Source organism: Eulemur rufifrons, chromosome 2, assembly GCF_041146395.1.
Source record: "Eulemur rufifrons isolate Redbay chromosome 2, OSU_ERuf_1, whole genome shotgun sequence".
Taxonomy (NCBI): domain Eukaryota; kingdom Metazoa; phylum Chordata; class Mammalia; order Primates; family Lemuridae; genus Eulemur; species Eulemur rufifrons.
In genome coordinates, this window is record NC_090984.1 from 6,933,441 (window position 1) to 7,045,093 (window position 111,653).

General features: G+C 50.3%; 4 protein-coding genes and 1 pseudogene across 6 annotated transcripts; all 5 read right to left on the bottom strand.

Moving 5' to 3' along the window:
• Positions 1-2,522: 2,522 nt before the first annotated feature.
• PBX4 (PBX homeobox 4) lies at positions 2,523-50,968 on the bottom strand. Its single transcript, XM_069494422.1, has 8 exons — positions 50,873-50,968; positions 35,990-36,063; positions 9,506-9,753; positions 9,045-9,235; positions 8,698-8,833; positions 5,249-5,405; positions 4,710-4,816; positions 2,523-2,700 (listed from the first exon to the last, which is right to left on the bottom strand). The coding sequence occupies exons 1-8, from the start codon at positions 50,911-50,913 to the stop codon at positions 2,608-2,610; spliced, it is 1,047 nt and encodes a 348-aa protein (XP_069350523.1). The 5' UTR covers positions 50,914-50,968; the 3' UTR covers positions 2,523-2,607.
• Positions 13,549-13,925, bottom strand: LOC138399762 (microtubule-associated proteins 1A/1B light chain 3B pseudogene; annotated as a pseudogene).
• Positions 50,969-53,770: 2,802 nt separating the features above from the next.
• LPAR2 (lysophosphatidic acid receptor 2) lies at positions 53,771-57,109 on the bottom strand. The gene is made up of 3 exons (XM_069494433.1): positions 56,987-57,109; positions 55,438-56,179; positions 53,771-54,678 (listed from the first exon to the last, which is right to left on the bottom strand). Exons 2-3 carry the CDS (start codon positions 56,177-56,179, stop codon positions 54,365-54,367), a joined length of 1,056 nt encoding a protein of 351 aa, XP_069350534.1. The 5' UTR covers positions 56,987-57,109; the 3' UTR covers positions 53,771-54,364.
• Positions 57,110-58,031: 922 nt separating this feature from the next.
• GMIP (GEM interacting protein) lies at positions 58,032-68,287 on the bottom strand. 3 transcript variants are annotated; one of them, XM_069494444.1, is made up of 21 exons: positions 68,145-68,287; positions 67,176-67,260; positions 66,603-66,678; positions 66,438-66,495; positions 65,987-66,112; positions 65,835-65,899; positions 65,621-65,728; positions 65,062-65,142; positions 64,814-64,984; positions 64,582-64,719; positions 63,992-64,188; positions 63,240-63,346; positions 63,077-63,166; positions 62,677-62,754; positions 62,449-62,603; positions 62,063-62,251; positions 61,829-61,966; positions 61,541-61,737; positions 60,876-61,236; positions 59,019-59,085; positions 58,032-58,886 (listed from the first exon to the last, which is right to left on the bottom strand). In XM_069494444.1, the coding sequence occupies exons 1-21, from the start codon at positions 68,161-68,163 to the stop codon at positions 58,513-58,515; spliced, it is 2,880 nt and encodes a 959-aa protein (XP_069350545.1). In that variant the 5' UTR covers positions 68,164-68,287; the 3' UTR covers positions 58,032-58,512. The 3 variants fall into 3 exon arrangements, with proteins under 3 accessions (XP_069350545.1, XP_069350554.1, XP_069350562.1); XM_069494453.1 differs by lacking the exon at positions 62,677-62,754; XM_069494461.1 differs by lacking the exon at positions 62,677-62,754 and having other exon boundaries at positions 58,075-58,886; positions 63,077-63,157; positions 68,145-68,229.
• Positions 68,288-69,389: 1,102 nt separating this feature from the next.
• On the bottom strand, positions 69,390-85,549 carry ATP13A1 (ATPase 13A1). The gene is made up of 26 exons (XM_069477222.1): positions 84,878-85,549; positions 82,292-82,381; positions 81,996-82,186; positions 80,368-80,440; positions 80,028-80,183; positions 79,866-79,935; positions 79,676-79,782; positions 79,068-79,197; positions 78,891-78,946; positions 78,534-78,660; positions 78,316-78,453; positions 78,118-78,238; positions 77,562-77,719; positions 76,995-77,170; positions 76,809-76,919; positions 75,173-75,298; positions 74,554-74,662; positions 72,821-73,020; positions 72,647-72,743; positions 71,791-71,948; positions 71,607-71,721; positions 71,330-71,526; positions 70,417-70,559; positions 70,078-70,189; positions 69,851-69,994; positions 69,390-69,720 (listed from the first exon to the last, which is right to left on the bottom strand). Exons 1-26 carry the CDS (start codon positions 85,274-85,276, stop codon positions 69,610-69,612), a joined length of 3,615 nt encoding a protein of 1,204 aa, XP_069333323.1. The 5' UTR covers positions 85,277-85,549; the 3' UTR covers positions 69,390-69,609.
• Positions 85,550-111,653: the final 26,104 nt, after the last annotated feature.

The following is a 111,653-nucleotide window of genomic DNA, read 5'->3' on the forward strand; positions in this document are numbered from 1 at the left end:
GACACCTCAAGCCTGACAGTCCGGAGCTGAACACCCCCCACCTTCCCTGTCTGTTCCGCGGACTCCAGGCACCCCGACTCTTGCTCACAGCAAGTCCTGCGGCTTTACCTTCACCTCTGCCACCAGCTCAGGGACACTTGGCCACACACTGCCTGGATCATCCAGGACAGACTGAGTATGATAGATGCCCCCAAGTGCTGGCACCTTGCGAGCCTTTCCCCTGTCTGTGGGTATCTTGGGCCAGGCGGTGCCCCGGTGTGCGCCCTCGCTCACCTCCTGCAGGGCTTGCCTCCGAAGGTACCTTCCCTGATGGGTGTTTTTCTTCCTTTTTTTTTGAGAAAGTGTCTCTCTGTCACCCAGGCTGGAGTGCGGTGGTGCAATCACAGCTCACAGCAGCCTCAAACTCCTGGGCTCAAGCGATCCTGCTGCCTCAGCCTCCCGAGTAGCTGGGACTACAGGCGAGTGCTACCACCCCCGCCTAAATTTTCTTACTTTTTGTAGAGATCGGGTCTGGCTATGTTGATCAGGCTGGTTTCGAACTCCTGACCTCAAGGCAATCTTCCCGTCTCAGCCTCCCGAAGTGCGATGACAGGAACTTAGGCCAGGGAGAGAGAGTCCCTTCTATCTTTTGGCTGCAAATGATAGAAAACCCAGACAAGACACTGTGGGGAGGCAAAGCCATGGTAGGACCACAAGCTGACCCCGCTATGGCCACGAGCAGGCAGAGGGACGACGTCTCCCTTCTCTCGTCCCCAGGTGCCCCTCCCATCCAGTCATGCCCTGGCCCCACAACACCCCAGGCTGCAGAGGCCAGGGCCCTGGATGTCAGGGCTGCCCAGCACCCAACGGCTCGTGCCGGCAGGAACGGGGCTGAAGATCAGCAGGGCTCAGTGGCAACGTCGCAGCTGCTCTGAGGGGTCTCTGACGGCTCTCCCGGCCTGCCCTGACAGCATGCAAGGCAGCAAGGGAAGAAAGAAGGGTGGCCATGCCATCAACCCTGTGACAAGGCTGAGCTCCAGGGAGCAGCAAAGATGGGAATCCTCTGAATATCCCACACTTGGGGCTACACAAGAGACAGAGGTGGTGGCCGCTCCGGGATGGACGAGGAGCACCCTCCAAGATGTATCACGTGGGGAAAAGTGAGGGGGGCAACAGCACATGTTGGGTGACAAGTTGGGCCACACAGGCTGGGGTGTCCTATCCCAGAGCATTGCAGCAGAAGACACCTGGGAAAGGGGTCAGGATGGGGCAGGGAGGGACGAAGGTGCTTTCCTGGGCCCTTTGGTACTGCCTGCAGCTGAGATCCCGTTCTTGGCTCTTAGAAACCACAGAAATGGAGGCGTGTGGAGGACACAGTATGGTGACACGGCAGGCGGGAGCACCCTGACCACAGTGCACAGAGGCCTGGGGACTTGTTGGCCCCTGGCTGAGACTCTGGAGAGTCTGTGGTAGAGGCTGGGTTTGGGGACAGCCAGAGCTGGGGCCAGGCAGGAGCCCAGTGAGGATCAGAGTTAGGGCCGACCCCCACCCCGATGCGCGGTGGCCACCACTCTCGGCCCTCATGGAGCAGGCTGGGATGCTGCCATCTTCGTGTGGGCGGCCCCTGGCCTGGAGCCCTCCCAGAGCCAGGTGAGGAACTGGAGGGCACTGGCGCATCCAGCTGGCCGGGACCTGGGGTGAGCTGGTGTGGAGGTGCACGGAAGCCTTCCCGGGCCATGTCAAGGGACGGAACACTCCGGACAGGAGCTCAGTCACTGGTCATGGTGGCGGCTAACAGCGTGGAGTTGGGGTGACCACGACACTGATGGGGGGCAGGGGACACTTGCTCCAGGCTTGGCAGCACGTTCACATTTCCCAACAGTCCAGCTCCACCCCGTCAGCTTCATTTGGGGGCGAGGAAGCCACGACCTGGCAAGGGGGTGGGGGGAGGGTCCCTCTGAAGCTTCAGGCATAGGACAGAAGGGAGACCCAGGAGTTGGGGGACACTGAGCGCCAAGCCTTGGCCAGCGATGGCTCGTGGGACCTCACAGCACAGACTGCAGGAAAAGTGCTTGGGAAGCTTATTGTCTATAATGACTTTTCAGCTAAAAACAAAATAAAAAAAACAGCAAAACAGCAAAAACAACAGGAAATGCAAAACCCATTCCCAACAGAATTCTGAGCTCAGGACAGATTTAAATCGGAACAGAATGAGCTGACCCACAGTGCGGGATGCGGCGCACAGTGGTGCAGGTGGGCTGCAGCACATCACACACACTCGCAGCTGTGACTGGTGCCCACCGCATCAGCCACAACCTGAAACCAATCTCTTAGTGAACACACAGCAAGATTAAAATGAGTCAAAAATTTTAATGAGAAAATCTGACAAGTCCTAGAAGAGACAATTCAGTCTTACCATAAAATTGCTAAGATTAAGAAAACAAATGAGGTGGGAGAACAAGTGGCGTTTTAGGCCATCGTAAATCCCAGCAGACCAGCGCTGCAGGCAGGGCCCAGGACAGGGGGCTCAGGGCCACCGTCTCCCTCGTCCTGGGTGCTCTGAGGTCATCAGTGGCAGGTGCAGAACAAGAAGCCCGTGTGGCACTCCTTGCTGCTTGTCCCCCAAACTTAACGAAATGCGTCAGAGTTGACATTGCCAGGGTCCCCAGCAGGTGAGGTGGTCAACAGTGGGGGGGTGGCCCCCTGCCAGCCACCTCTGGCCTGAAAAGACAGAGACCGAACATCAGAGGCGGTGACTGCTGAGACCAGTGACCACCAGCCCTCAAGTCCCCGAGGCAGGCCTTCCAGGGGCCCTGGAAGGCTCAGATCACACCAACAGGTAACCCCGGAGGGGAGCCAGGAGGGGAGGAAGGGACAGAGTGGTCAGTCTGGGTCATGGCAGCCTCACCACCTGCCCTGAGACGTGGAGAAACTGGCCTCCACTGCCAGCCCCAGGGGCTTTGGCAAAGGACTGACGTGGCATCAAGCGCAGCTGGGGTTTCTGCACATTGAGGGATGGGAGACGAGGTCAGGCCTGGAGCTGATGACAGTCCCCAAAACGTCACAGTAAGACTCAGTGAGAGGGAAGAGGCTCTGAACCCTGGCCTGACTGGGCAGCCAGGAGGGCAGTGCCCATGGCTGACGGGCAGGGGGCACCCCTCATGAGGGGTTGGGGCTCCATCTGCGGTGCGGGGATGGTGTGGCGCCCACCAACTCTAGGACGTTTGTCCACAGGACCCGCCCCACTGTGCAGGGCGAGGCGCACGCAGGGCCTGTCGGTCTCAGAGCAGCTCAGGCAGGTGCACTTGCGGACAGGCACTCTGCCCTCGGATGGACACACCACACCTGGCATTTAGTCAGGAAAATGGATGGCAGGCCTATGTCCCAAAAGGAAGAGGTTAGTGGGCAAGGGGTGGGGTCAGGCTGGTGCCCAGGGCCGAGGGAGGGCTGCCGGCTCTGTGCAGGAGCATCTGTTCCAGCCCAGGCTGTGAGAGGCACAGGGAAAGGTAGCTGTGAGCCACAACAGGGTGGGGGGTGCTCTGAGAGACGAAGGCAGGATACGGTAGCCAAGCCGGGCACAGTGCCCGTGGGGGTGCCTGCAGGCTGTGGCATCTGCACCAGGACCCTGATGATACCTGCTTGCTACGTGGGGTGGGTAGGACAGCCTGGTAGGTCCAGGGCTGGTGCTAGCCGGGACCCTCAGCCCCTAACTCATCTTACACACACCCACGCCTGCTATGCACAAGGCACAGGACTGAGCCACAGTGGTGCAAAGGGCAACAGGAGGCCTGTCACCTGTGCCCTGGCTGGAGGTTGCCATGGTGACGGGAGGGCAGCAGGTGTAGGGTGCGCACTGCCTGTTGCCAGGGTAGACCTTGCCGACAGCACCAGGAAGTGTCTGTTCTAAGCCCCTCAGTGGTCGCTCAGGAGGGTGCTGCCTGGCTCTGCAGGGGACACCTCCACGAAGGAAATCTGTAGGCTCTGCAGGGCTGAGGTGGGCACAACACACCTGTGCCTACGTGGTGTTGTCAGGACAATCCTCACACCAGGTCCCCCCAGCCCCACCTGCAGCTGGGTCAGGCCCCTGTGAACATCTGGGGAGGCTGGGCCTGTGAGAGGTGGGCACGTCAGCTGTCCGAGACCCCTGGCTCGTTTTCTTCCTAGTCCCCAAACGAAGCCTTATTCTGGCCAAGCTGGGCACCCGCAGCTCCTCAGCACACAGCAGGAAGGCAGGTGCCAGTGCAGAACCCTCCCGCCTGCCCAGGACTGCGGCCCTGGCAAGTGGTGGGTGTGAGCCCAACAGGGCCCCACATCTGCAGGGGAAAGGGCCCCATCTTTCCTCCAGGCCTCCTGCTGGCTCCCTGCCCCTTCCTCTCCAGGGACAGATGCCACCTCCTCCCCACACTCCCCCAGGAGGAGGATCCTTCCCCTCCACAGCCAAAGCCCTCATTCTGGGGCCTTGTGTCTGCTGACTATTCCTGGCGGCTGCCGTGAGTGATCACCGTGCCACAGGCGGAGGTGGGGGTGAGGCACAGTCTTTGCGGAGTGGGCCCCGCAGAGCTGTGCCCCTGGAGGTGGTTCAGCCAACCTACAGTCATCACAACACGGACCATGTGGTTGCCGGGACCTCCAGGGAGCCCCCTGAGGTCAGGCCGGGAGGTGGCTAACAAGGTGGCCCGTTCTGAGGACCAGCCACCCACCCGGGCTGCGGAGGACTGCCTCAGACTTACCTGGGACTGCAGGCTGGCTCCTCCAGGGGAGGGCTGGAGAGAGGCCAGCGTCTGCAAGGTGAGAAAGGCACCCCCAGCGCTGGTCAGCGTGAAGGGCCCAGACAAACCTGGAAGAGGTGGGAGGGTTAGGATGAGTGTCACAGCAGAAGCCAGCAGTCAGCAGAGCGGTGGCACCCCTCAGGTGGGATCCACCCAGCCCCTCCACCAGCAAGAGGCTGGTGGGCGTCTGGCCTGGGCCCTTCCCAAGCGCTGTGTGTGTGGGGGGGGGAGGGGGAGGAAGGACCTCTCCCCACCACACTGCTTGTGTCCTTTCTTACTGGTACCAGCGTTTCTGTCCCTGCAGCACCGGCACTGCCTGCTGGTATCTGTTGGTCGGGACTGTGGCCGTGGTCAATGCGAACACAACAGAGGAAAGAGTGCTCACAGTGACCAGCCGGGGAGAGGCAGCGTGGTCCCGTGGCAGCCTCCCTGGATGGGCTCAGTGGTCCCGGCCACATGGGAACAGACGACAGTCCCCGGGCTGGGCCAGACTCACTCACCGCAGCTAGGTGTCGATGGACAGCTGGTGTGGTTCCCTGGGACCCCGACTTCGGTGGTATCTGCGGCTGTTTTACCCGTGTAAATGGTAGCCTCTTCTTGGAACTTCCTCATGTTCTTTTTATACCGGATTCTTTTGTTGCCGAACCAGTTAGAGACCTGTGGACACCCACACAGAAGTTGCTGGAGGAGCTGAGCCAGTGTGAGGCATGATGGGAACAGACTGTGGGGTCCCTCTGCGGTGCCTGCTGCTCCCACTGCCCGAGAGGAAAAGGCTTTGGACACACTCAGTCTGGGGGCTGGTTCAGAGGCTGGGACGGAGAAGGTGGCGCCAGATAACCGTGGACACAGGGAAATGTCCACACGGGTTGAGAACACCCTGGACCCAGCGTATCTTAAGGGAGAGACATAAACTCTGCTCCTTAAGAACAAGGTGCTGCTGGAACCTGGACTGAGGAAGGAGCTGGAAGGAAAGCAGGAATGTCTGTGACACGCTCAGAGACATAAGAGACAAGTGCCACTTGCTGCTCCCTGTGGCAGCAGGCTTCAGGTCACATTCTGGATTCCTCTGCAGGGAAAGGAAGAGCCAGGGAGACATGTGTCCCCTGGGACCCAGTAACCCTTAGACTGCTGGGAGTTCAGTCTAAGGAAAGAATGGAAAGTGATCCAGTGCAGAACTTACCAAATGACAAGGACGAACTCTGGTGGGGTAGTTGGAATGACCCAGGTGCTGAGCTAAGCACTTTTATTTTTCTTATTTTATTTATTATTATTATTTTAAGCACTTTGCATATATTGCTTTGCCTACTCTTCATACCGACCCGGGAAGGAGCTGTTATCACACCCATGCTGTAAGAAAGCAGAGGCTTGGGGGTGAAAGAGCTGGCCAGAGCCAAGATGGAATTTGAGCCCAGGTCTGACTCCAAACCAGCACTGGAGTCCCCGGGGTGGGGCCTGTCACCCTCAGCACCATTGCTGATGCTGGCGGCGGCATCGTTCTCTGTGGAAGCGTCTTGTGCATTGTAGGGAGTTGAGCAGTGTCCCTGGCTACCGCCCACCAGATGTCAGGGGCATCCTCCCACTAAGTTATGACAAAAAATGTCTTCTGGAACAGAATCACCCCTGGGTCAGCATCCCCAGGCCAGCGCCTTCCTACAGGCATGGGGACGCCTAGTGCTCACCCAGGGCTGCAGCTCAGTATCCCAAAGCAAGTGCAATATACACATCATATAACGAAAGCTATGAAAACACTGAGTGATGGGTAGGATGGTGGATGACCTTTGCTCCTTGAAAGTGTTCATCTTGGCCAGGTGCAGTGGCTCACACCTGTAATCCCAGTGCTCTGTGAGGCCGAGGTGGGTGGATGGCTTGAGCTCAGAAATTTGAGACCAGCCTGAGCAAGAGCGAGACCCCGTCTCTACTGAAAATACAAAAATTAGCTGGGTGTGGTGGTGAGTGCCTACAGTCCCAGCTACTCGGGAGGCTGAAGCAGGAGGATTGCTTGAGCCCAGGAGTTTGAGGTTGCAGTGAGCTACGATGACACCACTCCATTTAGGCAGCGTGACAGGGTAAGACTCTGTCTTTAAAAAAAAAAAAAAAGTTTTTCTTTAATGTTCCTACATGATCCTTGCAATGTTAACTGTAAAACGAAAGATGCCTCTGTGTGCTCCCTGCTCCTAAAATAGTGCCTCTTCCCTGACTGTTCCCAGGCATGAGGCGGCCATCTCTTGACCAACGTGAGGTAAGCAGTTGGCTTCCACTTATCTACAAGGAATGCTCCAGAACTTGTGGAACTAGGTCTGCAGAGAATGGCAGCAAATACTTTCCATGGTGTTTTAGAGGGACAAGGAGCAAGCTTTCTGTGTGGAGGGATCAAGGACATAGGACCCACTGCTGGGAGGAAAGAGGCCCAATGCCTGGAGGAGGGTGGGCCCCTGGCCAGGGCCTGCCTTCTCCATGGGGAGCAGCTGCACACAGCACCGCCCTGGCTGAGGCATCTTCTCCACCTGCTGCAGCTCAGGAGCCACCAGCCACTCCCTGCCCAGGCCTCTGGCTGAGGCAGCCGCTGTCTGGGGCCCCCCACTAGCCCCACCTCGGCTGGGCTCCCTGCCCCCTTTCTGCCTCGGGTCTCCTCAGCCTGGAGCTGGAGCTAATTCTGTCCTGAAGATGTCCATGGCCCTCTGCTGTGACACCCTTCCTTGATCACGCCCTTCCTGCTCCCCATCTCTTCTTTGGTGAACCTTACAGCCTGTATAACGTCTGTACCCAAATTTGAAAGACCCTCCCCTTCAACTAATCATCAGCCATTTCATGATGTCCCAAGACCTGGTGGTCCCACCAAAGTGGGAAGGGGCTTCTAGCACCGAATTCTCCTACTGGTGGGTGGGGGATCTCAGGGCCCAGGCTACACAGTGGGACAGTGCCTGGAACGTGGACAGTGCTTTCTAAACTCCTGTCTGAAACCAACCCTCTCTCCAGATGAAGTCTCAGTCGCAAGACCCATCTGCTCTCCAGAGGCCCCAGCCATGGAGTGAGCCTGGGTGTTCTTCAGACAACTGTTGGCGGTGCCCATGCAGCAGCTGCACCCGACAGTCCTCCCAGGGCCTTGCAGACCCAGAGGTACTGCCCCCTGCTCCAGCTCTGGCCTTGTTTCTGGTGACACCACAGTAGTTCCCGGTGAGCAAAGGGAGATGTGACTGGCACCTGTGTGATGTTTCGCTCCCTGTGTGACCCTGAGGGCTTCCATGTGCTCTCTGTCACAGAGATGCAGCTGGACTCAGCCTGGGTAGGGTGGGGACAGAGCGTGGTGCCTGAGGACTAGAAACTCAGTCCCTCCAACTGTGAAGTGCGGAGAAGGGGCTACCTCAGAGGGCTGTGGTGACTTTCGGTGAGCCATGCCGTGTGTTAGGGCCTGCCACTACTGCTGCCACAGAGGCGGGGCTGTGCCTGCCTGAGCAGGAGTGCTGTGCCCAGGCCCTGCTCTGCACACTCACACTGCCCCTGGGCATGGCCTGCACTTACTGTTCCCACTTTAAAACCCTCTGGAATGTTTCTTTGCCTCAGTACCTCCCCCCTTTGCCCTCAATTCCAGAGGACGCTAGGGGCAGACTAGCAGGGTACAGGGTCAGGGACTGCACACTCCACCCACGTTACCTCAGGGAGCTCACACTCCACATCCGTCCCTCAGGGAGTCCCCAGGTCTCTTGGGGGCTGCACCTGCGCTGCTGTCTCACAGTTAAGGGAGGACAGCGCCTGCCTGAGTCCCACATTCACAGTGCAGAGCCGGGACCTGGGCCTAAGCGGGCCGACACAGAACCTCACACTTGGCTCCTGTTCCACACTGTCCCTCCACATATTAAACTAATTTCCTTGGCTGTCCTCATGAAACTCAACCTTCCACCCCTTCCAGGTACAGGGTGGGGGGGCGGCGTGTGGCAGAAGAGGACATCACCTGGGAGACCGTGATGCCGCCCTTCCTGGCCAGCTCTTCTTTGGCCTCTTCACTGGGGTAAGGGTTGCTCAAATGGGAATAAAAATACTCATTCAGCACTTCTGTTGCCTGCTTGCTGAAATTCCGTCGCTTACGCCTGCAAAGATAGACAGCCTCAGTGTCCACGTTAATATGATGGGACTCTAGGAACAGCCCCCCATCCCCAGCTATGGTTTTCTAGCAATTCTGAAAAGAGCAATCGATACTTCAGGATCGTCTTCCCAGCTATCTTCAACCCCAGCCAGCACTGATTCCTGTCACGTTCCTCAGAGCCCACCCTCGGGGTCTTGGCAGTGGCAGTGCCTGACCTGGCATCGAGGAACCGAGAGCGCAGTGTCATCACGGCCTCACAGGTGCTCTGCTTCAGCTGCATCTGGATGGCACTGAACTTGCTGTGAATGACGCCAACCATGCACTCGATCTCCCTGGGGGAGACAGGCCTCAACCTGCTCTGCTCCTGAAGAAGGTTGGTGACATGTGTGGTGAACTCATGGCAGGCCTGCGGTGGGGACACAGACAGGCCAGCCTGTGACTGAGCAGCAGGGCAGCGGGGGGCGGCAGGCTCCACACTGAACCGGCCACCTGCCACGCCCTGGCTCACACACAGGCTGGTGACTGAGAAGTCAATGGAAAGGGCTTTCAGTAACACTGGCCACCTCTGCGTGTACTCCCTGTTCTGCGCCACAAAGGAAAGGTGGTTAGCGTTCCAAGTTTTGCTTTGACAAATGCGCATTCACATGATAGAAACTCTTCCATGCAGAAAGATCACCTGTTCATATTTCTCTAGCTCAGAGTAGTAAATCTGTCGGATCTGGGACAGCTTGGCCCTGTAGTCAGAGTGCTCAATGCTATTGTCATTTGGACAGCCACCTGGTGTTGCTGTGCCGGCCACCACCGCTGGTCCTCCTCTTTCTCTGTTCTCCGGCCTGGACACGCCCTCAGCCAGCAGCATGTTATCCAGCCTGGTGAGCTGAGCGTGCGGGGGATCTTCCTCCTGAATGCCATGGATGCTTACCGCTAGATAAGAGAGACAGGAACAAATCAGGATCCATTTTCTGGAGAGATAACAAACCACGATAAAACATTAGCACCCGTGTTCTGTCTGAACATTTTGCACAGCACCTTCTGGGGAAAGGAATACTTCATTTTGCTACTAGATCTGGTAACAGACACCGAGTAACCCACTATGACGCTGGTCCAAGTGCCACCCTCTGGAGTGTGTTCTAGAGAGGAAAGGAGAGGGGCAGGCTGCAGCTTGGCGCAGCCCATGTGGGCAGAACTTGGCCACACGTAGCAGGGCCTGGACAGGGTAGGGTTGTGGAGGCACCTGGTGCTGGTGAAGACTGAACCGCTTCTCTAGAAGTGCTGGGGAGGAGGGCACACCGCAGAAGGCAAGCAGCAGCATGGCTGGCCCAGGCACAGGACGGTGCTGGTGTGGGGCTGTTGTGTCCGTTGTGTATGTGCAGGTGGGGGTGAGGTTGTTGCTATAAAGTTGTCAAGGCAAATCCTGATCAAGAAGGTGCCAGAGGCCGGGCGCGCTGGCTCACGCCTGTAATCCCAGCACTCTGGGAGGCCGAGGCGGGAGGATCACTTGAGGTCAGGAGTTTGAGACCAGCCTGAGCCCCCATCTCTACTAAAAATAGAAAAATTAGCCAGGTGTGGTGGTGGTACCTGTAGTCCCAGCTACTCAGGAGGCTGAGGCAGGAGGATTGCTTGAGCCCAGGAGTTTGAGGTCACAGTGAGCTACAATGATGCCACTGCACTCTAGCTAGGGCAACAGAGCAAGACCGTGTTTCAAAAAAAAAAACAAACAAAAAAAGGCACCAGAAAAGAAAGATGAAAAAACTACTGAAAGACTACAAGCAGAAAAACAAGACAATTGGCCTTGCAATTTGGAAAAGCTGTCCCAGCTCCACTGAGAGGCTCAGGGGAAGCAGTCAAGGAGTAGCCACCATTAGGGTGGACACAGCTGCGGGGACCTCAGGTCAGCCACAGGGCAGTCAGAGAGAGAATCCATGGGATCCGTGCCCCGCCCCCCATGTAGGTGTGACAGAAGAATCCAGAATGACTCCCACACTCTGCCATGAGCGGCACAATGAATGGCACCACATTCTCCCCAAGTACAGCACAGAGCAGCAGCTTGTGCAGGCGGGGCTGGGTGAAAATGTGGCCTTAGCCTGGTCCCATGACCCAGCTAAGCACAGGTGTCCAGGTGGCCGGGAGGCGGCTGCTTCCTGGGAGTCGAGGGCTGAGCAAATTGTCTGGGCTGCAGGTCTGTATTTGGGGTCGTCAGCAGGTAGGGGTGTATGTGAGAAATCTCTATGCACACACCTGTATCTCTAGCTATCTAGGAGGCGGCCATTTGAAAATGGAAATGGAAAACCAACAACCAATGGAAAACCAACATTTAAGGGACAAGCAGAGGAAGAGGCAGAAAGAAAGCATTATCAGGTAGGTTGAGGAAAAACCAGAAAAAGTCACAGAAGGTGAAAAAATGGGCTTAGTCATTAGGAGAGTGTTGCTAACCTTTGCAAAAGCAGCTGCAGGGGTAAGTGGGGGAGAATGTGACTAGCAAGTTCCAGAGAAGCGTGGGAGCCAGGCAGGGCAGGGAGGAGATGCTGCAGCAAGAGCCAGAGCAGGTTCAGGCCCAAGGAGGACGGTTTCGTGGGTGTCTGTGTTCTGTTTGCTTCTTTAATGACAGAAGAACTGTCTGCAGCTACAAAGAAAGGAACAGGTGGAAGATGGGGCGGGGGTGTTTCCTGAGGGGAGGGAGACAGGGAACGGGGGAAGGAGGTGAAGATGTTGATCTAGTTTCTGACTTTTCAGAAAAACAAAGTATCTTCTTGGAAATAGCTGTCTTAATACGTCAGCTACTAACTGACTTAAGTGCTAAGATAACAATTCAGTTTAATCAGATCATATAGATGGTTACTTACAAGTGTCCCTTTCTTGTTACCTATATAATAGGTAACCTTTTTTTTTTTTTGGTCAAAAACTCACTAGTCAAAACTGAAGGAGCTCAAGAGATATGCTTACAGGGATTTCCCTTGGAGACACCCACTTCTACACTTAGTGCTCATTTATTAAGCACACATGCAACAAATTTCATAAACCAGAATTTTAAACAACAACAACAAAGAAGTAGCAAGCAGATCCAAGGACTGACCACAAAGCTGATACTTAACAGAGGATAGCATTCTTCCCTCTCCAAAATTACGCTTTACTCAATGAAAATTTGGAAAAGCAATATGAGAAAAATTGGAAGACTGCGACTAGAGTCCACATTCTGTTAAACATTCAAGGCCACATGGATGGGGGGATGAGGTGACAGAGATGCAGAGACTTATCCATAAGTACCCAGGCAGTGAAGGTCCATGGCACAAATTAGCCACACAAATTAGATACAAATTTGTCTAATTTGACAATAAGGACATAAATTAGAAATAGCCAAAATAGCTATCACCTGGGACTGGTTAAATACATTATGGTAGATCCAGAATATAATCTGTAAAATGATGTTATTATATATCCACCAACAATCATATTTTCAGAGACTTTTTAATGACATTAAAGCATCTGAGCTTCTTCTTGCTGCTGTAACAAATTCCCACAAACTTAGTGTTTTAAAACACCAGCAGTTCACTACATAACAGTTGTGTGGGTGGAGTGTGAAGAGGGTCTCCCTGGCTGCCGCCCCAAGGGCTGAGGGCCTCCAGAGACTCTGGACAGAATCTCGGCCCTTCCAGCTCCTAGAGGCCTCCGTGCACCTTCATCCTTTAGTCCTTCCTCCATCTCAAAGCCACAACCAGGTCATGTCCTTCTCACATCGCACCTTGTGTGACCCTCCTCTGGGCTCCCTTGTCCACTTGTATGGACGACGGCTATGAAGTCCCCGGGCCCAGGGGGGTACACCCTGAATCAGCTCCCCATCTTTTTTTTTTTTCCCCCCCCGAGGCAGAGTCTCACTCTGTTGCCCGGGCTAGAGTGCCATGGCATCAGCCTAGCTCACAGCAACCTCAAACTCCTGGGCTCAAGCGATCCTCCTGCCTTAGCCTCCCAAGTGGCTGGGACTACAGGCATGTACCACCATGCCCAGCTAATTTTCTTCTATATATATTTTTAGTGGTCCAGATAATTTCTTTCTATTTTTAGTAGAGACAAGGTCTTGCTCTTGCTCAGGCTGGTCTTGAACTCCTGCCCTCGAATGATCCTCCTGCCTCGGCCTCCCAGTGTGCTAGGATTACAGGTGTGAGCCACTGCGCCTGGCCCAGCTCCTCATCTTAAGGTCAGATGGGGCCGTTCTTCTATTGGCCACAAGAAGTTGAAGAGTTGGCTGAATGAAGAAGTGAAAGATTGTTTCTCAGCTCAGTCTGCTGTTGCCCAAAGCCTGTGTCCTGAGTGGGGAAGAGAGACACCGGGAGAGAGGCGGAGTCTGGCCAAACAGAAACAGACACTAGCACAGACAATGTACAGAAAGCAGACTGGAAACCAACACTCCAGATAGGAACAGAAGCTTTTCTCTAGCTGGTGGGATCAAGGGTGTCTGTTTTCTTTTTTTGTTGTTGTTGGCAACGTAGAATGCAAACAAGATAGCCTAGGTTAAATAATATAGTTTTCCAAAGCTGAATGTGCTCATCTGGAGCTCAGTTTTTCTGTTTGAAATACAAAAACAACTTCCTAAAACTCCTAGGTGGGAACGTGACTGTTTTGATGATCTGTGATTAGATGAACTGATCAATCTCAGTTGGTAACGTCTCTTTTTTTCCTTGCTAAGAGTTCAAAAAGTTCTAGAATAGATGCATTTTTCTAGTCTTACACTGGCAGTATCATTCCAAACATCTCCTGGGAGGAATATACCACATGCAGGACTCCGTCTTCATCCTTCTCACTTTCATACACCTCCAGGACTGGCGAGGAGACACACTCCATGATGTCTGTTCACCAACAGGAAGAAGGCTTGATTAGCATTAAGCTGTAAGCACCTTCTAATTATTTTGATGACGTCATTTGTGTTGACATGATCAAGTATAAGAAATTTGGTTTTATCCAGGACAGGAAGCTGCTTCTCACCCTTGTATTTGTGCTATTATCACCGGGATTTTGGTAGGATGCTGCTCTTGGATAAGTCAGACACCATTTACTCATTGTTCGAAGGTGTGGGGCTGCTTGAAGGTCTTCTCCCATAGCATGGTGAGGAGAGGGATAGTACGGGGGACTGGGCAGCGGTGGCACTGAAGGTCCCAGAGGCTCTGGAGGATGATGGTGGTGGTGGCGGTGGCCCTGGCTCTGGCCTTATTTTCTTATTTTGTTTTTCTGTGTTTTCTAAAATTTCATAACCATCTCTGAAAACCGTCACCATGAAGAAGGGCATCAGGACATATCCCTGCTGAGCTATGTTGGAGCAGATCCTGCTCTCAAGCTACCTTTCTAAACACACTCAGGTTCGGCTCTCTCCCTTCCCAGAAGCACTCCTCTCACTCCACGCACCTATTTAAAAGTGTGCTGCTAGCAATGGCGAGTTCCCTGCAGCCTGGTAGCCACTCTGGCCCTTGGCCTCAGAGCTTTAGAGAACACCCCCTTCCGGAGAGCCAGACCAGGCTGCAGACTCCTGCTGCCCTATACTTGGGGCCCCTTCTCAACACTCACTCTGTCCCACCGGGCCGCACTTACACTCCTTCTGAAAGAACTAAAAGAAAAGCATCCCTTTTCTCAGTTAGCTGCTAGCCTCCAGTTTGGAGACCCAATTCTCAAACAATCTTTATCTTTATGACACTGTAAACCAGACTGGGCAACAGCAAGACCATCTCTACAAAAAAATAAAACAAATATAGCCAGGTGTGGTGACATGTGCCTGTAGTTCCAGCTACTAGGGAAGCTGAAGCAGGAGGATTACCTACCTGAGCCTAGGAGTTTGAGGTCGCAGTGAGCTATAATATCGCCACTGCATCCTGGCTCTGGCCTCCAGTAACAGAGCGAGACCCTATCTCAAAAAAAAAAAAAAGACCCTCCAGCTGTCAATTTTAGTTCCCCCACACTGGCAGCAGCTATGAGCTTGGACAGCCAACTCAGAACGGTGCTCTCGGTGCTCGCCCTCGCAGTCTGGGCCCTATGGATATGGAAGGCAGTCACAGCAGGCGGACACTCTCAGACAGACAGGTCAAGGCAGCTCTCTGAATTAACCTGCATTTGCCTGTTCCCTGTAACGACCGCTCCCCCATCCTCCTGGCTCACAATGGACAATGGCCAAAGAAACTCAAACATATTTATGAAGAAGCTAGAAAAAATATGTATACACACACACACAAACACACATACACACACTCTGAGCTGTCCTTTGTAAAGTGTTCAGGTTCAATATCCAGTAATTACTTTCCTGTTAACAAAACCTGGAGCTGCATTGCTGCCCTTCTCGTCGGCTGGTAATGGGGCCCCAGGGTGGGTGGGCAGCGGGACGGGGCTCCCCAAGCTCTCTGTCAGCCTTCCTGGTGGTGTCCTGGCACGTGGGAGAAGAAGACAGGAAGGACACTCCCCCCTGCCATTTTACAATCCTACTGCTGCCTCGAGGCAGAGAGAATTGTTCCCACCTGACGATGAGAAGGCGTTCCACGATGCCACACCCTGGGAGTCGGCACAGATTCGCGTCCAGCCCTCTCGCCTTTCAGGACAGAACTCCTCGGGCTGCCGTGCTCCGGAGCACAGTGCAGACCTGGAGAGGGACAGTCCCCCGCTGACCTCTGTGGTGTCCTCACAGTCTTCTCCCTAGTCTCTCTGTTTTCAAATCCTGTTGATTCCACCTGGATGACTGATCTCCCATTTACCCTTCCCATTCCTGGGCCCCTACCACACCAACTCTCCCTTCCCCACCATGACCTGTGGAGCAAGGGCCTCCTCCCCTCCTCACAAACACCTGCAAGCCAACTAACTTCAAAGGCTGTGTTCATCATACCTTTCTTTTGTTCAAAAGACTTCAACAACTCCCTGGCACTCACAGAGGTCCCAAAATTAGAAACCCGGCCATTAAGACCTTTCCTAAACTCACCTTTGTGAACTGTCCCCCTCAGAGCCCTGCCCAGCCTCTGAAGAGTGTGGCAGACACTCTGCTGAGGCCCTGTATGTTGTTCAGCAGCTCCGTCCTCAGTGCTGAGGTCCAGGCCAGGCATCGGAGTGGGTGGAGGAAGACACACAGGACCCAGTCCCTCCCAGAGCCCCCCGCATGCCTGACACCTGGGATGCAGGAGGAAGCCACCTCCACACCTTCCATCACAGGTTCAATCGAATTAGGGAAAGGAACATGCAGCTTAATGCAAGTGTGTTTCATGTGCGTGCACACAGGTGTGTATGTACCTGCTTGCCGGTGTGTGCATGAGATTCGTGGCTGCTTCAGGACACATGGCATTCTTTCTTTCATTCATCTGAAAGTACATCACAAGCCGGGTACCATGCTAGGTGTTGATGATTTTAAAAAATATACACCAAAAAAGCTTTAAAAAGTATACCAAAAACCTTCAGGACTTACTATTCTCCAATTAAAACTCTCCGGTTACGAGAACACCGGGGCCTTTCTCATGTACCCCTCACAGGGTATGCATCACACAGCCTTTCTGGAGGGGAGTTTTAGAAAGATCTTTAACATTGACAAGTGCATAATCTTTGAGCTCCATATTCCTGTTCTGAGAATTTATCCAACAGGACAATGACACTGTAAACAAAGATGTATTTACAGGAGGCACATTACCACAGTATTCGTAATTCTGAAAAACCCGAAGCACCCAGATGTGCATGAACTTGGGCACAGACAACATACTCATCACATTCAGGCCCTGTGGTGTTAACAGCATGTCTCTTGAAGGTGCCATTACGAGAGGCAATCACATGGTACAAGCCTTATTTAAGGTTACACATTTTTGCAAATGTATAAATGTCTGAGAAAAAACAAAGCTTTAAAAAATAAGTTACCCAGGAAAGCCCTGTGCCTTGGTCACTACCACGAGTCACTGTGTGGGGGGCTGCCATCCTATGCTAGTGCATTTGGACTTCGCTTGCTGTCAGCCGCTTCCTCGTGCGCAGCCCGCAGCTCCCTCAGCACCGTGCTCCTGTCCTCCCAGTGCACCACAGCTGCGCAATTATGGTCATTAGACCTCCGTTACCATCAATTACAGCAAGCTCAGTTCCTGGTGGACTGTTCCAGAGCATCTCAGCCACGCCTCTCAGATCCCCCAGGGCTCTCAGCTGGCACACCGGGAGGCCTTGGGGACCAGAGGCTCAGCTTAGGGACAGCCTCTGCTGGAGGCACTCAGACATGGAGACAGAACTAAACAAAGGCACCCTCCACCCCCAGTCAAACTGCTGGATTTCCTTCTGTTCCTGATGTACTGAGGGTGATTAAGAAAACCCCAGTAAACCAAACAACGATATAAAATAAAATTGGGAATATTATGTTTTTTGTATGAAACTGCTATGGACTAAATGTTTGTGTTCCTCCAAATTCAAATGAACCCCTAGCCCCCAATGTGACTGCATTTGGAGATGGGCCTTTTAGAAGGTAATTAAGGTTAATGGAGGTCATAAGGGTGTGGCCCTGATCTGATAAGATTACTGTCCTTGTAGGAAGAGACACCAGAGAGCTCACTTTTTCTCACAAAGAGGCCTTGTGAGCTCACAGCAAGATGGTGGCTACCTATAAGCCAAGAGAAAAAGCCTCAGAATGAAATCTACCTTGCTGGCACCTTGATCTTGGACTTCACAGCCTCTGAAACTGTGAGAAAAAAACTTCTGTTGTTTAAGCCACCCAGTCTGTGGGATTTTATTAAGGCAGCCTGAGCAGACTGAGATAGGAACATAACCCTGAGCTGTTTTTATTTTTCCCTCCTTATGAAACAAAGACACGGGGGAAAGCAGAAGGCTCAGAGGTGGTCTCTTTGGCCCTGACTTCCCCAAACTGCTCCCCTGCTCCCTCAGCCATCGGGAGCGCTCTTGCTTGGCAGCAGGGCTGTGTTCCAGCTTCCTCTCATGCTGGGGGCGTGAGGCTGGGCTGAGGAAGTCTAATCCATGGGTTAAGGGCGAGAGACTTTAGATGCCCCAACTGGTCCCTTAGGTCAGCTGCTTTCCGATTGTGTGGCCGTGTCACCCACTGGCCGTTGCCCTTGGCTGTGAATGGAGCAGCTCTGAGCACTGACTGGTGGAGTTCCTGGAGGACTCCAGGAACTCCGCCCGCCAGGGTGTGGGACTCAGCAAAGGGTCACCTCATTCCCTCCCTGCTGTCTCAAACCGGCAAGAAGCTGAGCTCCTCACCTGTGGCAGCAGGGCCTCCTGCTCCATTGACTGTGAAGAGCGAGCTATCTCTCCCCAGCACCCACAGGTGTGCACTCTGGAACCGACGGAGGGACCGAAGCCAAGTGAGAGGTGGCCAAACCTCTTTCTGAGGAGCCCTGTGATGACAGAAAGCTGAGGCCTCGTGTGCCGACCTCAGGGCTAGGGGCCCCAGTGCACACTGAGCACCTACAGTCCCAGCTCATTCTGATCACACCAGCTCAGGCAGACACTGAAGTGACAGCACCACTGAGTGTCTCTGCAGTCACAGGTGAGAACTGACATTAAGGAAAAAACGTGGAGACTTCCTGCTTTCCAGAAAGCAAGATGCTTTTTTTGATAATTTACTGAGTACTAAGATCTGGGCCTAAGCTTTGGGGGTGACATATGGCTGCGGTTGGAACAGCTCTCCTGCCAGCATCTTGGAAGGAACTGGCCACCAGTCATAGTTCTGCAGGAGACACCCAGCATGGTAACTGGGACCTGTGCTGAGGGTAACGTTTCCTGTCCCGATTCTCGGAATGTGAGCTCAACTTCCACCAGCTCCAGCTTCTCTTGTAGGCAGAGAGCCAAAGGTCATAAGGTAATTCATTTACAAACAATCTGACAAGGTACTCGTCACTGGCACCACTGTCATTTGTTGTGAGGGTGTTTCTTCTCTAAACAATGCCTCCGATACTGGAAGACAGGGAAAGGGAAGACAGGTGGTCATGGCAAGTAACCTGTACCTAGACCCCAACTGCTTTAAAAAAACAAAAAAGCACCAGCAACTGGGAAGGTCTAACTAGCTTGGGGTTGCTCTTTCTGATGCTGCAGCTTCTACCTTTTGGGTCTCCCCAGGTTCCTCCCTAGGGGTGGACACCAATGGAGCATGTACTTGTGTGTGACCCAGTCACAAGTAGGAGTCGTTTCCTATCAGAGTTCATTTCATCCAATAGACCACAGGTGTCCCAAACTCATTCTAGGCTCACCTAGAGACCCATTCAACCATGCATGGCAGCCACACCCCTCAGGGGCTCCCGGAACTGGCTATGGCCACAGAGATTAGAGGCCAGTCCCCTGTGTCAGGGAACCTGGTTTGAATCTGGATTTGGTCAGGGCCAGTTGTTCCTGGACATGGGCAGTTTCTGAGCCTCAGTTCTGCCATCATTCAGATGGGATCTCACGCATGAGGACTCAACGAGATCATCAGGGCAGTGTGTGGCCCGCTGCCCCCACCCAGGCAGAAGCTCCTGCTGTGAAAAGCCACATCTACACCCCAGCTCAGGGGCCCCAGGGCTGTCCCCAGGACCTCCACCTGGCATCCCATCGAAGCTTCCTCTCACCTGCAGGGAAGCTCTGCAGATGCCCACTTTCTAGAAATCACCATCCCTCACCCACTTTCCCTGTCCTTGCTTCAGAGGCAAAGAATCCCTTATGCCAAGGGTCACCAGAGAGTAACTATTTCGGGATTTGGGGGCCACACAGTTCACCTCTGTCATAGCTACTCAACTGCTGCTATACTGCAAAAGCAGCCACAGAGACTATGTAACGCAATGAGCAGCTGTGCTCCAATAAAATCTTTACTTACAAACCCTGCAGTTTGCCTGCCCTGCTCCACACTCCAGACCAGGACTCCTGGAAAGGTGTCCTGTGCTCTGGGCTGGCCCATGCCTGTCACCTGCCTACAGCGAAGCCCCAGAGACACCAGCATGTACAAACTTATAGCAATGTGACAGAGTAATTATACGTCTATGGAACTGAGTGCAACTTTCGGGCTTATTACCTTATATGTCTGTTTTATTTTTTCCTTTCCTCTTCCTAATAGATCATCTTGCTTGTGTTTCACAAAGGTACCAGGCTGCAGTGGCCAAAACCCTGCCCGAGGCCGGAGCAGCCTGATGGCTGCGCCTGGGTCATGGCCAGAAGCTCTGGTGAGTCCCTGAACTGCCCATTCCCAGAGCCTAACTCTTCGGGTCCACTAAGAGCTGGTGTGGAACAGTTTGGAAGTGACCCTCTTGGAGAGTAAACCTATTTCCTGGCAAGCATCTATAGAACGCCTGCTTCCCCTTTGAGTCATTACCACCCTAGGATAGAGACGCCAGCCCAGGGGCACCACAACTGCCATGGGAACCCAGACCTTGGGGTGCAGCATTAGCTTTGGGAGCTGAGGGACTAGGGGTTACTAGCTGAGAAGGGTGTTCCTGCTAAGGTGCAAGGTGACAATGTGGGAATGGGTATGGGGTTTTGGAGTGGCCAGGGTGGGCTGGGGGTTGGGCCTGAGCAGCAGGAGACAAGACTGGCTATGAGCGGCCCAGGGAGGAAGCAGAGCTGCTCAATTTCAGAGAGAGCACCCATAGGTGTGAGGAAGAGAAGGGAGGCCAGGACAGTGGGAAGGCCAGCAGGCGGCCCCAGCAGGAGGCCAGGAGCCTGACACAGTGAAGGTGAGAGTTGGGCAGGACTCTCCTCAGAAAACCCAAGGCCCCATCTCTCTGGATCTGGCCCTGCGTGCTCCTGGCGTCCCCCATTGCTGCCCACCCCCTCACCACTCAGCTCCAACCTGGCTTTCCAGGGCTCCTAGAGCACTGAGCTCCTGCCTGCCTGAGACTGCAGTGAGCTTTCCGGTAAGGAAGCAGAGGTGTCCCATCAGTCAGGTCCTGGCTCAAATGTGCCCCAAGAGGCTGTCCTTCCTGCCTGCCCCACCTCCCTTCTCCATGCCTTGGGCACAGGACTCCCTCTCTTATGGCCATCTGGAGTCGCCCTGCTCACTCGGAACCATCACTGTCTTATTCACGGCCACTGTCCCAGCTCCTGAAACACACCTGGCCTCAGAGAATCATGCTCAGGAAATAGGAACTGGGGCTAAGAAACCTTTCCCTGAAGGACATCAGGCCATTTTACAGACTGGTGCTACCATATCCTCAAAGGAAGCAACCTTTTCTTCAACAAGGTGCCTCAGAGAATAGAACGAGAAAAGGCCACCCGCATGCTGCGTGAACCATGCTACCAACTCACAGGGGCAGGGGCTGCTGCGGGAGAAAAGCATGGCCCGGTCTCACTCATGAAGATGGAGCTGAAAGGGCTAAATCAATCGGCGAACTAAAGGCAGCAGGGTCTGTGTGTGTGTGAATAAATACATAAATCGGCCGGGCGCGGTGGCTCACGCCTGTAATCCTAGCACTCTGGGAGGCCAAGGTGGGCGGATCGTTTGAGCTCAGGAGTTCGAGACCAGCCTGAGCAAGAGCGAGACCCCATCTCTACTAAAAATAGAAAGAAATTATATGGACAGCTAAAAATATATATACAAAAAAAAAATTAGCCGGGCATGGTGGCGCATGCCTGTAGTCCCAGCTACTCAGGAGGCTGAGACAGGAGGATCCCTTGAGCTCAGGAGTTTGAGGTTGCTGTGAGCTAGGCTGACGCCACGGCACTCACTCTAGCCTGGGCAACAGAGTGAGACTCTGTCTCAAAAAAAAAAAAAAAAAAAAAAAAAAAACATAAATCATAACCAAGACGATTTATCTCTGCACACAAGTGCTTTCAAAACCTATCAGTGTAGGCCGGGCGATTACAGGCGTGAGCCACCTGTAATCCTAGCACTCTGGGAGGCTGAGGCGGGGCGGATCGCTTGAGGTCAGGAGTTCGAGACCAGCCTGAGCAAGAGTGAGACCCCCCCTCCCCCCGTCTCTACTAAAAATAGAAATAAATTAGCTGAACAACTAAAAATATATAGAAAAAATTAGCCAGGCATGGTGGCGCATGCCTGTAGTCCCAGCTACTCGGGAGGCTGAGGCAGAAGGATTGCTTAAGCCCAGGAGTTTGAGGTTGCTGTGAGCTAGGCTGATGCCACGGCACTCTAGCCCGGGAAACAGAGTGAGACTCTGTCTCCAAAAAAAAAAAAAACAAAAAAAAAAGAAAGTTAAAAAAAAAAAAAAAACAACCTATCAGTGTAAATCATCAATGTAAAGGAAAGTGAATGTTAATAAATGCAAATGAAAATCAATGTAAATCACCACAGTGACCTAAAGGAGAAAAACCACAACCCAAAAGATTAAAAAAAAAAAAATCAATGAAAACAGTACTCATTAACGATAAAAACTCTTAGCAAAATCAGGCCGGGCGCGGTGGCTCACGCCTGTAATCCTAGCACTCTGGGAGGCCGAGGTGGGCGGATCCTTTGAGCTCAGGAGTTCGAGACCAGCCTGAGCAAGAGCGAGACCCCATCTCTACTAAAAATAGAAAGAAATTATATGGACAGCTAAAAATATATATACAAAAAAAAAATTAGCCGGGCATGGTGGTGCATGCCTGTAGTCCCAGCTACTCGGGAGGCTGAGACAGGAGGATCCCTTGAGCTTAGGAGTTTGAGGTTGCTGTGAGCTAGGCCGACGCCACGGCACTCACTCTAGCCTGGGCAACAGAGTGAGACTCTGTCTCAAAAAAAAAAAAAAAAAAAACCTCTTAGCAAAATCAATGAATACAAAGAACTTTTCTTAATCTGATAACAGACATCTCATCAAATCCCACAGTGAACCTCAGACCTCCTGGAGATGCTTTATGGCTTTATTTTTTAGAGGCAGGCCCCTGCAATGTCACCCAGACTGGAGTGCAGTGGCTAAAATTAGGAGCCATCATAGTGCACTGCAGCCTTGAACTCCAGGGCTCCAGCAATTCTCCCACCCCAATAGCTAGGGCTGCAGGCAGGCGCCACTTGAAGATACTTTAGTGCTGCAGTCCCAGTCCCCAGACTGGTACCAGTCTACAGCCTGTCAGGAACTGGGCCACACAGCAGGAGGTGAGCAAGCAAGGCTTCATCTGTATCTACAGCCACTCCCCATCACTCACATCACTGCCTGAGCTCTGTCTTGCTGACCACCCCCCTACAGCCTGGCCTATGGAAAAACTGTCTTCCCTGAAACATGTCTCTGGTGCTAAAAGGCTGGGGACTGCTGCTCTAGAGGCACTGCTTCAAGTAAGACATAGGCAGGGAGGCCCCTCCTCAGCTCAGTCTTGCAGGGGCTAGTCAAAAGGACGTGACCATGACAGAGATGGACCAACAGGCAGCAGGTAAGGATGGAGAAGATGTGACCTACTCACAGGTTGAAGGGCATCCCTGCAGCTGGAGTCACAGATGTAATGGAAAACTTCCCCTCCTCTCCACTGTGCCCCCAAACTGACCTCGATGTGGGGTCTGACCAACTGGCTGCTGCTGGGCATCCACACAAACAAGGGCTGTTTTATATTATTGTTCCCTGGGGTTAAAGAACACTGAGTTCTTAACTCTCTGCAAGGAGACTTTGGAACGCAGCCTGTATGTGTTGAGAACTGCCTGCCTTTACCTTTGAGGCCACATCCCATAGGGTAGTTCATTTAAGCAATATTCTAGATACATCCTTAGAAGTCACTGAACTTTCTCAGTCCCACAGGACTTAAAAAAAAAAGAATACTCCTTAACAAACACTCATCAGTTTCTGCAATCATGAGTGCCATATACTAGGTACTCACCAAGCCAAGGGATTGGCATGCTAGGCAAATTTCCACCATCTCTAATTAATCCTTAATTCAGATAGACCACAACCAGTCACAACTGAAGGTGCTGGAACCTCAACCAAATGTGCAAATTGACTTCTTTTCGCTATGTGTACATGCTTGTTAATTAAAGCCCTGCAATTCTGTAATAAACTACTATATGGACTCCTGATGCAGAGTAGAATGATTTGTGATTTGATTAGGCTTATTTTCTTGTGCTGTTTTCCTTGTACATTGCCACGGGGCAAAAGGAAGACAGCAAAACACTGTAATATTAAACATAGCCAGGTAAAATATCTGGAAAAATGAGCCCGTTATCTCCTATGAGGAGAAGCAAACATTTAAGAGCCATGGCTAAGAAATATGGTACTTACGGATGGTTTCTGTCCACCATAAACATTTTTATTTCTCATCCAAAGAAATGCTCCAATTTCAACTGAACGAGAACTGATGGGAGCCGTGGGGAAAGGCCTACATGCTTCAGAAACTAGACGGCAGCCATTGCAAGGTGTGTCTTTATTTGGCTGAGTCTCACGCAGGGAGGTGACCAGCCCAGCAACACACATACTAATCATGTCCTACCAGTTCCTAGTCTGAGAATCCAAGATTTTTAAGTGGGCCAATGCCCTAACTACTCTAAAAGGAATTGCCCCAGGAACTAATGTTAATCAAGCACGTTCTAGGTGACAGAACAACTCAGCATTTTATGTCAAGAAAGATTAGTCACTTTCATGCCATTAAGAAGTTTACTGGTCGCTGGGCATGGTAGCTCACACCAGCACTTTGGGAGGCGGAGGTGAGAAGATCACTTGAGGCCAGGAGCTTCAGATCAGCCTGGACAACACAGCAAGACCCTGCCTCTACAAAAAAAATTTAATTAGCTAAACATCATGGCACATGTCTGTAGTCCCAGCTACTCGGGAGGCTAAAGTGAGAGGACTGCCTGAGCCCACGAGTTTGAGGCTGCAGTGAGCTATGATTGGGCCACTGCACTCCAGCCTGAGTGACAGCAAGACCCTGTTCTCTAAGAAAAAAAACAAAGACATTTACTGGTAGGTTCTGTGTGCCAAGCCTGCCACGACGGGGCAGGGATGCACCGCAGACTTGCGCTGTGCTTTCGTAGTGCTGGTGTTCCAGGGAGGGAGTCAGAAAACAAACCAGAAACAGAAGCACAAGATAATTTCAGCCAATGGTTAAGCCTTAAGATGAAACCTAAACTGGGTATTAGATGCTGTAAAAATAAGTGCTAATTCACAAGAATATGTGTGTGCACTAAGGCCTTAAGCTATAGGCACACTCTTTGAGCTATGATCCCTACCAGTCCTTGAGGTGATTTTATAATAGATTTATTGAGATATAATTTGCATGCCATAAAATCCACTCATTTACAATGAATAATTCAGTGTTTTTAGTTTATTCCCAAGGTTATGCAACCACTACCACTAACACTATTTCCATCCCCCCAAAAGGAAACCCCTCCCCATTAACAGTTACTCCCACTCCCTATCCCAGCCCTCAGCAATCACTAACCTCTCTGTCTCTGTGGATTTGCCTGTTCTAGACATTTCATATTAATGGAATCATACATTATGCGGCCGCCTGTGCCCAGCTACTTTCACTCAGCATCATGCTTTCAAGGGCATCCACGTTGTAGCATGAATCAGTGCTTCAATCCTTTTCATGTCTGAATAGTATCCCACGGTATGGATGGACCACATTTTGTTTTTCTAGTCATCATGGACACTAGGTTGTTTTCATAATCCTTGATTTGTATATATTGATTCACTTGTCTGTCCTATAGAACTTTCACAATGATGGAATGTTCTAGACCTGCACTAATACTGACGGCACCAGCCACGTGTGGCTACTGAACACTTGAAATGTGGCTAGAGAGGCTGAGGAATGCACTGGTTAATTGTATCTGGTTTTAATTAATTCAGATGTTAACAGCCCTATGGCGAGTGTCAGCTGATGAGACTCCGAAGCTTGATTCGGGAGTCACCTTGAGACTGGGGTCCAGGAAGGACGCTCAAAGCAACCTGGCAAACAGCTCCCCAGCTCTAGGGTCCACTCCCAGTACAGCCCTAGAGAAATGTTGTACATGGGACTCAGCCCCATAATACAGCTGATTAAGGCCGAGGCGGGGTGGATCGCTCAAGGTCAGGAGTTCGAGACCAGCCTGAGCAAGAGCGAGACCCCCGTCTCTACTAAAAATAGAAAGAAATTATATGGACAACTAAAATATATATAGAAAAAATTAGCCGGGTATGGTGGCGCATGCCTGTAGTCCCAGCTACTCGGGAGGCTGAGGCAGTAGGATTGCTTGAGCCCAGGAGTTTGAGGTTGCTGTGAATTAGGCTGACGCCATGGCACTCACTCTAGCCAGGGCAACAAAGCGACACTCTGTCTCAAAAAAAAAAAAAAAAAAATACAGCTGATTAGATAATGGATCTGAGAGTCAGGGTGCAGTGGCTCACACCTATAATTCCAGCACTTTGGGAGCTAAGGTGAGAGCATCGCTTGAGGCGAGGAGTTTGAGATCAGCCTGGGCAACATAGCAAGACTCCATCTGTACGGAAAAATATAATAATTAGTTGGGTGTGGTGGTGCATGCCTGTGGTTCTGGCTACTTGGGAGGCTGAAGCAGGAGGATCTCTTTAGCCCAGGAGCTCAAGGCTGCAGCGAGCTGATCGCCACTGCACTTCAGCCTGGGTGACAGAGAGAGAATTTGTCTCTAAAAGAAAGAAAGAAAGAAAAGTGATTTGAGTTCCAGAGAGGCTATAGGCTGGCCCTCAAGGTGATTGTTGGGACAGTCAGAACCCCCTGGGAGCACAGTGCAACCCCAACCAGGAGGCTGAACTTACAGACAACGATTCTGCCCTGACCAGCTGAAGAGGAAAGGAAACAACGTGTGATACTTCCGCCTGCCAACTACCAGCAAGGCCAATGTCCAGCAGTCGGGAGGACCAAACGGCGTTCCTTGATGTGATGAATAACTTACATTTACTCCCCTAGAAGGAGCCATCTGTGCTCACACAGCACAGCAGGCCTGGCTGACACGGGACTCCAGGACTTCTCATTCCTCAGAGAGACACAGACCAGCACAGGGGATGGTCACAGCACAGAGAAGACTAGGCAGGCCCCTCCTTGAGAACTGCCAAGACAGGAGGGCTGGGTAAGTCTGCCCGGGGCCTCTGGGGCTCAGCATGCCTGGGCTGAGCTGCCTGCCAGCCTGCCATCCAAGACTGGAAGGTTCTTACACAAGCTGACACGTTCACGTGGAGGCAAAGCCTGACCCACTCCAACGTGGGAGATTGTTCCTGGTCTGGTGCCAAATGCCACTGTTTGAATTCAGGCCACACCTCATTCCTCACTGAAAACATCAATGTGACATATCTCAAATTCAAACACTTCTGAATTGTGTAGCCCCAGAGTTACAGCAGAGGGCCAGGCCTGTGGCCAGTATTTGGTCCTCTCAGCTAAATTCAAAGCTCTCCAGCCAGCAAGGGTTTATTTTGTTCTCCTCAGAACAGCTCCTCTAGACACCAAGAAGGACAGCTGTTTCTGGGAAGGAGAGTTTGAAAGGAAGCATGCACACCAAGAGTACCCTTGGCCTTCAGAGACCACCCCAGGCAGGAACACCCAGGCACCGTGATGTGGCGTGGCTTGGCGTGGCAAAGCTGATGCTAGGCCATTCCTCGGACTGCCCAGAGAGCGCTTCCAGTACGCCCAGTGACACTAGCTTACCTGGAGGACTATTTTCCTTTCAGGCTGATGTGAATGACAAGCCCTGTGTTCTAAGTCTAAGTCAGGCCCCCAGATACTCAATCTTCCAAACCGGATTTGAAAGGGATTTCAGTTAATATGTATCAGTCACTAGAAGTAGTTTTTCATTCAATAAAAGTATAAGGTACACAGATAGAGTGCAGGTACCAGGACAGGCCCAAGAACACAATGCATCTTGGACCCTGCACTGGCCAGGAACAGTCATCAGTGCATGTGACATGGGTGTGCACACAGGACCGGTGAGTACAGGTCGTGAGGGACAGGAAGGGTTCCCTTCACATGCGAGGATGGTGGGGGAGTATGAGGGGCAGCACACTGCTTGGCTGTGGGGTGCCTGGGTGTGCCCCGGGCAGGCCCCTGTCCTCTCTCGGAGCTTCCTGCTGCTCATCTGTAAAACAGGAGCAACAGGGCCTGCCTGAAGCTGCCGGAGGGCTCAGGGCGATGACGCCTGGAAGCACCAAGCCGCCAACCCACAGTCCAGGTGCCATTAATGTCCACCAGTCTTTAAACGCTCTGCGGAAGTTTGGTCTGTACCCTAAAGGCCTGTTGCAGACTTAGCCAGAGGGCAATGTGAGAACTTGAGGTTAAATGGGGAAGCAGCCACATCCTGTTGTGTCCCAGTGTGAGACACACCAGGCCCCCAGCTCATGGGATTGCTCATCCAGCAGCAACAGTTTTTTTGGGCTAAGACTTGGCCACTTCTGTTCATGGGGTTGGGGGAAGATGGAACAGAATGGACATCTCGTTTACTTTCCTGCCATTAGCCAGCTTGTCCCTGAGACTGGAAGGCCGAGCTGTTCTTCACATCAAGGCCTGTGGCCCACGGGTGGGACCCACAGCACTCCTTGACTGTACTTCCTACTGATGGGAAGACACACTGAAGTTGACACTCAAGAAAAGGCGGCCACCGACTCTCTTGGGCAGTGCAGGATCCCAGCTCACGCTTTTCGAGGCTGGGCAGTTGCTGCCCCTTCCCTGCCCCGCACTCCAAAATGCACCCTGTGCCTGGACATTTGAGCCAGTCAGTGGAAAAGCATTCATTTCCGAAGAAATGCCCAGATTGGACATGTGTGGCCTGTGCTCTGAGGCCTGCGTCTGCCTTGGGATTCAGCTCAGTGCAAGTTAAAAATCCTGAGCGAAAGCCAGGCGCGGTGGCGCATGCCTGTAATCCCAGCAACCTGGAGGCCCAGGGGAAAGGACTGGATCGGATCACCTGAGGCCAGGAGTGCCTGGGCAACACAGTGAGAACCCATCTCTAAAAAAAAAATGTCCCAGTGAGGTCCTTGAAGCCTGGGAGGCTGGGGCAGGGTCATGTCAGGGATTGAAACGGACAACACCTGTCTACCTCGGCAGCAGTAGACATCGATCCTTTATTTTTCCTCCTGAAACTACCTACACAGAGGCAGATGGAGCTAAAAAAAGGCGTGCCCAGACGGAACACCCACATTCTTAAGAACTGGTTTCTCATTCAGTCCCAGCAGCTCACGGACAGGACAAAGGTCAAGAATGACAGCTTCCTGACAGTTGATTAAAATACTTCTTAAAATTGCTTTTTACTACTACTAAATTCCATATTTTACATTGCTAAACACCTGCTGTGGGCAGTGGGGAGCCCCCAAAGGGCTGCTTCCTAAGGGCAGGGTGGGAGGCGGGGAGGGGACAGCTCAGGCGCCTGTGCCTGGTGGCACACATGCCCCAGTGGACGGCACTGACAATGGCTTATTTTTATTAGGCAAAAATTGAAATGGATCAACATTACACAATTTCACGATACTAAGGAGCGTGTGACTATAGCCAGTGTCTCCAGGGGGTGGGCACACACTGGCTGTGTCCCCTGCAGGCAGCTTCTCTCGGCACACAGGACTCAGGGCTCATTCGGGTGCAGGACCACTGCCTGTCCAGGTCACTACCCAGAATGCTGAAGCACCAGCAGGGAGTGCTGCCAGGGGTTTGAAGGCAAATTTGTTTAAAACCAATTCACTGCTAGCAAGAAGTTTGTGTGTCTGGTCCCCCAAGACAGCCTAACCTTTGTGCTTCCATTTCTGTAACACCTGCTCCCTATAATTTAATAAGGAACAGACACGATAGGCCATCAGCTATTCACACACCCATGAGAGGCATCTGAGCGGGGACAGGGGCATCACGGCCCAGCACCCGGTATCCAGGGAGGAGGGCCAGCTGACACTAGGTGTTGGAGACCAATAGGGGTGTCAATGTAGGGGCTGTCAGGCAGTGGCCTGGTCAGGGGCAGGGGTAAAGAGGGGTCCATGTCTGGATTGGTATACATGGGGATAAAGGGGCGGGGGAATGATTAAATAAGCACAAGTTCCAAAGATGACAGGAGCAGAGTTCTCACTGTTGGAGAAAGGATCTATAAATCTAAAAAGAGAAAAATAGCAAGAACTCTATGGTGGTGAACTAGAATTAAGGATATTGGAATGAATGCATGGTTTTCAGCATGTATGGATAAGGAAAAACAGATGTGAACATGTGTGTGTGTGTACACACATAGACGTATACACCCACAAATACTCTTTAGCTCTGTATCCTGAGAGTGCCCAGGAGCAGCAACACGCTAGGACCAAGATCTACTCCAAATGGAACCAGGTCTCCTTGGAGAACTGGCTGAGGCAGGAGGATAGAATACGAGCCTGGAATACGTATGGCAGCAAGTAAGGAAGGATAACGGGGACATGTCAGAAGTACATATGTGAAGCCAGCTTGAAGGGGCTCCCATCAGCCAAATCTGGGACAATTTGAGCTGTCAAAATGAATGATAATAGTAACTGATGGTGATAAAATAGGACTCCATGAATCCGTCCTGATACAAAATAAATAAATGGAAATTTTAATGAGAAATGGAGTATGTACATAGGCTCAGAGTACCTCCCTACAGAATACTTACTCTGAAGGGAAAAGGAACAACTTTAAGCAGAAGTCACCATCTTATTGATGATTAAAGTTAACATCACCAGTGGGGGATGGATGGGAGCTGCACCACCCAACTGGCTTCTGCACAAGAACAGGGCATCATTTCAATGATGCCGGGCAGAAACCTAATGTTGAGGAAGTACCAGACAAACCCAAATGGAGGGCCTGCCTGTGACCTTCCGGAGAGTCAAGGCCATGAAAATCAAGGAAAGATGGGGACTGTCACAGATGGAAAAAAACCAAAAAGATATAACTACATGCAACACAAGATTCTGACCCGAGTCCTTTTGCCATAAAGGACATTATTGAAGGCTGGGCATGGTGGCTGACGCCTATAATCCTAGCACTCTGGGAGGCTGAGGTGGGAGGATTGCTTGAGCTTCAGCAGTTCAAGACCAACCTGAGCAGAGTGAGACCCTGTCTCTATTAAAAAATAATAATAAATTAAAATAAAGGACATTATTGGGAAAACTGGCAAAACTTGAATAAGGTCTGAGGATTACATGATAGTGTTGTATCAATGCTAATTTCCCAGCTGTGAGGGTTGTCCTGTGGGTAAACAGGACAATTTCCTTGCTTGAAGGAAACATGTTGAGTGTGTCAGTGTCATGGGGCATCACATCGACAACTTACTCTCAAATGGCTCAGGAAGAAAATGTATTTCACTATTCTTGGAACATTAGTGCAAATCTATGATTGTTTCAAAACAAAAAGTTAAATACATATAAATAGACCTTTGAGAACAAATGTAGACCAGTCAAGCTACAATGGTTTTGCAAACCAAATGGAATATAAGCTTCCAGGTTACAAAGTAGAAGAATTAGGTTGTGCCCAGTGGCTCACGCCTATAGTCCCAGCCACTTAGGAGGCTGAGGCAGGAGGATCACTTGAGCCTAGGAGTTTGAGGTTGTAGTGTGCTATGATGACATGACACAGCACTCTAGCCTGGGAGACCGTCTCAAAGGAAAAAAAAAAGGAAAGAAAAAGAATGGTTAAAGAATTAGCACAGGCTGGCTTTTATGAAAAGGGAAAGTGGTGGTAAAGATAAATAAAATCCTGGCTTCTACTCGGGTTAAGGAGTGATACCAGCAAGATGCATAATGAGATGTTTCTTTGAACTAATATGGTACCCCAAATCTGCGGTCATCAAAGGAAGAGTCTTTAAAATGTCAAGCAAGTATATACTGCTCAGGGGTCAGAATACAAAAAAATGTCAAACAAAATAAAAGAATATCACATCTACCACAATGAGATATGGCCATTATCAAAAAACCAGAAAATAACAAGAGTTGTCAAGGACTGGGAGCTGTGCATTACTGGTGGGAATGTAAAATGCTGCAGCTGCTGTGGAAAGTAGTATGGTGTTTCCTCAAAAAAGTTAACATAGAATTACCATATGATCCAGCAATTCCACTTCTGGCTATATACTGAAAAGAACTTATAGCAAAGTCTTGAACAGATATTTGTACACCAATCTTCATAGCAGCACTATTCATAATAGCCAAAAGTAGAAACAACCCAAATGTCCATCAACAGATGAATGGATAAACACAATGTGGTCCATCCATACAATGGAATATTATTTAGCCTTAATAAAACTGACACATTCTACAACATTGATGAACCTTGAGGACATTATGCTAACTGAAATAAGATAGACACAAAAGGACAAATACTGTATGATTCCACTTACATGAGGTCCCTAGAGTAGTCACATTCATAGAGACAAAAAGTAGAATGGTGGGTGCCAAGGGCTGGGGGAGAGGGGAATGGGGAGTTAGTGTTTAGTGGGTACAGTTTCGATTTGGGAAGATGAGATAGTTCTGGAAAAGGACAGTGGTGATGTTTATACAACATTGTGAATGCGCTTAATGTCACTGAACTGTACATTTAAAAATGGTTAAAATGACCCTCCTCATAAGAGATTTTTCAAGGGCATGGACCACTTTTGCGGTTCCAACATTTAGTTCAATAAATGTCTTTGGAATTTATGTTTGCATGTGCAAATGTATAAATAACCATACAATTTAAGCCACATTCTAGGTTCAGTGTAGAGGTTTAAAACCTGTGCAGATTATACACTGTGTGATTCTAAATATATGACATTCTGGAGATGGCAAAACTACAGAGACAGTAAAAACATCAGTGGTTATCAAGGACTGATGGGAGGGAGGGATGAATAGGTAGAGCACAGAGATTTTTACGGCAGTGAAACTGCTCTGTGTGATACTATAATGGTGGACACATGTCATTACATATTTGCCCAAACCCACAAAATGTACAACACCAAGAGTTAACCCTGGCATAAACTTAATGTAAACTGTGGACTCTGGGTGATGCTGATCTGTCAATGTAGGTTCATCGACTGTAACGAACGTACCACTCCGATGGGGGGTGTTCATAACGGGGAGGCTGTGCACGTGTGGGGCAGGCAGTGCATGGGAAATGTCTGTACCTTCCTCTCAATTTTGCTGTGAACCTAAAACTGCTCTGAAAAATAAAGTTAAAAAAAATGGTTAAAATGAGGTGTGAGCAACATAATGAGACCCCATCTCTATCAAAAAAAAAAATTAGCTGGGCATGGTGGCGTACTCCTATAATCCCTGCTGCCACTCAGGAGGCTGAGGTGGGAGGAGAATTGCTTGAGCCCAGCAGTTCCAGGTTACAGCGAGCTATGATCGTATCACTGCACCCCAGCCTGGGTGACGGTGAGATAGCGAGACCCTTCTTCTTTAAAAAAAAAAAAAAAAAAGTTAAAATGGTAAATTTTATGTTAAGTATTAAACAAATTCAAATGGGGGGTGGATATCATGTCTTTACAGCATTTACGTGAAACTTAAATGTAGGTTTAAAACTGAATTTCTCCTGTAGTCACCAGATGACTCCTGAAGGCCAGGCATTTTCCTCACAGCCTTACACGTATGAACTCATACAGTCCTCTGTTGAGGCCTCAATAACCATGAGCTAAACGTCATCACTGGCCCCAGATAAGAGGAGCACCAGGGACAGAGAAAGGCTCAGTCAAGTACCAGGGTCATGCAGCCAGAGGCACAGACAGAATTCAGACTCTGTTGCTGTTCTCAGCCACAGCATTTGTCAAGTACATATCCCTCTCACATCAAAATGAGATTCAGAAAAAAACACACTTTTGTATGACATATACACTTTCTACAAGCCCCAGCATATCTGAAGTATGATGCTCCGAAGTGACACACAAAATTCAAATAATGGACCTCAAGAGACCATCAGGAGCTGGGTGTGGTGGCTTGCACCTGTAACTCCAGCTACTCAGGAGCCGGAGGTGGGAGTATCACTTGAGCTCAGGAGTTGGAGGCTGCAGTGAATTATGATTGCATCACTACATTCCAGCCTGGGCAACAAAGTGAGATCTTGTCTCTAAAAAAATAAAAAAATATAAAAAATTGTAAAATAAGAGACCAACTCACTTTAAGAAACCAAGTGACAACCTTCCTGCCAATGATCTTTTGTTTTAATGGTATCTTCCTCTTATCTGGTGGCCTCTCTTATAAACTATCTTCAAATTGTTATTAGGTCATTAAATATGAAATGTCCGACTTTGAATCAAAAGTTTAGTTGATTATATCTCAAACAAGAAGCAGTACAATTAATCAAAGTATGTGCCTAAACTATCCATACAGTTTTGCCATCTTTTAATGGTAGCTTGCTTATGCCAGGAGCAAAGAAGCCTGGAGAGCAAGTGGGGATGACATCGCAAAATGTGTTTTCCATAGCTTGTTGAGAATTGAATATTTTTCCTTGCAAGAAGTGGTCCAAAGCCTGGAAGAAGTGGTAGTCAGTTGGTACAAGGTCTGGAATACGGTGGATGACGGAGTTTCCAAGTCTAGCCTCTGTAGTTTGAGCAGGGTTGTTTTTTGTAATGTGTGGTTTTGCAAGAGGATTGGCCCGTCTCTATTGACGAATCTCAGCTACTTAATCACAAGCATCCTCATCATTTCATCCAACTGGTTGCAGTAGACATCCACTGTAATCCCTTGATCAGGTTTCATGAAGCTGTAGTGAATAATACCAGTGCTGGACCACCAGACACCATTAGCATTTTTTTCATGACTATTTGGTTTTGGATCAGGTTTCAGCACTTCATCTTTATCCAACCATTGTTCCAAATGCTTGTGATTTTCGAACAGAATCCATTTTTCATCACATGTAACAATATGGTGTAGCAATGGTTCACCTTCATGTTGTGACAGCAGAGAAAGGCAACCTTTGAGACAATTTCTCTTCTGATGCTCATTTAATTCATGCGGTACCCATCTGTCCAGCTTCTTTACCTTGCCCATTTGTTTCAAACGGTCCAATATTCTTGGAATAGTAACATCAAACCTTGCTGCTAATTCACGCATAGGTTGAGATGGATTTGCTTCCACTACAGCTTTCAGCTCGTCATTATCCACCCTGGTCTCAGGTCACCCACATGGCTCATTTTCAAGATTAAAATCACCAAAACAAAACTTCTGAAACCATCAACATACTACGTGTTCATTAGCCACATCCTTCCCAAACATTTCGTTGATATTTTGAGCTGTCTGCATTGCATTGGTTCCATGACAAAATTCATATTCAAAAATAACACGAATTTTTTACTTAGCCCCAGTTTCACAAAAATTACTCTAAAGGGAAATTTGAAAGACAATCACAAGCCAAAATGGGCATTTGAAAGACTGAGGCTGTATCTTCACAATAAAAAAACAAGTGTCAAAGTGAAATGTCAAAGATATCAACTGTCAAACTTAAACTTAAGGAAATTGGACATTCCATACTTAATAACCTAGTATTAACCTTGAACAAGTGATCAAGGTCAGCAACACCAGTGATAGGACATATTGACAGCACGTACCCCCTACACAATGTGCTGAGAAGGACACACATTGCCTCTGTGGGACTCCTGTCCCAAACGCACCACCTCATTCTAATCATGAGGAGACACCAGAAAAACTACATTGAGGGATGTTCTACAAATGACTGAGCAGTTCTCATTAAAAAGTTCAAAGTCATGGATGACAAGGAAAAGACTGAGGAATTGTCACAGATCAGGGGAGACTAAAGAGACACGATGACTGACTACAACATGTGATTTGGGATGGGATCCTGGACCAGAAAAGGGCATTAGGACAAAAACTGGAGAATCCCCCAATGAGGTCTGTAGTTCCGTTAAGGAGCACTCTACTAAGGGCAATTTCCTGATTGCGATGTTGCACTGTGGCTCTGAAGGTGTTGACCAGAGAGGAAGCTAGGAGGAGGGTATACAAGAACTCTCTGTACTATTTTAACTTATTTTTTTAAAGCCCAGACTTAAAAAAAATACATGTACTATTTTAACTTTGGATGTTTAAACATACAAAATTGTTATTATCCAACTTTTTGAATTTTGTCATCTTTCCTTTTTCTACACAGCTTAATGTCACAGCATGTTTTAGGTCTCGTACCTAGAATGCAGCTGCTTGTTACTTATTTGCAACAGTATTTTTCCAGTTATAAACAACAAAATAAATCAGTGTGCTACACCAGAAACCAGGGCAGTGGTAAAGCAGAAACAAAACATCCCGACCACCCAATGCAGAAGACAGACGTGATGAGTGAATCTGCCACAGTGCACTTCAGGGCCAAACCACAAGACCAGAGGTGCATGAGGCTGTGGCAGCCCTGGGCCCACGCGGGAAGTGTCTTCTGAACAGCCTACCTGTCTTTTCCTTAATCTCACAGAGCACACTGAAGAGAGCAGGCTTCATCCGATGACAATTCAGAGCATGCTTTCTGAAAGAAAGGCGACAGAGGAGCACGTAAGAAAAGAGGAAGAGTCATCTTGTCCCCACAGTAAAGATCCTCCATATTGAGAAATCAAACTGAACCAAGTCTGTCAGTCCTGATGGTTGATAAGCCCTCTTATGAAGATGCAATACAACTACATTTAATGTAAATTTGATTTGTGCAAAATTAAAATCAAGCAATATATAAATATTCAAAACATTTCCATTATATGTAGAAGTATAAACAATGCAAACAATGTAAGTTAAAACACTGCAAATAACTCAAGAACTAAGAAATTTCAGGGTCCAATGATTTGAAAGCTGTGTTTATGCTACTGTCCTGTAGTGGCATATTCTGGTGGGTAAGCAGAAACACCAGCCATCCTCCCTGAGGGTCACACAATGTTAGCTTAGCAGGTGTTTATTGAGCACCTACTATGTTGCCACACACCACTCTAGTGTTAGACAAAGACAGCTGAGGTTTCTACCTGTGTGGCAGTTAAGATGGAGGGGGTAGGAGACATAAAATATACACACAAACAAGAGACCCAGCAGCCATGGCAGGTGCTTTGTGGCAACTGGGTCACATGATAGTGATGGCTAGAAGGTTTACTAGAGTTTGCATGTCTTTGAGGTGACATCAAAGCTGAGACTGGACTGACAAGAAGTCAGCCAAGAAAAGGGCTGAACAGAGGTATATAATTTAGGCAGATAAAACAGCAAGTGCAAAGGTCCTGTGAGAACACATTTGGCTGTTTGAAACCAGGGTGCTTAGGGCAAGGGGTGAGGGGGAGAGAGAGCGATGAGAAGTTAGAGAGGCAAGTGGAGTCTTGTAAGTCGGGGATGACTCTGGCTCTTGCCTGCCTGTGATGTGAACCGTGGTCAGCAGGATAACGGCCTCCACACACTAATCCTCAGAACCCTAAATATGTTACCTTACAAATGGAAAAAGAACTCTGCAGATGTAATTAAGGTTAAGGACCTTGAGATGGGGATATTAACCTGGATTATCTAGGTGGGCCCAAAGTAATCACGTGAGCCCTTCAAAGTGGAGAACCTTTCCCAGCTGTGGTCAGAGAAAGAGCTGTGATGATACAAGGGTCAGCGACCTGCTATGTTGCTGTCTTTGATCATGAACAAGGAATGCAGGAGGCCTCAACAAGCTGAAAAAGGCCAGGAAACAGACTCTTTCCAGAGCCTCCAGAAGGCAAGCAGCCCTGCCGACACCTTGATTTTAGCCCAGTGAGCCCACATTGGATTTTTTTTTTTTTTTTTGAGACAGGGTCTCACTCTGTCACCCCAGCTACAGTGCAGTGGCATCATCATAGCTCACTGCAACCTCAAACTCCTGGGGCTCAAGCACTCCTCCTGCCTCAGCCTCCTGAGTAGCTGAGACTACAGGCATGCACCACCATGCCTGGCTAATTTTTTTTATTTTTAGTAGAGATGGGGTCTTGCTCTTGCTCAGGTTGGTTTTGAACTCCTGACCTCAAGTGATCCTCTGACCTTGGCGTCCCAGAGTGCTAGGATTACAGGTGTGAGCCACCATGCCTGGCCTCATATTGGATTTCAGACCTAAAGAGACGTAAGATAATGAATTTGTGCTTTTTAAGCCATTAAATCTGGTAATTTTTGCAGTGAAAACAGAAAACTAATATAGTAAGCAATAGAAGATTTTGCAGAATGGTTGTCATATGACACGAATTGCATTTTTTTAGTGTTGATTTTTTGAGATGTAATTACCTACCATAAAATTCACCTTTTGAAAGTATTCAGTTCAGTGGCTTGTAATACATTAACAATGTGCAACCATCACTGCTAACTCCAGATCACTGATTTCATTACCACCCAAAGAAACCCTGTACTCATTAGCAGTCACTCCACATTCTTCCCTTGCCCCACCCCCAGCAACCACACATCTTTCTGTGTCTACACTTCTGGACATTTCATGCAAATAGAATCATACAATCCGTGGCCTTTGTGTCTGGCTTCTTCCATATGATGTTTTCAAGGTTCATCTAGGTTGCAGTGTGTATTAGTACTTCATTTCTTTTATGGCCAAGTATTCCATTGTATGGACATACTACATTTTGTTAATCCATTCATCTCTTGATGGACATTTGGGTTGTTTCCACCTTTTTGTTATTATCAATAATGCTGTTATGAACATTAATGTATAAGATTTTGTGTGAACATCTGCCTAAAAAGAACTGCTCAGTCACATAGTAACTCCATGTTTAAATTTTTGAGGAAATGCCAAAATGTTTTACAAAGTGGTGGTACCATTTTACATACCCACCAGCAATGTATGAGGGTTCAAATTTCCCTACATCCTCATCAACACTTGCTTTTGTCCATCTTTTTTCTTATAGCCATCCCAGTGAGTGTGAGGTGGTATCTCATTATGGTTTTTATATGCACTTCCCTAATGATGTTAAGCATCTTTTCATATGCTTATCAGCTATTCATATATCTTCCTTGGAGAAATGTCTATGTAATCTTTTGCCGATTTTTAAATGGGTTATTTGCCTTTTTATCACAGAGTTGTAAAAATTCTTTACACATTCTGATTATTAGACTTATCAGATAAGATTTACAAATTTCTTTTTCCATTTTGTGGGTTATCTTTTTACTTTTTTCTTTTCCTTCCCCCTCCCCGCCCTGCCCACTTTGTTGCCCAGGCTGGAGTGCAGTGGCATCATCATAGCTCACTGCCGCCTCCACTCCCGGCCTCAAGAGATCCTCCTGTCTCAGCCTGCCAAGTAGCTGGGACTACAGGCACAGACCACCATGCCGGGCTAATTTTTCTATTTTTTGTAGAGACTGGGTTTTGCTCTTGCTCAGCCTGTTTTTTTACTTTCTTAGGAGTGTCCTTTGAAGCAAAAAAGTGTTTCATTTTGATAAAACACAATTTATCTATTTTTTTCTTTCACTGCTTATGCTTTAAAGATGTCATATCTAAGAAATCATTCCCTAATTCAAGGTCACAAAGATTCATGAACTGTGTTTTAGTTAATTTTTGCATATGGTATAAGGAGTATATGGTGCAAGGGGTTCATTCTTTTGCATGTGGATATCCACCTGCCCCAGTACCATTTGCTGAAGAGACTATTATTTCCCACATTGAAGGTCTTCGCATCCCTGTCAAAAATCAATCAGCCATAAATATATGGGTTTATTTCTGTAATTTCAATTCCATTCCATGGATCTATTTGCCTATCCTTAAGTGAAATGCATTTTTAAAAAACCACTGTGGATGCTCTCTGGAGACTGGACTGCAGGAAGGCAAGAGTAGAACCAAGAATACCAGCCTGGAGGCGACTATATTCCAAACAGGCCAGAAATGCTGCCAGCTTAGAGTTACAGTAATAGACATGAAAAGCAGACAGACCTGTCTTTGATTTTGAAGATGAAAAATAGGCAGACCTTTGATTTTGAAAAAGGAACCAATTGGACCTCCTGATAAACTGGTGTCAGGTTATAAGGAAAGAGGAGATTCAAGGATAACTACTGGCTTTAGGTCTTAGCAACTGGATCAATGGTGGCATCATTCATTATGATAGGAGAATTGTAGGGGAGCAACTTTGGGGAGGAGGGTTTGGAAAGGAGAGTTGTGTTTTGATCAGGTTACACGAGAGATTTTGAGCTACCCAAGAGGAGGCATCAGATAGGCAGCTGGGTATACAGATCTAGATTTGAGGCAGGAGATGATATACAATATATGGACGGGGAGTCGCTGGTGTAGAGATGGCACTTAAAGCCTTCAGACTAGAGGAAATCACCACAGGAGGCTGGAGACAGTGGGGCTCAGGAACATGGACTTGTCAGAGGTCAAGCGGAGGAGGAGGAAGAGCCTGCAAAGGGGACTGACACCAAACTGCCAATGAGGAAGAACCAAGAAAACAGTTTCAAGGAGAGAAAAATCATCTGTGAGAAAAGCTTCTGACAGATCAAGCAGGATCATAACCCAGAAGAGAATTAGGATTTAGCAACATGGAGGTCACGGATGACTCAGTAGAAGGGGGAGAAGGTTGGGAGAGAAGGTGGAGGTGGAGAGGAAGTAGAAGCGGCAACCACAAGTCTTTGATGTTTTATCATCAAGGAGAGCAAAAAACTGCAGCAGGCGCTAAAAGAAAGGGAGTGTATTAATCATGTTTACTTTGCTTTTACACTCTGGGGCTTGGAGAGACTGCCCTGCCCAGGGTTAGCTAGTTCCTAGGGATAACAAACTTGTCTACGAACATTTATTTCCTTTATATACAAACTGACTAATCAAAGGCCCATATTCCCAACCACCTCCTTTATCTAACACTTGTACACCAAGCCAGTATTTCCCCTGCCCTAAGTCACCCCAAGACCAGGTACTAGACAACTAGAGACCACTCCTGTAGCCCAGAGCCTGCAGAAATTATTTAAACTATCCAGCCTAAGCTTGCTCAAACTTGCCTACTTTGCCTTGCCCATTTCTTCCTGAGGAAATCACTAGACAGACTCTGGGCCGTGCTTTCCCCCCACTCCTCTGTCTCCTGACCGACCCAGATGCTTCCGCATGTGGTTCAAGGTAGGCCCCTCCTCTCGGGAACTATAAATAATAAACTCTTCTTTCAAAGACATTTGTCTCCATATTTGTCATTTTACCATACCTGATTAAAACAAATCCCAGGTACAGATCAAGACCAAGCGGTGAATCAAGAGAGGTTTTTTGTTGTTTCTTTCTTTGAGTGTTTTTAAAGATAGGAGATACTAGCACATGTTTACATGCCAAAAAGCCAGTCTAGAGGGAGAATTTGATAATGCAAATGAGACAGTAAGGGCAACTGAAATGGCAGTGGTGTGTACATGTAGCAGAACTTCTGTGAACAACTTTCATGGGCACCATGCCATTGCTTTAACATTTACTGAGACTATGATTTTACATCCTGTAACTCTGTCATCCAAGCATCCACTATTAAAAGATGCTGCCAAGGCTGGATAACGTACCTGAAAATCACTAACTTCGTGACATAAGTCAGATGTGATTAACACCATGAGGAAAGCCAAATACCTGCCACGATGCCTTATACCAGTGGTCCCCAACCTTTTTGGTTTTATTTTTTTAATTTTTTTGAGACAGAGTCTTGCTCTGTTGCCTGGGCTAGAGTGCTGTGGCGTCAGCCTAGCTCACAGCAACCTCAAACTCCTGGGGTCAAGCAATCCAACTGCCTCAGCCTCCCGAGTAGCTGGGACTACAGGCATGCGCCACCATGCCTGGCTCATTTTTTCTATATATATTTTTAGTTGTCCAGCTAATTTCTTTCTATTTTTAGTAGAGACGGCTAGTCTTGAACTCCTGACCTTGAATGATCCTCCCACCTCGGCCTCCTAGAGTGGTAGGATTATAGGCGTGAGCCACCGCGCCTGGCCAGTCCCCAACCTTTTTGGCACCAGGGACCAATTTCATGAAAGATAATTTTTCCACGGATGGGGGTTGGGGGATGGTTTTGGGATGATTCAAGCACATTACACTTATTGTGTGCTTTAGTTCTATTATTATTACATTGTAATATATAATGAAATAATTATATGACTCACCATAATGCAGAATCTAATGCTGCCACTGATCTGACAGGAGGTGGAGCTCAGTTGGGGAGCCATGGGGAGCAGCTGTAAATACAGATAAAGCTTCACTTCCTCACCTGTTGCTCACCTCCTGCTATGTGGCCTGGTTCCTAATAGGCCACCACCTGGTCTGTGGGCCCGGGGTTTGGGGACCGTGGTCCTACACTGTTAATTTTGGGGACCGTGGTCCTACACTGTTAATCTACAAGAGCATGTCTTTCTTTTCTAAGTGCCTTCCAAGTTCACCAAGCACTTCTGTGGGATGCCTTTCAAAAGGCTAGAGCTGGGGTGCAGAACTAAGACTCATGTCTCTGAACCCCAAATATGAAAATGTTTGTGGGGATGAGATTTGACCTTCTATAAATCTAAACCCAAACATTAGTCTTTCTTGTAAGGTATACAGTAGTTGATCACACTGGATATTCAGCCTAAAATGTTAAACATTTTCCTTCCATAGAAGCAGTATTACCATTAATTAAAATGGACTCTGGTTATAGCTTATCTTCTGAAAATTTAATTTTAACAATAACAGGGAAGAGAATGAAGTCGGATGTTCTGCCTCCCTAGAGCAGAATCTAGGAATGTTCTTCACCAGTTTTCTGCTTACAAAACATCTTATTTTAGATACAATGCAAAGCACCTTTTAATGCACACAAAGTAATTTCACAGAATGTTTAGTTCGTTTATTAAGAAAAGAAAACAAATGCCTGAGCTCTGAGAGCATGTTCTTGGTCTAGAGATCAAACAGCTGACTGCAAATCATCAATGACTAGGTAAAGTGGGACTGACCAGCGAGAGTCCAGAGTGTCACCAAAGGAGTGAATTATCCTAGCACTCTGGGAGGCCGAGGTAGGCGGATTGTTTGAGCTCAGGAGTTCGAGACCAGCCTGAGCAAGAGCGAGACCCCGTCTCTACTAAAAATAGAAAGAAATTATATGGACAGCTAAAAAAAATATATACATAGAAAAATTAGCCGGGCATGGTGGCGCATGCCTGTAGTTCCAGCTACTCGGGAGGCTGAGGCAGAAGGATTGCTTAAGCCCGGGAGTTTGAGGTTGCTGTGAGCTAGGCTAATGCCATGGCACTCTAGCCCAGGCAACAGAGTGAGACTCTGTCTCAAAAAAAAAAAAAAAAAAAAAAAAAGGACGAATGAACTTCCTTGGCGCACACACCCTAAGATAACCCCCAATGACTCATGTCTTTGTATAATTCTTTTTCCTTGAGTTCAGGCAGAACCTGTGACTTGCAGTGTGACAAAGGTGATGGTATAGTCTTTCCCATGGTTATGCTATGTTACCTAAGACTCCATCTCAGCAGACTAGAGCGTGTTACCAGCTGCCCTTGAAGCCAGCTACCACAACACGCAAAGGCTAGTGGCAGAGAACTACAGGCAGCCTCTAGAGCTAAGCGTAGCCCCTGTTTGACAGCAAGGAAGAAAACAGGGACCTCAGTCCTTTAACTGCAAGGAATTGAATTCTTCCAACAACAATTCCAGACTGGAAGGGGTCCCCGAGCTCTGGATGGCAACATGGCCTGGCTGACACCTTGACTGCAGCCTTGTGAGACCCTGGGCAGAGGACCCAGCGGAGCTGTGCCCAGGCTCCTGACCCAAGGGAACCATGAGATAATAAATGTCTATTGTTTTAAACTGCTAGGTTTGTGGTAGTTTGTTATACAGCAATAGATAGCTGATAACTTAATAGATTATAAGCCAAAGAATGGGAACTGTGGGGAGAAAAACAGGGCTGGTGCTGGCATGTTTAACAAGCATATGACATGCTCTACCAAATTCACATATCTGCATTAAAAACCCAAGTAACATTCCAAAGAAGGAGAAATAGTAAATCCTTTAAATAAATAGAGAGACTTCCAAGGAGTCTTCTAAATTAAAAACAACCACCAAAAAACCCAAACCAAAATTCTGAATATTGTTTTAAAACCAATACTAAAAATCTGTAGCAAAATGACTGACAGTCATATAGAAAATGCCAGAAAATGAAAGCAGAGAGTGTTATACCCCTCCAATCTTATTTATGCAATATTTATGGGACAAAATTTATTGTAGAACCTATATGTTGGTCACTGTGTCAGGACCAAGGAACATGGCAATGAGTAGAATATAATCCACATTCTGGTGTTTACCAACAGTATGGTATAGTTCCTAATTTTAGCTATAATATACTTTTACAAATTATGAAACAATCTGTTAGCAAGGTGTCACTTTAAATGACTCAGGAATTTGGAATTTAATTTATAGATGCATTTAGCCAGCTGCAGTGGCTCAGGTCTGTAATCCCAGCACTTTGGGAAGCTGAGGCGGGAGGATCGCTTCAGCCCAGGTGTTTGTGGCTAGCCTGGACAACATAGGAAGACTGTCTCTAAAACAAAAAAGAAAGAGGGGAGGGGAGGAGAGGGCAGAGGAGGGGAGAGGAGAGGACTGCAGCCCAGGAGTCACATGCCCTCAGCATTTCAAAAAGATTCTTTGCAAAAGTGAAATTGGGAGGAATCACTGTGATGTCATCAGATGTCATCAATCATCTATAGATGTCACCCTAAAAACAAACCTACAAACAAAGAAACAAAACAGTTAAGTAAATGGGGATTGAGAATATGTAGGGATACCTAAATTCAACTAGAGAAGTTATCACAGTAATTTAAGCAAAATGAAGCCTTGGGCCAGAAGCTAATTTTGGAACCAGGAAAGAAGAAAAATTCTTTAATGTGACACAAGAAAAAATCTGTAGGACTTGAATAAAAAAATAAGTTTTTGTATTGTTTTTTTTAAGCTAGGGTCTCACTCTGTTGCCTAGGCTGCAGTGCAGTGGCACAATCATAGCTCACCGCAGCCTCAAACTCCTGGGCTCAAGTGATCCTCCTGCCTCAGCCTCCCAAAGTGCTGGGACTACATGTGTGAGCCACTGCGCCTGCCAAAACTAACTTTTAAACGGAATAAATGTGAAGTCTGTGAAGAGTTCCTTATTTCCTCATTTGTTACTTGACTGATCCAACCAACACTACTACATTTCTTACTCAAAACCACAGCTTCTCTCTCTCCTGATCAGAAATGTGAAATGGCTTCTCACCGCCTGCCTCAATACACTCCAGCCCCTTAGCAAAGCAATCAAGGCTCTTCCCCAGCTTCTCTCCGACCTCTGCGCTTGGGGAAGTCCTACTTCTCTTCCAAGGCCCAAGACTACGACGGGCTGCCCTGTCCCAGCCTGGATTCATTACCCTCTTCTCTGTTCCCTTTAAACCATTTACCACGGCCAGCCTAGATGCGGCTTCGATGCCTGTGAGGAGGGTCTTAACTTGCTCATTTTGGAAACTCTAGGCCCTACTTGGCACCCAAGCTGAGCAAAGATTTATCGAACTGAGGAAAAGGTAGAAGCCAGAGATGTCAAACTGGCAGAGAGTAGAAATGAAGAGTTTGAAGACAGAGCTCTGACATCTCCAGATCTAACTGGGGCAAGTGGAGAAGTCAAAAACAGGGCTGAGAACCGTTGGGCTGCATGGTTAAAGAAGGGGGCAGGAGAAGCCAAGGGCACCTTTCGTGCTCCGTGCCTTTGTGACACACATGCTTGCACCCAGCCTAGAATGCTGTCCTTGCTTTCTTTGCCTGAGTCCAGATCATGGGCATCCACTTGGAGCATGTTCCTGTCCCCAGCCTGACTTAATCTGGATTCTGGGGTCACACACTCCCATTGCCCATGCTCCACCAAGCTCTTGTCTTGCTGAAGGGCTAATTCCTCATTGCTGTTTTTGGTCTGCCGGCCACCATGCCAGCATCTGCCTCTCCAAAAAATGAGTCTCCTTTCGGGACTCATTGCTGCATCCCCGAGCCCAGCACAAGACCTGGCACAAAATAAAAGTTTACTGACTAAATGAGATTTCATTTGTGAGAATGTACTTTAAAAAATGTCCTGTGAAGCCTGAGTCGGACTGTCTGATTTCCACAGCACCCAATCACCTCTGAGCTCCTCTGAGCAGGAAGTGATGTCAGATTTCAGTGAATTCTGTGGTAGGCCCGGGAAAAGCAGGGACAGGATGCAGCTCAGCACTAGAGTTCAAGAGAACATGCCCAAATCTCTATCCAGCTATCCGCTATTATCCAGCTACCCGCTATTATCTCACCACTTTCTTGTCTAGAAACTCAGTAAAACTTACTTCATAGGATTCTTGAGAGGTTTAAATGAGGGAAATTATCATCATCATCATCAACCACTGTGTTCTGATAACAGGCACTCAAGTCACTGTCACCAAAATGAATGAATGGTACTTGCTCATTTGTGAGATTCTGCACATTGCCTTACATTTCATTAATAAAACCACTTCAAAAGGGATTTTGCTAAGATCCTAGATAGCTTCAGGAAATTGTTTTAAAATCAACAAAATTCAACACTTAGAAAAGTACACCACACCCATAATCCTAGCACTCAGGAGGCCAAGGCAAGAGGATAACTTGAGGTCAGGAGTTCAAAACCAGCCTGAGCAACAGAGAGACCCTGTCTCTACTAAAAATAGAAAAAAATTAGCCATCTTTACTAAAAATATAAAAAAATTAGCTGGGCATGGTGGTGTGTGCCTGTAGTCCCAGCTAATCAGGAGGCTGAGGCAGGAGGATCCCTTGAGCCCAGGAGTTTGAGGTTGCTGTGAGCTAGGCTGATGTCACTGCACTCTAGCCTGGGCGATAGAATGAGACATTGACTCAAAAAAAAAAAAAAAAAAAAAAAAGTACACCAAGAACAGTAAGACTTTCCTTTGGTACTAGACCAAGTCAAGCTAAGCATGCTAACCTAAGACAGTAACTAAAGCCCGCAAGCAAGCTAAGAAAAAGGACCATGGAGCATGAAGGTAACTGGTATCTAATGAATCTCCTTAAGGATAATGAAAAAGAAAATTTCAAATATGAAATTCTACTTCCCAGGTATGGGCTAATAGATCCTCTCATGCTAATGCTATCTGGTTCTGGGAAATTTCAAATCATAAATTCCCCTGAGCCCTTGCATTCTTTGAATGGGTATGCTGAAAGCTGAATGCTCACTGACATGCATTAACATACATATTATAATGGCTTCTGTCCTGCTATTTACTATTCCAAAGGTACCAAGACTGGGGGAACACAATTCAGGTGATAATTCATGCTTTGCCACTTCAGTAAGTTTTAAGGACAGTCAAAATTACATCATCTCCCCTTAATTATTAGAATTTAATCCATATTATAAACAAAGTCAATGTGCGGAAATACTCAAGGTATTAAGAAAGTTATATGGCTGCACACGGTGACTCACACCTATAATCCCAGAACTTTGGCAAGCTGAGGCGGGAGGATCGCTTGAGGCCAGGAGTTGAAGACCAGGCTAGGCAACATAGTGAGAGCTTGTCTCTACAAAAAATTTTTTTAAAAATTAGCCGAGCGTGGTGGTGCATGCCTGTAGTCCCAACTGCTTGGGAGGCTGAGGCCAGAGGATCACTTGAAACCAGGAGATGGAGACTGCAGTGAGCTATGATCACACCACTGTACTCCAGCACCTGGGTGAACAAGCAAAGACCAAGACCTTCTTAAAAAAAAAAAAAAGAAAGTTATGCAAATCTCTACTAGTAGAAAATACCTATCTCAGACTAGTAAAAGTCAAATTAAAAAAAAGTTCGGACAAATCTTTTCTTCTCAAGAAAAGCTATGAAGGCTCTGTTAGGTTGCCTAAAAGTTAACTTCTAAATATAATCTTTTTAGTTTCAGATATTCCACCACATACCGAATTGCTTGCTCCTAAAACATGTACAACAGTGACCATTCTCCAGCATATTTTATTTACTATATGTAAAGTTTTCTTGCCCTTTTAATCTGATAACCTAGATGAAATGGACCAATTCCTTAAAAGATACAACTTGCCAAAACTCCCACAAGAACATAAAGACAGTCTACACAGGCCTATGTATTAAAGAAATTGATTGAATAATAACCTTTTAAAACATAAAGCACAAGGTCCAGATGCGTTCATCAATGAATTCTTCTAAACATTTAAGTTAGAAATTATATGAATTCTCTACAATATTTTCAGAAGACAGAAACAGAGGGAATACTTCCTAACTCATTCTGTAAGGCCAGCATTATTACCCCAATTCCAAAACCAGACAAAGACATTACAAGAAAACTACAGACCAATATCTCTCACACAGTAAAAACCCTCAATAAAATATCAGCAAATTGAATTCAACAATGTATAATAACAATTATATACTACAACCAAGTGGGATTTATCTAATCCCCTAATCTAAGATGGTACATTCCAAAGTCCCCGATGTCCTGTCATTAGCTGTGTAGCTAAAAGGAAGAACAAGACATAGTTCAATATTCCAAAACTATTTAGCTATAATGACAAACTGACTTATGTACAAGCACTTGAAGCTGCCTTCCTAATAATGCAGAAAGGTGTATTTAAGAATCCAGGTTTAAGAAAAGCGGTATTTTTTCCTTCTTTAAACACACTTCTGGTGATGAAACAGGTTGAGGGGGCCTCACATGTGAGATGAAAAATTCTTTCTTGCTAAACAGTTGAGCTGAACTGACTCCAGGGGTTACGAAAGGGATGGTGGGCACATTGAAAGAGGGCAGGGTCAGAAAGACTTGCAAAAGCCTCACTCTGTCAGTTGATCAAGAGACAAAAAATCTGCTTCCCCTCCCAGGTTGATAATCTACCAGGCTGCAGAGTTTACTGTGAGGAAAAGACCCACCCAGCTGTGTTTTCTCCAGAGTGGAGTAAGTGGTCTGCCTGGGGACTGAAACCTGTTGTCTGAACCCAGGTGACCTTTAGGGCCTTGAGTTCATCTAAAGGACAGGTCCAAAGAAGTGAGAGAGACTGGAAGCTTCCAAACTCTCAAAATAAAAGCCCCAGGGGTCTTCCAACCTCAGAAGGAAGCCAGGAACCAGGAACCAGCTACTTAACAGCTATATTATCAAGCATGAATATACCCCCCTATTTAATTTCTTAGACATAAAACAAAAAGTGCTGTCTTTGAAAACAGTAAGGAAGAGGTGACTGACTGCATTCCATTCTGGGGCACACTAGAATCTCAGGAGACTGCTGCAAGGAAAAAGCAGCCGTCTTGGGGCTGTGCTAGGTCACAGATGCCTGAGGAAGGCCACATCTGAAGGCTCACTTGTTAAGCTGCTCCTGCCCAGACTGGAAGGAACATAGGCAGCTCCCAGGACACATCCAAAGCATTGCCTCTGTGTTGACATTCCTGGGTGTGAAGAGTCCATCTTCCCCCTCCTCCAGCTCCTATTAATCCTTCCAGAATCTCCTCAGTGCCAGGAAACTTTACTGAATGCTAGATGCCCGGCATTGTGCACAGCCCTAGGAATGCAAAGAGAAGTACAACAAAGTCCCTGCTCTCAGACCAGCCTAACAGGGCATCACAGAAAGGCACCCTCGCCTGGCCCAGCTCTTTTGCACCAGGAATTACCTCTACATAGAACACTCCTCTTATGACGACTACTTATAAATTAGTCTTCCACACACCCTACTTCTCAATAAGTTCCAAGAGGGCAGAGAACATCTTAGCCATCTTAGTATCTCCAGCACCTGGCACAATATTCCAAAAAGTAGAATGGAAATAGTTGGAGGGCAATGAGGACTCCTAACTTTCCAGGTAGGGGCTATGGAACTGCAGAAAGAGTCAACATTCCACAAGAAGTCCAGATTGATGAACAAATGCATGCTTTTATCCACCTTTTCCTTTGCCTCTTCCTTCTGGGGACTGCTGTTTACCTGGTTTTGTATCCCCCAGTGGCTGCACGGTCCTCACCACCAGACCTGAGTTCCACCCCCAGGGACCATTTTCACCCCCAAACAGGTCCCATTGAACAAGGCCTCATCCTCCAAAAGGACTTCAGTCTTTTCTGTTTTTTTCTAACAAAAAACTCCAGCGGGCCCCAAACACAGTGGGCTGCCTTGTGAAACAGATTCTAGCAATCCTGGCTGGCTGACACATGCGTGAGGTAAACCAGACAGGTGGGCTTAAAGTCCCCTTGTTTTGCCCATTGCAAATGGAATAAAATCCAAACTTCTTACTGAGACTTGTAAGCCCCGGGTGATCAGGTTCCAGCCTCCCTTCAAACTCAACTCTTTCTCTCCCTGGCTTCTCTCTTCTTTTTCCAGGCTGGGAACTTTCTCTCCCAAGCTCTGGTTCCTACAGCTCTGGAGGTGCTGTCCCCTCTCCACAGCTGCCTTTCTCCACCTGGTTTCCTACAGCACAGATCCCTTTCCTTTTAGCCTTTTTTTATTTTTATTTTTTGAGACAGAGTCTCGCTCTGTTGCCCAGGCTAGAGTGAGTGCCGTGGCGTCAGCCTAGCTCACAGCAACCTCAAACTCCTGGGCTCAAGCGATCCTCCTGCCTCAGCCTTCCGAGTAGCTGGGACTACAGGCACTGGCCACCATGCCCAGCTAATTTTTCCTATATATTTTTAGTTGTCCAGCTAATTTCTTTCTTTCTTTCTTGTTTTTTTTCAGTAGAGACGGGGGTCTCGCTCTTGCTTAGGCTGGTCTCGAACTCCTGAGCTCAAACGATCCGCCCACCTCGGCCTCCCAGAGTGTCCTTTTAGCTTTTACCAAAACTTATCTTTTGCTACTTACTTTCTCTCTCCGAAACCACAAACCTGAGAGCAGGCACTATGTCAGTACCCAGCTCAGTGTCGGCCACATAGTAAGACCCCAAAACATACTTGCCGAATTCAAAAAAATGGGACCTCCGTCGCTACTCAACTCCCCCACCCACTGACCCTTTTCTGGAAAGTTCCACACCAAATCACCCCGGCTCAACTCTTCGGTCTCCTACACCGACATTCCCGAGTCTCAGTCTCCTCCACTCACGCTCCATCATCTGCCCTCAAAACTTCCCACCCGCATAAGTCCTATTAACCCAACCACGCCTCAAAAGTCCCGCGTGTGCCCACCTCCCACCCCGCACTCTCTCACGCCAACTCCGAATCCTCTCGCCCCGGCCCGAGCTCCCAAAACCTTCACTCCGCTGTTTAGGCCCGTAAGGCCGGTCCACCCCGTGCCATTTTAACCCCCTACATCCTTCGTCCTCGCAACCGCCCTCTCGGCCTCCGCAAGCGCCCCCGGCAGCCCTCGGCCCCTCCCCGCCCCGGGCCTCTCCCCCTGGCCGCCCCATCCCCGCGCCAGGCTGAGGGGCCCCGCCGAGCCCGCGGGCAATACCTGGCCTGCGCTTCGTCCAGGCTCTGGTCAGTGATGGCCATGATCTGCTGCAGAACATCGCTCGTGGCGGGACCCGGCCGGGACCCGGGCGGCTGGGCGTCCATGGGCGGCGCGGCCGGGCGGGCGCGGAGGAGGAGCCCCCGGGCCAGCAGCGCTAGCTCGCGGGCGCCTCAGCCAACCGCCGCCGTCCCAGCGCCGCGCGCGTGCTCGCTCACGAGCCTGGGCCCCACCCCTAGTCACCGCCTCCAGCCAACCGCCGCCGGGCACCGCCCATAGACACGCCCCACCGCCGCCGTCAGCCAACTGGAGCTGCGCACCGCCTCCGGGACTCGCCCCGAACAGCCCCTCAATAGCCCAGAACGCAGTTGGGGGTTGCTAAGGCAACGGCACTTCTCCCCGCCACCCTCCTCCAGCGTGCGCGAGAGCAGCGCCCGTACCTTTGCGCTTCAGGAGCCCTAGTCCGCACCGTACCTCTCTCGCCGCCCCCGCGTTCTTCGGTGGCGTCTCTCGCATCTCCTCACAGTCCTGCTCCTCCTCAGGGCCTCCCGCTTCTTCTCAGACCTCCCCACTCTTCCTCCAAGCCACTCCCTCCGCCTCAGAACTCCCTACACCTCTCAGAGCCCTGTCAACACTCCCCACTCATCTCAGAGCCCCATTAACACCCCCCACTCACTTCCAGAAGCCCGGAGCCCCAGACCCCTGCCCAGTCCCCTAATGCTCCCCTCAGCCTCACCCCATCAGGTGGGTCACGAGGGCTCCTGGCCCTTCCCCTGGAGCTTTCCAAGCCCCTTTCACCTGGCCGAGGGGTGCAGGTGTGCGTGGCGATGACAGGAAGGAGGTCAGAACTGAGTGTTTTTCTCCTCTGCTGAAATCAACTCTAGTCACCTTTCCAGGTCCAGTTTAAGGGGGACCTCGCTTGTTTATCCATTCTCTGTCTACAGTGTTCCCTGCCTAGAAAATGCCCGCACGTGGCTACCAAATGAAGGAAGGATGTTTACTGAGTGCCCACCCTGTGGTGCACCCCAAGTCAGAGCGAATCCTCACGGGCCTTTGTTTCTAGCTGTTAGGACTCGAGGCGTGTAGAGAAGGATCCTCATGCAAGAGAAAAGGAACAGACTGGATGGGAATCCCTTCTCCAAAGTCATGGGACCTCCCGGGGCCTGTATACTGAGGACAGATTCCAGATGTAGTCTCAATAAAGGGTCCTCAGACTGGCCGGGAACCCTTCAGAACAGAGCCCATTTTCTTTCGTTACTGCTGGAAACGAAATTCAGGAGAGGAAATTCAAACACCATATGGTGTGGCTGGATTTCGAGGTGTCAGGAGACTCTAAAGGGGACAGCATGTATGAACAACAGGGGAAGCTTCTTGTTGAAGGAAACCCAATGCTTGGCCTCGATAACAGGAAGTAATAGAACACATGGGGACCGCGAAGAGCTGTGTCCTATACAAGAGGTCAGCCTCTAGCACAGCACTGCCCAGGCGGCCTGAAAGGTAGTGTGTCCTTCAGAGAACTTGGCAAGGAGGGCAGCGAAAGCTTCAGGGACCAGCAGAGACAAAAACTTGAAGCCACTTGGTGGAAAGGAGAGATTGACAAGAGGAAATGGGACAAGATCCCAAAGGAGACCTGAGGGGTACAGGTTAGAGCCTGGAGGATGCTGATGCGAGGCAGCCAGCTTAGAGCACCTGAGACACAGACACAGCTGCCTTTTGGAGGCCATTGGGGGTCTCTACACCATAGGAATTGGTTTGCTGCCTTGGCACCCAAAGTGACATGTCTGTCCAACAGGCTCTGAGCCCCATGGAGGCAGGGACTGAATCTTTCGTGGGTGTGTGCCTCGGTCCCTCACCTCTGGATTTAGGTCCCAGGCCCTAGGAGCCATGCTGCCCACCATGGACCTTGGAGAAGTACCCAACACCTCAGTTCATTCTTGCCTCATCATAGAGGAGACAGCGAGAGTTTTCCCAAAAGGAAACCTGGACCCATTTAATGTAGATGGACTTAGATGTTTTTTGGTCCCTCAGCAATGCATACTTCAGTGGTTTAAGATTTGGCCTCTGATGAGAGACCTGGGGTCAAATATCAGCTGTTACTCAGCATGGGAAACTGAAGTAGAAACATAACCCTGTCTGGGAGCAGAGAGCCCAGGTCCTGGCCCACACTGTGCCCGGCGGGGGCATCTGAGAGGGGGCTCATCATGGGGCTGGCACATTTGAGGCTTTGGGGTCTGTGGGGTGAAGTGAGGAAAGCACCTGGGTGAGCTTGTGACCAACTCTGGGCTTTGTGGGAATCTGAAGCCCTTTCCCTAGGGAACTTTCAATGCATTTCTGTGCCCTTTCCAAGCTGTGTAACCATGGGCCAGATTGCAACCTGTCTGAGCCACTATCCTCACATGAAAATAGGTGTAATATCTGTGCCATAAGATGCAGGCGATGATTAAATAATACACCTAAAGTGCTATCGGTGTGCCAGCTCTCAAGTTCTGCATCCTGCTACTTGGACCCCACTATCTGTTGCTCCCAGTGTGAACGTAGGTGATAGGGTAGGCAATGGGATAGACACTGCTGGGGATGGGACCTTTAACAATCTGGACTCAGACAAGAAGGCAGGCAGGAATGAGAGGGCTCATATGGACCAGAGACCACCCTGGGCTCCAGAGGAGGAAGACAGACAGGCAGGTGGCCAGATGGAGGCAGGAACAGAAGGAGGAGACAAACAACAGAGAAAGCAGGGGACAGATGCAAGACCCCACCAAGAAAGAGTAACGGCCAGAGACTGAAGAGGAATGAAAACAGGGCCAAAGCGATGCCGCACTGAAGGATCCCTGCCAGGCCTGAGCCAAGGTCGACAATTTCCGGACACAGGGACAGAATGTCTGAATTGATAACAAAAAATGCTTTAGAGACCTCAGAGTGAAAAGAAAGGTTTACTCCTCATACCATGCCCTCCCTGTGGACCCCTCAATTCTGACAGGGACAGGCCAGCCTGTGGAGTATGTTAGGGGCCACAAACCTTTCCCAGCTCAGCACCCCTCAGTTCGTGCTGCTAAAGAATCACCTTTGGAAAGATGGTGTGTCCAGAGTCCATCCTTGTTATCCTGTCACACTGGGCATGATGGCCAGAGACAGCCCTCATCTCTCCCACCCTTAACACTCACGGCATCATACAGGAGGAACCGTTCAGTCCACAGGGCTTACCAGGGATATAAAGTAACAACAGAAAAGTGTCCGTTAATAAAACCCAAAACCTGAGATGATTGGAGAGCCAGATTCCTGCACTCCTTCTGACTCTCCCAGGCACTTGGAGATGACCCCAAACCCCTGTGCCCTGGGTAGGCATAGCTGTGTGCCTGGGGAGGGCTGGCAGTGGTGCTGTGCCATGCCAGTCCTGGGGTCTGCCTTTAAGTCTGTCCCACTGGTTGGGTTGAGCCAGGTGCTGCATCAGGGGCTGCAGATGTGGTGCTCGCTGCACCCCACAGAAGTCCAAGGTAGCTAAAGAGTGGAGTCCATCAGGGAGTGACCATTTTCAGGAAGCATGATGCGAGTGCTGGCACTTGCCTGGGCAGAGGATGCACAGTGGGCAGACGCGTGGGTGGACCGGCGGAGGCACACGCAGCAGAGGAGGTGGCGGAAGGTGCGGCGCATCTCAGCATCTCGGCATGAGTACACCACAGCATTGACCAGCGAGTTGGCCTCGGCCAAGAGTAGGAAATACTTCTCTACAGCCAGGACGTTGCAGGATTTGCAGTCCAGACCATCCAGGAGCAGTACCACCTGGCCTGGTGTCCAGCAGACCACAAATGCCCCTGGGGGATGGAGGCCGAGGTGAGCAAGGCAAAATGTCGGAAGGCCTGGCACCTAATGCTCTGAGCTCAGGGCTGGGGCAGTCTCTAGAACTTCGGCAATAACTGTGCAGTCTGCTAAGAGGGGACACCTTTCCTGACTGGTATACCGTGGCCAGGGCCCTGGACGTTTCAACATGGAGATTTGTTCAGTGAGGGAAAGGAGGTCACCATGGGACAGGATGGTTACTTGGTTGGGAGAAAGGAATCACTGGGCAGGGTTGGTCCTCGTTCTGGAAGGGTCGGGTATAGCCTCAGGGGGGTAGTTCCTGCCACCTCCCCCACCCAGTCTACTGTACATCCAATAGCCAGAGTGACCACATTACTTCTGCCAAAAACTCTTAGTGACCACACTACTCCTGCTAAAAACTCTTAAGGGCTTCCCATGGAACTCAAAACAAAATCTGACTCCTGTCCTTGCCCCTTGGGCCTTGCTGACCCCTCTTGCTCACAGGCCCAGCATTTCCTCTTCGGAGGCTCTGGCCTGGTCCTGCCTTAGGGTTGTCACCTTCTATGTTCTCTTTTCCTTTCCCCAGCACTCAGGTCTCTCCTCAGATGTCACCTCCCTGGAGAATATTCCTCACCCCAATCATCTCCTCCCATTACGCTCTATCAGGTTACTGTCAGGTCACTTGTTTTGTTCATTGTCTCCCAGGGTCTTTTGAGGGGTAGGGTAGGTGGAGTTCCTGTGGCCCAGGATGAGCTGAGGAGGGCCCCACTCACCCAGGATGATGACAACAGTCTTGACCAGGCTGAGCGTGGTCTCTCGGTAGCGAGGGTGGCAGCTGACGTGCTCCGCCATGCGCTGTACTCGCCGCCGCACATAGAAGAAAATGCGGGTGTAGACAGCCACCATGAGCAGGAAGACAAGTAAGCTGGACAGTGCCCAGACGGCCAGGTAGGAGCGGCTGAGCAGGGGGGCCATGCGCGAACAGCGGTCCAGGGCACAGAGGCAGTGCCAGGAGTGGGCAGGCAGCAGCCCCAGGCCCAGCGCAGCCACCCACACGCCCACGATGAGCATGACCACACGGCCACGGGGCAGGCGGCTGTGCAGCTGCACAGCCATCACGCTGCGGTGCCGCTCTACGGCGATGGCCAGCAGTGTGGCCACTGACGCCGTCAGGCTTGTGTCTAGCAGGCCCTGCCGCACAAACCAGCCCTCAAGTGAGAGCCGGGCCGTGCGTGGACCGGTGTGGAACATGAGGAAGAGGTAGGCCACACCAGCAAAGAGGTCGGCGGCAGCCAGGTTGCCCAGCAGGTAGTAAATGGGCTGGTGGAAGCGGCGGTTGGAGGCAATGGCTGCTATGACCAGCAGGTTGGTCAGCAACACCAGCACACTGACAGTCAGCCCCAGGGCCACCACAATCACATCCTTGGGCCGCCAGTGAGAGCTAAGCTCCTTGCCACTGTTGTTGTAGAAGAAGCCAATGGTCTGGTTGTAGTAGCACTGGCCCATAGTGACCATCTGGGGGCACAGAGAGAGACAGATCAGTGACTGTGGCCCTGTTGGAAAGATACAAGAGGGGGCAGCAGGCAGCCAGAGAGGAGGGTCAGGACAGACAGGGCAAGGGTCTCAAACTCAGATGTCTCAGAGCAAAGTGGACAGTGGTGATCTGGAAAAAGCAAGCTCCATGGGGTGGGGGCAGGGGAACAACTGTTTCTTACCTACTAATAAGACTTTTATGAAAGCTATCACCCAAGTCAATCCCTTGTTTTGTTAACCTGGAGAAGCGAAACAAAACCCATGTACAGTCCAATCCCAGCACACATGCTACCAATCTGTGACCCAGTGGGGCTGGGGATTAAGGAGAGCTAGGGCAGGACAAAGGGGTGAGCTGTGGGGGACGAGATGAGGGAGGGTCAGTTTGGTGCTGGGGTCAGTGCAGGGAGCAGAGACCAGGGAGCGTATGTACACAAGGGCGAGGTCACTTGCTGGGACCCTAGGGCGAGTGGGCGGTGCTGGGGCGTGAAGGCGACCAGCCGACTAGAGTGTGCAGAGAGGCAGCCTCAGAAGCTGGGCGGCAGGATTTGGGCGCGAGTGTTTTCGAAACGGGCGGGGCACCGAGCCGTTCCGGTGGAACGAGGACCCTGGCGGATTCCGGGACAAAGACAGTGGGTCCCGGAGGCCGCGGCCGGCCGGGCCTCCAGGCGCCCCCAGGCTGGGGAGTGGGTAGGGATAAGGGAGCAGGGGGCGGCGCCCCAGTCCTGCTGGCACGTGCTGCGCCCTCCTCTGGACCGGTTCCCACCCTCCTCCTGTCCGTGCTGGCCTCACCTGGGCCGCCCGTCACGCCGCAGACCGGTCGGGCTCGCTGGGGGTCGGGACGGGCCAGAGGCCCATGGCCCGGCAGCGAGAGCCGAGGAGCGTCCGGGTGCGCCCGGCGCGGGCTGCCGAGAGGGCGCGGCAGGCGGGGCCCCTCCCCCGCGGTCCCGCCCCCCCTCCGCCACCTGGGGGAGCCCCGCCCCGCTCCCGCCACCTGGGGAAGCTCCGCTTCCGCGGCCGCGCCGGGGGCGGGGTCGCCCGGAACCGCAGCCCCCCTATTTCCTCCCTGCTTCGCGGCCCCTCGGTTGCCCCTCTCCATTTCCGGCGCGGGACCCCCACCCGGGTCCCTGCACACCTTACGCGCCTGCAGTTTCGAGCCTTCGGGGCCGAGTCACTCAGCGACCCGAGGATTCCCGCCGCGACCTCGCGCCGCCCGGCCGCAGCTCGGGGTGGTCTCCGGGTCCGCGCCCTACTCCAGACCCCCCACCCTCCCAACCCCACCCCGCTCTTTCCCTCGCGTCCAATCGGCCGCCGAGCTACAAGCCACGCCCTGATCCGACTTGGCTCCCACCGCCGGGACCCCGGCCCAGCCTCGGCTCTCCCTGCTCTCTCCCTGCTCGCGGCTCCGGCGCTGCCTCCTTGCCCCCGCAGACCCGCCCCAGCTGACCGTCGGGCTCACTTAAGTTTTTTGCAATCCCGCCCCGGCGCCCCTCACCTCGGGACGGCGCTGTCCCCTGCACGGCCCTGCCTTGCAGCGTCCCCTACGCGTCGTCCCCGGGCTCCCACGATCCAGAGCACACAGCCCCATTGTCCCGGTTATCTGCACTTTGTCATACTGTATTTGTTTGACTGCGCAGGACCAGTCGGGGACGCGGAGCTCCGGGAGGGCCGGCATGACTCAACCTCAATTGCCTGTAGGTGCTCCCGGGGAGTTTGGTGATAAAGGGATGGGGCCTCGGTTTGCCTGATCGGTAAAGTGGGAACAAAGGGTACTGCCCTCACTGGCCTCTCTCCCCTGCAAGCCTCCCCCGGCAAAGACAGACATGCAAGGGTACACAGGACACAGTTTATTCAGAGGCCATCAGACCCCAGACCCCGGGCACCACCAGGATGTAGAGTCTGGGCTGTCCACCTCCTCCAGGAACTCTTGGAGTCAGTGAAGGAGGCAAGGCAGGGATGAGGGAATGACCACAACTAAAGTAGCAAAAGGCACCCTTGTCCAGGAGTAGGAGACTAGGGTGGATTCCAACGATCTCATGACCTGTATTGACCCTGAGTATTGACCCTGAGTGACCTCTGAGCCTGAGTGGCCCTGCTGCCTGGCAGTGACCTGTGTCTGGAGGGAGATACTGGGACATTGCCCCCACAAAGGTTTTAGGCCTCCTTCAAGCCATGTAGTCTTTTGTTACAGGAATTCTCTGGACCCCCCCAACATTGAACTCCTGGCCCAATGTCTGGCCACCAAGTTGGCGGAGCTGGGGAGACATGGGTCCATCTTCTCAGTCCTGGGCCCTTCCTTAGTCAAGGTGGTAGGGTGGTCAGAGATGGTCCTCAGCTTCCTCAGGCTGGGGCTCCGAGAAGCAGGTGGCCTTAGGCACAGCCTCACTGTCCAGCTTGGAGAGTAGCCGGGCTGTCTCCTGGGTGATCTCAAAATGCTTAGGCAGAGGGGCACGGCGCAGGGGGCTGCCCTCACGGGAGGCGGCAGCAGGGCCAGGCCCCCGCCCCCGCAAACTCCCTCTGGGCACTGATGTGACTGGGGTCTCTTCGCACAGCTTGGAAGCCACCAGGGCCAAGCCGGACAGCTGGTGGGTGACAGGCCGCACGCCCCCCCGGGGATACTTCACTGGCTGGCGGCTGAAGTGGCCACGAGACTGTGTCCCCAGGAGTAAGTCCTCAGGGCCTTGGCTGGATGCTGTGGAGTGGGGTGGTCAATGCTGAGCACCCCCAAGTTCTCTGGACACCCTCCCAGGAGTCATTTCTCAGCTAAGCCACCCTGGGGCAGGGGCACCCCTAGAACTTCTGAGCTACTCCACAACAAACTCACCTTCCCCTTCCCCATCTTTGGTGTCTTCGGCCTCTTCCTCTCTCTGGTCACCCTGTGGAGTTGGAATCTGCAGGGAGAAACCCAAAAATGAGACCCTAACAATAAAATCTCAGTTCTTTGAGACTCCTGGAGAGCTGAGGGCTTGTTCCTGGATTTTTAAAAATTCCTTGGCAATTGTGGGGATAGAAGATGCCCTTAAAAGTATACTATTTGGCTGGGTGGGGTGGCTCACGCCTATAATTCCAGCACTTTGGGAGGCCGAGGAGGGAGGATTGCCTGAGGCCAGGAGTTTGAGAACTGCCTGAGCAACATAGTGAGACCCCATCTCTACCAAAAACACAAAAATTAGCCAGGCATGGTGGTGCACACCTGTCATCCCAGCTACTCGGGAGGCTGAGGCAGGAGGATCCCTTGAGCCCAGGAGTTCGAGGTTGCAGTGAGCTATGATCATGCCACTGCCCTCCTGCCCCAGCAACAAAGTGAGACCCTGTCTCTAGGGCAAAAAAAAAAAAAAAAAAAAAAAAAAAAATTCAGGGAGTAGCTCAGCCATCTCCACATTAGGACTAGGCAGTGCCTCTGAACTACCATCTTGTGCTGCTCTCTGCAACCGCATCAAGCTTACTTCTACTTTCTAGTATATCTGTGTATGTTCACCGTTCTGCCTTTAGCTAAATGGTAATAGCAGCTTGAGTTCTTTCTACGTTGAGTTCTTGCTTTTCACTTTATGAACCATTCCAGTTCTCAGAGACCCACAGCTCACTGGCAGCCCTTCCCAGCTCTGGGCTGCTATGGGGAATGCCCTTGTTCTCAGGAATGGCAGGTGTAGCAGGATACCAGGAGCACAGGCTTTGGGCATGGATTGTTCTGGCCACTGCTGCCATTTTCCTGGTTCCCAGCTGAGCTCTGGATCCTGATGCGTGAGCTCTGTTAAAGATTCACCTGCAATGGCTCCCCTTTTAGGGTCACTTAACCACTCAGGGCCTGTTAGGACTGTGGACAGGATGGCGGGAAGCCTATATAGTAGCCCGTGCATAGCAGGTGTGCGTCCATCAGTGGTCTGTGCCCCATTCATAACAGGTGCGAGGTCAGTGGCAGCTGGCAGAGCCATCTGGGCCCACTCCTCTTTGGCCTTACTTCCCACCACCTTCCCCTAATTCATCACAGGATAAGGCTGTGTCCTGAACACCAGGCATGCTTCCGCAGGGCTTTTGCACTGGCTGTTCCCTTTGCCTGAAACACCTTTCCCTAGATCTCTACATGGCTTGCTCCTTCCTTACATCCTTCCAGCCTTTGCGCAAATCCACCTTCTCTGTGAGACCTGCCCACACCATCCTACTTACTGCTACAAACTGCCCCTCCACCTCTTAACCTTGGTGCTCCTGCTGTCCCATCCCTCACCATACCCTTTCTGTCCACTGTTACACTCATCACTGTCACCTTGTAACGTCCTACATAACTGACTTTGTATCATAGTTTTTGTTTATTGTTGCTCTTTCCCCACTGGAATGTAGGTGCTGAGAGGATGGGGTCTTTGACTATTTAGCTCACTGGTGTATGTGCAATGCCCAGAGCAATCCTTGGCATATAGTTAGTGTTCAGTAAACATTCTGTGGAAGGAATGAATGGTCACCCACGTTAGCACCTCTGCAGGGCTGTCTCCTGCTGTGACCCATCATTGCCAACCACTCCATCCCTCACTATTCCTTCCAGAACGAGTGCGGGTTAAATGAGGAGGAAGAGAGGAAGAGAATGAAAGAGATTTTAAAGGGAAAGGAAGGAAGGAAGACAAGACAGAGAGTGACAGAATTAAACAGAGAGAAGGCCCTCTCCAAGTCCATGGGCCCAGCAGGTTCCTACCTCAGGGGGCGTGGCCTCTGCATGCTTCTCCAGGGTAATCTGGGGCTTGGGGTCTGAGTCGGGGTCCAAGGCTAGGACTGGGGGCTGGGGGTCCGGGCCAAGGTGTGGCGGTAGCAGCTGGGGGCTGGAGTCTCGGGGTGGGTACTCAGTGGCCAGAGGAAGCTCATCCATCCCGAAGATCTGCTCATAGTGAGCAATGAGGAATTCCACAAGCTGGGCCTGGTGCCCTGAGTCCAGCAGGCAGGTGACAGGGATGGTGCCGCCTGCCCACGGACCATCCCGCGACCGCAGCAGTGTTGGCCCAAACACAATGCCCAAATTGTTGGCAGACATCTTGTTTTCCTCAAACTGTGCAGCCACCCTGGAGATGGTATGAGAAGGGTCAGGGCACGGGATGAAAGTAAGGGTAGGACACACAGGCAAGCCTAGCAGTGACTTGCCCATGGATGGCTAAGTTGTCTGGATCACTGTTTGAGACCAGCAGCCACGTGCCCAGAGTTGGGGGTCAGGGGTCAGTACCCAAAGTTACCAGTCACATATTAAGGTTCAGAGTTCAGAGAACACATGTCAAAGGTCTGAGATCAGTGTCAGGGGTCAGCTGCAGGTCAGTAGTCACATGTTGAGGGAAAGGGGTCACATTTCAAGGTTCAGGGACCCGTGCACACCTGAACAGATGGGCCACCAGGTGGCGCAGGGTGTTGTAGTTAGAGTCAGGCAGCTGTACCAAGAGGGTCTTCAGCGATCGGATAACCTCGGGGCTGGGGCTGGGGGTCCCGGGGTTGTCCCCAGGGTCTGCATGCAGGGTCTTAGCCAGGGAGATGAAGGCATCGTAGAGGTGGAAAGGGATCACGGGATCGGTGAGCTGGGGGTGGAATGGGTGGGGGTGACAAGAGTGTGGGTGCGCTGTGGAGGGTCCTCAGCCTGAGTCCCCCCACAATCCCCTGAACACCCACCTCCTGGAGAAATCGCTTGAGGACACTTGAGACATCGTGAGGCGAGTTCCCTGACAGCTCCACCAATGCGCGGCCATTCTCAAAAGCCTGGCACAGCCGCTCCACCCGGACGCGGGAGCCGCTGACCCGGTAAATGCCCTGCAGAGCAAGAGCAGGAAAGGGACACCTGGCTCATGATCCAGCCATTGACAGGGTTGGGTCACTTCTGGGGACAGTCAGGGGTCAAGGTGGCACCTGCACACCCAGGGCGCGGTGTTCTATCTCGGCCGTGCACCTGGTGATCACAAAGGGAACCTCTTCTGGGAAGTCCCTGGGCAGTTGCAGGAAGTCGACCCCAAAGAGGGGTGTCCGGGTGGGGAGCCGCTTGTGTCCACAGAGGATCAGCAGAGTCTCAAGGCAGCGCTTGTGGCAGGTCAGAAAGCACTGCAGGAAGGTCACAGGGTCAGGAAGGTCATTGGGGGTCAGTGGGGGAACAGAAGGTCATAGGGCTCCTTGGGGAACTGGAGATTATAGATCATCAGATCAGGGCACGTTCACAGGCAGCAAGGTTGTAGGGATCTCAGGTCAGGGAGGTGATTGGGGGTCAGCAGAGGCCATTTGGTCATCAGCCCAGGCCACACCTCCTCACACTCGATCCCGCTGACCATGAAGGCTTCGCACTCGCGGCACTTGGCTGGGCCCCGCAGTCTCCGCAGCCGGTGGGTCTGAGCCGCACTGGACAGTGTCCACTTCCTCAAGGGGCTGCCCAGCCCGTTCTCCAGCCCGTCTCCCAGGTCTGCAGGGAGACAGGGTCAGGGGTGCCTGGTCCACCTTGCGTCCCATCCTGCCCCACTTGCTTCCAGCCTCACCAGGGTCTCGCTCCTCAAAGTCATCTGAGGACTCGGTGCCTATGGACGAAACCTTCACCAGCCGCCGTGTGTCAGGGCCTGGGGTCAGAGAGTCACAGAGGTTGGGGGTCACAGGGGTCATGGGAAATTCCCAGGGCTTCCAGAACTACTCACAGATGCCCACAGGGAAGGAGTCAGAGGTCAGGAGGGGGGATCAGACAGGTCAGTGATTAAGAGTTGGGGAATGGGTCAACAACTTGGGGGTGGTTCAGAAGTTGGATCAAGAGAATAGGTCAGAGGTCAGGGGTGCGGGGTAGGTCAGACATCAAAGGATAGGTTAGAGATTGAGGGTCAGAGCTTGGCTAGGGGCTGGAGGATGGTCAGAGGTGGGCTGTGGGTCAGGGCCAGGTCCTATCCCCACCTGGGCTGGAAGTGGGAGAGTCCATGGACCGCGACTCACTGCTGCCACCCATGCTGTCCACATCACTGCCTGGAGTGGGGCCTGGAGTCCCTAGGTGGGGACAGGTCAATAAGGATGGCCCCTTGCCCTGGTACCGTCCCCACCCCGCCCTCACTGCACTTACCCTGCCAGCTGGTGCCTGAGTCCTCCCAAGTCCCTGGCTCAGTAGACCTCTCATCCAGCCTTGGAGGTAGTGGCCCGGAGAGTTTCTTTCTGGTGTCCAGAGGGGAGCTGAAATGACAGGGGCTTGAGGGCTTGATGCCTAGGAAACCGGCCTGGAATGATGGCATGCAGGCGTTGTGTCTAGGTCCCACCTCCACGTACTTGGGTCTGCAAACCTTGATGCCCATGAACATTATGGCCCCTTTTTCTTTTTTCTTTTCTTTTTTTAGAGACAGGATCTCACTTTGTTGCCCAGGCTGGAGTGCAGTGGCCCAGTCATAGCTCACTGCAGCCTTCAATCCTAGGCTCAAGGGATCCTCCTGCCTCAGCCTCCCTCCGGAGTAACTAGGACTACAGACACGTGCCACCAGGCTCCGCTGATTTTACAAATTTTTTGTAGAGATGAGGTCTCGCTATGTTACCCAGGCTGGTGTCCAACTCCTGGCCTCAAGCCATCCTCCCACATCCGCCTCCAAAAGTGTTGGAATTACAGGAGTGAGCCTCTGCGCCGGGCGATCGTGGCCCCTTGAATGCAATAGTCCCAAAAAGGGACAACCCGAAAAGGGACAACCCCTCCAACTCCCAGAAAACCTCAAGAGTAATAAAATTCCAGAGATTTTGAGTTCTCTGACCTCGAGTACCCATCCCCATGGTGCCAACAGCCTGGCATCGCGACTCGGGGGTTCCTTCCCGACCCCCACTCCTGCGGCCCACCTGTGCGCGGAGGGAATGAACTCCTGGAAGAAGAAGGCGGGTGGTGGAGGTGGCGGGGCCTCAGGCTGCACCGCCCGCACGAACTCCTGGTAGCGCTGGCCGGGCTCAAAGGGCTCGCAGCACTCGGCCAGGGCGGCGAAGGCACGGGGGCCACGCTCTGCCTGCGCCCCTCTGAGCTGGAACAGGCCCAGAGTCACCTGCGGTGCGGAGGCAGCAGGTCAAGGAGGGGCGGGGCCTGGGAGCGGAGCCAGAGGTAGGGCGGGGCCTGACCCTTAAAGACCGGATCTGGATCGCGGCGAGGGTTTGTGGGCGGGGCCTGTCACAGTGGGGCAGCTTAGGGACTAGGGTAGATGGCCCTGGGATGAGTGGAGGCCGGATCACCTTGGGGACAGGACCCCATGGGCGTGGGGCTGAGGCCGAGGTGCAGTCAGGTCTGGGGTGAGAACTGGCGGTGGAGGGAAACGGACTAGTCCTAGTGCCCACAGTACCAGGTGCCCCCAGCGTGATTAGGGGCGGGGGGCGGGGTGGAGTGGGATTCAGCCGGAGTCCAAACGGGGTGAGGGCAGGGTGGCCGTGGGGAAGGGCCTCACCCGTCTCAGCACTTCGTCCCCCTGCAACACCAGCTTGCGCACGTGGGACACGATCCGCTGCTTGGCGGTCTCCAGGTCTTGCTGCCGCGCGTTGGCCTCGCGGACACAGGCCTGGTACAGCGCCTCTGCCTCATGCGCCTGGGGAAACCGAGGCCAGAGAGCACATGGGGCAGACAGCGGAGGGCAGTGGGGGGTGCCAAAGCGCCGACGGGGCTCGTGGCCCGGTCCCCACCTTGGCCTGGGCCTCCTCTCGTGAGCGCCGTCGCCGCTCCTGCTGCTTGCTGGGTCCAGGCGAGGCCTGGGGGGCCGGATCCTCAGGGGACCCCTGAGAGCGCGCCCGCAGGTCCTCACTGCGCTGCACATACTGGAGCTGGGCCCGCCTAAGCGCCTGCACCGCCTCGTTCTGGGGGGTGGTGGCAGGAAGGTCAGTGCCCCTGCCTCTCCTCCTTCAGCCCGCCCCCCACCCGCTCCAGGTCTCACCATCCGCTTCTGCTCCTTCACCCACTGCTCCTTGAACTCCTTCCGCCACTTCTCAATCTCAGTCCGTTTGGCAGCCAGGGGCTGGCAAGGGTGGGGGATGGGGATGCTGCCTCTGGGACACCCCAGAGGCACCCACCCCATCCTTCTACTCCTGTACCCATGTGCTTTGCCTGCTCTGGACTCTACTCTGAGTCTATATTCTCACCCCCCTTCCCCCAAGGTCTTCTCTCTCAGACTTGCTGTCCCCCACCCCCGTGTCCCCACGCAGAGCCTCAGTGGTCACCCCATTCTTTCTGCCTGGACCCAGAGACACTGAGACTTTCTCCTAAGAACACTCAGCACCTCCTGCCGCTCCCCACAAACAAACAGAAGCACGATGATTTTGCAATGGCACAGGAAGCTGGGTTTGAATCTCTGCTGGGTAACCTTGGGCAAGTTTCTGAGCATCCTGGAGCCTCAGCTTCCTCATCAGTAAAATGGTGATGATGGCAGTGACGCCTTCCTCCCTGGTTACTGTGAATGTGAAGGACAGCAAGGTGCCCTTTTTATACCCCCTTACCTGGTAGTAGTCTCTTTTCTGCTGGGCCACTGTCTCCATGGCCAGGGCTCCCAGGTTGAGGTCGTGCTCCAGAAACAGGGTATAGATGTATTGCAGAGGCATGTGGCTCTGGGCCTGGGGGTGAGGGGAGAATGTAGGAGGCCACTGAGGATCTGTGGGGGCAAGGCTGGGGTTCTGGGGGCTTTGGGCTCTCGGGGGGCCTGGTCATGGCTACCTGCTGGTGGATGGACACCTTGCCAGCTTCGGCGATCTTCATGATGCTTTTAGCAAACTCCAGCTCTAGGGGGAGAAACAGCAGGGGTTCTGGGTCCAGCTGGGGTTTGGGCACTGCCTCTGGCCGAGGGTGGGGACAGAAGGGGTCCTCACCATAGCTGGCTCTCTTCTCTGTCCAGGCCAGCAGCTCCTTGGCATAGCGGGTCCAGGTCTTGGCATATTCCAGGGCTGCGTCCACACCCCCCTTGGTCCGAATGAGCCGCAAGTCTAGTTCCTCCCCTGGGACAGATGGGTGGACCCCTGGTTTCTGAACCCTACCCTCCTGTGGAAGCCTTCTCTGAGGCCCCAGACCAGTCCAGTGAGTGGCCCCTGTCCTACACCCTCACAACTCCCCAAACATCCCTGTGGGATCATTTGTCCTGGTTACAATTTTACAGATTCTCTACCCAGACTGGGGGCTCCCTGAGGGCAGGGGCTGGGATCTATTGTGTGCACTGTGTTCCTGGCACCTGACAATGCCTGGCAGGGAACAGGTGGTCAATGGTGACTTGTTGAAGAAAGGACTCTCTTCTGCCCCCATAGTCCTGGTCTCAAAGCCCCCTACCTGTGAGGGGTGCAGGACCCTCTGGGGAGGGGCTGCTCCAACAGCTGGCTTCACTGTTCTGGTGGGGAGGGAGATGGCATTCAGCAGCAGACAGAGCAGGGCCTTGCCTCCCTGATGCCCTTCTTCCTGGGGCCCCTCCTCCCTGTCCCCCCACTCCTTACTCACCACAGCAGCTGGGGGCGCCTTGTTAGGCTCTGGGTCTCCTGGGAGTACAGGGTCTCCAGCCAGCATCTCAAGGGTCCTGGGGGGTAAGGGTGTCAGGATGCCACACTCCACCCAGTCTGTCCTGCTGAGGGCTGCTGGGGACCCTGGGGCAGTTTGGGGGATGGTCCTGGACATCACCTCTGTGGCATCTCTTGTATCTGGGAGGTCTGAAGAATGGGGTTTTGAGGGAACCAGGTGAGTTTTTTTAATGGGACTTGAGATAGCATTTGAAGGGCCCCAGGTAACTTTGGGGTTCATAGAGTGAGAATATATTATAGAGGGATCTCAAATGTTTTAAGGGGTCACAAGAAGGATATGTGGGGTCCTAGGACCACTTTGGGGATTTCCAGTCAATTTTGGGGGGTGACTTTTGGGATATACAGGTGTCTTGGAGGGTTCCATCCTAGACTTCTCAGATTATTAGGTAAGTTGGTCTGGATGATGCAGGTTCCAAGTGAGGCTTCAGGGCACCTAAATGGTTAGGGATTTGGCAGATCCTGGCAGGATTTAGGGGTGACCCAGGCTCAGACTCACACGTTCCCCAGTGAGATTTCAAGGTTGTCCAGGCTCTGGAAGATGTCACTGTACCTCTTCCTGCCCTCGGGAGCTGGGGGAAAACCTGGGGGAAGAGAGTGTAAGACATGGGCCAACCACTGCCTCCCTCTACCCACTACACCACAACCAGTCTCATTAGAAAGGGACGGTGGGGCTGGGGAGTGGGAGAGAGAAAGAGAGAGAGAGAGAGAGGAGTGTGGGATGAAGGGAGAGTGGGCTTGGGTGGGGCCAACTCTGGGCAGGCAGATGGGCACAGACACTACCAAACAGAGACAGCTGCTCAGAGGTCTACGTGGACCCAGAAGCGAGCAACAAAACAGATGCCCCAGATGCTGCCACACTGCCCTGAGAAAGAGACCCTGCTTCACAATGGAACCACATGGACTCCAGGCCAGACAGATGGAAATACACAAGGGACAGAATGGAACAGAGCCTGAGGCAGAAACACACATGGAGGAACTGAAACCACGAGGGACATAAAGACAGAATGACACTCCACATACACTACAGACACAAAGACAGCCGGAAGCACAAGTCAGACCTTGCCACATTTCTGCTGCCGCCCCCGCCCCCTCTTCTAGGGGCCCCAGATCAGCACTGCCTGCTTCCCAGGCTATGGAGGAGCCCTGTGGGGACCCTACCGTGTTGCCCTCTCCCTCAACGGTCGTGACACCCTGCCCCCATCACAAAAATCAGAAGCAGAAGCGGCCACTTCCCCTTCCTGGGCCCCCTCCCCCAGGCGACCGGGGTAAGGGATAGGAAGGGGGATGGGGGGAATCAGGGGCTGGTGTCGCAGGCCCCTCCTGGTATGAGGGTCCCCACAATGGAGGATCCTTGCAGCCTTCCCATTCAGGCTCTCCAGATGGAGAGGGACAGGCGTATAGCCCCTCAATTTAGGAGGTGAGAGGATGGTCCAGTGAGGTCCCTCCCGAATCCCAGAACCCCTACCCGGCTCTGCTGCATCCATGGCTAGGACCCGGTGTCGCTCGGCGGGGACCACGATGGGGACCGGGTCGCGCACCGGCGGGGCCCAGCCCCGATTTCCTGCTGCAGCTGCGGCTGCTGCCCGGTTTCCGCGTCGCCCCGCCCAGTCGAGGCCACGCCCCCGCCAGACGGCCACGCCCCACAGCCCGGAAGCCCTGCGGGCGCGCGGGACCAGCGCCGCCCGCTACACTGCCCGGCTAAAGACCCCTGAGCGACCACCCCAGCCTGCAGAGCCCCGGACCTGGGGATCCTAAGACCCATCCGGGCCAAGCTTTCTCTCCCCAGATCTTTTTGCTGTCCCAAATCCCACAGAGCCACGGCATTCCCCGCCCCCAGTGATCCCACGGAACCCGCCCAGCCCCCGACGCCTGTCCGAGCACCTACCACCCCATGAAGACCCAGTGACGCCCTGCCAGGAGGTCTCTTGGACCCCAACCCATCTGGGCCCGACTTTGGCCAGGAGGCCTTAAGTCCTGGCGGATTCCAATCGAATTATAACGCTCTTAAATCCGACACCTCTGGGATGGGGAACCCCCAGTGACCTTTAAATCTGAATTAATTTCTCAAGGCCCGGATTACAGCACAGCTAGAGTGCCCCTTTTAGGCATGAGGGGACAGAAAGGTCCACTGTCCTGGGGCCCCCACCCCCAGTATCTCAGGGAGTCAGTGCCTCTCCAACATTCTTGACTGTAGGGCACGCCTGCTGTGGGGTCTCATGTCTCTTCCTCTCCAGAGACCTGTCCCTGGGGCCCATTCCTCTGCCCCCACCTTGCTCCTGTTCCCAGGGACTTCCTCAGGCCACTGACCACACTCTGCCAGATGGACCATGAAGCAGCTGAGGGTAAAGGGTGGGGAGTGGGAGGCTTGTCTGGAAGCCCTGCCCTGGGAGTTGCCACAAGCAGCTTGTCAGTTATGAAAAGGTACCCACGGCCAGCATTCAGTGGAATGTGTGGCTGGAAATACTTGGAAGTATGTTTATTAAAATGTGAAACTGAGACCACGGAAATACTTGGGTGATTGTCACACTAGAAAATAATAGAGTTCTCTGGGGTGGGGGCTTGGTGCTGAACATGCTACAGAGGGTGTCATCATTAACAATCTCACATGGCCTGTAGGGAGGGTGCTGGGACCTTCCTCAGTGACCACCTGACCCCCTTGGCCCCCCCAGTAAACACGGTATGGCACAGACAGAGGTGGAGGCAGGGCTTCTTAAAATCTCAGATGCTTCTTTATTTACCAAAGGTGCTGGCCCAGGGCTGGTTCTACCAGCCAGGCCAATGGAGGGCTGTGGGGGTCCCAGCTCAGTCTTCCAAGGGCAAGGCTGCATGGCCTTGCCATAGCAGGTGGGGGGCAGTGTTCCCTCCCGGGGCCCTGGCAGGTTCCTGCCCGGCGGCAGCCAGGGTGAGCAGTGGATGCCAGCACTGCCGTCTCAGGAAGGCACTTTCAGCTTCGGGGTCCCCAGGAAGAACTGTAGGGCGCGGTCGGCCAAGAGCGCCAGGCAGAAGTCCAGGAGCAGGACCTGAGCTATGACCAGCTTGAACTGTCAGGGCAGGAAGCGCAGTGAGCCGGGGAACTGCAGCTGGGGCCAGGTCACCTCCACAGGAGGGCCAGTGAGCCAGTGACCCACAGCTAGGCCCGAGCCTAGCCCCAGTGGCCTCAGGGCCACTCACCTCCACAGGGATGTCCACGAGGCCAAACTGGCTGTTGAAGTCGGGCGAGGAACCGAGGAGCAGGCCGACAATAGCGAGGAGTGACACCACAAGGCTCCACACCAGGGGCTTGTTCTCCGGAAGACTCTCCATGAAGGGCGGGCCCTGCGGGGATGGACAGCTGGCTGCGTGTGGTGGGTGCTGGGTGGGCAGACGGGACATGCAGGGGGCGGGGAGCCAGGCCTCACCTTGTAGTTGATGGCAAACGTGGCCATCTGCATGGCCATGGCCATGATGTACACGGTGCTGTTGACCAGGCTTGGCTCAAACTCCTTGTACAGGTCCACAAACTGCTCTTGCCTGCAGGGATGCGTGGGGGTCAGGGCTCCCTCTCCTCCTCACACACCCTCTATGGCTCCCTGCTGCCCTGGCACAGAGCCAGGCCCCTGCTTGGCTGACCACACTGGCCTGGCCTTGTGTCCCTCCCTGGCCCAGACGACCCACAGGCTCTCCCGTCAGTGTCTGGGCATTCATCCTCCTGCCATTCCTGACTGCAGGGGCATTACCTCTTCTGGGGTGGCACTCACTTCTCAGGGCTCCGGGCCTGGGCCTCCCTGTACAGGTAGACAAGGCTCAGGAAGTGCACGAAGAACTGCAACATCACGGTGAGGATCGTGTACAGGTTGAAGATGTTGGGTAGGGGACGCTCTCGGGAGAGGGTCTTGAGGGGCTGCAGTGGCAGGGATGAGAGGTCAGGGCCTGGCTCTCCCAGGGGGCTGCGCTACCCACTCAGCAGGCAGTAACCCCTGCCTCCTTGGAAGCCTCATGCAGAGCGCGGCCACCAAGCCCTGGTGGTCATGGGTCCACACCAGTCCCCAGATCCCTGCCCGCCTCTCGGCCCTCCCATCCCAGGGCCACTTTCCTGGCCTGGGCCCTGCTGTCTACGCTTTCCTTGGCAGCCACAAGGGTCTTAAAATCATGAAGCAGATCCCACTCTCCCTGTTCCAAACCCTCCCTGTTCCTGTTGCACCGGCGCAAACCAAAGCCTTCCCTGGAGCCCATGGGGCACTCATGGTCCAGGCAGCCCAGCACTTACCCTCTCTGGCCACCGGGGCCTCTCTGCCCTGGCGTGAGTGTCAGTGCCACGTGAGCCTCCCTGGCTGTCTTCCAGGCCATCCCCTAGAGCCCACGACCCACTGAAGGTTTTTACCCTTTTGAGTAATTGTACCCGTCTGTCCCCTCCTTGCCTATGGGGCTGTGTGTGGCCCACTCGAGACCTCTGCCCACGGACAGTGTGGGACCTCAAGCTGTGCACCTCGGAAGGATCCGGGAGCCTTGGTCTGCACTGTACTGCTGGCACTGCCTGTGCCATCCCGGGCACGGCCCCCACCTCTAGGCCCTGGACCCCTGTCTGTAACTTGGGGATGACAGTTCCCAGGCCTGTAGCAGCCCGGCCTGGCTGGCCCACACATCCCTGGCCTCCCAGCACCCGTGGCCCACCTTGGAACGGGAGATGAAGAGGAAGCAGCCGGCCAGCAGCAGCCCCTGCAAGGTAGCCTGGAAGTCGCTGAACTTGACTCCCTCCAGGTAGAGGACGCTCTGGCTGTAGGCCAGGATGAGGGCGTTGAGCGCTAGGATCTTGAACATCTGCAGTGTGGTCACCAGTGTGCAGCGGCCTTGCTTGATCACGTGGCAGACTGCGGGGTGGGAGGAGGCGAGTGTGGGTGTAGGGTGCCAGGCAGGGCGGGCGGGGGGTCGGGGGGCGGGTGGAACTCACTGCACTGGATGGACGAGAGCTTGGAGGTAAAGGGCGCGGCGATGCTGGCGTCCCCCAGCTTCACGATGGGCGTGCTCTCGTCCTCGAGATCGCGAAGCACCTGGCTCAGACGGTCCTGTGGGGGTGGGGGGCGGTGAGCCCTGGCCAAGACGGGGGCACCGATGGCTGCCCTCTCGAGACTCACCTTCTGTGAGGCTGGCTGCTCCTCAGGGGGCGGGAGCCCCAACTTCTTGGCTGTCCTGGAGGTGGCCCTGATGCCACTGTTGTTCAGGGTTGGGCTGTCCCGGGGCCGCCGTCGCCGCTCAACAACCCGCTCAGGGGCATTGGCCAGGAGCGCCACACCTGGTGGGTGGGGGGCGTCAGGACCAGGAGCAGGCTCCACGCAGGGTGCACCAAGCTCTGCAGCTTGTTCTCGTGCAGAACTGTCCCCAGACCTCCCAAGGAGACCCCGGAGAGCATCCATTCTGCTTTCCAAACTACTTGACAAAACAAACCAACGAACCCCCCATGCAAATCAAATAAGAAACACACTGATACTTAGATGGGTCAAAACTAAAATGGTTTCCAAAGAAATGGACTGCCAAGGAACATAATTCTAGAAGGTAAATCGTACTTTATAAACGCTTGACTAGATGAAGCAGATAAGTATTGGAAAAGCACAAAATCCACATTAGGTTGATCTTTGAAGTTCAGTTGAACACCTGTGTCTTCTTGGCAACAGCCCTGAGGCCGTGACCCCGTGGCAAGTGCTTCAGCTCCTGGTTTTTGGAGTCACCTTCTCCACTTGTGCCCCCTCTCCCCGGCCTGTGGCCTCCACCTCCATTCCTGGGACGCTCACGTCCCTTCCTGCCCTCGAAGCCCCTGGGACCCCCTGCCCTTGCCGGCCCTTCCCTCCCCTGTGCTACTTGCTGCCTCACAGGAATGAATGCCCTGGGACTGTCCCTGTACAGGGAGAGCTGGGTCTGTCTCTCTGGCTCAGTGACGTGTCCCTTAACACCAGGTCTGAGGAGGAAGCAGCCACCCCAGGCCACAGGGCTCACCCACGTCAGCGTGCTTCAGGGCACCCACGTCGTTGGTGCCGTCCCCACACATGAGGGTCACGTAGCCCAGCTCCTTCAGGCTGGTGATGACGAACTCCTGCACGGGCAGAGACGGGCTGAGCAGGGCCTGTGTGCCTGGACCCTGTGCCCCTCCCCCCAGGTCCCTGCAGGCACCTTCTGCTTGGGGGCCACTCGGGCGAACACCTGCACGTGGGGGATGAGGCGGAGCAGCTGCTGGGGGTCGGCCGCCTGCAGGTGGGCCAGGCCATCGCCTGTGAGGCACAGCGCGTGCTCCAGGGCCAGCGCCTTCGGGGAGCCCTGGGCCAGGGGCAGGACGATACTGCCGTCGATGGAGCGCCACTCGCACGGTCGGCCTGTGGGGCAGGCACGCAGGGTCAGGGACGGGGGCTCAGCTGCCCAGGCTTGGAGTCCCCCACACTTGGACTGGAGCACTGGCTGGTTTCTCCTCTCTGGAGGCCCCACATCCGCACCCGTCCCAACTGCTGCCCAGATGACAACCCACGTACACCGACCTGAGCCCTACCAGGCACCCAGCCCTGCTCTGGACATTCCACAGAGAACATCCGAAGAACCCTTAGGTGCGGGTGGGGAAACCGAGAACCCAGGCAGCCCAATCTCGGCTAGGCCGCTTCCCTACCTCATGCATGGTCCCCGACGCCAGCTCATCACCTAATGAATCTCTGCCCCTATGGCCCATCTGAAATCCCGCTTTCCGGAGGAGGCCAGGCTCCCTGTACACTCTGACAGGGCTCCCAAGTCATCCACTTCCTCTTTCTCGCTGGCTGGGCTGGCTCAGACGCCCACCCTACAACTGGACCGCTCACCCTGGACTGTCTTGAGTGGGAGGGAAACCGATCTCCACCTGGCTTTTGTTGTGGCTGTTTTGTTAGAGGAGCTTTGTTTGTCAATCAATAGTCCTCGCCGTCCCCTCCGGGCTAACTGCCCACAATCCCTGGGCCCTGGAAGGGCCCAGTACCTGGGGCTAGGACAGAGGGAGACCTAGGACCAACAGTGCAGAAGAGTGGGGACTGAGTACTCTGAGAGTTGGTTGGGAAATTCCAGAAGCTGCTTGGCCTGACCCTACCCAGCAGCACCTTCCTTCCTGCCTGGCCCTGTGACAACCTTGCTTAATGTGATTTCCCCTTAGGACCCTCTGTTGCCTCCACCCAGGCCATGCACCAGGGGGATCCAACAGACGCCATGCCCATATCCAGGAGGTGCTAGGGCTGGACTTGCCCTTCTATTAGTTTGACACCAGGGCGCTGCTTAAAGGGTCACTCAGGAGAGCTTAGGAGATGCTATGAGTTCTGGAGTCAGACCTTCTGGGTTCCAATCCTTAGCCACGGTGACATCGAGTGACCTGGGCAAGTGTGTCCACTCCTGAGCCTCTGTTCCCTTGTCTACAAAGCAGGAGCCCCACCAGCTGACTCAGTTGGCTTCCTCCTCTGTGCCAGGAAGGCAAGCTGTCCCATGTGGGGCAGGACAGTGGGGAGGGACCAGCAGTAACGTGCGTGGAGCCTGGGGTCTGGCCACACTGAGCACTCAGCGTGTGGGCTGCCTGCTGGACCCAAGGTGGGCGTAAGGACGAGGCCAGAGTAGCATCTGCCCGTGAGCACTCAGGAAACCTGATCTGGTGTGACCACCACCGCCTTGTTACTGTAAATAAACACCTAAATGCCCCAGATGCCAGAACCAATGACCACCGACATGCTGCTTGAGGTGCCCAATAGGCCAGGGCTGTGATCAGCGGTGCCACCATGGTGACAGGTACTTGAGGATACCATGCTGCTCACTCAGGCCTGGTACACTGGCGGGCTGCTGGGATGGGAGCTGTTCTTGGACTCAGGGTCCCCTGACCCCCTACTCTGGCTGTGCCGGGGCCTCACCTTTCTCCGAGGGAGGCTGCAGGATCAGCGTGTGGGCCTTGTCGATGAAGTGTAGCTCCTGGGCCACGTGGCAGGCAGTGAGAGGGTTGTCTCCTGTGATCATGACCACCTGGGGGAGGGAGGGGCAGAGAGGTTCATCAGGGCGGGCAGAAATCCAGCCTGAGACCTGCTGCCAAGTCCCTAAGGCAGCCCAGGGCGGAGGTCCCGGCCCTCCAATGGAGACCCTGAACGGACTTCCAAGGACCATAATCCACTCCCACCCAGGGTGTTTTGCACAAAAAACACATGTCTGTGTGTCCTTCTGAGAACACCCATAGCTTTTATTTGCAATGCAGATGAAGAGCCAGCCCCTGGTGTGGACCCTCTTGGCTTGGTATCTGCTACCGGGGGAACATTTCAGAAATGAGGAGGAGGTGAGAAGGGCTGAGACAGGCGAGTCCCAAAGAGTCCTCGGGCCAGGACCAGCTATAATCTCGCTGGGCCAAAATCTGCAGTCTACTCGCTGTAAAGACCTGAGTGCCCACCCCCCCATTGCCTGCCCCGGTGTGAGACTAGAATTGTCACATTCCTGCCTCTGCTTGACTTCTCCTCTGCAGGTGGAGCCCAGCCCTGTCCATACCCGGTGGGACGCGTTCTGGATCTCCCTGATCACGGCTTTGGAGTCGGCCTTGAGTGGACAGGAGACCACGATGAAGCCGACGAACTTGAGGCCGCACTCCAGGGCCTCGCGCTTGACCTCCCGGGCCTGTGGGGAGACACAGGTGCCCTCATCATTTGTCCCTCCAGCCGCTCCCTCTCTGCATTTCCTGAGCTCTGACCACATGCTGGGAGCCAGGGGGACACTTGCTCAGCAAGCACAGCCTCCTGTGACGGTGCTGAGTACCGGGGAGATGAGTGAAGCTCCTGTCCTTGCAGGAGGGACATGCTAAGGTCAGGAGGAGAGAGGTGCTAGGCACCCTTGAGGGATGGGGTTTGGCAGCGGCTGGGTGGCCTGGGCCCCCCACTATACCTTTACCTCCTAGCTGTGGACGTGGGCACATCATGGAGCCCCCCGTGGCTCAGCTTCCATGTCAATAAAGTTGGGACTCTCCAAATAATGGGGTTTGGCCATGTCCCTGACGTACCCTCCACCACATGCCAGAGACTAGGCAAGAACACTCCTGCCTGCAGGGAGCTCACATTCTACCCGAGGACAAATGTGACAAAGAAAGTCATAGAGGGCCGGGCGTGGTGGCTCACGCCTGTAATCCTAGCACTCTGGGAGGCCGAGGTGGGCGGATCGTTTGAGCTCAGGAGTTCGAGACCAGCCTGAGCAAGAGCGAGACCCCATCTCTACTAAAAATAGAAAGAAATTATATGGACAGCTAAAAATATATATAGAAAAAATTAGCCGGGCATGATGGCGCATGCCTGTAGTCCCAGCTACTCGGGAGGCTGAGACAGGAGGATCGCTTGAGCTCAGGAGTTTGAGGTTGCTGTGAGCTAGGCTGACGCCACGGCACTCACTCTAGCCTGGGCAACAGAGTGAGACTCTGTCTCAAAAAAAAAAAAAAAAAGAAAAAAAAGAAAGTCATAGAAATCAGAGGGCTGGGAGCCACGGGGGAGATGAAGGTGGGGGCAGGGCAGACAGGATCAGGGGATGGAATCGGGTGAGGGGTGGGCAGGGCGGGAAGGCCTCGGAGATGGCGGCTCTGAAGGGGGTGAGGGCCTGTGCCACTCGGGAGAAGGGGCTCCAGGTGCAGGAATGAGGCAGCCGAGAGCCTAGGCCTGGCCTCTGCACACAGCACTGCGACCTGACCTTAGGCTCTGGAGGGATCCCGCAGCTGCAGGGTGCAGACTGAAAACGGAGCAGGCAGAAGCCGGTAACCGGGCAGATGTGTTGGCAGTGGGGGCCGGAGGGCGGATTTGTGGATGATGGACACGGGGTGAGGGAGCTGAGGGTGCCAAGCCCTTGCAGTCACCACGTGGTTCGGCAGGGAAGGAGCAAGGTGTGTGGGACACCCCAGGGTGGGAGCAGGCGAGGTCTGGGTGTGCTCTGCATGACGTGGCCGCGGGAGCCAGGACAGGATGGGCCCCCACAGTGGGGGACTGAGGACTGAGTGCCACTTGGGGCCTCCGAAGGAAGAGGTGGAGGACAAAACTGCACCCATGGTACCCACTCACCATGGAGCTGTAGGGGACAGGTGGTGGACTCCAGGGAGGAGCTGACGGCCAGGCACATGGTGAGGGTGGCTGGGGGCAGCCCGGGTCCTTACCTGCTGGTGGGTGAGGTGCCCCAGCTCCTTGTACCCCAGCGCCAGGACGCGGGCTCCTTCCCGGGAGATCTCGGTGTGGATGTGGTGGTAGTCAGGTGGGCACTGGGCGAACTGCAGGGAACGCAGGGGGATGTCACCGACCGCCCCACGCCTCCTCCCCACTGCCCCAGGCCTCGGCTGGCTCACCATGGAGTGCAGGGTTTCGGGGGCCCCCTTCACGGCTGCGATGTAGCAGAGGTCAGTGGAGCCCAGCTTCTCGTATGAGGCAAGCACAGACATCCGCTTCAGGGCACTGGCAAAATGAAAGCGCTGGTGAATTTTCAGCCCCTGAGTTTTAATACTTCGGGGGAATACTTTCTCATCTGGAAACAAATAAGTACGAGTCCTGAGGGACTTCGCTCCAAAGAGGCAGCCAAGCCCCCATCTCTTCCCCCGGCCTCCCTACCTCCCTCCTGCCTCTCCCAGGGCCTGCTTGGGGGGCTCTGGGCTAGAGAGGGGGTCAGAGCTGGGGGACGTGTGGTCAGGGGACCCTAGCACTATGGCTTCAGCCAGGGAAGGCCAGATTCCAACCCAGGGGGATGCCCAAGGACGTGGCCTGCCCTGGCTCTGAAGTGAGCCTGTGCCCACCCGTCTGGGGCAATGCCAGAGTCGTGGGCCTGCCTGTTCCCCAGGTGTCTGAGGGGGGCGGCCTGCCTGCCCGGGCCGTGAGAGCTGGCGGCTTGCCCTTGCTGGGCCTGAGGCTCCGGCCCTCACCTTTGGTCAGTGTCCAGTCCACAGCGGTCAGCATGGCCTTCTCGAGGGGGTCACCCACGAGGGTGCCGTCATCCAGCTGCATGAGGGAGTGGCATGTGGCAAGGGCTCGGTGTGTTTCTACTGGGATGCTGGACACGGGGGTCATCTCTTTCCCATCTCTGCAAGGACAGGGAAACCGTTGGTTACAGGGCGGAGGCAGAAGGGTGGAGCTGCACCTCTCCCAGAGGAGGGACCCGCGTGGAGCACTCGCCTTGTGTCGGTCACTGGGGGTGTCAGGCTGGGTCTTTGTGAGACCCCTACCTGCCTCACAGATGCCCCCGAAGTCAGGCATCACGTGTGTGGGTCACACGGCCAGTGTGGGATGGAGGCTGGCTGGCTGCTCTAGGCCCGAACTGAGCCTCCATGCCACCACCACCTCTCACCCTGGGGACTTTAAGGAAGCCCTGGGAGACAGACCTCCTGAGGCAGGCCCTCACTGCAGGGGCTTGGGGTGTCCCTAGACCTCCCAGAAGCCCCCTGCTGAGCAGCCCCTAAGCCCAGGGCCCCTGACACTCACCTCAGCCCAGCCACACCGCGTACCACCAAGCTGTCACTGGTCAAGGTTCCCGTCTTGTCAAAGCAGCACACCTCAACCTTCCCAGCAAAGGGGATGCGGAAGGGCTCTGTACAGTACATGTCTGGGGACAGGAGCTGGCGTCAGGGGTCCTGCCAGGCCCCGGCCCACTCAGTGCCCAGCCACACCCGGCACACTCACAGAGCTTGGCCAGGGCGATGAGGGAGGTGTTGACGGCCAGGGACAGCTCGATGGGCAGCTCAGGGGGCACGACCGAGGTGAGGATGAGGGTGCACTCCAGAAACAGCTTGTAGCGGTTCCGGCTGGGGTCCCTGGTGCCTGCAGAGACAGGGCCTGCCAGCCTGGGGCCTCAGAGGCGGGGCTACAGGGGCCAGTCGGGGCCGTGGCGCTTAGCTTACCTTCAATCCACACGTAGGCGGCGGCAGCGATGGCAAACACCAGGAGGAAAAGGATGAAGATGAAGGTCTCCAGGTTGTTTGCAGTCACTCGCTTGACCCCAAAGAGGATTGTGCGCAGCAGCTTGCCCTGGAGGGACAGAGGACAGCCTTTCTGCCATCCGGGCTCCCACCAGAACCTGAGGCCTGGGAAAGCAGGCCTGGTCTTGGGCTGGCCTCTGCACCCTGGCCCCGGCCCAGACACTTGCCGCCAGCTCGAGCCTGTGGGCTGGATGTTCTGGGGTCTGAAAGGGTGATGGCTTGAATGTCCCCCAGTCACCCTGGGGCCCAACGTCCCCAGATCCAGGGAAGGCCCCACACCTGGGACGTGTTGAATCCGGTCCGCAGGACATAGGCCACACACCCGTTGTCGACCGCTGGGGAGACAAGCAGAGCCACTGTCATTCCTGCCTCCTGGTCCTGACTCCCTCATGACCAAGCAGATGTGGGAGGAGGGGGTGGAAGCCAGGACACCCCAGACACCCACGAGGCACCTACGCTTCAGCCCTGCGGTGGCTTTCTGTGGGGGGATGTGCTGCACCACCTTAGTGCCCCCAAAGATGACGTGAAGCCGGGAGTCAGCCTGGAGGTCCAGCACCCGGTCTGGGCTGAGGTCTTCGATTGGCTCCTGGGGAGGAAGGTCGTGACCCTGGATGGCCGGGGCCACTCTGCCTCCTTCTCCAGCCCTGGAGAGCTGGCCCTGCGGCTGGGATGAGCCAGCCTGACCTCATGGGGCTCCCTGCCCGACCCGGCACATCCCACCCAGGTCCCAGGCCCCACCCTCACCGGGGCGGCATCCCGTCTCCTCTTGCAGTTCCCACTCCCTGTGACCCCACCACACCCGCCTCTCCCAGGACTCACCCCCTTCTCTCAGTCCACCTTGCCCTGACACCCCCGGGCACCCACAGATACCCTGGCTGCCCTTGGCTTCTCTCACCTCCTTCCTTCCCACCACCTCCCAGCTCCTCCTGTCCACGGCACTCACCCGAGTCCACCTGCCTCCACCATCTACACCTGGGTGGGATCCTGGCCCAGCCACTGGCCCGCCCTCTCCGGGCCTGTTTCCTCCTGAGTAGCTTGAGGACCCCCCACCTCCTGCCACCCACCTTCATCTGCGGCACCGACTCCCCGGTGAGCATGGCCTCATCCACGATGCAGCGGCCCCGCAGCAGCAGCACGTCGCAGGGCACCAGGTTCTCCTGCGGGGAGCGGCCTGCGGGGCGGGGCAGGGCAGGAGGGTTGGCCAGAGGCCCGGAGGCAGGGCTCCCACCTGGATGGAGTGCAACTGGGCCTCACCGATGGAGACGATGTCCCCGGGAACAATCTCGTCGCTGGCGATGGGCCTCCACTTGCGGCTTCGGTAGACCTGGGCGGTGAGGGGCGGCAATGTCACCGTGGAAGACGTGCCTGCGCTGTGCCCACCCCCAGACTGGGCAGGACTCTCCCCGCCACGCGCACCTGGATCATGTGTGGCTTGTTGCCCATCTTCCGGATCTCCGACATGTTCCGCATCTGCTGCTGCACCAGGGAGGCCTCAAACGCCACCAGCATGGACAGCGTGAAGACGCTGTAGTACCAGTACTCGTCCAGGCACCAGAGTCCCACACAGAACACCTGTGGGACATCAGCCTGTCTGTCCCCACCCGACCCGTCCTGTCCCCTGTGAGCCTCTTCTGCCCACAGGCTCTGACGCACGAGGACAGGGACAGGTTTTGGGGGTTTGGAAGTGGCAGACAAGTTTGCCCCGGCTGTGAAAGCCCCGAGAAGGAAACGAGAATGGCCAGAGCTGCCGCTTTACCTGAAACACGAAGAACGGGGCTGTGGCTCTCTCCTTGAAAAGCTCCGAGAAGTCGGGCACCACCATCTCGGCCCTGCAAGCGACCAGACCCCACATCCTGTTCCTGGTGCAAGGCTTCTCGGGGGTGGAGGCCCCACCCTGACAGCTCTGCTCGGGGCATGGCAGGCCTCCCCGGAAACCGAGGGGCCGTGGGTGGGTGTTGGGAACCTGGGCAAGCCTTCAGGCTCCTCCTCATCCGGGCCTCACCTGGGGCAGACATGCTGCCCGCCCACAGCCCTCTGCTCTGCAGGAGCCCAAGGAAGCTTCTCAGTCTACCAACAGGCTCTTCTGGCAGTTGCGGGGCTGGTGTGAGACAAGAACCCCGTCATTTGCTTGGGTGACATGACAAGTGCAAAAGGAGTGCCTGACTGAAGTCACACAGAGGAGGCCTGGGCAGCTGGACACTGGCTGCAAATTCCCCCAGGGGCCCAAAAGATGGCGCCTGAGCCCCACCCCCACTGAAGCTGGGAATTCCTAAAAACTGCTGGAATAGAAGCCCTAGAATGCAAGGGGCTGGGCCCAAGGGGGTGTTCTGCTGACCAGGGGCCAGCCAAGTCAACCACGGTCGTCCCCATCCTGCCCTGTAACTGGATGGACATCCCAGGCCCGGGATGTGAGAAATGTGAAGAATGACCCTACTGTTATGAAAACAAACAGTGACAACAGGGCCCCCTCCTGTATCTTGGTGGGTGCCTTTGCATGAGCAGGAAGAATGGTGTGAAAGAGAACGTTGCTGTCCTAGGCCATTGATGTGGCCAACCTCAGGGAGGGGAGATGGTAAGTATTTCTTATAAATCTTCCTATTAGATCGATAGTTGTGGTAAACACATTTGTAATCTACTGAAAAGCAATTAAGTGAGGAAGAAGCCCCTAGGAGCTCTGTGGGTTTCCAGGTTGAGGACCATTGCTGTGGCGGCCAGGATGGAGGCTCTGAAGCTAACCCACAGCATCTGGAGCCTAGCTCTGCCCCTCCCAGCCGCGCCAGCACTCGTGGTTTTGGTAAAGATTAAAGGAGAAAGCACGTGGGCTGGCAGGGGTCCTGGGCCTGTTTTTTCCGCCTGGTGCTGGGTTGACGTCTTGGGGGGGGGAACACCTTGGTGATGCTGATTATATTTTTAACTTTTCCAGTTTCAGCCAGAGACTCAAAACCAAAGGCAGCATCGGCCATTCTACCCAGTCCAAAAGAGAAGCTATCAGGATCACCAATGTCTTTATCACCATTACTGAAACGCTGACATATGTCTGAGCAGAACAGTGAGGACTGAAACCTAAGGAATTTAAGAAGAAGAGGGGAAGTGAAGTAACAAAAAACAAGGACCAACAGCCAACTGTTACTGGGAAGGGGCCACGGGCCAGCTCCCGCCAAGGTTGGCACACTCGGGGTTTCACGCCACAAGGCAAGGGCTCCAGGCCCTCTGGGGGTTCCTGCCAGCAGGCAGGTTTGGAGTAAACTAAACTAGAGCATGCTTCGCAAACAGCGCCACATTCACCTGGCATGTCTGACTAAAAAGGCAGATTCCTCTGTCTCCGCTTCCTGAATGGGAAGGGGCAGGAAGGCCAAAGGACCCAAAGGGAAGCCAGGAACTCACTTGTTGCTCCCAAATTTCTTCTCAGCTGCTCGGATCTCTGAGTCTTCCTGGAACCCTCTGTTGCCCTGATAGTACGAGAAGGCATTTCCCACCGGAAAGGCCACAGGGAGGAACTGCTTCTTCTCGAGGGCATCGTAGGAATACTTAATCTTCTGGAATTCAAAGGACAGCACCTCAAGCCCATCTTCGCCCTGAGGTAGAAGGCATGTGTGTGGCAGAGGCTCCTGACCTGGGTGTCAGTACCTGGAACTCCCACCCAAACTCCTGCTACAGGCAGCCTGGCATTCGGTCCCTACCTTGTCGCGGTACAGGGCCACAAGTTCGGTGGAGCCATTGTTGGGGGTTGGTACCACCTTCACAAAGGTCGCTTTGCTGGGGTCATACTCCTGCCAGAGGCAAAACATTGCTGTTGAGTTCTTCTCAGCCCATAGTTCGATGGCCCCACGGGGAGCTTTTGGGTGCAGAGGCCTCATGGGCATGTTCCAGAACATGCCACTGAATGCTGGCTCAGCCACTGCCCAGTCCATCCCAGGGACAAGGAACACCACCTCGCTGTGCCTCTGGTCCTGTATCATTTTTTTTTTTTTCTTTTCAGACAGAGTCTCACTCTGTTGCCTGGGCTAGAGTACATGGCATCAGCCTAGCTCACAGCAACCTCAAACTCCTTTCTTCAAGCGATCCTCCTGCCTCAGCCTCTCGAGTAGCTGGGACTACAGGCATGTGCCACCACACCTGGCTAATTTTTCTATTTTTAGTAGACACAGGGTCTCCCTCTTTCTCAGGCTGGTCTCATACTCCTGAGCTCAAGCAATCCTCCCACCTCAACCTCCCAGAGTGCTAGGAGTATAGGCATGAGCCATCACACCCGGCCCAGGTCCTGTATCTTCAAGCTGGGGTCACAGACAGCACCCAATGCCCAGGGCTCTGCTCTCCTGACTGTAACATGAACTCCAACAGGACGAATGCTACTAGGCACCCAGTCCACCCTCAATTTATGAGCCAAGCCCCTGTCACAGCCTATCTGGCCTCCTGCTCTGTTCCGTCTCCTCTCCCACCCTGCTCACTCCTCTCCCTGTGTCCTCAAGCAGAGGAGGCACATCCATGCCTTAGCTAAGGGCATGTGGTGTTTTCTCTGCCCTGAACACGCATTCGCATAGCTGGCTCCCTTGTCGCTTCAGGCCTTTGCTGAAACATCACCTCTTAGGAGCCCTTCCCTCGTTGCCCCATCTAAAGTTTCCTGGCAGAGTTCCCATCCTCATGCCGATATTATCTCTCTTTATCAACTGCTGACTGTGAGTTCTCTCTCCTAGTAACGCCATAAAGGCAGTGGGATTTGCCTGTTTTGTTCACTGCTGTTTCCCCAGCACCTAAGACACAGGAGACACTGAATGGAGCTCATTTAGTGCTCCCTCAATCCTAAACTGTATTCATCCTGCTGCATGGGTAGTGGGGAGCACAGCAGTGACCCTGAGAAATGAAGCGTCATCCCTTGGGGAGTTCATGGGCCAACAAACCAGGTGGAAAATAATGACAAATATACAGCCACAATCTCTGATAATGCCATGGAAGAAAAGTACAAGGCACTATACACCATGCTGGTCCTAGGCTTTGCAGATTATCATGTCTGCTTCTCACAATGGCACCAGGGAGGTAGGTGTTATGTTTCTCACTTTACAGAAGGGGGAAATTGAAACCCGGAGAGCAGAAGCAGCCCTGTTTGAGATCTCTGATGCAAACCCAGATCTGCCTCTCCTAACCACGGGGCTGCTTACCTCCTCCCAGTTCTCTATCCCTGGAGAGGAAGTTAACAGCTGTGCTGTTTAGCTGCAAGTCAAAGGCAGCTGGAAGTTTGGGGGAGGTCACACTCTCCCACACCACTCCCTTCCTTTATTTTGTCCCTCACTGAGGTCTTTCATTATACCAACTCAAAGCCACCAAGCTGAGTCCCTCCCCTGGGATAAGTCCTATTAGAGAGGAGAATGAGTTTACTCTCTAAGAGGAAGAATGAGGTTTCAATTTACGTTAGCAGCCAAAGAGGAAGGCTTCTGTCTCTTTCCCTCTTCCCGAGAAAGACACACACCTGGGATCAGAGGGGAGGCTCACTGGCAGTGTCATCTGAGGCAGGCCCAGAGGAAGGTGGTGCAATCACTGGATGTCAACTGCTGACCCAGGGCAGCTCATGGTCACTGCCTCCTATGGCGGTGCTCACTGACTCATTCAAAACTTTGGACTACAGGTCACAATCACTGCCTTACTTTTGCATCCTGAGCAGTTCTCACCATCACCATTCTCATCTTCCAAACAGACATATAAGGAGACTGCAAGCAGTTAAGTCAATTGCTCATAAGTAACTCCTGCTCCTCTTAAACACTGGGACCGATCACATACCATGCTTGTTTTGTTCATAGTTTGGAAGATCGCTGAGCACTGGCTAGTAGGACTTGAGTCTTTAGACCAAGTTTTATAGATGGGGGAAACCCACCCCACAGGTCTAGTCTTACACTTTGAACACCAAGGTAGGAGACAGATGAGAAGGAAGGTAGGACTGTTTCCAGGGAAACAACAGAGTATGGGAGCTAGCATTAAAAAGCGTTACCAAACAGCGAGGTATGCCGGGCCCTACTCTAAGCCTTTTATAGGTATTATCTTATTAAATCTAAATGACCACACCAGGGAGGAGTCCAGAGAAAGTAAATAACCCGCGCCAGGGTCACACTGCAAGTCAGCAGCGGGGTCAGGATGAAGACTGAGCCAAAGGATAGAGGGCGCCGCTGGAGACCCAGGCCCGGCAGACGGGAGGCCCGGTTGGAGATGGGACTGACAAGGCCGCAGCAGCGACCCGCACAACCGCGCCGGGGTCGGGCTCGTGCGCACACACTTACCGGGGTGCAGGTGAGCGCGCAGTAAGCGTGCACGGACCAATGTCCCGAAAGGACAGTGAGCGCGTGCGCGAGGCAGATGGTGGCGAGCACGAGTAGCGCGGCCTCGGGGATCTGCGCCCAGCTGCTGCCCCAGCCCCAGCAGCCGGCGGCCGCGGCACCTACCCAGGCCGGGTAGAGTAGCCCCGCGAAAGGCAGCACCGTGAGGCGCCGCAGCAGCGCCAGCCGCCGGTACGGCCAGACTGCGGCGACCAGTTCGTCGCCGCTCGCTATAAGCGCCGGCCCTGCGGCAAGGGGCGCGCACGGTTGCGACCCGGGTTTGGGCTGCCTCCCGGGCCGTAGCCCGAAAGGCCGGGCCCCGCAAGGCTCCGCGTTGCCGACAGCGCCCGCTGCCGCCGCCATCTTTCCCAGCGCCGAGCTCGCTTCCGGGCAGAGGCACGCCTCACTTCCGATGTTTTACTTCCGGTGAACCCTGAGCGCTGCCATGGGAGCCGGGCCTAGGAAGAGCCAGGGCAACAGTGCAGGTTGGCTCCTGAAGTGGCTACTCAAAGCGCCGCCATGACAGGCTGTGGCCGGAAGAAGAGGCCGGGCGTCCTCATAACAGATAGGGTCTGAAAGACCTCCGGTTGCCTGTCCGCGCTGCCACGCCGGACTGAGACCGGAAAAGACGGGACACGCAGGGCGAACTAGGCGCCACCATGACAACCTGAACCGGAAGAGGCGAGCCCTACTCCGTGATTACACGGGCACCAGCCAGTCGCGAGGGGCGGAACTTGGATGCTGAGGAGGCGGGGCCAATCAGAGAAACGCAGCATTTCGGGGGCGGAGCCTGTTGTGAGGGTGGGGCGGGGTCGGGGACTCGAGCCAGAAGAGCCGTAATGTAATGGGTAATAATTAGACAAAGTTATTACTTTAACATAGAAAAACGAAAAATTGATAGTTAACTTAAAATTATATATTCGTATTAGTCTGTATTGTTAAACTGTACTGTTGCAGAAATGCTGCTTGAACAAAACCACAACAGGACTACTTAACACTGCCGATTAGTGGTAATTTATAGCAGGATTAATTAAACAATGTGTGTGTGTGAGAAAAAACATTTTATAATGTTTCTTTCAGTCCTTTGATACAGTAATTTATTTAAACTCCTTTTAAAATTCTTTATTGGATATTTAAATTTTATAGGTTATTGTTATTTAAATTTTGTAGGTTATTTGTTGCATAATCTTGAGATACATAAAGGTAACATAAAGGTAAGACCTTGTAAAGGGAGAATGTGAATGCAATACGACTTAATAATCAGATACTAATATTTAACAAGATAACAGTCAATAAAAATAATGACTTTTTTCCTGTCCCATTATGTAATAGGATATGTTTACTCTTTCAGTTTTTTTTTTTGCAGCGCCCTTTTAAAAGGCAGTCTTTCAGTTTTCTTTTCCAGTAATACTTTGCAACCTGAATGCATTCAAACATGACATCATTTTCACTCACTTCTCGCATTTATGACGACGCCCCCAGTGCTCTGATTCTTGGTGTCCGTCCAAGGTGATGACATCAAGCTAAGCATCCTCTCAACCAAAGCCTTTGAGTGTGGATTTTGCTTACCAGTAACAACAGGTTTTTTGTTTTTTTTTTTTGACTCATAGGAATTGGCTTCCAGCTCTTCAAAAATTGCCATCCATTTTGTATCAACAGGCTTGTTTTTATGCCAGATATTTGTCCATCAGGACTTCATGTGCAAATTCATCGTCGGCTGCTGTTCACGTCCAAAATGTCCATCATTTTGAACACTCAAAACACATTGGATGTCAGTATAAGTCAAACCTTTCTTTCTCAGGGAAAATGGTTTTAAAGTATAGAAGTAATTTGAAGCTGTGAAGTCAAAGTTGGATTCCAAATAAGTTGCATTTTTAGGAAAGAAACTAAGCAAATCCTACTTGACTCCCCTCTTCTGGTGACATTTTGAGTTCTGAAGCAGTCTTATTTTAAAAAATGAGTCATTATTTCACCGTATGAGTTTCTCTCACAACCTACACATAACGTCATACAGTTCAGACGTGGTCGCCTCATCCTCGTCCGGGCTCGTTACAGCCTTTTCAAAGATCATCAAACTGTTTGGCAGAAAGAACACATAAAATTTTGTTTTACTATGATTGTTTTCCCCATTCTAATCTTCAGTATATTTTCACATTAGAGAAGGATATTTTTCTTTCTTATACTTTGAAATTATGATCTTATGGCAGGCCAGCTTTTTAAAAAATGGCAGCATTAGTGAGATATAATTCACATATCATACAATTCACCCACTTACAGTGTATAATTTGATAGTTTTTAATATATTAATATACATATGCAGCTATCACCACAGTTAACTTTAGGGAATTTTCATCTCAAAAAGAGACGCCATTTCCATCAGCAGTCACTTCCTGTCCCCCTCCCCCAGGCCTTGGCAACCACCAATCTACTTCCTATCTCTGTGGGTTTACGTATCCTGGACATTTCATATATATGGAGTTATATAGTATGTAACCTTTGTGTCTGGCTTCTTTCACTCAGCATGATGTTTTCAAGGTTCGCCCATGTTGTAGCTTGTATCATTGCCTCATTCCTTTCTGTGGCCAAGTGATATTCTGTTGCATGCATAGATCATATTTTATTTATCCACTCATTGGTTTATGAACACTTTTTTTTTTTTTTTTTTTTTTTTTTGAGACAGAGTCTCACTCTGTTGCCCGGGCTAGAGTGAGTGCCGTGGCGTCAGTCTAGCTCACAGCAACCTCAAACTCCTGGGCTTAAGCGATCCTACTGCCTCAGCCTCCCGAGTAGCTGGGACTACAGGCATGCGCCACCATGCCTGGCTAATTTTTTGTATATATATATTTTAGTTGTCCATATAATTTCTTTCTATTTTTAGTAGAGACGGGGTCTCACTCTTGCTCAGGCTGGTCTCGAACTCCTGACCTCGAGCGATCCACCCGCCTCGGCCTCCCAGAGTGCTAGGATTACAGGCGTGAGCCACCGCGCCCGGCCGGTTTATGAACACTTGTGCTGTTTCTGCCTTCTGGTTTGTCCTGAGCTCCAGACGTGGGCAGACCTGGGACACCCTCCCTGGGGCTCCCTGGTTGGCTCTGGTTAGTCCTGTCCCTTCATTTGGAGGGTGACCTTGAAAGATTTTTGTGTGGGTTGTGGGGGACCCTAGAATGGCATTCATGGATTTACCTCTTTGCAGGGGCCAGTCCTGGCCTCTAGAGAAAGACTAAGAAACTCTTCAGTAGGTGTTGCATATGATCAGACCTAAGGAGGGAACAGGGCCAGGCCTGGGACTACCTTCCCAGGCTTTTGGGGCCAGTCCTGACCTCTGGTGGGGACTCTGAAAAATACTGGGAGGCCTATCCAGTGATTAGGCCCCACCTGGACTGCCACGGGGCTCAGGGCTTCCTCCTAGGAGGTCACAGGCTAGCCTGAACTGATAACCACTACTGGCGGGGGCGGGGGGGGGGGGCTTAGAAGTATTTTTGCGTGGCACTTTTGACTGCTAGGGTTTACATGGGACTGCAGCCATGCCCAGGCAACCTCCCCATGACTCTGTGAGTGTGACTACAAGTTTGTTTCACAATGACAATTAGTTTCATCTTCATTTGTCCTGATTTGATAGGCTAATTTTGTATAATTGTGTGACTCTAATTTCCTCTTCACAAATAATACATTAGTTCCTCTTCATTTGCTCTAAGTCAAAATGAGACAGTTTTGTGAGCACTTTATAAGTCAGCTTGGCTAGGCCATGATTCAATATTTCATCAAACACTAGACGTTGCTCTGAAGGTATTTTTTAGATATAATGAACGTTTATGTATTTATTAAAATATTTTTGAAACAGGATCTTGCTCTGTTGCCCAGGCTAGAGTGCAGTGGCATCAACGTAGCTCACTGAAGCCTCAAACTTCTGGGCTCAGGCGATCCTCTTGCCTCAGCCTCCTGGGTAGCTGGGACTACAGGCACATGTCACCACACCCGGCTAATTTTTTATATTTTTAGTAGAGATGGGGTCTTGCTCAGCTGGGGTCTTGTATAGCAACAAAAACAGTTGTCCATGGTTAAAGGAAAAAAAGGTCACACTCAGGGCCAGGCACTTTGGGAGGCCAAGACACGGCAGGAGGATTGCCTGAGGCTAGGAGTTTGAGACCAGCTTGGGCAACATAGTGAAACCCCATCTGTACAAAAAAAAATCAAAAATTAGCAGGGCGTGGTGGTACGTGCCTGTAGTCCCAGCTACTCAGGAGGCTGAGGCAGTGATCGCCTGAGCCCATGAGTTGGAGGTTCCAGGGAGCTATGGTTGCACCCCTGAACTCCAGCCTGGGCAACAGACTGAGACCATATGTCTAAAAAAAGAATAAAAATTTAAAAAGAAAAGAGGTTTCTTAGGCTCGCAGTACTGCAGGCTGTCCAAGAAGCTTAGCACCAGCATCTGCTGCTTCTGATGAGGGCCACAGGCTGCTTGCACTCATGGTGGGTGGGGGAAGGCACAGGGGAGCCAGCATGTACAGAGATCACATGGCGAGAGAGCAGCAACAGAGAGGGCGGGGAGATGCCAGGCTCTTTTTAACAGCCAGCTCTCGTGGGAACTAATGAGAAGTCACTCATTAACATAAGGAAGGCAGCACCAAGTCATCCATGAGGGATCCGACCCCATGACCCAAACACCCCTCATCAGGCCCCACCTCCGGCATTGGGGATCAATTTTAACACAAGATTTGGAGGCATCAAACAAACCAAACTATAGCAACAGCATTCAAGGTCCCTTCTCCCCTTCTGCCCCACATATGTGCTTGCTAATCAGATAAACTGGTATGGTTCAGTGGGTATATGACTTTGCCAAGCACCCTGTAGCGGGCTGAACAGTGCCTCACCTAAAAGATAAGTCCACATCCTAAGCTGCCGAACCTGTGAATATCACCTTACTTAGAAAAAGGTCTTTGCAGATGTAATTAAAATAAGGATGTTGAGATGAGATCATTCTGGATTTAGGGTGGGCCCTAGATCCAACAGCAAATGTCCTTATTAGAGATACACAGAGCAAAGAAGAGATTGAGGTCGTGTAAAGATGGAGGCAGAGACCGGAGGAATGAGGAATGTGGCCACAAGCCAAAAAATGCCAACAGCCACCAGAAGCTGGAAGTGGCACCAAAAGATTCTCCCTCACAGCCTGTGTAGGGAGCGTGGCCCTGCCAACACTTGGATTTCAGACCTCTGGCCTCCAGAACTGGGAAAGAACACCTTTCTGTTGTTTCAAGCCACCCAATTGGTGGTAACTTATTAGGAAATTAATACACTCCCCAATGGATGGGAAGCCCTAACCAGTAGGATCCTTTTGTCCTCCTACTCCACTCCTGAGTAGCTGGGACTAGCAGCGTGCACCACCGCGCCCAGTGCTTGACCTGACTTTTTATACTAATATGTTATTTTGGGTCTCATCCCATGTGTCACCTCCTCAGCAAGTCTTCTTCCTCCCACCCCAGCTAATCCTACTTCTTTCCATGTGCAGATTTTTTTTCAGAATCAGGGAAATCCAGTCAGTGTTCACAGACTTTATTTCTTAACAAACTATGAAAAGTTAAATCATGTAAATGAAACCCAATTGGCAAGTGTTAATTTTATTTCTATCAGCTGTTATCTCTTGTATAATAGTTCCCCCTTTTCCACAAGGGATATATTCTGAGACCCCCAGTGGATGCTTGAAACTGAAGATAGTACTGAACCTAACATATATTAAGTTTTTTCCTGTACAGATGTTCCTTGACTTATGATGTGGTTATGCCCTGAGAAATCCACTGTAAATTGAAAATACCATAAGTAGAAAATGCATTTAATATACCCAACCTACTGAACATCATAGCTTAGCCTAGCCTACCTTAAATGTGCTTAGAATGCTTACATTAGCCTACAGCTGGGCAAGCTCACCTAGCACAAAGCCTATAGTATACTCAAGTGTTGACTGTCTCATGCAGTTTAGTGAATACGGTACATTGTAGAGTACTGGTTGTTTACTCTCACCATCAGGCACCTGCCTGGGAGCTGCATCTTGATGTCACTGTCCAGAATCATAAGAGAGTGTCTCACCATATGTCACTAACCTGGGAAAAGATCAAAATTCAAAATTCGAAGTGTGGATTTCTACTGAATGCATATTGCTTTCCCACCATTGTAAAGTCAGAAAGTCCTAAGTCGGGGACACCTGTGCATACATACTTATGATAAAGTTTAATTTATAAATTAGGCACAGTAAGAGCTTAACAAAAAAAAACCAATAAAAAATATAACAATTATAATGATGTATGGTAATAAAAGTTATGTGAATGTGGTTGGTCCAATAACTGGCAGCTACTAAGTGACAAATGGCGGGTAGCATATACAGCATGGACCAGCTGGACAGAGGGATGATTTGCATCCTGGGTGGGCAGAGCAAAAAACTTGAGATGTCATCATGCTACTCGGAACTGCACGCAATTTAAAATTCATGAATTGCTTATTTCTGGAACTTTTCATTTAATATTTTTGGGCCACGGATAACTGAAACTGTGGAAAGCAAACCCACGGATAAAAGGGGACTGCTGTGCATTCCACTAGGGAACTGGCTTGTACAATCTGAGTTATCTGATCAGGAAAAAATAAAATAAAAAAGAAAGGAAACTGGTTAGCTATTTTTCAGAAAGAAAAAAACCCCCCAAAACCCATAAAGCTCCCTCTTGTGGTGAAGGTGGCATTAACATCCACACACCCTGTCTGGGGTGCGGATTTCTCAGGGTTCTGCTGACACCTTCAGTATTTACAACAGGTGATGGTCCATTTAGAATATTCTGTGTATGTCCTCAGTGGGCAGGTGGGGTGACAGCTTAGGAGGAACAGAAAAAAATGAAGTGGATGAGGTTCTCACCCAAGATAGACTATCCCAGTCTATCCTGGAAGACAATTTCAAACGAGTACAGTAAATCAAGGAACACGAGAGAGCTACAGGCAAAGTCAACGTGGAGCTAGCTAGACTGCTTGAAGGGAAAGGTATTTATAAAATGCTTAGGATTTAACTACAGAAATAATTGGATGCACCAGCGGGCTGGGGTTGAGAGAGAATTTCAAATAGGAAAACTGGACAGTACATCCCCAGGCACAGAGCACCTGGTGACAACTGTCAAAGGACAAAATTACAACAAATTTAAAGATCTCAATTGGAGCCCCGCATGATGGCTCACGCCTGTAATCCCAGCACTTTGGGAGGCTGAGGCAGGAGGACCACTTGAAGCCAGGAGTTCAAGACCAGCCTGGGTAACACAGCGAGATGCTGTCCCTACAAAAAATACATAAATTAGCTGGGCATGGTGGCACATGTCTGTAGTTGGGAGGTTGAGGCAGGACGATTGAGGCTGCAGTGAACTATGAGCAATGATTGTGCCACTGCACTCCAGCCGGGGTGACAGCAAGACCCTGTTTCAGAAACAAAACAAAATTAGCTTTATTTGTGATTCCAGGATCAGGCAACACTTCATTCTATAAAATAGAATATATATGCAAATGAGCTGAGCTCAGAAGATTGGTTTTATAGACAGAAAAGGGGCAAAGAAAGCAGAAAGAGCAAAAGTGAATCAGTCATTTAAAGTTACTCTCTTTGTAAAGAGAGAACAGGGAAACAAAACAACAGAGAAATATCTGATGGATTAACATCAGGTTACTTTAGTTTACTTTTTTTTTTTTTTTGGTGAGGATTAAAGCAGAGGGAACTTCATTATCATGCCAATTGAATTGAACTGAGTTGTTTTGGGAAATTAGACTGTTATCTCTTGGAAGTTCAGATAGCAGCTCAGTTTGGTTTGGTGACGTGGAATCTCAGCAGGAGTGAGTCCATTTTGATTTTTAGTCTGGTGTGTTGGGGCCTAGTACAGGAGCTCAGTCCAAAACAGTGTCCTCCTATAGTTTTTACTGAGCACCACCGTGAACTGATGAGTTCTGACTGGTGCTTGATTCGTGAATCACTTTTTGCTCAAATAAACTTGCTCAAATTTGTCTAAAGTTTTAACACTTCCAAACTCATTCTGTGAGGCAAGAATAACCCAGACACCAAATCCAGACAATGATACTATGAGAAAGAAAACTAGAGACAAATATCCCTTGTGAATATTGATGCAAAAATCCCCAAATAAATGATAGCAAATCTTTCTTAGGTTTGTCTGGAAATCCTGACCTCAAGGGATCCTCCCGCCTCAGCCTCCCAGAGTACTAGGATTGCAGGTGTGAATTACCATGCCTGGCCCTAATGACATTTTTTTACAGAAGTAGAAATACCTATCTTAAGTTCTATGGCATCTCAAAGGACCCCAAATAGCCAAAACAATCTGGAAAAAGAATAACAAAGTTGGAAGTTTTGGTCTTTCTGATTTCAAAGCTTACTCAAAGGTACAGTAATTAAGAAAGTGTGGCACTGGCGTAAAGACAGACATATATCCCAATGGAATACGATAGAGACCCCTGTGAGATACCCTCACATATGTGGTCTGATGATTTTCGAGAAGGGTGCCAAGAGATACTTCAATGGGGAAAGGGCAGACTTTTCAACAAATGGGTGAGAAAACTGGATATCCACATGTAAAATATTGTAGTTGGACCCTTATACCATATACAAAAATCAAATTAAATCAAAATGGACCAAAGACCTAAACATAAAGGTGAAAACTAAAAAACTCTAGAAGAAGACATAGGGAACAGGTTCATGACATTGATTTGGCAATTATTTCTTGGATATGACAGCACAGGCAAGGTCAACAAAAGGAAAAATAGACAAATTTGACTTCATCAAATGTAAAACTTTTGTGCATCAGAAGACACTACCAATAGAGGGAAAAAGCAGCACATAGAATGGGAGAAAATATTTGCAAATCATATATCTGATAAGGTATTAATATCCAGAACATATAAAGAATTCCTGGCTGGGTGCGGTGGCTCCTAGCACTCTGGGAGGCCGAGGCGGCAGGAACGTTCGAGGTCAGGAGTTTGAGACCAGCCTGAGCAAGAGCGAGACGCCGTCTCTACTAAAAATAGAAAGAAATTAGCTGCACGACTGAAAATATATAGAAAAAATTAGCCGGGCATGGTGGCACATGCCTGTAGTCCCAGCTACTCGGGAGGCTGAGGCAGAAGGATCGCTTGAGCCCAGGAGTTTGAGGTTGCTGTGAGCTATTCTAACGCCAAGGCACTCACTCTAGCCTGGGCAACAGCGAGATGCTGTCTCAAAAAAAAAAAAAAAAAAAAAATATATATATATATATATAAAAGAATTCCTATGACTTAATAACAACAACAACAAAAAACCCAAACAAGTGTTGGCAAGGATGTGGAGATGTTGGAATTTTTGTGCATTATTGGAAAGAATGTAAAATGGCGCAGTCCCTATGGAAACAGTATTGAGGCTCCTCAAAAGATTAAAAATAACAATTACCATATGTTCTAGCAGTCCCACTTCTAGATACGTAGTTTTTCAATTCAAAAGAACTGAAAGCAGGATCTTGAAGAGGCATTTGCACACCTGTCTTCATTGCAGCATTATTTACAATAGCCAGGAGGTGGAGTGATTCAAATATTCACTGATGGATGACGATGTACAGGAAATGTGGTGTGTGTGTACAGTGTAATAGTGGCCTTGGAAAAGGGCATGCCCTCTCACACGCTACAACATGGATGAACCCTGAGGCTATTGTGAGGAAATAAGCCAGTTACAAAAAGACAAATACTGTATGATTGCACACAGATGATTCATGTAAAGTTGTCAAACTCATAGAATCAGAAAGTGGAATGGTAGTAGCTGGCAGTTGGGGACAGGGGAGGGAGGTGTGAAGCTGTTATTCAGTGGCTATGGAGTTTCAGTTTTGCAAGATAAAACATTTCTGGAGATCCGTTGTACAACAGGGTGAGTATAGTTAATACTACTAAACCGTACACTTAAAAATGGTTAAGATGGTATGTTTTTTGTTATTTGGGTTTTTTTAAAACCACAATTAATATAGTGTGTGTGTGTCTGTGACTTTGTCAGCTCAGTTATTTAAAAAGTATTAATCTCCTAAATACTAGGCTTTCTATTTAATATTAGGTGCTGCAGTTAATAAAGCTGAACAAACATCTGTGCCCACTTGAAGCTGACGCTGTAGGAGACAGGAAATAAGAGATACAAGTAAAATATATAATGTACCAGATGGGGCTTAGTCCCCAGCAGGGAGGGGAAGCCGGATGGGAAGAGTCACTGGGAGATTACTGTGAGGGCATGTGAGTTGGCATGTCTGTGTCGGGCATACCCACCTGTATGTGCAGTGACAAGGTCTGTGTGATTTTGTATCTGTGGTGCTATGTGTGTATGTCCTTTGGAATCTGGAATGCTTTTGTTTTCTTGCCTCATTGCCCTGGTAGCACCTCCCTTCTATGTTGAATAGAAGTAGCAAGAGCAGACATGCTCGTGTGCAGTGACAAGGTCTGTGTGATTTTGTGTCTGTGGTGCTATGTGTGTATGTCCTTTGGAATCTGGAATGCTTTTGTTTTCTTGCCTCATTGCCCTGGTAGCACCTCCCTTCTATGTTGAATAGAAGTAGCAAGAGCAGACATGCTCGTGTCATGTCTGACATTAGGGAAAAAGTGTTCAGTTTCACCATCAAGTGTGATGTTAGCTGTGGGTTTTCCAGAGATGTCCTTACACCAGGCTGAGGAGGTTCCCTCTACTCATAGTTTATTGTGTCTTTTCATCACAAAGGGCTATTGACCATTGTCAAATGCTTTTTCTCCACCCATTGGGATGATCTTGTGTTTGAAAGTTTATTCAAATAAAATGGTATATTACGTTATTTGATTTTCAGGTATGAAACCAACATTGCTTCCCAGTTGGTCATGGTATACAGGTATATATTGCGGGATTTAGTTTTGTTGAGGCTTTTTGCATCTATGTTCAGAAGAGATATTCATGTATCGTATTACAGTGTAGTATATAGTATGGCATTATCCAGCACAGTATACAGTTAACCCTGGAACAATATGGGTTTGAACTGCGTGGCTCCACTTATATGTGGATTTTTTTTTCAACTAAGCACGATTGAAAACAGTATTTGTAGGATGTGAAACCCACGTATATGGAGGGCCGACTTTTATATGTGGATTCCACAGGGATGACTGCAGGACTTGAGTGGTTACGAATTTTGGTATACATGGGGGAAGGGATCCTGGGACCAGTCCCTCAAGTACCAAGGGACGAGTGTATAGTGTGTGTTTGTGTGGGGAGGTGGGGGGCTGTATAAATATACATGGATATACATATAGTTAGTATATACTAGTATATGTAGTTTACAACATATAGTATATGTAGTATATTGTACACTGCTATATATAATTACAGGTCGAACATCCCTAATCTGAAAATCCAAAATCTGAAATGCTTCAAAACGGGAAACGCTTTCAGATGATGTCTAAGACTCATCTCTGACTTGAATCAGACTGAAAGAAACTAGTCTATCCTAGGGAAGCTGATTAACTGGGATCACTGGAAACCCCTGAATACGACAGGTACCCTCCTCTGGGCTGTGAACAGATATGACTAATAAACTGTTGTCAGTTTCTTCTGTCCAGTGTCAGGTGTCATGTGTTCGGCTGTCCCCATAGCCCTAGGGTGCTAATCCCTTCCTCTAGAGTGGAGTGAATGGGAGACCCCTGAAACGGCAACACAAACAGGATGTCCCCACCACGACGGAAGACAGCTTTTACTAAATGCTCTTGGCTAATGTAACTGGTTCCCTGATACACGGAGGGCCACCTGGGACAGAATCATCAATTTCTGGGGGGTTGCGCTTTGGCCCACACAGCACTTTGTGGTTATGGGCCTTCTCTTTCCACCTAACACACTCTCATCCCCTAGACAGGGAAGTTACACTGACTGCGCCCTAGCATGCCTTGTCATCAAGTTTGGCCTGTATTTGGCACAGAAACTAAAACCTGCAACTTTACATGATTAGAAATCCAAAATATTCTTAAGGAATTTTTATAGAGAGAAAGAAATATTCTTAGGGAATTTTTATGGAGAGCAAAAGCAGTAATTAGGCATATAAACGTAGTGGCAGATGGCTCTGCTGCCCCTGCTGCTGTGTACGCCTGTGTCTCAGCAAGCACCCTGATCCTCAGTGCTGTAGGGAAAAACACCCGTGGCGCCCCTGGATTAATTCAAATCAAACTTCAGACCGGGGTCCTGAAACCCTCGGCAACCGCTGCCACGAGGGAGGCCCGTAACCAGGATGATACCGGTTTGAGGACCTGTGCCCCATGACATGGGTTCTGCCACTGCTTTTTTCCTGCAAATGTCACCTCACAGCCACCTGGTGTTGCCAGAGTGGGACAGGTGAGGATTTCTGAGGATGTTTCCCAGTAGGCAGGCATAGAGTAATCTTTAGGTGGAAAACTTAGAGCTGGAAGCGGCCATGAGACAAGACATGACGCTGATGCCCGTGACTCCGCGTGTCTCCAGGCGGGTCTGACTGGGGGACTGTGGGCGAGGCGCTCCTGGTTCAGAACTGTGGCAGTCCCAACAGCACGACTGAGGAACTTGACTGAAACTCAAAGGCCGATTCTGGGAGCACGCTCAGTTCTCTTAAGTTATGTGTACGAGCTGAGGGCAGGGGCAGCCCTAGAGGGAATTTCCTGACTTCAGAGGGGGTTGTAGGCAAGGCCAAGGGTTGTTGGGGTCCAGGTTCTTCTTCTCCATCCTTCAATTCTTCCATCCCAGGGTGGCGGAGAGAAGTGTGGTACATGTAAAAATCAAGGTTGAGGAGAGCCTAGCATTCTTCAAGCACATGAAAGTGTTACTGTTTTCCAACAATTATTTTTAATATACACAATACCATTTTAAGTGTTCCTGTAAGTTTTCACACACATGGAGTTACACCACCCTGTAAGATGGGAGGAATGGGTGGTGGGGGACTCACCTGAGATCATGATACTTGTGAAATCACACATCATGTCTACGGTGGTAAGAAAATGTCAGGTAGCGCTGAAAAAATGAACCAACATTGGATTCCCTTTGCTCTGTAATACAACACAAATCTGCTGTTTTCCCACATCTTCCATGATGTGCTGGAATTCTAAGCATATGGAAATGACAACTTGTGAACAGCAATGTGGGATTTGGGGGGTCACTGAGACAGAAGGCTTCCAGCTGCTCCTCCTATAAAAAGGCTATTAAAAACTGACGTCAAATACACCTCCTTTTCCACTAAGTTAGTAAATGACTGGAAATGATACCTTTTGTCTGCAGCTCACTTCAATTATTCCTTGGATAATTGCTCTCTAAACACCTATCTGTAACCCTTTTCGGTGTTCACTCTGGAAAATCACAGTGGACTTGCATATCTGTCTATTCATAGGAAAAACCCAGGATGGGCTAGCACTGTGGAAATAAACATAACCCTTTTTCAAACTGGCAGGAACTCCATGGTTTAACGGGGGTACATATTGCACCACTCAGTCTGTAGAACAGCAAATTGAAAATGCCAAATACAACAGGTAATTCAAAATCCTTTCAAATGACATTAAATACAAACATAAACACCACAATAACTTGTGGTCCAAATCAATGGGAAGGCTCACATCCCAGATATCTATGTCTGAGCTCAAGATCACATATGCACTAGAACTTTTATTATTACTACTTCTTAGAGACAGGGTCTTGATCTATTGTCCAGGCTGGAGTGCAGTGGCACAATCATAGCTCACTGTAACCTCACACTCATGGGCTCAAGCAATCCTCCTGCCATAGCACTCACCACCACATCTGGCTAATTTTGCATTTATTTTTTGTAGAGATGGAGACTTGCCATGTTCCCAAGCTGGTCTTGAACTCCTGACCTCCAACAATCCTCCTACCTTGGCCTCCCAAAGTGCTGGGATTACAGGCATGAGCCACTGAGCCTGGCCCACTAAAACTTTCAACCACAGCAAAAACAAAGATGTACCATGTCTATACCTTTATCTTTATGGGGAGTCATTATAGTTTATCTCAGAAATGTTGGCCTTTATGTATTTCTCCACATTGTTTATGTCCACACCAAGCAGTTTCTGAACACTGTTTAAGATGTATTGTCAGATGGTGGAATTATAGATGATCAGTGATGATATCCTCACTCACTAAGGCCCAGACCCTCTATAGAGAAGGTGTCCAATAAGTCCCTGGCTTCACTATTTCACATTCTCCACTCTTTCTGCCTTCTAGATGAGAACTATTGTGATTACCAATGATAGAATTAGGCTCATCTCTTCAGAGCATCCAATGCAGAGTAATGTCTTGCTTTCTTGAGTAGCAGTCAAATCGCCTATCACAAGCCCAAATCCTTTAAGAAGTTCCTTTGAGAATCCTACTGATAACTCTAGTCATTTATGGTTTGCATTCACCCCTATCATTACACTTCATCAGACCCCTTGCTTTGACAACAGATGTGATCCTGGTGCACTTTGGCAAGAGGGCATTGATTGCAAATTTTGGAATTATGAATGAATGGGAAACTAGTTTCCTGAAAAAATTGTAACCATACAAGAATAAAAAATAAACTTTGCCCAAGGAAAAAAAATATCTGAACTTATATGCAGTTACTAGAGAGGCTGAGGCAGAAGGATGGCTTGAACCCAGGAGTTTGAGGTTGTAGTGAGCTATGATGACACCACGGCACTCTACCCCAGGCAACAGAGTGAGACCCTGTCTCAAAAACAAAAAAGACCAATAGTAAGGTAGAATTGGAGCTGGCTCTCCCGGATTGTGTCATATCAATGGGGGTAATGTTAGGACTACATTTTCAAGAATCCATTCTCTTCATGATTCCATAGTAGAAGTCACCAATGGCTTAACTCGCAAGAGACTTGGAAAAGGCATCAGTCAGGTATTGGAGCCGCCATACAGGGAGACAGACAGATGCATAGAGGCTTCGTGGACACTACCCTCCAGCCCATTTTCCTGATTCTGTGTCCTGCGAATTAAACCACCATCAGAACTGCTTGACTCCATTTTTTTTTTTTTTTTTTTTTTGAGAGAGAGGGTCTTGCTCTGTCATCCAGGCTAGAGAGTGCAGTGGCATTATCACAGCCCAGGAGTTTGAAGTTGCAGTGAGCTAATCATTATGCCACTGAACTCTAGCTGAGGTGACAGAGCAAGACTCTTTGTCTCAAAAAAAAAAAAAGGAATGACATAGCAAAGAACAAAAATAATAATTAACATGATATGAATACAATTAAAATGAAACTATATGAATGACAAACTTTGTATACTTACAAATTTATACCAACTTTTTATTAGCAAGGAAAATGGAATAATGCCCTTGTGGCCAAGAAGAAAAGTTTTTCTTATAAGAAAGATGGAGTACGTGTAATGGGTACAAAAGATTTAGTGTCTGTCCACACAAGGCCAGTAGGAAAATCCCAACAAATGTCAAAGTATCATTTTTCAAAGGCCCTTTACTTACAGATCAATTACACATTATATAAAAATTAAACTTACATACGTAGTAGAAATGCACTTCAATCACCCATGAATATAACAGTTCAAAATGAAAGAGAAAATTTTATTAACTGCTTTAAGTAAAAATCACTACCTATTACACTTATATACTATTGCTTAAAGAAGACTGTCCCACACACGCTGCATTCATTTTTTTTTTTTTTTTTTGAGACAGAGTGTCGTTCTGTCGCCTCTAGTAGAGTGCAGTGGCATTGTCATAACTCACTGCAACCTCAAACTACTGGGCTCAAGCGATCCTCCTGCCTCAGCCTCCTGAGTAGCTGGTACTACAGGCATGTACCACCACGCCTGGCTAAGTTTTCCATTTTTTGGTAGAGATGGGGTCTCGCTGTCCCTCAGGCTGGTCTCAATGTTCTGACCTCAAGCAATCCTCCTGCCTCAGCCTCCTACAGTGCTAGGGTTCCAGGCGTGAGCCACCATGCCTGGCCAACATGATTTTACTATAGGAGGAATTTTCTTTCTCAGATTGAGTTTTGGAATCTGGCTAAAGTTTTGTCCAAATTGATTACCTAATCTTTCACAAAGTCTGTCTGCCATGTGACTTCTATAAGAAATGAAAACCACAAGCTAAGCAGGGTCGGGCCTGGTTAGTACTTGAAAGGGAGAAATGAAAAACACAATAATAATTTTGTTAGAGAATTTTGACTGAGACAGGATCTCGCATCTGTCACCCAGGCTAGAGTGCAGTGATGTGATCCTAGTTCACTGCAGCCTTGAACTCCTGGGCTCAAGTGATCCTCCCACCTTGGCTCCCCAAAGTGCTGGGATTACAGGTGTGAGCCACTGTACCTGGTCAGAATGGCCGGGCACGGTGGCTCACGCCTGTAATCCTAGCACTCTGGGAGGCTGAGGCGGGTGGATCGCCCGAGGTCAGGAGTTCGAGACCAGCCTGAGCAAGAGTGAGACCCCCGTCTCTACTAAAAATAGAAAGAAATTAGTTGGCCAACTAAAAACATATATAGAAAAAATTAACCGGGCATGGTGGTGCATGCCTGTAGTCCCAGCTACTCAGGAGGCTGAGGTAGTAGGATCGCTCGAGCCCAGTAGTTTGAGGTTGCTGTGAGCTAGGCTGACGCCATGGCACTCACTCTAGCCCTGGCAACAGAGCGAGACTCTGCCGCAAAAAAAAAAAATTATATTTATTAATAAGTGTTAGAGTTACATTTGTACCATTTTCAGGGAAAGGGGAAATTCCTGCCCTATCTGAATTGTTTGAAAGTGAATAGACTGTTCTGGGAGATTCTGTCATGGTACACTGAATTCTCTCTTTAGTGCCACTCCAGATTTATCCCCTGGTTTTTGGACTGATCTTCAGTGTCATGATCTTCACATTTTCCTCCCTAAAATGCAAACCCAGAAAAATAATTAGAAATTATAGAAAAATTATTAGATTCTGGATCCATGGTAAGCTGTTACCATGTCAGGTTAATTTACCAAAAGATTCCTTTTTTGCATGGTAAATCTTAGAACAGCATTGAGGGGAAACTTATTCTCTAAGTGTAGGAATGTTGTTCAGTATCACATCTCTGTACAGTTTTTTTCTTTTTCTGTGACGGATCCAGCAAAACCCCCTCCTTCGGGGTGAAGTTCAGAGTACATCCTCAAAGGCCATTGAGTCTTGAAACAGCTCACATGTGTGTAGGAGGATGGGTCAAACTCACAGGACTAGGGATCCGCACTCAACTCACAAGATGCTCACGTATGATATTTATTGTATGACTTGGTTATCAGAGCTCTTATTCTGTGTCCACACACACTCATAAATTCAGCAGCATCATGAAGACATGGAAATATTTCCACATTTTTACGGTGATCCCTTCACATCATCTTGCTTCCTAATGACAAGGCAAAGAGCCCCAGGGAGAAATGACAGAATATACAAATGAAGCAAATAGTACCCTTTCAAGGCCATCAATTCCTGTGAGAAAAACTCTTTAGTCTCTTTCATATTACCCACAATATCACTGAGCAGTCCACGAAGTACAGGGTCAAATCTGGATAAAGTTTTAATGAATAAAAGCACAATGAAGAACTGGAAGCTTTTTCTCCTATTTCTGTCCCAAACATGAGAGGCTGGGAACTGCAATTTTAAAAGTTTGAGCTAGCCATACTGACTTGACATCAGTAGTAAAGTCCAGCTGGCTGAGTGAATATATTCTTTTGAAGAAGTATTAATTTTACTTGTTTGTGTAATATTTATCCCAAACTTATTATTTCCTTTCTCTCTCTGTCCAATTTCATGGTGTGAGGAAGCTATTCGGAAGTTAGAGCTCAGGCACCAGGAAGAACGCATAAAAACTGGGGCTCAAATTAGTTACACTGTACAGTAAACTCAAGTCTTAGGTAATTGGAAGAAATATTTTGGCTCACTGCCATTAAGTCTACAAATATCCCTGTATTAGCAGCTTATCTGTTTATATTGAAAATTCATCTCTATCTTTGGTTCAGCCTAATTATGTCACTTCTTTCTTCCTCTCTAGAAAATATTTCATTATTGATTATAAATGTAATGTTTTTTACTAGCCAACATCCCATCCTTTCCACCCCACTGAAACCCTTTAACTCATTAAATCTCTTTATTATCAAAACAAATCCCTTCACTGAACCAATTTATCTGTAGATCTCGTCTTTTTCCCCTTCAAAATGAAACTGAAAAGATCAGTACTCATTTACTTGTAATCTCCTTATATCCTCCACACCTTACTAAGATCGACAATGATCTTGATTAGATCACAGTTATCTCCCCATAATTCAATTCAATGTGTATTTTTGTAATTTTATCTCACTTGGAACAAAAGCAAAATTGGACCATGACCTCCTTTTTGGGTTATTACTTTGATCAACCTAAAATAACAAAAAGGGTCAGAAGCTAGTTTAAGAAGAGCTTATTCCACTGCAAAGTTCAAGGACAGCCACCTGGGAGCCACAGATCCCAAAGAATGGAAGTCAGTGTTCCAAAGTGTAGAAGTTTGGGATTGCTTGTACAGAAAAAGCTTAGGAATGCTTAACAGATTTTCAACATTTTTCAATAGAAGGCTTAATGCATAGCTACAATGATCTGATTAGTCAAGGTGGCCTTTTTCTATTCGGAAAGGTATATTTAACATTGGTCTTTTGCACCATGTGGTCTGAATAAGCTAAAGGACAATAAGGGAGGCAGTTAATCTATAACAAAGATCAGTTATGAAAAGGGAAATTCTGGTCTTTGGTGTCTCCTAGTCATTTAGAGAGTAAGAACAATGAGGAAGAGAGTTCATCTATAATCTAAGAAACAGAATTGCAAACATGCTACGTGAGTCAGTCTCCATAGCTTGACTTGCCCCTTGACATAATAAATTTAGAGTGTCCTAAAATTTTATTTTCTTTAACACTTTTCCTAGGCTTCTTTGACACCTCAGGCTCCTGACTGCCTTTAAACTGTTTGCTCACTGCTTGCCAGTGTTTTCCCTAAGGTCCTCCTCACACAGTACTATCAGAACACCTCAAGACTGACTTCTAGGCCTTTTTTTCTCCTTTTGCTATTCACTGTCTTGGAACACACATGCGTTTCTTCAATTGCTTCGATTACTTCTGTCATTATCTCTATGATAACATTATCTAAAAAGTATGTTCAGGTTTTACTGTAGAGGCTTAATTACTACTTGTATGTATTACAGGCACCTGGAATAAAACATATCTTAAAGTAAAGCCATTAACTCCAACCTGCCAAACAAATATTCCTTGTCCTCTAGTCGCTCAGTCCAAGAAGACTACCCCCATGTCAAATGCCAGCCACAATACGGGGTGCCCAGGTTACCCACACTTCTATACGGCCAACCACACATCTGCAGTTTCCACAACACCCCTCACTGTTGAAGAATTCAATAGAACATCTCTCAGGATTTGGTGGAACGCTTTACATAATAGCACAAGTTTATCAGAAAGCACACAACTCAGGATCAGCCAAATGGAGGAAGCGCATACATCAGATTATGGGGAGGGGTGGAGAGCTTCAGCGCACTCCCCAGGTGGGCCACTGCCATAGCAGCTTGATGTTCATCAGCCTGGAAGTTCTCAGAACCCCATTTATGGGATTTTGTAGAGCTTCATATATAGACACGATTGATTAAACCACTGGGCACTAGCGATTAACGCAATGTTCAGATCCTCTTTCTTCCCCAGAAGTTGGGGGCTGGGTCTGAATGTTCAAAGGTGGAACTTTATGTGGTCACCAATCCTCCCCTAGGGTTATCTAGGAGCTCCAAGAGTGGTTACTTTACAACCGAAGTGGATCCTTCACGCTTGTTGCTTGTGAAATTCTGAGGGATTTACGATTCTGGCGCTAGGAACCATCACAAACACCAAAATTTTTTTTATCATACCACAAAACATCACAGTTCAGGGGCATAGGCTCACTAAAAGATTGAGATTACATCACTGGATTATAACATGTTTCCTCTCCACTCACATCTTAGTAGTGTATCATTAGGGTTTCTATTTAAAAACAGTTGGGATACAATGAAAGAATATTCTATCATTTCTTTCTGTACCTTGCACACATTATGTAAGAACTGTCTAGAAAACCCTAAAGCTGACAGGGGAGAGAAATGAAAGGAAACCAAATGAAATTTTATCCCCTGACATCTAAAGCTACTGAAAATAGTAAACATAGGATAAACCTAAAACCTCACAATAAGGGCCTATCCACCTCAGTTTCTTTTCCCCAGCACATCTTGTCTAGTTTTCAACAAAAAAATTACAAGAAATGGTAAAAGATTAAAAAAAATACAGTTAGAAGAGATGGGGCCAGCAGCATATCTAGATTCAGGTATAGAAGAGATATTGGGATCACCAGATCAGAAACTTAAACCAAGCATAATTAATATGCTGAGGGTCCTCACAGAAATAGTGAGCAACATAAAGGAACTGGTAATTTAAGCAAAGACACAAAAATTGTAATAAAGAATCAAAAGGTAATGCAAGACATAAAATATAATACTACAGAAATGAAGAATGCCCTGTAAGGTTCATCAATACAGTGGAAATGTCCAAAGAAAGAACCAGTGATCTTTGAGAACTGTCAATATAAGCTTCCAAACCTGAAATTTCAAAGAGAGAGAGAGAGATAAAAAAAAAAAAAAGAACAAAAAGGACAGAACAGAACATCCAAGAACTGTTAGAAAGTTATAAAATGTGTGACATACACATAATGGCAATAACTAATGAAACAAAAAGAAACAGTAGAAATGACTGAAGCAATGATGACTGAGAATTTCCCAAAATTAATGACAGGCACCAATGCAAATATCCAGCAATCTCAAAGAATGCCAAGGAAAATAAATGCCAAAAAATTCACACTGAGGTGTATCATATTCAAACTGGGGAAAAATCAAACACAAAGAAAAAAATCATGCAAGAAGTTATGGGGGTGGGGTGGTAAATCCAACATCTTAGTTATAAAAATGTGTGGGAATTAAATCAAACTCTTTTCAGAAATTGCACAAGCAAGAAGAAACTGGAGTAAAATATTTATTTATTTATTTTTATTTCAGCATATTATAGGGGTACAAAAGTTTAGGTTACGTATATTGCCCTTGTCCCTCCCTCCCCCACCCCCGAATCAGAGATTCAAGCGTGTCCATCCACTAGACGGTGCGCATGGCACTCATTCTGTATGTACACACCCATCCCCTCCCCCACATCTGCCCGACACTCGATTAATATTATTCCTAAATGTGCTCTTAGGTGATGATCAGTGAAACCAATTTGATGGTGAGTCCACGTGGTGCTTATTTTTCCATTCTTGGGATACTTCACTTAGTAGAATGGGTTCCAGCTTTACCCAGGAAAATACAAGAGGTGCTAGATCACCATTGTTTCTTATAGCTGAGTAGTTGGAGTAAAATATTTAAAACATTATGAGAAAAAATACCTCCCATGTAGAATTCTGTATGGAGAAAACAATTCCTTCAAAAGCAAAGGAAAAATACAGGCTTTCTGAGACAAAAAAAGAAAAGAAAAAAGGAAATTTATCACCAGCGCACCTGCCTTGAAAGAACTGTTAGAACAAATGCCTCACAAAGAAGAAAAATTATAAAGAAAAGTTCAGCTCTAGAGGAGAAATAAAGTTAAAATAAAATTTGTTTTTATCATTCTTAATCTGACAGATGAGAGTTTGTTTAAAATACTAACAGCAACAACGTATTTGGTAATTGTAGCTTATGGATAAGTGATATGTATGGCAGCAATGTTCCAAAAGACAGGGAGGGAAGAACTGGTAATGTTTACATCAGGTACTTGCAAAACCAGTGAAGTAGTGTAGTGTTACTCAAAAGAAGACTTGCGTTAGTTGTAAATGTATACTGCAAGCTCAAAGGCAATCACTAAAACTGTTAAAGACAAAAAACCCAACACCAAACTATAACTGATATGCTAAGAGGAGAGAAAAATGGAGTCAGGTAAAATGCTTAATAAAAGCAGAGAAGGTAGAAAAAGAATGGAAGGTGGAAAAGAAAGAACAAGTAGAAAACAGTAAAAAGGTAGATATTAACCCAACTAAATCAATAATCACATTAAACATCAGTGGTCTAAACACAACAATTGGAAGACATATATTGTCATAGTGGATAAAAATAACACCTAATACATATTCTCAAAAAGAAATTCATGTTAAATGTACAGAAACAGATACATTAAAAATAAAGGCATGAAGAAAGATAAAGATATAGCATGCTAACAATAATAAAAAGAAAGCTCACATAGCTATATTAACTTCAGACAAAGCCGACTTCCTCGCATGAAAATCTCAGTGATAGAGGGCTGTCGCATAATGATTAAATGGTCCATTCACCACAAAGACTAGGCAACCCTTAGTGTATATGTGCATAAAAACATAGTGGCAAAATAATGAGGCAAAACTAATAAAACTGCAAGGAGAAATACATGACCAACTAGTACAGTCGGAGACTTCAACACCCCTCAGTATTAGGAGATGGAGCAGGCAGAAAATCAGGAAGGACACAGTTGAAATGAACAACACCATCGCACAGTGAGACTTAATTGAAAAACAAAATACTTCAACCAGCAACAGAATATACATTCTTCTCAAGTTCACATGGAACTTTCACCAAGACAACCCACATTCTGGAACATAAAACACATCTTAACAAATTTGAAAGCAGAGAAGTAATACAAAATATGCTCCCAGACTACCATGGCATCGACCTGGAAATCTGTTAACAGAAAGATAGCTTGAAAACCTACAAATATTTAGAGATTAAACAACATACTTCTGAAGGGATCAAGGAATTCTCAAGAGATATTAAAAATTATTTTGAATTAAATGAAAATAGAACTTGCCAAAATTTGGGGAATGCAGCAGCAGACTAGAGAAAAAATTATACTATTGAACATATATACTACAAAAAAAGAAATATCTGTAATGAATAATTTGCATCTACCTTAGAAAACTAAAAGTAGAGGAGTCAATTAAACCCAAAGTAAGTACGAGACAATAAATAACAGAAAAAATGAATAAAATTGTGGGAAATCAATAGAGAAAATTAAAAAAAAGCAAAACCTGACCTTGTGAAAAGAACAATAAAATTGACAAATGTCAAGGTAACTGAGAAAATAAAAAGAAAACAAAAATTATTATCTTTTTTTTTTTTTTTTTAAGTCAGGGTGTTACTCTGTCACCCAGGCTGGAGTGTAGTGGTGTGATCATAGCTCAATGCAACCTTGAATCCTGGGCTCAAGTGATCCTCCTGCCTCAGTCTCCTGAGTAGCTGGGACTACAGGTGCATGCCACCATGCCCAGCTAATAAAAATTATTATTATGATAAATGAAAAGGGGGAAATGATTTTCATAGACATGCACAGACATCTGACAAAATGCAATATCCACTTATGATAGCAAAGTAGGACGATAGAGAAACTTCCTCTTCTTTAGAATCAACATCTACAAGAAATCTGTAGTTACCATCATAACCGAATGGTGAGAAACTAGATGCTTTCCTGGTAACATGAGGAACAAGGCAGGGAAATACTCTCTCACCATTTCTATTTAACATTGCATTGGAAGTCCTAGCTAATGTCATAGCACAAGAAAAGGAAATAAAAACTATGTAGATTGGGAAGAAAGAAATAAAACTGTCTTTGTTGCATATGATGATTGTCTACACAGAAAATCTCAAAACATCCACAATGAGAAAGAAAAATCCTGGAACTAATAAGAGATTATAGCAAGGTTGAAGTATACAAAGTTAACGTACAAAAGTCAATTACATTTTTTAATAAAGATAGAAACATTATTATAAGGATATAAAGATAGGTGGACAGCACAAATTTAACCTTTCAAAATATTTTTGTCATGTGCATTGGTAATTGCATTACAGTATCCTTTGAAAAATGATAGTCTCCATTGGGAATGGTGGCTCACTCTGATAATCTTGGCACTTTGGGAGGCTGAGGCCAGATGATCTCTTGAGGCCAGGAGTTGTATACCAGCCTGGGCAACAGGGAGATCCTGTCTCTACACATAAAAAAATTAGCAAGTCTCAAGTTCAGGAAGCTGAGGTGAGAGGTTCGCTTGAGCCCAGGAGTTGGAGGCTGCAGTGTGCAGTGAGTTATGATCATGCCACAGCACTCTAACCCAGCCAACACAGGCAGATCAGGTCTCCCAAAAAACAATCTCAAAATTTAACTTCCCTCACTGTGGAACCAAAAGTGCCATATTATTCATTAAGCATTAATTAAAGAAAAACAGAATAACTACTAAGATCATCAATATTACAAGAAACATTGGATTGCTCAAGAAGGGAATAATTTAAATAGAAACACTTTAAATTTTCTCAAGTAGGAAAGCTGTTTCTCTTAGACAATTCAACCATCTGTGATTTGTTCAGGAATATTCCCCCGAAGACCTCTGGTCTCCCTGTGTAAGCCTAATGCCCAGAAATGCACAATCTATTTGCGACTGCCTGTTTCACAAACACACATGAATGGGTCAGATGTGTCGCCTTTTCCTCCACCCCAGAGGGAGGAAGGAGAATCTGAGCAAAGTACAGAGATGATCCAACCTCATTACACATGCAGACAAAAGAGAACAGGATGGGTTTTTTAAACAGGACAAGGTCACCTCCCATGGGTACAAGGATAGCAGTTCAGGCCCAGGGATCCTTCCATCTTGGAAAGAACAACGGGAGGAAATGAGACCTGAAGACTTTTAGGGGCTGTGAAAATGAATAATTCAAAATCTAAGCTGGTGGAACTATAAATTATTTTGAGCCTCAAAGCAACGTCATTATGGGGTCAGAGTCACCTGACAGGCTCCTATGTAACCTTTGTTTCTCTGGTTAGAGATTAGCCTTCTTGCTTAGCTACACTGTTTTGTAAAATGTTATAAACGACTAAGGGGAGCCAGGGAAGACCAATCCCCTCTGCACTGCTGATCTCCATTATGAAACCCACTATATTAATGTAATATGGGGCCATAAGGCAAGAAGCGTGGCAGAAGCCCGATCTCTACAGAAGTACAGGCATAGCGGCAAGATGACCAGCCTTGTTTCATAGCTTGACTTCCTGTAGTTGCTGACTCCTTAGGAGTCACGCATCCCTGGCTGTCATGAGACTAGTAACTTCCCTATTCACATCTACACATACCATCTCTATCATAAAACCTAAGACTGGTCTTTGAGATATTTTCCAGACTTTGCCTTGAAGTGGACCAACCGACACCAAGCAGACCAGCGGCCATACTTAGGCAGTGACTCAGCAGGTCCTGGGACCCTCTACCTAGGAACTGACTCAGCACAAGAAGACACTCTGTGTCCCAACCCTCTGAGTTCATCCCCAGACAATTAGCAACCCAGTTGCCTAGCCTTTTGTCCCCCAGCTACCTTTAAAAACCCTGAATCCAAAATCCTGGGGGAGACAGAAGTGAGAAATTTCTCGTGTCTCTTTGCTCAGCACCCACATATAATATTAAAGTATTTCTCCACTGCAACCCCTGCTGTCTCGGTGCATTGCCGTCCTTCTATGCAGTGGGCAGTGGAACCCTGTTGAGCAGGAACAATTATAGATTAATTTCCCCCATACCTTTCTGCCAGGGACTTCAAGGCTGTCACATCTTAAGACCGAATATTAAATTGGGAAGGAAATGAAACTTTCTGAAAGAAAATAAAACAAGCAGTGTGGAAAAGAAAAAAATCCCAACTAATTAAATTGTTGCAACTCATAACTCTTACACCCTTTGTCCCTGCAGCACAGACCCTGGGGGCCAGACGCCTCAGTGCCGCCAAGCCAGAAATCGGCCTCGCGACAGCGGGCACAGTGCCAGGAAGCAGCCGCTGGGTCCCGATCCCCCCTGGCTGCCGCGTGTCCTGTGTGGTCACCGCCACGCTCCAGTTACAAGCCAAGGAGGAGCAGGCCTGGGACGGGACGCTGGGCGACCCTGAGGAGGACAGCAACCAGCCCCGGTAGCTTCCTCGCACTGTGCGGGGTCCGGGCTGCTGGGGTCGCAGGAGATCGGGGGTTTCCAGGCCTCTGCGGCGGGCGCTCAACCTGCGGGTCCCGGCTGCAGCTGTCGCGCCAGCGCGGGCTACCGGGGCTGGTTGCTGTCGTCCTCAGGGTCGCCCAGCGTCCCGTCCCGGGCCCGCACCTCCTAGGCCTGCAGCTGGAGCGCGGGGGCGGCGACACAGGACACCGGGCAGCCACGGGGGATCGGGACCGAGCCGCTGCTTCCTGGCACTTTGCAGGGTCCCCGGTAGCCCGCGCTGACGCCACAGCTGGAGCCGGGACCGCAGGTTGAGCGCGAGCCGCGGAGGCTTGGAAACCTCCGATCTCCTGCGACCCCAGCAGCTCGAACCCCGGTGCCAGAGGCCTCGACTTCGGCCAAGCCCAGCGGTGGCGGCGACACACGGGGGCGGGAAGCGGCTGCTCAGCCTGGATCGCAGGAGGGCGCCGCGCCCACTGGCCTCTCGCTCCACGTGCGTGTGAGGAGCAGGCGCTGAGCCGCGGTGTCCGCCCGCCCGGCCCGTCCGCGCCCGGCCCGCTCCTCCCCGCCGACGGAGCGGGCGTGGAGAGGCACCTGCCTGCGCCGAGGGTGGAGAAGGACGTCCCGGAACCCTCCCCGCGTGCTCCGCGGCTGCTGTCTCGGCCCGGCGGGCAGCGCGCGGGGGCCCCGGGGCAGCCAGCGGAGAGCCGGGCCATCCCGCGCCGCAGCCG

Excerpts from the sequence above, each read along its gene's own strand:
- PBX4 (XM_069494422.1), bottom strand. The coding sequence starts at position 50,913 with ATGGCCATCACTGACCAGAGCCTGGACGAAGCGCAGGCCAG. Across the intron at positions 36,064-50,872 it reads CTGGACGAAGCGCAGGCCAG|AAAGCATGCTCTGAATTGTC; the intron begins GTATTGCCCGCG and ends CCTTTCTTTCAG. Across the intron at positions 9,236-9,505 it reads AGCTAGAGAAATATGAACAG|GCCTGCCATGAGTTCACCAC; the intron begins GTGATCTTTCTG and ends TCCCCACCGCAG.
- ATP13A1 (XM_069477222.1), bottom strand. The coding sequence starts at position 85,276 with ATGGCGGCGGCAGCGGGCGCTGTCGGCAACGCGGAGCCTTGCGGGGCC. Across the intron at positions 77,171-77,561 it reads GGACTGGACACTGACCAAAG|ATGAGAAAGTATTCCCCCGA; the intron begins GTGAGGGCCGGA and ends ATTTGTTTCCAG. Across the intron at positions 70,190-70,416 it reads CAGGCCCGGAGCCCTGAGAA|GCAAGAGCAGTTTGTGGACC; the intron begins GTGAGTGCCACC and ends GCATCCCTGCAG.
- LPAR2 (XM_069494433.1), bottom strand. The coding sequence starts at position 56,179 with ATGGTCACTATGGGCCAGTGCTACTACAACCAGACCATTGGCTTCTTC. Across the intron at positions 54,679-55,437 it reads GACTGTTGTCATCATCCTGG|GGGCATTTGTGGTCTGCTGG; the intron begins GTGAGTGGGGCC and ends TCCATCCCCCAG.
- GMIP (XM_069494444.1), bottom strand. Across the intron at positions 65,900-65,986 it reads AGAGAAGAGAGCCAGCTATG|AGCTGGAGTTTGCTAAAAGC; the intron begins GTGAGGACCCCT and ends TTCTCCCCCTAG. Across the intron at positions 58,887-59,018 it reads CAAAGATGGGGAAGGGGAAG|CATCCAGCCAAGGCCCTGAG; the intron begins GTGAGTTTGTTG and ends CCCACTCCACAG.